Raw genomic sequence first — 131,639 nt, forward strand, 5'->3', positions numbered from 1 at the left:
GATAAACCAAAAGATCAAGTACACACAATACATGAATCTAGATCAAATGAGCAAAAACACCCATGCAAGAGGAATGACCAAATGAAGAAGGATAAGATAGAACTCATCCACAGTCGAACTTTATTTGGGTAGAACCACACCTCATTATATTGCTTTGAAGATTACTTCACAAGCCACCGAGGATGAAGCAGTAGACATAACCCAGGAAGATGATGAGCACATAGCTTTTAACAATCAACTTCCACGACCGGATGTAAAGAGCCAAATCCGTCCAAGATAATCACATCTGAGATCCCTTGCGTAGAGGCAACAAGATACAAAGATTAAACCATAATCATACCGTTTCAAGCGAGATCAAGGACATGCAACCTTCAATCCATGGTAGAGCCTCTACAATAAGTGAAACATGAAAAGCACAGCCAGATCGGGAAGACGGGAAAACAACGAGAGGATCTAACGGATCCTTGAAACGCAGAAGTCGAAACAAGGCCAAAAGACCATCTGAAGAAACCCGAAGAGAAGAGGAAACGTCGGAACAGAAGAACAACAGCATGATATAAGCACGCCACCGACTGATCCATCACCGACATACCTCGAACCTCAAAAGAATCTGGAATCCAAGATCTAGATCCAACTATTGGAGACTTAAAACTTAAGAAAACATGCAAGCAAAGAGAATGGAAGAAAAGACCGGACCGACGGTGGCTGAGGAAGCCCACACCGTCGGCCGGTAACACGCAAACAGATCGGAAAAAGAGAAAGCTTAGAGAGAAGGGAGAGCAAATGACTTTTTTAGAGAGAGGAGTGCTTTTAAGTTTATATTACATAATAAAATGTATTTATGTTATGATGAATTTTTTTGCATATATAAAGGATTTTTAACATTTATTATTAAATATTTTTTTGCATATGTAAAATTATTATGCCCACGGAGAAAAAACACCTTAGTAAAAAATAAACTCTTTAAGCTCTTTTTACAGTGTAGTAGTCGTAGATACGAACCACCACCACTCGACATCGGAACCATTCGCCGGAGAACTTCCATGGCGCAACTCATACGTCCGATAAGGCAATTGTCGCCGCAGTGTCATCACCGTCTTCGTAATCTCCGCCACTTGTTCTCCAAGAAGCTGCCGCTAAACCCACCTTCTTCTACCCCCACTCTCCTTCTCCTCTCCCCTTCTTTCTCCACCGCAAGATCCCCACCTCGTCGGCGACTTCGCCGTCCACCAGAAGCTCTCTCTCCTCCAACCCTCATTGCTGAAGAAGATGGCGGTAGCGATGAGTCAGAGTCCGAGTCCTCGAGGAGCAGGAACCAGCGGAAGCGTGACGCTCGCCGCGCCGTACGGTGGGGTATGGAGCTCGCTTCCTTCTCGAGTGATCAGATTAAGAGGGTTATGAGGTAATCAATCAATCATCTCCTATAAAAATCTCAACTTTATTGAAAATGAATTGACTTTACATCTGGTAGAGCGGCGTCGCTTGGTGAGGAGGTTTACGATGCGTTGATGCTTGCCAAGGTAAATCAAGATGCGTGCTTTAAGGTAGATGATCGTGTTATGGGACTAATGCACGCAAGGTGTTTGTTGTTATGTCGCAGAGACTAGGCGCGGATGTTAGAGAAGGAAAGCGAAGACATTTTAACTATATCGGTGAGAGAGAGAGAGAAAGTTACATTATTTACTCTATAGCGTTCACTAAGATTTTAACTGATGTTGGTGTTTGTTTCTTAGGGAAGTTGTTGCGTGAAGTTGAACCTGATTTGATGGACACTCTGATTAATGCCACTAATCAGGGTGATCTCACAAGGATCCAGGCGCTGATTGCTTCAGCAAAGGATGGCGCAGATGACGCTGGAGTCGGCGATTTTATTGATACAGAAACAGAGTCAGAAGATGAAGGAGAGGTAAGTATCAACTTCAGTTTTTAAAGGTAGTTACAATAAGTGAATGGAGACATGATGATGATATAGCAAAGGGTAGAATATTTTGGTAGTCCATTGCAGAATATAGCGGTTAAGAGTAGCTTCCATTAAAGAAGAGGATGGTATATTAGTATCATTTGTCTAAATGGATGAAGAGAACTGTCTACATAGAAACGTTCTCAGTAGTTTTGCTCTCCAAACTCATATAATTTTTAAGATGATGTTTTTCAGAGCTCAGAAGAATATGTGGCTATAGCTGCGAGATGGTTTGATGGCCTTATCAGTCAAAATGTGGAGCTCACAAAAGAAGTTTATTCTCTTCAGAGTGTTGATTTCGATCGACAGGTTAGTCAAAATATGAGTTCAATAAAAAAGTTGATGTGTATGACTTGTTTACTAAAGTGTATAGTTCCTTAAACGTATCATATATGCTTTCTGTCGTTGATAGGAATTGCGTAAACTTGTTCGGAAAGTACAGTTGGTTCATGAGCAGATGAAAGAGGTAAACCCGGAGAAGCAGAAAGAAGTCGATGCTGCATTGGTGACGGCTGAGAAGTCTCTGAATCGATTTCTTCATTCCATGGCGAAACAAATGCAGAGTGAGGAGAGCAGTCTGTACTTATGATTTAAAAGAATATATATTTGTTGATTCTCAACAATATAATACCATTAAACCGAACTCAAACCGAGTTACCAAAATTTTGGTTCTGTTTTCTAAATCCGGTTAAACTGCCAAGGCTTACTTTAGCTTATCAGTTATCATGATCTTCTTTTCTCCTTTTTGTACTTTTTTTTCTTCTTTCTACAGCACACGTTTTTGCGTTTCTTGTCATCTATCCATCAATGTTATCCTAATAGGACACATCATTTGTCATCAAAACCAAAATTAAGATAATACTATAATCCTTTATTATCAGATATGTTCTTCCACTAAGTTTTATAAATCAGTTGTGACGACATTTATCAACATATTGCAACTACTTGCCAACTGAAATTTTGCCATACTGCGACAACCAACTCTAGACATAACAACAGTGGTAAAATGACATTATACATGGTCATCAACAATGTGGTTAAGTATTCATTAATTTGCACAATCATGAAACATATAAATGTAATAACAGGATGCAGAATTACATCCAGAACCGGAAATGATGAAAAACAAATATCAAAATCTCCGAAAAAGAAGAAAAATACAACTGAAAATGAGTAAATACTGAGAAGATATATGAATTTTTGAGGAGCCAGAAGTGAAAACATCAGATAACCAAGTAGATAATGGTGACGGTGAGCTTTCTGCCAATCCACCGCCCTCTCTCCACCCATTAGCTGCAGACTTTTGGCTGTATACACATTCCAAACTTATTAGAGTATAATAACTATTTGAATATAAATAACTAATATAAGCATACGCGTTCGGTAATGGTAGGCCTGTTGTATGTTCTAATAACCTTTTTCATTTTCCTTTCTTTGATGGAATGACTATTATATACTCCTTTATTACGTGTAAAAAAAAAAGAAAGAATCAACTTCTTTTTCATAAATGGCTCAAGCCAATCACATTACTCTGCTAGCTAAGCTCGTCGTGTGCATGATAAAGCAAGTAGACAAAAAAATAATAACAATAAAGAAGTTAAACCTACCTAGGCAAGGAAGGGCAAAGAGTGATGGTATAATCAGCAGAAGTGCATGTGAACGTACTCGTAGCGTCGTCAAACGCGTAGCTATACGATCTAGGACAAGCTGACTTGAATATCTCCGAGTACATGGACGGTTTACACTCTGTAGGTGAAGCGTACGCGCCACTACAACAATACTCCGGACTACCAAACGCCTCGCACGCGCTTTTGCATGCTGACCCGGATCCGAACCGGAGCTCCGCTGGACATCTTTGGTTTAGATCCGCTACGCATCCTGTGGTTAAGCAGTTACCTTCTGTTCCTCCGCTTGCTTCAACTACCATGGGGACGTTGTATCCGTCCACGAGGCTCACGTCGTAGAAGTCTTGTTTCCGGGTCGGGTCTTCTGGACCTGACCCTATTGTGAACTCGGCTAGTGTAGCCGGTGGTTTGGCTCCTGAGCCGTTGCATTCGACTTGGTTAGAGCCGCAGTCGCCGGTTAAGCAGGTGAATTGACCGGTTTGAGAGTCGAAGTTGCAGCCGGTTCTTGCCCAAAACCGACCCGACCAGCTAGCTGGAGCTTGGAAGGAACGTGAGCCACCAGAAGCAAGTTCGAAACCGGTGGTTCCTAAGCCGCTGCTTCCGGAGTTGGCTAAAATTCCCGGCCAGACAGTGAAGCTGCATCGGTTTACTATAGTGACTGTAGCACCGTTACTTCCTACGCAAGTCAAAATGTATATGAGAAGATATGAATATGAAATGAATATTGCGAATCTTGATACAGAATCATATAAATATTACCGTAGAAGAAGAGGAAGCTAAAAATGTAGATGAAACAGAATGAGACAGGAGAATGAAGAAGTGTTATGATCATCACTGTTTTTATTTTTGTTTCCTTCTTTTGAAAAGAAAAGTATTTTCGGTGGAGAAGTCAAGTTTGGAATATTGGAGATAACAAAACTAAAGAGGAAGAGAAAAAACTTATGAGATAAGAGTTTAAAGGGAGCATTTTGGGTGACATCAACACCTCTATATATACCTTCTCTCAAGGGTCAAGATCCATGTGATCTCACAAATAAAAAAGTATGACCAAATTGCTTTATGTTTAAAGTGATGCCAGGGATAACAATACGTTGAAAAGATATTTTATCACGAATTGATTAAAGTCTTTTTCCTTGCAAATAAAATCTCTACTTTTACAGAATATATATGTTTTAATTTACAAAGACCATAGCTTTTCAAAACTTAGTTTTGTAGAATACAAGTAAAAATACTCAAGTAGATATGCATTATAGGTGTCTAACACTACAGAAAGCTACAAGGATAACTTCGGACAGATAGATTGACCAACCAAAAGTTTCGTGTCTGAACCGTCGCGGGTTCACATTGTTGTTTAATTTAATCAAGGAACAGTGATATGATAGATGCACTCATTTAGCATGATCTAGAATCAAAGTTGTGCTGCTATTACATAATCCATCAAAAACCACATAGTAAAAACTAATCTTGGAAAGAAATACGAGTAAAACACGATGTTCTGTTTTTAACTAAGAGAGTAGAGAAAACACATAGAAGAAAAACATCAGAAGTGAAATCTATAGTTCGTCCTTGGTTGGTGTCTCTTCCTCAACAGGTTCGGCTTCAATGTTTAGACCACCAGGCAAGTCATCTGATTTTGTCTCAGTGGCTTCCTCACTGGTCTCTGTTTCCTCTGTCTCTACTTCCTCTTCGGCTACTGCATCAGGGCTAATCTTCAGGCTGCTCTTGACAGAGTTGTAAATACGGCCTGCAAAGTCTTTTGGGTCGTTGAGTATGAATCCACTCTCGATCAAAGCCGTCTGGTACATGAGCTGTGCTGTTTCTTTCACACTCTCATCCTGCAAGACTTTTGAGTGTCAGGAAGGTAAACAAAAAACAAAGAACTGATGGATCTTATGTTTTTTACCTCTGGGTCGCTAGCAACTCTTTCCTTGAGTTCTTTGATGATCGGGTGTCGTGGGTTGATCTCAAGGACTCTCTTTCCGCGCATGTAAGCTTGCTTGTTTGCATCGGAGAGAGTTTGGGACTGCATGATCCTCTCCATGTTTGCACTCCATCCAAACTTAGATGTTACAACTACACAGGGAGTGTCAGCCAAACGGTTACTGATTTTGACGTCGTCCACGTTCTCACTAGCGAGACTCTCTTTCCACCACTTGGTTAACTCCTTGAATGCTTCTTTTAGCTCCTTCACTTTCGAGTCTTTCCCAACCTTCAGTCCTTCTTTTGACACATTCTGGAACTTCTTGTCCTCGTAATCCATCAGGTATTGCATCAAGTACTCATCAACGGGGTCTGTGAAGAAGATAACCTGCGAACACAAGTATTGGATTGTGAGATGCGAGTTGGCAATGGATTAAAGAAGAATTATCAGTGTTCGATGCAAACCTCATAGCCCTTTTTGATTAGCCTCTCGAGGAATGGAGATTTCTCCAGTTGCTCCTTGCTGCTTCCAGTAATGTAAAATACGTCCTTTTGCCCCTTCTTCATTCTCTTGATGTACTGATCCAGTGAAGTCAGTTTTCCATCGGACTTAGTTCTGTAATGAGAAATTTTAAATCTTTAGCCAACTGGTGCTATTAAGCTAACAGATGTATATAAGAAGATTAATGAAAGCACATACGTCTCAAAACGAAGAAGTTTGGCCAGGCGGTTCCTGTTAGAAGCATCCTCAATGATGCCAAGTTTAATCGATTTACCAAACTCGTTCCAGAATTTGGTGTATTGACCCTTCTTCTCGTCATTCTCACCAGACTTCTCCACATCTGTGAGCCAAAAAAGAACAAATTCCAGTAAGATATAAGTACCATGGTGGAGAATAAACCTGGAACACGATAAGTGGTCTGATACCAAGAAGCTTGTTATATGGAATACCTTTTTTGTCATCGTCATGGACCTCATCAGGGTCTTCTTCAGCAAGCTTGCGGATCATATCAAGAGCCTTTCGGATGAGCTTCTTCTTAATTGTCTTTAAGCTGCTGTGTTGTTGAAGCATTTCTCGTGATACATTTAGAGGCAATGTGTCAGAGTCAACAAGACCCTGCAGAAGCAACTCACATTAGCGATTCAGCTCTTGAATTTGTATTGAAAGTAAAAACTTGGTTTGTCTTCCAGTTACTTACCTTCAAGAAACTCAAATATTTAGGCAGAAGCTCATCAAATTCATCCGAGATGAAGACCCTCCTGACGTAGAGCTTCAAGTTCGCCTTGTTGGTGTTGTAGTAGCTCTCGTACTGATCATGGGCAGCTTTCGGAGGAACATACAACACAGCCTTGAATTCAACATCACCTTCCGCATTAAAGTGACTCCAAGCCATTGGCTTCTCGTCAGAGAAATCCTGTACAACAACTGGGGTCAGAGAAATCCAAATGTGTAACATATATTATTTGTTCACGCATTGATTTTCACCTTTGCAAGAGAATGGTAGAATTTAGTGTACTCTTCCTCTGTCACCTCCTTGGGACTTCTCAGCCATATAGCCTTCACATCATTCAGAAGCTCCCATTCATAAACTGTTTCTTTCACCTTCTTGGTTTTCTGCTTCTTCTCACTGTCTTCCTCCTCAGCATCTTCCTCCTTCTCTTCCTCGGTAGAGGTGGTTTCTGAAGCGAAAGTACCATTAATAAAACTCACGTCCGTCTGACTCGTAAGAACATATACACGCTAAAGCAGAAAATTATTATTGCCATGTCTCAAAATAACTCACCAGTTTCCTCTTCAGCTGACTCGTCTTCCTCAGCTGGGACCTCAGTTTCAACCTCTTTGCTAGCCCAGAGGTTGATAGGGAAGTTAATGAATTCAGAATATCTCTTCACCAAATCCTGCAGTAGACAATAAAGAGATATAATCAGTTCACGGTATTTACAATTCTGTTGACCCTGGGTATTCTGGTTTTTTGCTTTGTGTAACTTTTCGTTCGTATCACTCTTTAAGAAACGAAAGAAAAATTTACATCTTTATGAAAATGGTACTCACCTTAAGTTTACTCTCCTCAAGGTACTCGCCAGCTTCATCTCTAAGATGTAGTCTAATCTCAGTTCCACGTCCAAGAGGCTCATTCCATGTATCCTCGGAAACAGCAAATTTACCATCAGCCTTTGATTCCCATACATGTCTGAAAATGGAAAAGAAGTTATCAGAAAACTTTCCAAGTGAGTTCACATTCATACAAGTATATCTCCAAACAAAACACTCTCCGCAATCAACTTACTGGATGTCATCGTTGTGCTTGCTAATGACTTCAATGTAGTCAGCAACAAGATAGGCAGAGTAGAATCCAACTCCAAACTGTCCAATAAGGTTAAGATCCCCACTTGATTGCATTTTCTCAACAAAAGCTGTGAAAGACAAGATCTTTAATACATAGGAACTCTCTCATATCCAGACTATTAAACTACAACACCACATAAGCAAACGCACCTGACGTTCCAGATTTTGCAATGGTACCAAGGTTCTTGATCAAATCCTCCTTAGTCATTCCAATACCACGGTCCCGGATAGAAAGAATCTTCTTAGCTTTATCTAACTTAATCTGCACATCATCATCAAAAAAACTTCAGATCTCTCAAGCTCAATGTACAAATCACACACCATCTACCAAAAGATGTAGGAGCTAACCTGGATCTCAAGCTTAGCAGTGTCACCTTCACCCAAAACATCTTTATCAGTGAGTGCAAGGAACCTTATCTTATCCAAAGCCTGCAAAAAAATTACAAACATTAGCTCCCCTCTTCAACAAGCAACAAGCAATGATAATAAACACTTAGGCTTACATCAGAAGCATTAGAGATCAACTCTCTAAGGAAAATATCCTTGTTGCTGTATAGAGAGTTGATGATAATATCCATCAGCCTAGAGACCTCAGCTTGGAACTCAAACTTCTCCGCGTTACTGCGAAGTGACTTCTTCGAGATCGACTCAGACTCTCTGCCAACAAACGAAATCAGCCGAGATTTACGCGATTCAATCGAAAGCTGTAGCGTGGTGAGAGACTAACCTATGAACGACATCTGAATCCGTTGATAAACCGCCGTGACCGCCGAGTTTCTCCTCCACCTTGGGTGGATCTGAAACCTCGTCGGAGCTATCTTCCGCATTCGCGTGAAGCTTTCTTCCTGTGATACACATACACCGTTGTTAGCGTATAGATCGAAAGCGAAGAGTTACGTAATCGAAATCAAAGTGTTGGATTGGATCGATACCTTGATCTGGGAGAAGGAAGAGGAGGGAGAATAGGAACAAGACGGACACGAGCGTCCTCGTCCTCATTGTTGAGATCGTATAGCTTTTTCGATATCTCTCGAGACTCAGTCGATAGCTTTGTTTGAGGTTTATTCACTCACTCACTGGAGATGATTCTAGCTCGGAAGGAGAAGAGATCCGTAAAATAGGAGATCGATTCTGTGTCATTGCGTACACTACGGTTCATGAGCTACGTCTTGATTTGTTGACGTGGCAGATCGAACGGCTCAGGGTTGCTGAGGAGTCCACGTGGGGGTTTTGTATTGGAGGAAGGTTTTGAACTTGACGTGGATCGACGTGGGTGTCGGGTTGTAGCGTGGATCACTCGATGGACGACTTGAATAATATAAGTCGACGGTGATACCGTGGACGTCCTTGTTGGACAATCGGACGGCTAATTTTACTCGAATTACACGTGGCGAGGAATTATTGGATGTTAGCATTTTTATTGACGTCAGACTTCCAAAGCTAGAAGTTGATTTTCTAGATGATTCTTCTACTTCACTCACGGTTATTATGTTTGGCTGCTTGGATATCACTGTTTTGATCAGTGACATTACGAGTGCGTGAAAAGCAAGAAGACATGAACTTGTTCTATACGATAGCTCAAACTATGTTTCTAGGAACCACCATTCCTTTTGTCTGAGTCTTGTATGAAACAGCTATTCATTTTGTTCTATAAACAGTTATTCAGAAATGAGAGAATAATAAACACAAAAGGTAAGGAAGACAATGGCAACACTTTCTTGATTTTAAAAACACCTAGATTTTTATTTTATGGAGAAAACCCACCAAGGTTAAAAAGAATATACCAATGTTTGAACTAATCCTCATGTATGTTATGAAATGAAACCTGACAAAGAGAGTTCAGCGACACAAATTATAGGTTACCCCAGTCCTCTCGTACTAGGGTTGGCTCCTCGCAGTTCAGCCCTCACCACCTTTGCCATCCTTTGATCAATCAACCAATCCGTCCACCTATTGAAGAACCCAGTCTCCACTATATGTGAATCACTCATCTCCATGGAGGAGGGAATTCCCAACGTGTCTCCAGCTCCATTCGATTTCCACCAATGCTAATAGATGAACTCAATGAAGGCTGCTATACATTCGCTCCTGAATTCTCTCCCATAGCTCCGCTTTGTTCCGGTGGAACTTCTTTTTAGAAACTGTCGTTATATTCATTTTACCAAAAAAAAAAAAAAAAAAAACTGTCGTTATATTCCCATTTTTCCAAAGTTGTTGCTTGGAGAGGTACAAAACCAAATGGAAAAAGGTACAAACCAATTGTGACGAGCAAGTATATGTGTGTTGGAATCTTTGTGAATTTTTTTTTGGATTTAACTACTGATATTTAATGTGGTTCACCAATTTGGCTACATTCATGAGTATAGAGAGATTTTATTACTGGAAATGATATTTTTGAGCTTACAGAATGTAATTTTAAAGTTACTTTGAATACAAGATATATATAATAGCATTTCGCATAAAAGAAAAATCCTAAACTATATAGATTCATGGCACTAAACCCATGATCAGATGTAACATCTATAATAACTTGATATAATGTTTTTATTGCAACCGAATCAATATAATGTACGTGATGCAGCATCCATCACCTAGATACAACAACCTAGATACAACATCAAGATTCAAGGCACATCAACAACAACTCCTATCAGATAGGAGGTGAATATGATAATTTTTGTCTTGGTTATAAAACTCAGGTAGAATGAGAGTAAATTTATGAATGTTACATCCAATAACGTACAGTTTGGTTCTTAATCAGGCTATAAAATTTAGCAAGCAGGAGAAAAAACCATCAAAATGAATTATTCAAGGAAGAGGACTATAAGGCTCTTAGCATCAGCAAAGGTAATTTCGAGAATGGTAATTCGTGTCAGTTGCTTAGATTAATGGTTTAAAGGAGATGATGGAGATTTGTGTATTTGCAATCATGTTTTCCTACTCATAGTTGTGTCATGTGAGCGGATTATAATTTTATTTCAATTTTTCTTTCTTTTGTTTTTGAGAAAGGGCTTTTCAAATTTTCTTTATGGTTCATACTTGGCAATTAGTGAAGATATATATGTTTATAAAGTTAATCGCTCTATAGAGCAAAAAACATAACACGACATGTAATCTAGTAGTTTGTCACAATGTTGTTAATGTGTCATTATCTGAATTCAACCTGGATAATGCATTTATGATTAAAAAAACAAATAAAGCAATACGAAGATTTCAATGGGACTACAAAACTGTATGTGGCCTTCCGACTATGTTCTCATCTCAAAGAAAGAACAATGTTCTAAAATGGTTTAAATCTATAGCCTTCTTTCTATTGCAAACATAGTTGATTTTTCTTCAAAGTAAATGTAGTGAAAGATTAAAAACACATGATGATTACAAACTTTGCTTGGGATCATGAGACAAAATGTGGCTAGTAAAAGCAACAACGTTCAACACTTAAGAACTAATCTCTTAGCCTTGCGTATCACCCTCCTGCAAATCGGACACACCTTGTTTTCTTCCGACATAATCTTCTCAGCACAGCCGCGACAAGTGGCAGAGTGACCGCACGGTACAAAGAAACAGTTTCTCCGTTCCTCGAAACATATGACACACAATGTCGAGTAGTCCACATCATCCGCCGAGCTGAACGACGCCCTTTCCAGATCACCTTTCCCCGTTACTTCCGACGTCTCGTTGACCAACGGAGTCCAACCGGTGACTTCTTCTCCTGCCACCACTGGTAACGTCTCCATGTCATCTTCCATGTCACAATCGCTCAGGAATTTCAGTATCAAAAAAATAAGGAACATTATAGTCCCTAAGAACACAATTACAATAAGAAAAAGCAAGTTAGCTTTACATTAGCATACGTTATATAACTATAATGGATTAATTGTACCCAAAAATGTAATGTAAACCACCAATCTAGCAGTGATGGATAGCTCCATGTACCATCCAGCGAACTCATCCTGCGAAATACCGGAGAACATATATCTTGAGAACGTTGTACCGAACATCTTCAAGATATAAAATAAAATGATTCAATGATGATAGAATGATTTGTTCTATACGAAGTTATATTGGATCTCTTCTTGCTTGTTTGAGAGCATTAAACTAGTGGATTGTTGATTAATTCCAAACATTGTTGTGATATTGACAGAATTTATATAAGATTTTGTCAAAAGGACTCATCGTGCAATCCATATTTATTAATTTGATCAGAAAAAGAGGCAGAATGCAGGTTGCTGACACACACACACACACACACACACACAAAAAGAAGGTCATTTCCATAACTCTGATTTAATACACATTTTCTAAGATCATATTCACTCCGTTTACTCCTAAGCAAATGATTATTTTTGTCTTGAAATATCTAATGCTAAGTCTCTGTAGCCACTGACACACTGGTATATTATGTGGCACACTCAATCAAAGGTCATTTAGATGACGTTCACTCTTTTTAAAAACATAAATGGAAAGTACCTAAGTGCTTGAAAGGAAGGACCAGTGTGGTGACTGGTGAGGGTAAGAAGAAAATACTTAAATGTGTGTGTTTATTTCATTTTTGTGTTTGCCGGTTATAATACAAAATCCGGAACTGTTCTCCAAAACATTAGTCATATGGCTCGTTATAATAGGTAAGGGGCAACTTGTTGAATGTGACAACACTTATGACTTATCTGTTGTGACTGGGAATAATAAAAAAAAGGTGTCCATCTATATTTATCTACTAACTGCGCATTCTTCTTTGAGAATTTTTCAAATAATGTTGCGTTTAAGAACTTCAACTAAAAACATGAATTTTGATACTCTGGAAATATGCATGAATATTTTGATTATGGCATGCATGCAGGCAGTGGCGAAAGGCAGGTGGAGTATGCATGTGGCACTGCCTACTATCATCTTTATTTTACTTGTAAGTGACTAATCTAAATTTTATTTAAATACTTTAAAACAAAAAAATAGTTATAATATATGCCTCACTAAATAAGCTTTTGTACTCGCCTCTACACACTTGGTTTTGAAGACTCGGCATGGAGCTGGAGTTACCAATGGAATGGTGAAGTAACCTACTGAGTACTAGCTGTTATGTAAACCATGTTTGATCCTCTTTTGAACACGTGTGCACTGTGGCTTTGTGTTCATCGTTGTATCTTGGGCCTAAATATTTGGGCTGTCTACTTCTTCTTATAACGTATTTGGGTTTTCGTTCATGATGACAAACAGAACCCGATGAAGACAAAAACAGCTGTGAGGGTAAACTCGTCACTTCGAATAAAAAACCAGTCGAACAATATTCATTGTATTCTTTTTTTTCTTCTTGTCGTCTTCGATAATACTCCAACGAGAAGGCCCCTCCAGAGCTCATAACCCAATCTCCCATCTCCCTCGATTCAATACTTATCTCTCCTCTCAATCAAAAACTTGATCTACATAATCGATTCCACATGAAACGCAGTGCTTCAAACTCAGTTACAAACGGTGACGCGAGTAACAAGAAGATGAAAAAGACCACAGAGGAAGATTCAGAAATCGGATTCGCCAACTTAGACGAGAATCTACTCTACGAGGTGTTGAAGCACGTGGACGCGAGGACCTTAGCAACGTCTTCTTGCGTGAGCAAGATCTGGCACAGGACTGCACAAGACGAGCGTCTGTGGGAGCTGATCTGCACGCGTCACTGGGCCAACATCGGCTGCAGCCAACACCAGCTCAGATTCGTCGTCTTGGCGCTTGGCGGCTTCAAGCAACTCCACTCGCTCTACCTGTGGCCTCTCTCGAGTCCGAATCAACATGGTAGATTGGGTAAAGACGAGCTGAAACTCTCCCTTTCTCTCCTCTCGATTCGGTACTACGAGAAGATGAATTTCACTAAGAGACTCCCCTGAGTCCAAATGATTTTACTTCAGATCTATTTTTTCCAGCATCGTTCTTAGTTTTATTTTATTGTTTTGCGAGATGTTTGTAATTTGTAATATCTGCTTTGTACTTGTTTAAGCTCGTTCTCATATGTTTGATATTATTAAAATCTGGCAAAATCCATGTAAGCCAGACTGTCTGAAACAGCTAGTTCTGTAATAATAGAGGCTGGTGAGAATATTTAAGTCAAATCATATTTGAAGTTTTTGTACTTAATCAGATCCAAATTGAAGGAAATATTCTTCTTATGATTCGATTCCCCTTCTCTATTATTGTAGAACTGATATAAAAGGTTTTTCATGGTTCCATATGAAATTAGAAACAAAGTCCAGTGAAATTACGTGGCTTACCAAGAAACAGCAGAAAAATGGAAAGTTTTATAATAAGTGTTGTTTAAATTTTTACACACATATAAGAAGAAATTATTAATTTTTATTAATCTTATTTGATTTTGTTAATTAATCAACTGAAAATGTAAAACTTAAAAAAAATAATTTAAAAGCATATTTGAAAATGTAAAAACTATTAATAATAAAACAAAAGTTTAAAGATTAAAACGATCACAGAAAATCTGAAAATTAAAAACAAATTCACAAAGTTTTGTTCATTGTTTTATATGAAAAATAGAAACAAAGTAACAAACTGTAGAGTAATTGTGTGGCTTACCAAGAAACAACAAAAATGGTGTAATTAATTGTGTAAAATAATTTTATGTTTTTGTAAGATTTATATAATAAGATAGTATGAGATATTTTTTAATTACAAAATGACAAGAAAATGCTGAAAGACAACCTCACACGGTTCTCATTCTGTATCTAAAGTTACTTAACCGCAAGTCTAGAACATCTCCCATAGCTTGTCTTTTGTTTCTCGTGTCACACCGATTTGATCGAGAAAAATGAGTTGGTGGTGGGCTGGCGCCATCGGAGCTGCCAAGGTAACTTCAACCTCGTATGATCTTCGTCTTCTTCATAATCACTGATCTAATAGTATCTTCTTCCGCTCTCCTCTCGCAGAAGAAGTTCGACGACGATGAGCCAACACAAACCTACGAGAGCGTCGCACTCATCATCGGCGTCACCGGAATCGTCGGAAACAGCCTCGCCGAGATCCTCCCCCTCTCCGACACCCCCGGCGGCCCGTGGAAAGTCTACGGCGTCGCTCGCCGTCCTCGCCCCTCCTGGAACGCAGATCACCCCATCGACTACATCCAGTGCGACGTCTCCGACCCCGATGACGTCAGATCCAAGCTATCCCCCTTAACCGACGTTACGCACGTCTTCTACGTCACGTGGACCAACCGCTCCACCGAGCGGGAGAACTGCGAGGCCAACGGAACCATGCTCCGCAACGTCCTCCGCGCGGTTGTCCCCCACGCGCCGAATCTAAGGCACGTTTGTCTCCAGACGGGGACCAAGCACTACATCGGTCCCTTCAAGGACCTCGAGACGACTAAGTATCATGATCCTCCGTTTACTGAGGATATGCCGAGGTTGGGAGTCGAGAATTTTTACTACGCTCTTGAGGATGTTCTGTTCGAAGAGATCAAGAAGAAGGAGAGCGTGACTTGGTCTGTGCATAGACCGAACACCATCTTCGGTTTCTCTCCGTACAGTTTGATGAACATTGTGGGGACTTTATGTGTGTACGCAGCGATATGCAAGCACGAAGGGTCTAAGCTGATCTTCCCGGGGAGCAAGAAGGCGTGGGAAGGTTTCAGTACGGCTTCGGATGCGGACTTGATCGCTGAGCAGCAGATTTGGGCTGCGGTTGATCCGTACGCGAAGAACGAGGCGTTTAACTGTAATAATGATGATGTTTTCAAGTGGAAGCATCTGTGGAAGGTTCTTGCGGAGCAGTTTGGGATCGAGGAGTATGGGTTTGAGGAAGGGAGGAATGTTGGTGGGTTGGTGGAGATGATGAAAGGGAAAGAGAGTGTGTGGGAGGAGATGGTGAAGGAGAATGGGTTGGCGGAGAAGAAGCTTGATGAAGTTGGTGTGTGGTGGTTTGTTGATGTGATACTTGGTGTGGAAGGGATGATTGATAGTATGAACAAGAGTAAAGAGCATGGTTTCCTTGGTTTCAGGAACTCTAACAACTCTTTTATCTCGTGGATTGATAAGTACAAGGCTTTCAAGATCGTGCCTTGATCCATACATGAATGTTTCTCTCGTTTTCTTCTTCGTTTTATGTTCTTTGTTGTCTTCAAAAAGAATAAAATAAAATGCGGATTTACCGTTGTTTAAGTACTCCATCTCTAGTCTTGTAAGTCCCTTTTGAAATTCTACTGTTTTCGGATAGTTTTTTTGGCATATGTCATTACTAGTTGTTACTAGATTCTTTGTCTTGGAAGTAGAGTGTATTGGTCGCTATGGTTCCGCAAGTGGTGTCTCTTGGACCCGCTATAGTATTGGTTGTTGACTGTTTCCAAACGCTCATAACAAGGTAAGCTGGTTAAAGAGAGTACACAGAGCTGGCTTTGATCTCAAAGCTCTCCTCTTTGCAAATTGAAAGTAAGAATACTTGCTTGTTTATTGTTTAGCTGCAATCAGCTTTAGCGTTTTAGCTTGCTGATACGTGAGAATCAACCCAAAGACAAACTACTAGGAAGGTATAAGTTCCCTTGCTTGATTGATGTCTTAGTTTTATCTACACACCATAAATCAACCAATCCACACACACACACACACATAGATATTTAATTTGTTTTTGTTTGCTGAAAGTAACTCCTTCAAACCATTGGGTGAGGATTAGGAATTATGTAGAACAACACTATACAACCAAATGGTCTATTTACTGCATTTATGATATTATCTTTTGAGAAACATACTTTTAATGCAAAAGAATAGATTTGCCTTTATTTTCCCAAAGGATTCTTTGTTCAATCAAGCCTTTCCTGCTTAAACACTGGATTCATCTTCCCCTGAAACGTGTATTTCTAATGAGAGTTAGATTTGAAGTTAGCAAAAGGAATATAAAACTAGGAAAGATACAAGAAATCATTTACTCTCAGGGAATTATTTATTAGTCTTTACCATTTTTGCTGGTTGCAACACCAATTGTGTCTAAAGTGGTCGGATCTTCTAATGATCCAGAGTTAGGTGGTAAGTCAACAGAGGTTTCTGTTTCTGGCATCTTCCCTACCTATAGAGAGAGAAGAAAGATAAATAAGTCGAAAAAATTCTAACAACTTAAAAGCCATTAAAGACCAGGAATGTAACAACTCACAGTATTCACCAAATCAGGAATCTCCTTTGAAACAAGTGCAAGATATTGCTCCATTGCCTCTTCTTGACTCATGTTTCCAAGTCTTTGCCAGGCATTCCTAGCACAAGGTAAGCACTGTGTGTCACTCTCACATAGCAGTTGTTGAACATGCTATAAAAGTAACTAAGTTACATACATTGCTGATTCTGTCCTAACTAGATGATCAGGTATCTTTTTTTTTTTTTTTTTTTGTAACAAGATGATCAGGTATCTATTAAAGCTTTGTACCTCCTAGTTTTTAGTGTATTGAATACCCTCCCACATCAGTAATAGGACATATAAAAATCAACAATATGGAAATATATTCCTAACCATTTCCAGTCTTAACACTCAGAACATTCTGCCTCTAAGACATTCACATGGAGTAGAGAGATGGAAAGCTATAAGTTGCAGTATGGTACCATTTAGCACGAGCAGAGAGCATGACGGCCATAGGCTGTGCCTCTCGGCATGACCCTTCCGTGGCGATCTTGTGAAGGCCGTACAGCTCCATCTTAGCCTCAGCACCAATATCTTCACCTTTCCCTGATTCCTCCAGAAGATTTGAAGCAGCTGCAAAGGCTATCTCAAGCTCACTCCTCTCAATCCCCTCCCAATCATCATCAAGATCTTCTTCTTCAATACTCAACTCCACTTGCTCTTCAATACTCAACTCCATCTTATCCTCACTCTTCTCCACACTGTTACTTTCTTCAACCCTAACCTTCTCAGACTCCGTAACTACGACTTCTCTTTTTACGTTTTCTACACAATCACTTCTTCCTTCTGTTCCCTCCTCTTGTCCTCGATTCATAATCTCCTCTGTAATAACGTTTTCCGGCGATATAGAAGCAGTGGACTCAGCTTCCGCCGTACTAACAACCAACTCTTCACGTTCATAACCTGTTTCTTCTTCTCCACGAACTATCATCTCCTTGGCTACCACATTCCCCGGCGAGACAGCGGCCAAGAACTCATTAGCTTCCGTAGTTGGAACCACCAACTCAACGTCTCTAGCAGCTTCCTCAACTTCATCAACAACACGATCAGCTCCACTTCCAAACCGATCCACGTGTTCGACATTCTCATCAACAACAGCTCGGAGTTTCCTCTCGCTCTGGACCACCGGAGCATCCACTTTCAAACCAAAACAAAGCTCCTCCACCGTAGCAAAACCATCACCGACACCGATCTCAGTTTCCCTCGCCTGATCGGAACTACCATCGTTTACTCCTGCCATAGAAACAGATACGATCTTGGCGACAAGGAAAGAAAACAGAAGCGCAACAACCGCCGTGAGAAGCAACTCTAGTAAAAACTCCATGATGATGATGGATCACGCAAAGACGGAACAGGAGAAAGAGAAAAAAGCAGAGAGATACTTAGGGATCTATGAAGGAAGTAAAATCAAGGAACTTCAAATATTTTTTTAGAAGTAAAAAAAAGGGAAAAGGGAAAGAAAGAAGAGAGGAAGAAAGTATATTCGTGGAGAGTCTTCGGCTTTATGCGACATAGCGGGTCCGACAATAACAGGACTTCTCCTCAACACCTAACCGCTTTTAATGCTGACTTGGCTCTTACGGTTTACGCTTATCCCCTTCACCCACCTGGCTCCTTCTCCGCCGCGCCGTTTTTTCTTAACACTTAATGGGCCAACATAAGCCCATTACGCACCACAGCCCAAATAAAACCATCGTTTTTGTTTTGTTCTTGTCCTTTTTCTGAGGGGGAATTTATTACTCATTTTCACCATCAACATTTGTGAAAATCGTTTTATTTTATTTTATACGAATAGTATATTTTACTATTTTAATTTGTATCGAATATCTAGATATTTCGAATAATTTTTTAGAATATATGTTTATTTTTGAGCTCCACTGGTTCCAATTCCATTATAAAAATCATTGACGTTGAGATTGTCAAATACTTGACAAAGTGACGACACGTGTCTCCCTATTATTGGCAATATATTTGACTGATGCACTATCTCAAAGAGAGAGATAAAGCGCATTAGAGTTTTGAGTTGACTCGCCCCTTTCATTTCTTTTTATCGGTGCTCATCATTATTATCATCTTCTTTAAACAACTCCAACGAGGGAAGAATAATAATACAGTGAAACCGTGTATTTATTAGTTTTGACTTTTTTTAAAAGGATTACAGTGGTGTGTTTGTTGTGAGATATGGCGGTGGAACTCATGAGGAACAGCTACGGTGGCGTTAGAGTCAAAGGAGAAGACGACGGCGGCTTTTCTGCAAATATGGAAGACACCGCCCTGAGAGAAGCTGCGTCTGCTGGGATTCACGGCGTTAAGGAGTTTCTTAAACTAATTAATCAAAAAAGTCAACCGACAGAAGAGATAACGGCGGTGACTGACGTCGCCGTTAACAGTTTCAAGAAGGTGATATCACTTCTCGGTAGATCTAGAACCGGACACGCTAGATTCAGACGAGCACCGGTTACGACAAAAACCAAAGAAGGAGGAGATTGGAAGACGGAGGAGAAGCCAGCAACAAGCGCCGTCGTGTTAAACAGACAGAAAACGGAGCAGAACGGTGGATCTGCGTTTAGAGTTTATTGTCCGACACCAATCCATCGACGTCCTCCTTTATCACACAACAACAGTCTGATAACAAAGAACGGTTCGTCTTCTTCGGCTAACAACGGAAGACCACAAGAGCCATCAACGATAAACTTCGCGCCGTCACCACCTGTCTCCGCGGCGAACTCGTTCATGTCTTCTCATAGATGTGACACCGAGAGTAACCAGATGTCTTCAGGATTCGAGTTCACTAACCCATCATCCCAAATCTCGGGTTCGATTGGTAAGCCTCCTTTATCATCAGTTTCGTTGAAGAGAAGGTGTGACTCATCTCCCTCAAGTCGTTGCCATTGTACCAAGAAAAGGTTTGATCCCACACACTAATAATCATTATTATTAGATCTAAATCTTCGTTATTTAAAAATTAATTATTGTAATAAAAAAAATAAACAGGAAATCTAGAGTGAAGAGAGTGATTAGGGTTCCTGCCGTAAGCAGCAAGATGGCTGATATACCATCTGACGAATATTCATGGAGAAAATATGGTCAAAAACCAATCAAAGGCTCTCCTCATCCTCGGTTAGTCTTAATTAGTTTTATTTCAGGTTTATGAATCCTTAAATCACACAAAAACACATACGTCACTATAAACATCTAATTAATTAGATTAGAAAATAATGCAACTTGTGTATATTGTCAAATATTTTTTTCTATATTGGTTGTACCAAACGTGTCGTCTAGTAGTAGTGGCTTTCGCACTCTTTTTGACTTGTTTATTTATCTACAAAGTTTTAAAATACACGAGACCGAGTTGAGTCAGCTCGTGTTGTTGTGATTCTCAAACTTAACTCGATCTTGTGACTCGGTGTCACAGGGGATATTACAAATGCAGCAGTGTAAGAGGTTGTCCGGCGCGTAAGCACGTGGAGCGTGCACTCGACGATGCGATGATGCTTATCGTGACTTACGAAGGAGACCACAACCATGCTTTGGTGCTCGAGACGCATCATGACAAAACTCTTTAACTTTGGTCGTTGCGGCCGTGGAATCTTAGCCGTTCGATCTGAGTTGGAAGTGACCCTACTCTTGTTTCTGTCCGAAATCCAGATTAGTCAACGACAGAGTGGGCCTTAGTCTGCACTTTTTTATATATATATTTAATTTTTTTTACAAAAGCTTTTGCTTTATTTTGCTTTAATTGGAGAGAATAGGGGGCAATCGTTGTGGATCTTGACTCTTGATGCAAGTTGAACCATGTGAAAGTCCTTTTCCTTTTGTTTATTTATTCTAAAGATAATAGCACTATATATTAGGTTAGTTTAGATTGAGTTGACTAATTTGTTTGAGGAACTTGGAAGGTCAATAGCACTATTTATCACCATGTTTGAATTTACATCAACTAATTAATGAACGTTACCAGAATTTATAACCGTTGTTGACTTGACAGAACAAAAATATGAATGAGGTTGTTGACTTTATTATCACCACATGTTCTAATGCAGTGCCAAACAGATCGACACAATCCTGTGATGAGAGCTCTAAAGTTAGCATAACCAAACGATATAAGTGCAAATGTTACAACAAATAGTTAAGGGATAGCGTAGGGAATGATGTAGCAGATCTTATTGGACTTAGACATAAATAGCAACTTAAGGGTTGTCACATTCCATAACTTCATTGATTTGGACATTAAAAGACTCAGGAATGGTAGGTACTATCTCCATCCTGCGAGCCTCGCTCGTGGATTCACCTTTGCTCCTTGTATCTGACAACCATACTTTCAGTGTGGAGTGTACTAAATCGTCGAATATCCCTTTCTTGAACTTGCTACCCATCTTTTAGAATTAGAAAACAAAAACAAGTGATTCAAAACTTTGTTTAGTTGTGTAGTGTATATTAGCTAGGCTTGTTGTGGTTATATACTTACTTGTGTAACGAGAGCATAAAGTGGCAATGTGCTGTAACTGCAAAGCACTTGGACTAACACTCTGTTTGGACAAAAGAGTTCATCAGATCAAATGATAGTTTATTTAGACTTGCAAGTGTGCATCTTGTTATTACCCCATGACAAGCCGTGGAATAAGGAAGCCTAGTTTCTCCATGATACACGAATGTATTCCATATGTGAACTGATGATACGATGGAGAAATCATCTATTAGCATTGTGATTGTTCAAACAAAACTCTTAGAAAAGGAAGAAAAATGAAAGTACCAAAATCCAGAAGAAGAAAGCGATCTCAAATGAATTCTGAAAGAGAATGAAGTGGACGAGTTGGAGAACAATCTCTGGCCTATGGAACCAAAAGAGTTCATCAGAAGGTGTGATTACTGCTTGTTCCCCACGGTTTCTCTTCTCACAAACATCCACAGCTAAGCTACTTATTATATTCTCCAGTTTCGCACCCACCATTAGTAACAACTACATTTAGATAAACACATTGAAGTATAGCATTCCAAGAATTCAAAAATATGATTAGATCATTAACTAAATGAACTTACTATTAAAGGCAAGAAAGACAACCAGAAGTAAGTATTCCATCCTCCTACATTCAGCAGAAGAAAGACGACAACAAAGAGCCAGAGATACCAGCTTTATATTTATACCATCACATCATACAAAAATGGTGTTAGACAAAAAAACTTATGAAGCCATTGGTGTGTGTAATCTAAAAGAGCTAAATACCTTATGGTCACAACTTTCTTGAAATCCATCTCCACTGTTCTTAGCATGTACTTGTGAAAATTAAATGATGGGTTTGTGGGGCAATGGGTCTGGAAAAATGAAGGAATAATACATATTGTTATTGTTACATAAAAGACTGGAAATAACATGTTGGAAAAAAGAGAGTGAAGTAAGACCATGATGAACCCATGTCGCAGAGCTATATATTCTGATTTGGTGACAGAACCATAAAACTGCTTGCAAAATGATCTCTGCACCACATTGGATGATCTCATCAGATATCAAATAAGATCTAGACAAACTTGTTTGATGTGTAATACGTTTGTTTTGGTATTAGTATCCAAGACTCACCAGCCAGCTGATGACAACAGATCTTCTCCAGAATCCTCCAGCATGCATCTTGAAGAACTCGTGATTTGCGTTAAATAACTCGTGAAGTGCATGAGCATGAGCATGATGAGCATGAGCATGACCAGGCTTTGATGCATCTGAAACATGTTTTTTTCTTAATATTTAGATGGTGTTTAAGACGCAAAAAAATCAACAAAATACCAATGTCGAATCTCACCTTTTTGAGAAGGAATCTTCTTGAAATTATCCTCCCAACGCTTCCATTGTTGTATCTACATGTAATTTCAAATCATATGAGCAAAACAAGAGAAAGCTTTTGAATAGAAAGTTCTAATGTTGTTCAGTTACTTGCGAAAAACGCTAACAAAAGCAAGTTACATTACCCTAGCTCCTCCAAGAACCATCGTTGAAGCACAGAAGATGACGTGAACAACCGCTAGCACGAATATAAAGATATGGAGATGATGTAACGCTTCAACGGATATTAAAGGAACCTTCCCCTGCAAAACCATGTTGATGAAAAAAAGCAAGATACTAATAATAGAAAAGCATCCAGAGTGAGATAGGAGTTTCAAGGGAAATATTACCTTGTTAGTACAATGGTCTGGACTTGCTCCTGTTGAAAGCAAATGTCGTGTATTGAAGACAAGCGAATGAGATGTTTCAGGAGCATGATGCTCCTCCTCTAATGGCTTCTTACAAGGGAACATGTTGCTAACAAGAGCTGGTGGGACACATATATGCCTGATTGCTGTCTGAGATACCGTTAACATTAGCGAGATGAATCCCAAAAGCATCAGTTCTGTTTCAGGAAACACAATTTTGGTCATGTTCAGGTGTAAACCAATCAACAGATTCATGTTCCAAAATTGAAAAGAAGAAGAAACCTTCTTTAAGTTTCTGCAAGGCCTCAAACAAGGCATCTTGTTTTTTACGCTTCAGATACTGGAACAGAGACAATGGTAGAGTTATTACAAGAAGAGACCTTAGACTTACAGATATAGACAGTGATGTATATACGTACCTTTCCAAGATGATGAAGACCACGTTCAGCGAGCAGGGACAAGAGAACGATGATGAAACAGATAAACGCTACGACCCATGTGGGTGTATATTCAAGTGAATTCTCCTCTTCTGCCATTTTCTGCACCTCGAGATGGAGACAACTCTTGTTTATTTATTATATAAAGCAGAGAATAAGAGACGGAAGTAGTAGAGGGTAAGGAATAGAGAGAAAAGATCAATGTGTAGGTTACCTTGTATAGTAAAAAGCATAAAAAACCTTTCTTCTGTCTCACGCCACTACTTAAACAAATAAACAAAGAATATATCAAGACTTGTTATCACTTGAAACTATTTTATTCACTTAGGGAAACAATAGATGACTTATTACACTCAATAATTTTCAGTTTTTTAAGTGTTTTTTTTCTCTCTAAGGTGTCCATGGTGCTGGAGGAGGTGGTGTGGCTGGTGTTAAAGGAGGTACCGCAGAGAATATAGTGTTTTTGTCAATAGATTCTAACGTCTCTTCTCCTGATAAAGCCACCAGAGCTGCGACCAGACCGGCATTACCGGCTAGAGTTGGTTCTGTGTAGTTGTAGTTTGAGCGAAGGTCATGGAACCCATCATGCTTTTCAGGTCCAGCAACCATTGCTCCTACAATGATGTTTGGATTATCTCTTTTGGTGTCTCTCCATTTCCATCCACCTTTGCAGCTTTCTTTCTTTACGCTTTTCGGTATTGAAGCTCCTTTGTGATGTACATGTCTCGGGTAACGCTGTCCAAAATCCACAACATAACTCATATTCTGAGGGTTCTTACCAAGTATGTAATCAATCTGCCAAAGGACACAAAAGTTTTTAATCAGAAATTAAGTATTCTTTGTTTTGCTTCATTTATGGATTTAGAGGATGCATATATACCTGAGATCTGGCAAAGTCTCGTAGGACTTTAGTAGAATAGAAGTCAGGACCACAATACCATCCAGGAGTATCAGCAGCATCTAGATAATCACTGTAAAGCGCCGCCAAGAAAGCTGCGTTTGCAGCATATTGAAGAGGCTGTGGTTCTCCATGGTTCAGCTGGATTAAACCTCCTGCATAGATAATAGCTAGGTTATATAACTTTAACATTTCCAAAAACAGAACATGTCCACACACAAAAATAAAACAACTAAACTCACCCTTGGTTCTGTAGAATCTTGTGAAATAGGGTAAGTAAGAGCACATAACTACTCCTGTTTGATTGTGAAAGGTGCTCAAGATGTCTTCATATGGATATCCAGGGCTCATAAACAGCCTCAATCGCGTCAACAACAACTAAAAAGCACATATCAAGTGGTTAAAGAGTCAGCCAAAATAGCATTTGTTACCAAAGAACGTCTAATATTTAAGTCCAGTCCAAGTCCATTTAGTATGAGTTATTTTTGTGAGCAACCGATCCAAGAACAAATCCGTGAAGGTTCATGTTCAAAACGGACAATATCATACTAAGCTAGGGGTTGGGTTGGCTCTAGTAGATTGAGGGCACCCGGTCCGTCATTAACTACAATTTTTTCCAAAAAGAGAACTAACCTGAGCTCCGGGAAGCTTGTTATCCCAGCTAGATACTCCATAGTCAGGGCTATTCCAGAAAGCACCAGCTTTCCTAGCCATATCATGACTGGTAACATGATCAAGATATGTTACATTTCCAGTAGCGTAATACAACCAAGCTCCACCCCATAAGAGTTCATCCCAAAACAGGCTTGACTTGTAGAATTCACGAGACTGATTTTTACTGTTCTTATCTTTAACAAAGTCTGCATACTTATAAAGCGTCTTAGCTCCATGAACAAGCTTTTGAGAATAGACCCTGTTGTCTTTGAAAACAATGGACGCAGAAGCCAAAGCAGCAGCCATCTCTGCACCAAGATGAGAGCAGGAATCATAACACGGAGTTACAATCCTTTCGGTATCAATGTCCTCAGGACGCATCCAGCAGTAATGGTCATCATGTCCGGATCCTACCTGTTCCACCATCACGTCGATTGTATCAGCACTACTGTTGAAAGTCTTGAGAAAATAGTCAGCTCCCCATTTAATGAGTTCTTTGACATGGTCTAGCTCCCCTGCAGCTTTGTATTTTGCACTGTATTCAATCACACTCCAGCTCAACATGGTCATAGCGTAAGACATTGGGAAGTTGAACTTGGTTGCATCTCCAGCATCATAGTAGCCTCCAACCAAATCTTTGTGGAATCCTCCTGTTTGGTCTTTCCCGTCTTGCAAACATGAATCTCCCCTCCATGTCACGTTATTGTGCTCTGGTAGTTTCCCAGCTACAAGCAAACATCACAACATAAGAGGCCCATAAAATGTTCAAATTTTTTACATAGTCATACTCATAGGCCCCTAAATTTGTAATATATATATATATTGAAACTCTTACTAAAACAGTTTCCAAAATCTAAGGGACCGGTCCTGATAAGACATTAGATTAAGACATGACAAAACAGAACTGAATGTATAGATCAACTGTTTGTACTTTTGTTTTCTTGAGCTTACATTTCTGAGCGTTGAAGAACATGAGAGCTTTACGGAGAGCGACAGTGTAGTTGTCAGGTTTAGGTTCCCTCTGTTTGTGGTGCGGCGCGTGCCTTACGATCATGGTTATGGAGCCAGCGAGAAAGGAGGTTACAAGAACGGTTCCGAGAGTCCAAAGAAAGATCTTGCGGCTGACTAGTATACAACCGAGATCAACGTACTTCTTTGTCTTCGGCTGTGGTGGTTCGAGTAGCCAGCTCCGCCGCGTCGCGTCGAGTGGAGGAGGAAGAGTGGCACGGTCGAGTTCTTGCATCTTTCGGCTGCGATCGTCGTCTGTGATGGACTCAGCTGCATTGATCTCTAGAGAACCAGTCAATGGGTGTCGTCCGTACATGTTGATGATGGGTCCCACTCTGATAAGATCTGAGGAAGTCTCTTTGTCTTTTTGTTTTCAAAGTAGAGAAGACGAAGTTGTTTGATGAGTGTGTGATGTGGAAAGTGAAAGTGAAGAAGCTTTAAAGACTTTGAGTTTAATTAAATACTAGATTCTGAAAGGACGGGTATATATTTTGTTTTATATTTTTTTTTAGAAATTTTATTTTTATATTTGTGTTTTAATCATATTTGTGTTTTTTTGTAATTATAGTGTAAAATATTTTTCTTAAATGATTAGAAAGAGATTTTAATCAATATTATTAAATTAGTTGGACTAAACATATATCAATAGATCATGTTATTGTTTTAAAAGAATAAATTTATAATTTAATCTATTCTATTAAAACATGAACATGACCTATTGATAGAGGGTAGTCCAACTATTTTAATACAATTATAAAAATTTATTATTAATAATATAAGAGAAATATTATAAGAAAAAAACACAAATATGATCTAAAACACAAATAAAAAAATGAAATTCTAAAAAATACAAAACAAAAAATATACTCGTCTTTTTAAAGGCGGTTCAGAATCTAGTATAATTATAAAACCCTAAATATAAAAATTAAAATTTTCAGAAAATTTTAAACAAAAGATATACTCGTCATTTGAAAGGACGGATCATAATCTAGTTAGATGATAAATAACAATATGGTTACTATTAATATAGGAGTTACAATGATATAAATACATGCACAAATCAAATAAACCTCATGATCATAACAACTTCTATTTTAATAGTATAGATATGTATATTAATTTCGACCCATGATAATATTAAAAATCTATTTAGACCCATTACAACCTATTAAATTGTTTAAAAAAAAATTAATTTTTAAAAGATATATGAAGATATTTTTTCTAACGATTCCAGCAATAGCAAATAAAGCTTTAGTTTATTGTAATTTTGAGATTTATTCGTTAATTATGTAATTTCTTTGGTTCATTTTTTTGTTGTGCTTACTCCAAATGAATAATTCGAAGATAATATTCCTTTTTTGATATAGTATAAAACATATACGTTACCTATGAAACTTATAATATAAAAGGATTGCTAAAAGAAACAGTAAAAGGAAGTAAGTGAGAAAACATGGGTCCCACCCATATCATATGTTTCCTATGAAAATAAAGGAAGTTACGAAGTTACACGGTTAAACAATATTCGTCGTTCAAAAAAAACGGCTAAACAATATTCCAGATATAATTATATTATAGATACAATTATATTTTTAGTTGGACATAACTTTTATCAATGAGTCACACTGCTGTTTTAATAGAATAGATTCAGCCACGTGTCATTCATCGGTTCTGTGTCGGAATGTTTTATAAGATGATGATGTAATAGGAAGATGTAAACAAACACATGTAACATGTCAAAGTTATTGAATTATTGTCGTAAATATATAGGTTTATTAATGGCGGCTAAAACAAGGGAAGAAACAACGAAATACATTTGAGCTTAGCTCGATAACACAACCGAATATTCCCACTGATGATCTTTTGGCTGGAGCTGCTTCTACGATGATGGGAACACCAACACTTGGATTCGGGACCATGTACTGCTGATAAGACTGATTGATGCGAAGATCAGACACTTGAGACAAGGGTTTTATCTCGACGATGGCTTCTTCTTGTTTCTGAGGCAACGGAGTACTCCAAGGAGATGCTGATGATGTCTCTGGAGCATAAAGACGCTGAGTTTCATCGAACCAAAACGAGAGAGGAGGTGCTGTTGGCTCAAGAAGAGGAGCTGACACTGCGGAGGAGGAGTACTCACAATAGCATTGGTGTGGCTGAGAGGATGAGGAAGCTTGCTTGTGTTTCTTCTTCTTTCTTGACCAGAACTTGAGCTTCTTCACTGCTTTCATAACCTTCATTGGGTGGATTTTGCTTTAGGCTTAAGGAAATGGTACACTGCTGCCTTTTTGTATCAAAAGGTGACTATTTTGTAACCGTTGCAACAAAAAAAGTCAAAAGGAGCTATAATCAATCTTCTTTAGCTTTTTGAGATTTTTTTCAGTCTTTGTGACCGTTTTATTATCACCATCTAGCAGAGGCCCCACACACCTACCAGTACCACTAATGATAACGACATTCTTTATCTAAATGCAAGTCATGTCGATACGTTCATCTTTGCCCATCACTACCAAAGATACCTCTAAATTAAAGTAAAACTGTCGGTGAAGCTCTTAAAACACATGATTATATGACTTTAACATCAAACGAAATACCAGAAGCAGAAGATTTACGCATCCTATGGACGGATAAAGACATTATGACCAGACTGAAAACATGGTCTTCTTGCAATAACTTCAAACTGTATGTTTAGTCATTGATGATTATCTAATTATCTTAAACACATGAGAGAGTCGTGTAGGAGATGGATTACATCCCTCTACAAGGCCCATCACATAACAGGCCCTAGCCCGACAAGGTCGATCAAGCTTAGTCGGCTTAGCGGCTAGAGACGTCAGCTCGACCTCAGAGTACTTTAAGCCGGTCAGCTAAGCCGATCAGCTATACTCGGCTTGGATGAAACAGTACTAAGGCCCACATACTCGGCCTTTGGGCGACAAGGCCCAAAGGATAGGCGCGATTAGGGCACCACGCAGAAGGGCACTATAAGAGAGAAGGAGGAGGCAACGAAAAAGGGGACTTTTGGAGAAATCACATACTAAGCGGCTAGATTTAGGGTTTCCTAATCATCTCTTTGATCTTGTCGTTTAAACCTCTGATCTTGTCTCCTTACCTTCGATCAGTCTTGTAACCCACTGTGTTGATTCTAATAAAAACGTCTTTAGTCATCCCATTTTCTAAGTTATCATTCTAATCGACTGAATCCTGTACAAACAATTGGCGCCCACCGTGGGGCTGACTAAAGCAACGTTCTAGATCTACATGGCTCAAGACGACGCCACCTTCGGCGCCCCAGGCGAGGAACCGACGCCTACGCCTGCGGCCGCGCCGCCCATCACCTCAGAATTCATGAGCTCCGTCATGGCTCGACTCGCCCGCCAAGACGAAGTCCAAAAGACAACCAACGACCAACTCGCTGCGTTGGTCGCGGCGCTCACAGCCCCTGAGGGACAAACTAGCCGTCCCCAGCTGACACGCCGCCGCCTCTTCAACACAAATCCTACGGCAGCCGGAGTCGACCATATCTCTGACGACTCGGAGCCTAACGAAGCCTTTCTCGCAGACGCTCCCCCAGCAGGCTCAGATCTCACGACAATACGCGAGCTCGCCGAGCTCAAACTCAGCCTTCAACAAATGGGAGAGAAGATCCACCATGTAACCAGCGCAGCTCCGCAAATAGAGAGCGTACTCGCCGCAACCTCGCGCACTCCTTTTACTCGCGCGCTAACTAGCGTCCAACTCGGAAAGATAGAAAAGCTGCGCCTACCTGAGTACAAGCCCGGCGGAGACCCGGTAGAACATATGACCGCTTTTAACATCGCGATGGCGCGAGCTCGTCTCCCCGACGACGAAAGGGACGCAGGTTACTGCCAGCTGTTCGTCGAGACTCTTCACGAGCAAGCCCTGACTTGGTTCTCCCAGTTGGAGGAGAACTCAATCGGATGTTTCCGCGACCTATCAGCAGCTTTTCTCAAGACATACATCATGTTCACAAAGCGCAGCGCCACCGCGTCCAGCCTATGGAACCTCAATCAGAAAAAGGATCAGAGCTTGCGCGACTACATGGAGAAATTCAAAGCCGTAGTGTCAAAGATTGAGATCCCAGACGGAATCGCTATCGATGCATTGCGCAACACCTTGTGGGTCCACTCCAAGTTCCGAGAAGACCTGTACCAGAATCCAACCAAGTCGCTCCAAGACGCTATCGCACGCTCCGATAACTTCATCCGAATGGAGGAGGACACCAACGCAATCCTCAGCAAGATGAGCGCACCCAAGGCTCCAGCGGCTAAGAACGCAAATGCGCGACAAGAACCGCGCCAGCACGCTCCAAACGACAAAAACGGTCCCAAGGATGGTTACATGTATGTCGTGAACGAGAATAACACACCAATCTCCACTCTCGTAGTTCGCGGGGAGGGGTGGAACAAGTGGGTAAGAGAACTCGAGTCATCCGACCAAAAAGTCGATTCTGTTTGCACCACCCAACCCGCAGCTGGAGTCGGATCAGCAGCAGGACCTTCCCGGACCGTCGACCTCACCAAGCATTGCAAGTATCACGACGTCAAAGGACACGATACCTCAGAATGCAAATCTCTCTACGCGCATTACCTCTCGTCCCTTGCAAGCGGCGAGTTTAAGTTTGAGCCATTGAAAGCCAAACCAAAGAACGGTAAGAGCTGGAGCAAGAACAAAGAACGAAGGTCCCAGCGCAAAGCCACTGGCAGAGGTCGACAAAACGACGCTCCGCAACGAGACGACGAGGAAGAAACCCCAAGGGATAACGGCGGGGGAGACTCCTCAGCCGACGAAGAGCATCCGGCTAATCGCAGACGCATTGAGGTTATACTCTCTCAGCAATCCTTGTCGTCCGACGAAGATAATGACGATTCGCCTGTACCCGGAGACCTGAGAGACAGCCTTAAACGGCGGCTCGCACCGGAAAATGGAAGCGATACCACATGCAGAGATCTCCGGACGATGCTAGATGCACGAAAGTCTCGGCGCATCTCGACAAGCGTTGGCAACAACAACGAAGGGCCAGTCGGCGACCTCCGAGACAAACTCAATGCCGGAGTAAGCGATCTCCGCGTGAAGCTTAACAAGTCAAAATCAACAGACTTACGACGACAGTTGGAACGAGCTAACGGTCAACCTCAACTTCCACCTCCTGATACCAGCGTACCAAAAGACCTCCGCGCCTTACTGAACTCCAAGCGAGTCAAAACGGGACAGTCTTTAAACGTCATCATGGGGGGTTCCCCTAGCGGCGACTCAGTCCGTTCCGTGAAAGACTATCGTCGACAAGTCACGACGTCCCAGAAGTGGCCGAGTAAACCGTCGAGTCATCCTCCAATAACCTTCTCATCAGATGACGCTGAAGGTGTTCACGCGCCCCATAATGATCCCCTCCTCGTCGTCCTCGGAATTGGAGAGTATGATGTCACCAAGATCCTTGTTGACACCGGGAGTTCCGTTGACCTCATCTTCCGAGGAACTCTGCAGAAGATGGGAGTCGACCTCGACGACATAAAAGCGTCCTCCAGAACGCTAACAGGATTCAACGGGTCATCCGAAACCATCTTGGGAACGATCCGTCTCCCGGTGCGCGCATGCGGCGTTACTCGAACGGTCAAATTCGCCGTCGTTAGCACGAAAGCTCCGTATCACGCTATACTCGGTACTCCTTGGTTACACTCGATGCAGGCTGTCCCCTCCACCTACCATCAGTGCGTCAAGTTTCCCGGAGTGGACGGGAAGATAAAAACATTGCGTGGGGACCAAAAGGCCGCTAGGGATCTCCTAGTCGCCACGGTCAAACTCCAACGAGCGTCGCTACCCGTGAACTCAGTGTCCCCTCCAACCCCAAAAGTCTACTCCCAGGAAAACGAGGTTCTCGAGTTACCTGTTGATGATGCCGACCAGAGTCGCACCGTGAGAGTTGGCGCATACCTCTCTGATGAAATGCAGCAGTCAGTCCTGGATTTCCTCAGACAGAACGTATCCACATTCGCTTGGTCTATGGCAGACATGAAAGGCATTGACCCGACTATAACGACGCACGAGCTAAATGTCGACCCAACTTTCAAACCTATCCGACAGAAGAGACGTAAGCTCGGCCCCGATAGGTCGAAGGCCGTGAACGAGGAAGTCGACAGGCTACTCGGTGCAGTTTCGATTGCCGAGGTTCGCTACCCCGAATGGTTGGCAAACCCAGTAGTCGTCAAAAAGAAAAACGGCAAGTGGCGCGTCTGCGTCGACTTCACCGACCTGAATAAAGCCTGCCCAAAGGATAGCTACCCTCTTCCCAACATCGACCGCTTAGTCGAGTCTACAGCTGGAAACGAGATGCTAACCTTCATGGACGCCTTCTCCGGTTACAACCAAATAATGATGCACCCGGATGACCGCGAGAAGATGGCCTTCATCACAGATAGGGGAACCTATTGCTACAAGGTCATGCCATTCGGCCTGAAGAACGCCGGAGCAACCTACCAAAGGCTTGTGAACAAAATGTTCGCAGATAAGCTGGGTACCACCATGGAAGTGTACATAGACGACATGCTGGTTAAGTCGCTCCATGCCACCGATCACCTCCGCCATCTACAAGAATGCTTCGAAACTCTCAACAAGTACGGCATGAAGCTAAACCCAGCAAAGTGCACGTTCGGGGTCTCTTCTGGCGAGTTCCTTGGGTACATTGTCACACAGCGAGGAATCGAGGCGAACCCAAAGCAAATATCCGCGGTTCTAAACCTCCCGAGTCCGAAGAACAGCAGAGAAGTGCAGCGGCTCACGGGCAGGATAGCCGCTCTAAATCGATTCATCTCCAGATCCACCGACAAGTGCCTGCCATTCTACGATCTCCTGCGAGGAAACAAAAAGTTCATTTGGGATGAGAAGTGCGAGGAAGCGTTCACTCAACTCAAACAGTACCTGACCACGCCCCCAGTACTCGCTAAGCCAGACGTCGGTGATGTTCTATCTCTCTATGTCGCAGTATCACAGGCTGCAGTCAGCAGCGTTCTGATAAAAGAAGACCGCGGCGAGCAAAAGCCCATCTTCTACACGAGCCGACGCATGACAGCACCAGAAACGCGTTACCCAACGCTAGAAAAGATGGCTTTAGCAGTCGTTGAAGCAGCGCGAAAACTACGACCGTATTTCCAGTCGCACTCTGTGGAAGTACTGACTGATCAGCCTCTCCGAACGATACTCCAGAACACTAACAGATCCGGCAGACTCACAAAGTGGGCCATCGAACTCGGCGAGCTCGATATCATCTACAAGAACCGCACGGCAGCGAAATCCCAGGTTCTGGCCGACTTCTTGGTCGAACTGGCCCCGGAATTAGAGCAGGATCTCACACTCCCAAACTCAAACTGGACACTGCACGTCGACGGATCGTCGACCAACAAGGGGGCAGGCGCCGGTGTCCAATTGCAGTCCCCGACCGGTGAGCTAATCAGACAATCTTTCAGCTTTGGCTTCCCCGCGTCAAACAACGAGGCAGAATATGAATCTCTGATCGCAGGACTCCGCTTAGCAAAAGCCGTCAAAGCTAAACGACTAAGCGCTTATTGCGACTCCCAGTTAGTCGCCAGTCAGTTCAGTGGCGACTACGACGCCCGCAACGATCGAATGGACGCCTATCTCAAAATAGTGCAAAGCCTGGCAGCAGAGTTCGAATTCTTCGAACTCATCAAAGTTCCGAGAGGCGAGAACGTCTGCGCCGATGCCCTCGCCGCCCTTGGCAGCAAGCTTCGTGATCAAGTGAAAAGAACCATCCCGATACATCGTATCGAGAAACCGAGCATCGACGTCCTAATCGATCAAACCCTCATCGCCCAAGTCGTTGAACCCGCCACTCCAGACGACGATGGGTTTGGCCCTGACTGGAGAACTGAATTCATCGACTACCTCTCGAAAGGGGAACTCCCAGCAGAAAAATGGGCAGCTCGCCGGCTAAAAACCCGCAGCGCTCATTACGTTGTTCTCGACAATGAACTGCACAGATGGACTGCGAGTAAGGTGCTCTTAAAATGCATCCATGGCGACGAGACAGCAAGGGTTATGGCGGAAACGCATGAAGGCGCCGGTGGAAATCATTCAGGCGGACGCGCGTTAGCAATAAAAGTAAGGAGCTTAGGCTTCTTCTGGCCAACAATGAACGCGGATTGCGAGTCTTATGCGAGAAGCTGTGACAAGTGCCAACGGCACGCACCCAGCATCCATTGTCCAACCGAACTGTTGCGAACAACCACTGCTCCCTACCCGTTCATGCGATGGGCAATGGACATCATAGGACCACTCCCCTGTTCCCGCCAAAGACGCTTCATCCTCGTCCTCACCGACTACTTCACCAAATGGATCGAAGCTGAAGCATACGCTCAAGTCACAGACAAAGAAGTCCGCGGCTTCGTCTGGAAAAACATTATTTGCCGCCACGGACTGCCCTACGAGATCGTCACCGACAACGGGTCACAGTTCATGTCAGGCAACTTTAAGGAATTCTGTAGCAAGTGGAACATTCGGCTAAGCCCGTCCACTCCACGTTACCCGCAAGGTAATGGCCAAGCCGAATCCTCCAACAAACTCATCATCGACGGCATTAAAAAGCGTCTAGACCTCAAAAAAGGTCACTGGGCTGACGAACTCGACGGAGTCCTATGGAGCCATCGCACGACTCCACGAGGATCGACTAAATCGACACCCTTCTCTCTCGCTTACGGTGTTGAAGCCATGGCTCCTGCAGAAGTTAACGTTTCAAGCCTCAGACGTTCCAAAATGCCTCAATACGTCGAGCTAAACAAGGAGATGCTACTCGACGCCCTCGATGAGATAGAAGAACGGAGAGATCAAGCCCTACTGCGCATCCAGAATTACCAACATCAGATTGAGAGCTACTATAACAAAAAGGTCCGGGCCCGACCTTTAGAACTCGGTGATCTCGTCATGCGCAAAGTGTTTGAAAACACTAAAGAGCTTAACGCCGGTAAACTCGGCGCCAGGTGGGAAGGACCTTACAAAATCATCAAAGTTGTTAAACCTGGCGTATACCGGCTCCAAACCTCGCGCGGAGAAGAAGTCCCGCGATCATGGAACTCAATGCATCTACGACGTTTCTACTCGTAGAAGTATTTACGCCTAAAAAAAAAAAAAAAAAAAACCGAGTAGATGCACCCCCGTGGTCACTTCTACTCGACCGAGTAAATGCGCCCCTCACGGCCACTTTTACTCGGGAGAAAAACGAACTACGGATGGCTTGATCCTCAACCGAGGTACGTAGGCAGCCTTAACAGGTCCAGCTGTAACAAAAAAAACAGAGTAGATGCACCCCCGTAGTCACTTCTACTCGACCGAGTAAATGCACCACTCACAGTCACTTTTACTCGGGAAAAACGAACTACGAATGGCTTGATCCTCAACCGAGGTACGTAGGCAGCCTTAACAGGTCCAGCTGTAACAAAAACAAAGTCAAAACCTTACCTAGGTCTCAATTGAATAAACAATGACTTTCACATCGTGGTTCCCGTGCCTCCAGCAGAGGATACGCGGACACTCACACTCCTTTGCTCGCAGCTATGTCCTGATCAGACACTTGGCTCCAGGACCTTAACAGTCACGATTCACCTATGCCTAAGCATTGAACCGACTAAACAGAGTGAATCTTTGCCTTTTCTCGACTAAAATGTAACGGCCTAGCTACCCGATTGCTTAATTGTCACTGAGGAAACGGACAGAAGGACCTTTCACTCTTATACTCAATTCTTTGTTATCGACTTTTGGACAACTCCAAAACGAAACATGATGACAGCCGAGTAAAACCAATTACCGGTTCATCACTTGTCTATTTGCAAAAATTAAGAATATGAAAATCTGATGTTTCAAAACACAACAGATAAGTAAAATCGCTTAAGGGTTGCAAATACTGACAAGAAACACAAAGTAGAAAGAGTTTTAAAGTACAACAACAAGGTCTATCAAGACCACCGATGAAAACATCCTAAATATAGCATACAACAAGATCAGACGACGACGTCTTGGTCATCCCTACTCGGGTCAAGCGCTTCGATCGTTTCTTCTTCAACGACTTGATCGCCAAGGCCTTCAACCTGAGCAGAAGGGTCTGGAACTGGCAGGTTCGGGACCATCTCTTCAACAAGCGCCGGCGATGACCCGTTCTCCTCCACGCCCACTCCGTCCTCTTCCCGCTCCTCAGATGAAGAAACCAAGACCGGATCTTCAGCGGCTACATCCCCCGTATCCGTTTGAATCGCTTCCCCGGTCTCCTCGGGATCGCTCCCGTCGGGACGCTCTTCGATGGTAGTTCCTTCGGGAACGACGATACGCTCCGACAAAGCAGAAGTAATGTCTACCATCGGCTCATCGACTGGATCTTCAGTCGCCTCGCGGGAAGTGATCAACTGGGAGGCTGATTCGTGGCCAATCAGACCAACATTTGATCCATACGGGTCGAGTACCCCCATGAGCTCTTCATTCACAAATCGAGAAGGGAGGCTGAGAGGAGAGAGAGCATAATCATCCTCAGAGAACGGCTCGAGGTAAAGATTGGCGACTTCAGCCTCATACATCTTCTCCTGCTCCGAGAAGATGTTGATCATACTCGGCGGAATCGCGATCCCGCTATCTTTAATCATCTCAAGGCATTTTTTGGTTCCTGAAGCCTGCCCATATAAGTTCTTGGCCTTCTCTCGCGCGATAAGGCGATCCAGATAGCCCTTCATCTTACCGATACAGCGAGTAGACTTGTCCGCCATAGCCGTTTGGACCTTGATCCTCTCGCGGGTAACCTCCTGAACCCTGGAATCCCTCAGGCGTTGCCTCTCTTTGACCAGCGTTCCGACGACAGCGTCCCTCTCTCCCTCGAGCTCAGCCTTCTCCTTCTCAAGGGAAGCGACCAATCACTCTAAGCGAGTTTTCTCGCGGAGAGCGTCCTTCTTCGCAAGACGGTCAGACTTCAGCTTGTCTTCCAGCTCCTCGAACTTAACTCGGAGGACCTCTTTCTCTTTGGCCGCTTTGTCGCTGGCCTTTTTGTTCTCGGCGCGTAACCTCTCGATCACGCCCAATCTGGTCCGTGCGAGTTTATCCGAGGCGCCCAGCTGGACCATCGTCTGCTTCAAGGTGCTGTCGTACTTCTCCACGAGATAGTTCATGCTCCCGTCACTCTGCGTGAAGCAAAAGAGACTTAGAAAAATTTTTAAAGAAAGAGAAAGGGAAACAAGGGGAAAACAAGTTTACCCGTCTGCCCGCCATAGCCGCGTCAATGTACTCCTTTTTGAAGTATAAGTCGTCGACCGGCGGCAACTCTTTGGTCCCGCCACGAATCTGACGAGTCAGTTCAGCACACGGAAGTGGATTCAGAACCAACGGAGTCGCCTCATCGTAAAGGAATTCTACGTGATCCGGGAAGTGAACTCCTCCTCCCGCCTTCCGCGGAAGCGAACCTCCGCTTCCCGCACCAGTCTCCCTCGCAGAAGACGAAGGGGCTCCCTTACTCGACGGAGATTCATCCCGTGAGCCATCTCCGACTTCGGTAGCTGGTTCCCCACTTCTAGAAGGAATCTCGGGAGCAGAAGTCCCATCGCCTTCCGCTGACTTCTTCTTCAGTTTCTTCTTGGGACGCTCCTCAGGCGATCCCCGAGTAGAATCGGCCGGATCGTTTCTTTCCGCACCATCATTCCCTGCGGCAGTTGGAGTCTCCATAGCCCCAACAGAAGTCTCTTCACGAGACCTTTTCTTGCTCTCCTTTTTCTTCTTCTTCTTAGCCGCGATTTCAGAGACATCGGCAGAAGGTTGTGCCTCTTCCAAAGGGACACTCCTGTTCTTGGCCTTGGCCCTATTGGTCTTCCTCTTTGGGGAACTCTGAGCTGGCGGCTCAGGGTTCACATCTCCATCTGTGGAAACAGGCCTGACTTCTGAGGCACCGGCAGAAGACGATTTCGTCGAGAGCATTTGAAGCTTCCCTTTCAACAGGGCACTTAAGTCGGGAACTCCCTCCATCTTTCTAGCTTGGTTAAGGAGTTTTTGTTGCTTCCGAGTAAATAGGGAGAGACGTGATTTGCGGGGACCGAGTACACAAGGAAGTCTCGATTCCCAATCAACTATATAAGAAAGAGAAATCAGACACGGAGACTATAAAAAAGGTTCAAGAGCATCTCTCTAGGGTAAACGGCAACTTTACCTCTGGCGATCCTAGCTTGTTGCCGACGTATCCACTCCCGACTAAGATCCGGCCACCTGAGATGACTATGCGTCGCGATCAGTTGAGCAGTTTCGAAGAATTTCTCTGGATAGGCAATTGTATTGGGATGACGAACTGCAAAAGAAAAAGGGAACATCAGAACCATCGACCAGAATACGAGTAAACAGACAAATTTCTACCAAGTTGCTGATTCCATAAAACGCGATAATCGTCCCCCGGCGGCTCCTCGAAGGCATGCTCGTCGGACTTAATGAAGAAGTAAGCGCGTTGCCAATCCTGCGTCTTGTTGGGATGACCAGTCAAAACGTTGTAACTCGCTCTCATCTTTACCGAGAAGATCCCGTTAGGCTCCGCCTTCGTGAAAGTCAGCTCCTCAAACACCCTCACGCTCATCGAAACATCCATCTCCGCTGCCATAACCATCAACATGACGGCTATGCGCAGCGACCCGTTCAGCAGCTGAGAAATGGCAATATCCCGACGAAATGCGTAAGACGTGATCAGTCTGGGGATTGGGAACCAGAGCTTCGTCTGATCCTTGAAGTAAGATTCATACACGCACTGGTAACCAACCGGTGGCGACCACGGCCGCTGATCGGTTGACGGAATGAGGAAGGTGACTCCAGCGCCACCACTCTCTCTTAGCAATCTCTTCACGGTCTCGTTGGAAGAACAGGAACTGAAAACGTTCCCCCACGATTGAACTCGCGGGTCGCGTAACGCTTCGGGAGGCAGCGAAGGTAGTTCTTCGAAAATCCCACCAGGGTGATATATCACAGGACGACAGTCTACTTCGTAGAACGGAACACTTCTCGGAGCAGGGAGACGGCCTGACTGGTCGATACGACCCCTCCGACGAGCCCGTCTCCTAGGTCTTACGACAAGGCTAGGCGCTTCAGAACCACTCGCCTCTCTATCCTCGTCCTCAACGTTTTCTTCGATTTCTTCGCGAAACTGTCTATGGGCATCAGCGACCAGAAGGCGCTGGGAAAGGCTCATGTTCTCCGTATCCCGCAGAGCATCACGATGGATTATGTCGAAATCCTCCAACGGACCCCCGTCCGCATCCCTAGCCGGGCTTGGCGAAGTAGCTATATCTTTCCCTTTTTCCTCGCGCGATAGCCGATTCCCTGAAGCCATATCTCTTCTACTCGGGGGGACGACTAAACCAGCTAGATCGCTAGCAAAAAACCCTATGCTACGGAAGGCTTATCTAGAGAGAGAAAATAAAAGTAGAGAGAAGGGAGAGAAAGTGGAATACCTGAGCTTGCAGAGAAGAATGACGAAAGCAAAGGAGAGGCGCCTATTTATAGCAAAAACGAGGCGCATCCTTCGAAGCGTCATCATTAGGTCTACAAAGGCCTAAATGGGCTTCAAAGGCCGCCTAAATGCCCAAAAACCTACTCGCGACGGTTCGGTTTCTCGCCAAAACCGGTTTTCAATCAAGAAACCGGACCGAAATTAATCTCCGGTTCTAGCCCGAACCAATTCGACAGAGTTAACCATCCAAAGACCGCCTGGACTCCTAATCCGAGAAGTTTACCTCCCGAGTAAAACACAACGCATCGTGAGAAGACGTAACGCGGAGCGACTAGACGCGGCACGCGACTAAAACCATACACCAGTAAAACGACCTGTCGTCGGCATTAGGCCCTGTTATATGAGCGAACCTGACCCACAAATTCACTGAGACCGACAAGCCGCTCACAAGTGAACTGGGGGGGGGACTTATTGTAGGAGATGGATTACATCCCTCTACAAGGCCCATCACATAACAGGCCCTAGCCCGACAAGGTCGATCAAGCTTAGTCGGCTTAGCGGCTAGAGACGTCAGCTCGACCTCAGAGTACTTTAAGCCGGTCAGCTAAGCCGATCAGCTATACTCGGCTTGGATGAAACAGTACTAAGGCCCACATACTCGGCCTTTGGGCGACAAGGCCCAAAGGATAGGCGCGATTAGGGCACCACGCAGAAGGGCACTATAAGAGAGAAGGAGGAGGCAACGAAAAAGGGGACTTTTGGAGAAATCACATACTAAGCGGCTAGATTTAGGGTTTCCTAATCATCTCTTTGATCTTGTCGTTTAAACCTCTGATCTTGTCTCCTTACCTTCGATCAGTCTTGTAACCCACTGTGTTGATTCTAATAAAAACGTCTTTAGTCATCCCATTTTCTAAGTTATCATTCTAATCGACTGAATCCTGTACAAACAAGTCGCAGATGCGATATTGTCAGTCAACAACACAAGATTGCTTCAGAGTGCGTTTAGAAAAGAAGAACAAGGAAGTTGTATCCATGGGAAGAGAAGAAAAGGGACCAAAGCCAAAGCCTTACCCTTTACGGAACATATTCCCGAACTCGTCATTTGATTTTGGCGTCTCATCTGCTGCGATGGATTTGGGTGTCGTGAAGTTTAACATTTCGTGTACAATAACATGTCGTGAAGTTTAACATTTCATCTTACCAAGTAACATCTTTCTGTTCTTTGCTATAGCTGCTGCAAGGTGCTCTTCATCCACAAAGTCAACATATGCTAGTCCCTGCGAGACACAAGGGCATGAAGCATATTAATATGTTGGTATGATTCGCCAGAACAGAAACTAGCAATGTTGGTATGATTCACTAAAACAGAAACTATTGCGTCTTGTCTCCGGGGTTCGGTAGACATGGATTCTATAATGGGGTCTCAATTTGCCGGGTTATTTGAGTTGCATGTTGTTCGTTGCCCCAACTCTGCGAAGCTAATAAACAGTTGCCTCTGCCGTCAGCTTCTTACCGATAGCAAGTACGAGCTTTGTTTCACTTTGCGACTTATCCTCTTTGCTTCTCACTGGATGAGTTTCAACAAATAACTGGGTTGAACTGCGGAGCATTCGATGCTGCCGATTCTGAAGCAGAGGATGATCTAGGTTCAACTATGTGGCACGCGCTTTTTCTAATCATGCAACTCATCTGTCAATCAAATAAATTATATAAATGATGGAATGAGAATGTGTTGCAACATGTCTAGGCTAATATTATAATTACACTATGGAGGAGCAAGTTGTATTAATGAAGAAAGAAGGTTATACAAAAAAAAAACGGTTATTATCTTAACGCATATAAATAGTGTAAATATACATATTTTTGTGAAAAATGTAATGTAAGTACTATTTATTATGATTGCATAAGAATAAGATAGTTTTCAAAAGTATAAACTATTTAGGCCTATTTAACAGAAAGAAAGAAAGAAAAAAAAACTATTTATTGAGTATGATTGAATAGTTAGAAATTTTAAAAATAAAAGCATATAAAATACAATAGGTTAAAAAAAACATATAGGCAAAAATATTAAAAGGAATCATATTTTAATATTTAAGAAACATAATATGTTAAAACTGATAGCAATTAAACATAATACTCGAAATAAAATTCTAAGAAGGTTAAAAGTGAGTCCGACCGAACCTAGTTACAAAATCTATTTAAAATAGATGTGTCAGAGGTGTTAAAAAGTTAAGTTCTAGCATCAATACGAGTCGAATTAAGGGTTTCGTCGGGAGCGCCTCCAATGATGAAACGCAAGGAACATGAGAAGGGCAGCTTGGAGGCGATCCCTCTGAAGAAGAAGATGGTGACCCATCACCAAAAACAAGTATTTTGCGACGAGTCAAAGGACAATGGCGTTGGAAGCGGCGACAAGAGCCCAGGTAAGAAGCTAAAGGTCCTCCTCCCTTACGATATGGAGGTGGAGACACTGAGTAGATTGCCTGGAAAGTCGCTTTTGAAGTTCTCTATGCGTGTCCAAGAATTGGTATTCCCTTATCCGAAGCCAAAGATTCGTCGCTTCTTACTACGCTGCCAAGCCATCCCGTTTTGTAGCCGCTTTCACCAACAGTGTATTTGGTAAACCCGAGCGTCTCTTCATCATGTCGGGAGAGGAGGAGGAGGGAACTTCTTCTTTGGTTGCCAATCTAGACATGACAATACCCTCAGTGACCTTGCCTCACGGCAGCGCCAAGTTTTCTTCCGTCCATGGCTTTCTCGCTTGTTTTGACTTGTCAAAGTTCATTATATGTAACCCTAGCACGGGGCAAGTCATTACCTTTCACTGCAAGGCAACGGGCACATCCTTGGGATACGATCCTGTAGATGATCAATTCAAAGCATTGACCCAGGTGACATCTATCTATGCTCATAACCCTAGTTCCATGGTGCACGAGGTTATAACACTTGGACGAGGAGGAGTAGTATCTCGTACCCAAGTTACCTCCCCGCCTCATCACCCTCTAACTATGGGACGATGCATCAATGGTTTCATTTATTATGCTGCTTGGGCTCCAATTTTTGGAGCAACTCCTGTGTTTGTGTGTTTTGATGTTATACATGAGAGGATACTAAGTTTTATCACAACGCCTAAGGATGTCATGCTTCGGGGGGCTTTTACCCTATTGATAGAATACAAAGGGAAGCTAGCTGTCGTTGTACCAGACTGTTCTAAATTTGGTCTTTCTTTCAACCGTTTTTATCTTTGGATACTGGAGGATGCGACGAAACATGAGTGGTCCAAACAAACATTTGAGCTTCCCTTGTCTCTTCCCTTCTCTCCTGCGGCGGGTGAGCGTTTGATTTCCCAAGGAACCAACAAGGCTGGTGACATCGTTTTCTCCCCAACAACTCTGCCAGGCCGTGCCCAGCCCTTCTATGTTTTCTACTTCAACCCAGACACGAAAAACATTAGAAGAGTCAGGGTCCACGGAGTCGCTGATACTGAAGAGTTCTGGAGCCGTTATGGACTCACTGGCATTTGTCGCGCCTCTTTCTCACCCCAACACGCTGATAGTATTGCTTCTTTATAAAGCCAACTTGAAGCCAAGTGCATTGTTTTGGCTTTGTGTGCATTGAAAGATCTTACCTCCTTATGTTACAGTCCAAGATACATTTACTCTTGTGTAGGCTTGTGTGCTTTGAAGGTGATGATGATAATAAAACAATTTATGTTAAACGAAGACCAGATGGCACAGATTATTATTATTATTACTAGGGATTAACCCGGGCTACGCCCGGGATTTTTATTTTTTTCTAATTTAAGTTGTTAAATTATTTATATTTAGGTTATGATATATATTTATATAAATGTTAAGATGCATGCCATAATTAAAATTTATTTTTAAATTTTAACACGTTAAATTAACATATTTTTTACTATTTAAATATTTTTTTGTAATTTTGCTGGCTATCTAGTTATCATATTTAGCAAAACTATATGTTGAGTGTTGGAATAAATGTTTTAGATATAACTGCAGAGTATTTTCGGATCGACCACATGCCCAACAATCGATCGATCCGTAAAAAGATGGTCGATCTCCTTGGCCAGGTAAGTACAATTTTAGCAAAAATATCTTTGATTTTCAAATATTAAGTATATAACTATTCTTTTAAATATTGTTTTTTTGAATTGTATTTTTTGATTAAATTATTGTATTATAATGTTTATGTAAATATTTTTTGTGATGTTTGAATTTGTGTTGTTCGTATACTTAACCTAGATGATATTGATGTTTAACAATATATTGTTTTCTGGAAATAGAAAATAATGATATAACAAAACGTATCTAATACTTGTTAAATGATAGTATAATGTAAATTACATCCATTATTTGAAAATAACTATTTGTTGTTTTTATTTTTTTTTCTAAATCAGAAATTATTTTTATTTAAAAAAATTATTCATATATAATATAATAGTTTAAGTTTGGAAGATTAATCTATATATATAAATTATGTATATTTAAAAAATAATAATTTAAGATATTATATATTGAGTAACTGAATAAAAGCTGAATTTTTTATCTTGAAAATCAAATATTTATATTTTTGTCTTCATGTTATACTCACCAATCCATCATTGATATTTATAACTTATTATGTTTTTTAAAAAAACTTATTTTTAAGTAATAAACGAATTTAATAAATTAAATTCAGCACCTATAATGTTTTGTAAACTATATTTGAAAACTCTCTAAAATTATATTTTAAGCATAATATTACTATTATTTAATTTAAGTTATTTTAAGCATAATATATGCTAAACTAACTTAAACTATATTTACAATAGGACCATCCTAAACCGGTTAATAAACCAAAAACAATACTAAACCAACATGAACCAATACCTGATTCGGCGAGGATGGAAGTGTTTCGGGATAAACGCTTAAATGGTTATTAATTGCAATGGCTTGATCATGAAAGAGTTTGTATGAATATTAACAATAAAATCATGGATTAGATTAATTTAAATTTGTAAGAATACTTTTGAGTCTATGAAAAGCAATTCAATTCCATGAATAAGTTTGGATTTTGGAAGTTACGGGTTTCCCAACAATGAATCTACCTAACAAAAAGTTCGTTGTTATAAAAAAATCTCCTTCAAGGTCGTTAAAGGTTTTTGGGACGGCAAGAGTTGATGGTGGAACCATTGTTTTGCTCGAGTGCTTTGAAGTTTTCTTTGATAGTGTGAGGTTGATGTTGATGGAATAATGAGTTTTATAGGGACTTTCTTGATGTAAAACTATACATTTTTTTGTTTAATGTGGTATTTCCATTTTTATATAATTTACTACAATTTTAAGATAGATGTACATTTTAAGATAGATGTTTAAATTTTAATGTACTTTTTCTATTTTTTAAAATGTTTATTTCCATTTCTTATATTTTTTTATTTACGTAATATCTATATTTTATATTTTAAAATAGATATTTAAATCTTAATGTACTTTTCCATTTTTTTAAATTGTGTATTTACTTATATTATATATTTTACATTTTAAGATGGATGTTTAATGCTTAATAACTGTAGCATAATATTATCTCTAGTTAAAACAAAGAAAAACTTTACTTCTAATTTTATTTTTTATTTTTTCCCCTTTCATATCTTTTATTTTCCCTCTCTTCTTTACTCCAATTTATATCATTTAGAATTGTTGTCTTAAGTTAAGTTGACTTTATGTGATAGTAGAATCACATTTTTTTTTACTTTCTCCACCTCCTAACCTGTTACACATTCATAGTATACGGTCATTCCTCATTAATATAAGGATGAATAGTTATTGATCAAGTGATGAGACCTCATCGTCATCTTCTTCTTCTTCTTTGGAAGAATCGATGGAACTTTGCAGCTGTCATAGTTGGATTCAATGGAAGGTTGTGTGTCGATGGGAGAGTTCAATATGTAGCAGCCGCATAAGATTATAACTCTATATGTAAACTAATCTCATCTGATACCATTAAAATATATATATATATATATATCATGATGGCTGATGCAAGAAAAATATTCATATAGCTATACAATGAAGAAAGAAAAAAACTTTTTTTTGGTCTAAAAAAGAACTGTAATAATCTTAGTTAAAACTATGCTTTGTGGAGTGGCTGCACAAGAATAACCTTTCCTGAATCTATCTTTTTTCAGACTCTTCATATCAATTTCTACTGCAAACATTGCAGAAACGGGTCTGTGATCTGAAAACCGTGACTCTCCTGGAGTATAAGAAAGTTATACTCCTTCTCCTCTCCATAGAATCAGATCACACCTGAAAATATTCCAAATTAAAAAAAAATAGAGATTTCTAAGAATCCAAACACACCACGAAATGTGTTTCTAGAGTTTACGATAGTACCAAGCATGAGTACATAGTTGTTTTCTTTTCTTAAGACTTTGTGGCTTCTCCGGCATAAGCAGAGAAGACTCTTCATGGCCCTCTTTTCATGTCGAGCTGAAGTTATCACAGATCACAAACGTTGGTTAACTGCAAAAACCAAAATTTGAAGATTTGAGTTTTTAAGATCATTCATACTACAAAACCTGGTCTTTCTCAAGAAGTGTGTCACAAATCATTGTCTTCTAGAAGTGAGAAGAACAGTGATTTTTGAAGAAGTGAGAAGAACACTTACGGCCCTGCAAAGTGAGACATAACCCATTCCATATTTGTGGCAATTATCAGGATCTCTAAGTAGACCAGACCTCATTTGTCTTTACAGAAAAAACTAAACTAAAGTTGAGTGGTATATTAGATTTATTAACAAAAAGAGTGTTTTAAGTAATAACCAACGTTGTTCAAATATTTGTGAGCACCATGACCAAGAAGATTGACTCCATCAAGAGTGATATAAAATCCAACTGTCGTTATCAGTAGAATATCCATCACTGGTTTTGATGAAGTTATGAACAGATGCAAAAGCTTCATCATCTCTACTTGCAATTTTTTCCCTAAAGCGAATACCTACGAACATAACATATACACATGATCTCAGTTGTTGCGTATGCATTTAAGCAGAATAAACAATGAAATAGTAGAGCTGCGAGAAAACAGAGCTTGAACATACTCTATACCTGAAAATTACGTAAATCTTATTCTCAATAAAACAATGTATTGAACCTAATCCTTAATCAACCTGAAGATCTAACAAAGTGAAAATGCTATAATTAGAATGGTCAAACTATAATTAGAGTGGTCAAAGGAAGGAAAAAAAAATTGACGTTTTTCTGCTGCAGAAAGTAGACCATCACACCTTAAACCGTACCAGAAGCTTCAAATTTATTACACATTTCAAAATCCATACCTTACGAAGCTGATATGAACACCAAAACTTTGATTAACAGCGATAAAATCAAATCATTCAAAAAATAATAGAAGAAGAATATGTACCTTCGGGACTAAACTCAACATCGTCACAGCGCTCAAGCCCTTGGCGAATCTAACCACCCTCATGGCAATCTCAACTCCAGTTTCATCGTCATCAGCTGTTGCGCTTGTTTGGAGATTTGAGGAAGGAAAGAAGATCAGTATATAAAGAAGGAGGAAAACAGAGAGATGAAACGAAATCATTAAGAAGGTATTGATTGATTGAAACGAAAGTATTGATTGTGTAGAAGTGGCTCAATTACTATTCAGTTTCTTTGCTCTTCAACTGGAGAAGACGAAGTGGTAGAGGCGTAGAGAATCGTCATCCTTCGACAGGTTTATTTTGTGATTTGGGTCTCATTGAGCAGATTAAAAATTCGATGTAGCCCATACGCAAAACTTATAGGATGAAGCCCACACTGTGAGGCTTGTCTGATGTGGCAAAATAGAAGTTTTTTATTGGTCGATTTAATTAAACGACGTGGACAGCTTCTCCACTCACCTTATTCTTCTTTTAGTATTGTGTTGATTTTATGAGTAGAATATTATGGGTAGACTAGTATTATGATCCCACTATGCAGGAGTTATATTCATGAAATGTTATACAAATTATCTTAAAACATACTAGATTTTGATCCGCGTGACCGTGCAAATGTATTTTTTCAAAAATATGTTTTTATTTGTTTTCATGTCAATAATACTAGGGGTGGACAAAATACCAAATTTGAAGAACCGATCCCGATCCAAAAAATAGTAATAAACCCAAACTAAAATTGATTAAATATCTCAATTATTCAAAATTTTAGTTTTTGGAGAACCGAAACCAAATCCTAAGTATTTCAAATATCCGAATGTATCCGAAAAAGATTTATATATACTTACATATTAAGTATTTTTTTAGATTTACGCATTTTATGGACGGATAAAGACATGATGGCCGGACTGAAAACATGGTAATCTTGCAATAACTTCAAATTGTATATTTAGTTATTGAAAATTATCTAATTATCTTAACACAAACGAGAGCTTCAGATGCGACATTGTCAGTCTACAACATAAGATTGGTTCAGAGAGTGTGTTAAGAAAAGAAGAACAAGAAAGTTGTATCCAGGGGAAGAGAAGAGAAGGGACCAAAGCCCAAAGCCTTACTTTTTAAGGAACATATTCCTGAACTCGTCATTTGATTTTGGCGTCTCATCTACTGCGATGGGTTTGGGTGTCGTGAAGCCGAGTGCTTTAACAGTTCGTGGGATGGCGAACGTGTTCTTACCCCTCACCTCCACTTCATTTCCTCGCTTTTCACCCTCTGTTTCGCCATCAAGAGATGCTTTCGCCTTGTCAGAAACCTGGGATGTGTCCTTTGAATTCCCCGAACCTTCTGTGGAAGCAAATCATACCAAGGTTAATATTATTTTGCACCAGAAGTAGCTACGTAATTAATAAACTAGAAAGACAGAGATTCTCACCATTTCCACGCCGAGTGAAATCTTTTTTACCCTTCTTTGGATTTGACCGTGCTATACTGATCTTCTTACCAAGTAACATCTTTCTGTTCTTTGCTATAGCTGCTGCAAGGTGCTCATCATCCACAAAGTCAACGTATGCCAGTCCCTGAGAGATACAAGAGCATCAAGCAATCCACAATATTGGCATGCTTCACTAAAACAAATAGTCGTTGGCAGTATGCATTTAATTGCTATCTATGGTGAACAGTTCCCAGCAACAACCGCGATGGAAAGATCTAGTTGCTTATTATCTATTACAAACAGGATTTCATCTAAAGCATGACCACGCGGAGATTTTCAGATTCATTAACAGTAACAGTAAATAATGACATCACATATTATGAAGGTGTGTTCGACAGACATACCCTTGGTTTTCCAGTGCCTTTGTCATGGAGAATGCGAATGGAAGCAACACCACCAACATCGCTAAAGAACTTGCGTATATCTTCCTCTTGCGCCTGCCAAAAACAGCATAACCTGTATCAGAATGTCCCACATTTTTCTTCCAATAGGTCTACTTCGTAAATTTAACATGAAGCTCATATATACTTACCTTAGGACTGAGATTTGAAAGAAAAGCTGTACACTCGTCTGTAAAGATTTTCGGCTTCACTGGTTTAGCGCCTTCTGACTCTTCTCTCTTTGAATCAGCTGCTTTTTCAGTCTCTGACTTACTTATTTTGTTTGGTACAGTTGCAGTCTTACCTTCTGCTTCCTCGTCATTCATCTTTTGACCTTTACTCTTTTGCCGCTTAGCAGAAGACTCTTCTTCTACATTCGGTCCAGCTTTTCTCTTTTCACGTGTACTCTTTTGTGGGTTATGCTCTTTTACGCCGGCTGACGGTTTGACAGGTGCAGACTCTTGTTGTAGCCTTATCAGTTGTAGCTCTTCCAAGCGGGGTGTTACCTAAGGAACCAAAAACCAGCAAATCATATAATTTACAGCTTTTACAATTCGTCAACGTGTCCTTTTAGCACGAATGCATTGCTTTTTAAATAAGAACTTCAGAGTCTAAATTTCGGAAGCCAAGAGTAACCCAGTAAACATGAATCTAATACTAATTTAACAGATTAAGTTTGGCGTATTTATCACATCACGGTTAGCATAAAATCCAAAACCAGTTTAAATCTATCAATATTCACCATTATCTAGAAATGTCGAAAGATAGTAAACAATAATACCTTTTGTACTGCATGGTCAAAATCTTCCAAAGCTCCATGCTCCCTTTCAAAGCGCAACCATCCATGGCATATATCCTGGAAGATTGTCCTTCTTAGGAAATGATATAGGCGTATAGAAATTCGACATGGATACTTAGCATACGGTGCATTCATATTTCCAGTTGCCACCTTTACAGATGGTTTCTCTAATCTATATCAATAATAGACTGCAATTTTAGGGGCATGTGAAGCCAAAGAATGTGTTGTTAGAGCTAAATATCCCTACTTCGATAACAAAGCAAAAGTAAGAGTAACACATAAAACAAGAGGGAATAGAGTGCATACTTCTGAGCCAGTCCCATCAAATTTTCTTGTATAGCACCTCCGGTAAATAGATCTTGCTTCCTTTACATGCCCCAAACGTACTTCCATATCGATATATGCATGCCAGGCTGCTAGCATCCCACCACTGGAGAGAAGGAAGTAACATAAATTATAATGGACCAGTTTACCTTATTCTGACAAGTGACAAATGCTGTAATCTACCTGGATTATTTGAAGAATAAAACTATAATAAATCAAATATAAGGGATATAGCTTGCAAAACCTCTTTTTCAGAAAGCTGTCCCAAACACCTCTTGCTCCAGCTAGATCTTTTCCAATATTCAGTTCCAAGTTAGCCCAGTAAGCATGTAAACGCACCAAACTGTCTGTATTTTGCATCTGAGGCGTTAGATAATCAGATGCTTGCTGACAGGAAAGAAACATTAAGTTAGTTCAAGTGATGCAGAAGAGGTCCAAATCACGAGAAAAGCTAAATGCAAAACCACTTTTACAAAAAAAAAACCTAGATAGCATTTCAAATAGAAAGATGCAACTAACTAAAAGAACTGCTAACATAGAAAGATCTTGAAAGATGGGAACAGGAATTTGAGGATATTATTGATGGTAAAAGCAGCATACAAACCTGAAAAGTTTCTCTTATTAGAGAATAATCCAAAGTCTCCACCATCGAAGTTGAAATCATTCTCCTTCTCAGACCATCTACTCGAGTGAGGTATAATTCCAGGTACTGATGAGGAACATCTCATAAGAATTACATTGGATAGAGTGAATGGATACATGCAAGAAAATAGATAAGAAAATCATGGAAGCAAAAGCTGTACCTCCTCAAAAGAGGAAAATGTGCACTGCAATGACTTCTCAAAGACCTGTATGAAACAATTTGAATGGTAGAATATTTCTCAGCATAACTTTCTGAAAATCTCATAGCACAACAAATGAGATATGGTAAGAAGACGATAACAGGGATAAATCAATGTTGGGGCGAGTATCCTTTCCTTTCAATATATTTATTTTGGTTTTTAATTTAAACAACAGAGACTTACATCATAAATATCTTTTTCAGATGCAGAACCACGCTCTAAAGCAAGCAAATAACGAGTCCAAAGATCTCCAGTCCAAGGGCAACTTCTAGTCGCCCTAGAATAAGCATGCGTTATAGCTTTTCCAACCTGCGCAGGAAGTTCATAGTACAAATAAAGCAGAAAATGTTAGAGAAAACAAGATAAGACTGACAAAAAAATCCCACAAAGAAGCTACAACAAGAGATGAAAAACCTTCAAAGTTTTATCAAGATAGCTGGTGTAGTCTATCCACAAGTCACTTGAAACCGGGAATTCAGCCACAGCACGTTCATATATAGCTTGAACTCGGGTAGGATCTCCAGACGTCTGCTCAAACTTAATGTAACTCTACAAAAAAACAGTCATCAGGTTTCCAAATAGACAAGTCTCTAGATTCAGATCCGTCACGCAATATGATTACAGATGGTAGGCATATTACAATTCAACTTCAACACAGCATACAGACAAATATCAACTAAGCCATACGCACCATGAAATGCTGAAACTTTTCCGTGTCGGATAAATCTTTCTTGGATATGTTCTCTTCAAGATGGGCACGTTCACTATACATCTGTAGTGCCTCCTTGTTTGCAACAGCAACCTGGGGAGAAACCTTACTCAAATCATCAGATCCAATATCAAGGTCAGTGCCCTGTTCCAACTCCCAAGCCTTATATGTAGTAAGCGTGGAGCTCAAATCTTTCAGCGGAACAGACAGGTGACGGTGAAATATGCTCCGAATCCTTTGTATCTGTTTATTCCTTTCCTGCAAAATAAAACGAGTTCTTACTAAATCCAAAGAACTATAACCAAATGAAAATTTTGTTCTCCCGCTTCTTTACTCAGTGAATCTTCCTAAGACACAAACCTCGCTAACATGCTGCTAGAATGCAGTGAATAAAACGTAAATAACAAAATCAAGAAAATAAATCCCACCTCAAGGTCAGCCTTGTCAATAGTGTCTAAGATGCCTTGCTCAAACTCTCTATATCCTTCCCATATTCTATTGCCTTCAGTAACATGGAATCCCGCAGCCGGAATAGCACGTTCAAAAAGATTCCTCATCTTTGAGACTCCATCAGGTGTATACCCATGTACGGATGGATCAAACTCACGCAAGAAGTTCAGGTAGTCACACCAAAGAGATACAGACTGCATACAAGAACAAATATTAGCTTATTAATATAATAAAAGCCTCAAAGGTATACAATTCTTCCCACAAGTACTCACGAGTCACTACTTTACAATCAACAGAAGAAGAAAATGGTATACAATTCTTCGAGATGTTGTTTCCAGTAGAGAAGAGAACAGACCTGATAATCAGAAAGTCCCCGTTCGTAAAGCTTCACAATTTCAGGCACATTATCACTGCAGAAGGAACCGTAAACAAAGAATGATTAAAGCAGAGCAAGTGAAGCCTATGATGAAAATGGAAGCACGAGCAATAGATCATATTAAGAGACAAAGAACAGCAGATACTATCTTACCTAGACGCTAAAGACGCCTCATCCCGTGCCCACTCAAGCCACAAAGAAGGACTCAACGGAAACATAGCACTCATAGCTTCTCTTGCTTCTCTTAGCTTCTCAAGGTTCGCTGTTTTCCTCAGAAGCGTTATATACTGGCAACAAAAAAAAGTTTGAAAACCTGTGAGAACCCATCCATCTCCAACGAGAACGCACAACTCAAAAGGCTCTCTCAAGCACATAAGCAATAGCACAATTGTTCAAGTGTTATAGCAAAAGGGAAGAAGGTGAAGGGAGTGATTATTACTTGGACATAAGCATCGTAGTTGTAAGGATTGGCGGAGAGCTCCGACTCGAGGGCTTCAATCTGGTGATTCGACTCGGCCTCGTCCTCTGAATCGGAATCGGACTCGCCGGAATCATCCGACGAGGGTGTGATGGTTTGGGCAGGGGTAGGGTTTACGGTTGAAGCGTCTTCCATCTTCTGATCGCTGCTAACGAGTAGCTCAGTGTCATCCATCTTTAGGTTTTAGGGTTTATTTTGCTCTCTCAGTTACAACAGTGGCTGACGAACTCCTCCGTCGTCGTCGAGGCTGAAGCAACTAAATCAATTTAAAAGCTAGCTGAACCGGTTTAATGAAGTCTCTCACTAAACCAGTTGGTCAACTTTGACCTCAAATTGATATTTTAGAGCCCTTTATAGGCCCAGAAAGAAATTAAGCCTTGTTCATGAAATTTTCTTGGTTTATGTTGGTTTAGAGTAGACCAAATTGGAATTCAATTCTCGGAAGTCGGTTCCATCGGTTTCGACGGGTCAGCTTTGTTGACTTTCTAAACCTGTATACTAATCACTCGATTATACTTTGGTGATATGGGCTAGTGAAAATTAACAAGTGCTCCTAGACCAACTCGGTTTATCACCAACCAAACCGGTTCTTTCCAATTTCTCAAATTAGTTCAAAAAGTCAATGGGACCAAGTGTATGCTCTTTTCAATCTGAACATAATCAACGCAAATCAATATTATTAATTCAGGATCATTCCTATCTTTTACCCCTACCCATACCTGGAATATTACTTTTTATGCCACTGGACCTTCCTTTTTTAAAAAAACCAACTTTTACATAATTGTATCGTATTATACAATTCAAATATATCACACAGTTACGTGATGTCCGTTTAAAAAACAGTTTTTTTCTTCTAATTGCCTTTTTCAGTTTTATAAAAAGAACGTGGTTAGTTTCTTACCCACTATATTTCCACGATTTTCTACTACCAAATAAGCAGAAATAACAAAAAAAGCTGTTTTTCCTTGCATTGTGAAATTGCTCAAGTTCATAAAATTAAAAAAAAATTAAAAAATGTGAAATTTGTCAAGTTCTTTACGTCAATCTTTTTTAATAAAATATAATTAAAAAATGTGAAATTGCTCAAGTTCTTTACGTCACCATATGATTCAGTGAATTTTCCACATCATTATACAAAAATATTATAACCCAGATTATAAATACAAACACTACAATTTCCTAAATAATAATTAAATAAAAAACCCCATGATTTCTGAAAAGATAGAACATAAATACTTTTCTGAGTATTTTATTTCTTTAATCACGTAACATCACCACTACTATATTTCCGGAAAAATTCCACACCTTCCATCTTTACAGAAACTGCACTTATAAATATTGCAGTCTACGCATAACTCCACCACACCTTTAATCTTTACAGAAACTGCACTGCAATTATGGAACTCAGCTTTGTCAATCAAGTTCGTCCGTACAGAACTTCCTGGCGTCTACAAGTTAAGGTCCTTCATACTTGGAAGCAGTTCACACCTCTTTCAGGAGAAACCTTGGAAATCGTTTTCTCTGATGCATATGTACGTCTCTAAACTTTCTTATGATTCTTTCTGTTATTTTGTTCTCACTATTCGTAACTACATCTAAATGGCAAACACCTTTCTAAATCATGTTCTCTTATTTATTGTTGCGGAAACAAATGATTCCTAAATACATCTATATTTTAAATTTTTATCTAATCCGTTTATTCTTATTATATTGAAGGGTAACAAGATTCATGCATCATGTAAGAAGACATACTTTGATCGTTTGGAGAAAAAAGTACCTGTTGGTGCTTGGAGAAACATTGACAATTTCTTGGTGACTAATAATGGCGGTAGTTACAAGACTACAAATCACCAATACAAGATTGTCTTCATTCCCACCACTGACATCACTCCTTCAACACTGCAAGAGGAAAAAATGTTCCTTAGTTTGGTTGACTTTGAAAGCATTCAAAGTGGAAAACTTGATACAACCAACTTAATTGGTTAGTTTAATACATTCATACAAATTTTTACTTCTATATTTTTCTAAAGTGTTTTACGAATCTTACATATGATGTGTACAATATCAGATGTTATTGGACAAGTGTTTGAGTTGGGAGATCTGGAAACTGTGCAGTGTCACGGTAAAGAAAAAAAGAAAATCGAGTTCAGCTTGAGAGACATCAGGTAATATATTAATTTATGTATTTCTTATATCATATATTTTTTTTAATTATATTGACAATGGCTTTAGTTATACACACGTTTCAATATATGTTTTCAACAGTGATCAAAAGATACCTTGCTGCCTTTGGGGAAAGTTTTCTGAAGCAATACACAGTTTCAGCCAACAATCTGAAGAAGAAATTGTTGTATGCCTAATACGTTTTGCTAAAATCGGGACCTATCGAAGTAATCTCATATCATTTTCTTTTTATATAAAATAATACAGTGTTTATTATTTTTCTTGAATAAGAGCGTTACTGATTTTTTATTACTATTGATAATATGCAGACCAGGTTCAGATATCCAATGCGTTTGATGCATCTCAGGTCGTTTTCAACCCACCAATAAAGGAGACAGATGAGTTTATGAAAAGGTTTTGATAACAGATTAATAAATTAGATAAAGCTCAAGGAATATTATGACAAATCTATGTTAATTTATGTTTTTACAGGGTTGAACCGTCCAATGCTTTGACAACATTTCAATCTGAAAAAGACAAAATTGAGAGGGAATTAAGACGTGATAAGTGGTTGCTTTTTCCTCAGAAAGACATTGCAGAGCTTCTTGCATCATCTCAGGTTATATTTATCGATTCAATATATGTTATAGCAGTGATTTATTTGTCAAACACTAATTTCTATATATTATAAATGTAGATTGGGCAATGCAGAATCATTAGCACAATCTATGCAATTGATAAGGATTGGGGATGGTACTTTTTCGGATGCAATGCTTGCCTGGGAAAAAAGGTTCTTCCGTTTTCAACTTCAGTGAAAACAGTCAACGGAAAAGAGACTAAATCTCATGTTTGGTGGTGTGAAGGTTGCAACCATAAAGTTACAGATGTCTCCCCAAAGTAAGTTTACTTTACAAAACACAGTTTATGAATAGTCAAAAAGTTTGCATACGTAATTTGATTATGTTTATTATATTATGTAGGTTCAAGATTCATGTGAAGGTTAAGGATGGTACTGGAAAAGCTACCCTCATGTTATTGGACTGGACTGCACAAGGAATTGTGCCTGAGACTGCTCTCAACCTTCTCGATGGTTCATTTGATGAGGTATACTCTATTTCATAAACTATTAATTATAACTACATTTATTTTACAGATGCAAGTAATTTATTATGTAACTCTACATTCATTATACAGCTAGAAGATATTGATTCATTTCCTGAAGCTATTACTTCTTTGGTTGGTAAAACTTTCATGTTTGGAGTTTTCATTGAGAAAGACAATCATACAAGCAAAAGTGGGAGTTTTAAGGTTGGTAAAGTATGGAGTGAACTAAGTATGCTATTGACTGCTGGTGTCACAGAATCGGGTACTCCATCTGAAACTGAAACTACAAATTATAGTGGTGAACAGGTATCTTTTGTCTTATTCATATATAAAATTTTAATTTTAATTTAAGGACCGCAACTATTAGATAACTGAGTTTATATTGTAGGGTTCATTTCTACTGATGGGAAGTGAAGTCAACGAGGACTCTGTAACAACGCCATCATCTAAACGCAATGAAATTGCCATAACCAACGACCCAACTGAACTCACTTCGTCATCAAAGAAACATTGCACCAGAGTGTTTGTGAAAAAAGAAAAAGGTCTCAAGCAGCAGTCAAACTCGAACAAAAGTGGCTAAGGAAGTGTGGAATTGTGCTTTGTGTTTGTCGTTTTCTGTTTTTATGTTTTGAACTTTTTATGTTTTCATTGTGATTTATGTTTGTCGTTTTCTGTTTCCAGTAAGTTTGTTGTTTTCTGTTTCCAGTAAGTTTGTTCTTTGCAAGTGTTTGGTTTTATTTGAACTTTGATTAGCAATGCAGTGTTATTTACGTCTTTTTATGTTTGCTTAAAAACTCTAAAAATATTGTAAGACTAAAGTCTAAACTAACGTTTATAGTTAAACCTTAATAACATAATAATAAAAAACTAATCAGGACTGAGTTTGCGATAATATATAGATGTAAAGAAATAGGGAATTTAAAAAATTAATTTAACAATACAAAAATAATAATAATAATAAATTAATAATAAAAACAATTTAACCCCAATATATATAATTTCCAATAATATATTACAAGTTTTGTATAGTTCTAATTGATTCCATTTCAATTATGGGCGGTGTATTATTAGAACATAAATATACAAGTTTAGTTATTTTTATATTTATGAGATTGATTCAAATAAAAAATATGAAAATTAATCAAACATAAGTGGATAAATATTGTATCTATCTTTTCAAATTAATACAAATATGTCGACTTATATGATACACATCGTAAGCAAGTTAATTTAAACGCAAGGTATTTTAAATTTATTTTCTGAAAGCTAACCCACGTTCATATAAAGCAACCCTAACACTCTTTACATAATAACGATGGTTATTTGAGATTTCAATGAAAACTAACTTCTCCGGTAGCAGTAACCAAAACCAAACATGAAGAACAAAGAATCTGATACACGGAAGAGGAAACCAAATCATCAACCTATAACTCCAACGCCATCAGATTCTCAATCGTCTGATGGGACAAAGTCCGATATTGGAAATCGTTCAGTGTTGAAAGATGTTTCAAATTTAACTCCGACATTATCACTATCAAGGAGTAGTCAGCGTTTTACTCATCCATCAAATGTCTTAAGTTCAAGAAATCAAAACTATGGTGATTTTTCTTAACCCATTACAGTTTTATGTGTTACTGTTTGTCTGGTTTGTAGTCAGTGACTAATCAATTTAAGTTCATTTGATGGATTCTATTTTGTTGTGTTTACACTTACAGACAAAGCTAAAGGAAAGCAGCCTCAGTGTTCTAAGAGATTTAGAGGTAATGGTAAGCTGGGTCAATTTTTTTTAAAAAAATTTAACTTAAATAACCATTTGGTTTAGTTATGACAACTGATATTGTTATTTTCTTTAATCGTTTTGATGAGGAGGTGATTATAACAACAAGTCTGCTCAGTTCTCGAACATCATTTCAAGAAGGAGTTCATGTCTCAAAATTCAACCTACTAATCTATTACCAGCCTTCTCCAAGGCAGACATTGCGAAGCAGCAAAATTCAAACGTGTGGACAACAAGTCAACATAACAACACAGAGGATGAACATGGTATGCATTGTCACAGTTTTTTCAAACAAACATATGAACCATATACATGATACAGTTTTTTATTAATATACAGAGGAGGGTGACGATTATAGTGATCAGAGTTATGATGTTAGTAGTGAAGATAGTGATTCGTATGAAGTAGCTACTGGTAACACTGAAAACAATACTGGAAGAAGTTCTGTACCAGATGAACAAAGGTCTAGGATTTTGACTATGGCTGAAGTATTTAAAACCATGTTCAAAGATATTGTTTCTCCGGTGAATGAATCCAAATCAACGTTCAACCAAGGTGAATCTTCATCTACATTACCATCAGAATCAAAATCAAATACTACAGGTAATAATAATTTTTTACGTTTTTGTATTTCAATATAACCTTTTTAACAAACACTGATTAATTTTAAATTTTTAACAGAGTATTTAGATGAGGGTGATCCTACTTACATTTGTGACTACTGTGGTGCGAAAATGTGGTATGGTGAACGCATTGAAAAGAAAAGGAAGATCAAGAAACCAAAATTTTCTATGTGTTGTGGACTAGGTCAAGTTCAGTTACCATTACTAAAGGAATCACCGGAGGTCTTGAAAAGATTGCTTCATGGAGATGATGATATGAGCAGATATTTTCGGGAAAATATCAGGCAAATTAATATGGTTTTTTCTTTTACATATCTTGGGGGTAAAGTGGATAGATGTGTTCCGCAAGGACGTGGACCAAAAATGTTTCAGCTTCAAGGAGAATACTATCACTTAATGGGTAGTTTAAAGCCACCAGATGGAGAAGAAGCCAAGTTTTCTCAGCTTTACATTGTTGACACTGAAAACGAAATTGAAAACAGAGCCGCCATCATAGGGTACGTTATTAAATAAATAAGCACTGCGAGATAGCCTATGTTTCTATATTATTTGATACTCTAAGAATGTGTACATCGTCATTGTTAACCAGGAAATACAAGAAATCTGCGGATAAGGCTAAAAAAGAGAGTTTGAGAAAACAAGTCATTCAGAAGATAGTTGAGATGCTAAACGAAGTTAATCCATATGTGCATCAATTCCGCTCAGCAAGGGATAGGTTTAATACTAATCCAGAGACTACTTTCCATATGCGGATTGTCAGCAGTCGCGAGAAAGACGGGAGGACATATGATACTCCTACTGCATCTGAGGTGGCTGCATTAATTCCAGGTGATTTCAATTTGGAAATGGATAAAAGAGATATTGTTTTGGAAGAGAAGCGAACAGGATGGCTGAAACGGATAAGTGAAATACATCCTTCCTACCTAGCTCTTCAATATCCTCTTATATTTACATATGGTGAGGATGAGTTCAGACTTGGGATTAAAAAAAGACCTACAGATGCTACAGCAAAACTGAAGAGGAAAAATATTAGTATGAGACAGTGGTATGCATTTCGGATTCAGGAAAGAGATGGGGAAAGTCATACACTTCTGCACTCTAAAAGGCTATTCCAACAGTTTTTGGTTGATGCTTTTACAACTATAGAGTCTAACCGCTTGTGCTATCTGAGGATGAACCAGAAAAGCCTTAGATCAGATAGCTTTGACTCTATTCAGCAGTCTGAAAATGATGGGAAGATAGATATGCATGATCAAGGCAGTCGGTTTTTGTTACCAGCCACATTTGTTGGAGGACCAAGATACATGAAGAATATGTATCTAGATGCAATGGCGATCTGCAAATATTTCGGGTTTCCAGATCTGTTTATAACCTTTACATGCAATCCTAAATGGCCTGAAATCACAAGGTATCTTCAGCCACGCAAACTCAGTCCTGATGACAGACCCGATATTCTCTGCAGGATCTTTAAGTGTAAATTGGATTCGCTTATGTATGATTTAACAGATAAGGAGCTTCTTGGAAAGACAGTGGCATGTGAGTTTTATTACATGGGTGTTTTATTCTGATATAATATGGTATATCAAATAGTAACTAATGTCGTTCTATTTTTCTATTGCAGCAATGTACACTGTTGAATTTCAGAAACGTGGCCTACCACATGCTCATATTCTGATATTCATGCATCCGAAATCAAAATTTCCTACAACAGATGACATTGACAAGATCATCTCCGCAGAAATACCTGATAAGGAAAAAGAACCAGAGTTGTTTGAAGTGGTAAAGGATATGATGATTCATGGTCCTTGTGGGGCAGTTAATATGAAGTCACCATGCATGGAAAATGGGAAATGTTCAAAGCTGTATCCTAAAGATCATGTTGAGAAAACGGTAGTGAATAAAGATGGCTTTCCAGTTTATAGAAGGCGTGAAATGCCTGGTTGCTTTGTAGAGAAAAATGGCTTCAACTGCGATAACAGATATGTTATACCGTATAATAAGGAATTATCCCTTCGTTATCGAGCCCATATAAATGTGGAATGGTGTAATCAGACTGGTTCTATTAAATACTTATTCAAGTATATTAATAAAGGTCAAGATCGTGTCACTGTTACTGTTGAGCCACCAGAAAAAGGACCAGCTAAACAAAAGGTTGGGACTGATGGAACAGTAAAAGTTGAAAAGGAAAATGAGATCAAAAATTTCTTCAACTGCAGGTAAATTTCTATTTGGTCTTTTTCTGCTATTGTTGACTTCTAAATGTCATCAGCTACTGAACTAATTTTGATTCCATAAATTTTCAGATATGTTTCTGCGTGTGAAGGGTCATGGAGGACTTTTAAGTTCCCTATTCACTATCGATCAGTCCCAGTTGAGCGACTGCAGTGGCACTTACCAGGAAAGCAGATTATTATTTTCAAAGACGATGACACTTATGACAAAGTGACCAGTCGCAAGCTTATTGAAAATACTATGTTCACAGCATGGTTTGAATTGTGCAAGGTGAGTGATGTTGCCAGAAAGCTAACGTTTGCAGAAATCCCAACTAAGTTCACGTGGAATAAGAATGAGAGAAAGTTCCACGATAGAAAGAAAGGATTCAGTATTGGTAGGATCAATTATGCCCCAAGGAAAATTGAAGAAGCTTTCTATTTGCGTGTTTTGCTAAACATAGTTAGAGGTCCAACATGTTTTGAGGAGATTCGAACATTCAACAATGTTGTGTATCCTACATATAAGAAGGCGTGCTACGCGAGGCTTACTAGATGACGATCAAGAATATATTGATGATCTTGTGAGGGCGAGTTTCACTGAATCAGCAGGACATATGCGGCATGCTTTTGTTATAATGCTCATGTCTGGTAGTTTGTCAGAGCCAGAAGTTGTTTGGGAGAATACATGGAGTTACTATGTGATGATATAGAGTATAAACGGAGAAAGCTACTAAACAGACCAGGTTTGAACATAACTCTATTTACACTGATAAAACAATATTCTAAAAGGAACGTTATATGTCTAATTTATTTGTTGTTTTACTTCTTTGTAGATCTCTGTTTAAGTGATGATGAAAAAAAACAGTTTGCTCTTCTAGAGATTGAGAAGATTTTAAAGAGCAATGGATTTTCTTTAGATCAATGGGAATATATGCCAAAGCCAGCTCCAGACATTGGTGGGAATGACAATGTGTTGATTTTAGATGAGCTGAGTTATGATAGGGAGAAGATGAAAGCCGAGCATGACAGAGACATTGTCAAACTAACAGAGGAGCAAAGAAAGATCTATGACGAGATTGTTGATGCAGTAGTAAATGAAAAAGGAGGTGTGTTCTTTGTTTATGGATTTGGTGGAACTGGTAAAACCTTCCTCTGGAAATTGTTGTCTGCAGCAATCAGATACAAAGGAGAAATATGTTTGAACACTGCATCAAGTGGGATAGCTTCTCTATTGCTACAAGAAGGAAGGACAGCACATTCTAGGTTTGGAATACCGATAAACCCAGATGAGTTTTCCACTTGCACACTCATTCCAGGTAGTGATCAGGCTAATCTGGTAAAAGCAGCTTCTCTAATCATTTGGGATGAAGCCCCAATGATGAGCAGGCACTGTTTTGAATCTTTGGATAGGAGTATGAAAGACATTTTGGGAAACAAGGACAGGAGACCTTTTGGTGGGAAAGTAGTTGTATTTGGAGGTGATTTTAGACAAGTATTACCTGTCATACATGGTGCTGGAAGAGCAGAAATAGTACTGGATTCTCTTAATTCCTCATATTTATGGAAGCATGTCAAAGTGATGAAACTGACAAAGAATATGAGGCTACTTTCTGAAAACCTGTCTGCTGAAGATGCAAAGGAATTAAAGAAATTCTCAGAGTGGATTTTAGATGTTGGGGATGGAAAGATTGGTGAAGGGAATGATGGAGAAGTAGTAATCAATATTCCAGAAGAGTTTCTTATTACTGATGGAGATGATCCAATAGAATCAATTAGCAGAGCAGTGTATGGTGGTGATGTTTCTTTATAGCAGAATAAAGAGCCAAAGTTTTTTCAAGAGAGAGCAATTTTGTGTCCTACGAATGAGGATGTCAACAAGATTAACCAGCACATGTTGGATAAACTACCAGGTATAGTATTTTCTTGGAGAAATTTTTCGGCTTTTGGAATTGTTTTCTGCAACTGGATTTCATATTGGAGTTTGTAACATGCAGGAGAAGAAAGAATTTACTTAAGCTCTGACTCCATTGATGCTTCTGATCGATTCTCATTTAATGACCAAGCTCTCACTCCCGATTTTTTAAACACCATCAAGGCTTCTGGTCTTCCAAATCATAGCATTCGTTTGAAAGTCGGCTGTCCTGTTATGCTGCTTAGAAACATCGATCATACAAACGGACTGATGAATGGCACTAGACTCCAGATTACAGAGATGGATGATTTAATGGTAAAGGCGAAAGTGATTACAGGAGAAAAGGTGGGAAAAACTGTGGTCATTCCTAGAATTTCTATAACACCATCAGATAAGAAATTGCCTTTCAAGATGAGGAGGAGGCAGCTCCCTATTGCAGTTGCATTTGCTATCACAATTAATAAGAGTCAGGGTCAATCACTATCTCATGTTGGTTTGTATCTTCCAAGAGATGTATTCTCTCATGGACAACTATATGTAGCTGTCTCCAGGTTACATCCAAGAAGGGATTGAAGATTTTAATTGTTGACGAGGAAGGAAAGCCTAAGAGGGAGACAAAGAATGTTGTTTTCAAAGAGATTTTTCAGAATCTCTAATTGTAATTTTTATTTTGCTGTGTGTTTTGACTTCTAGAACTTATTGCTTTTACTTTCAGACTCTGAACTTATTTGGAAACGTTTTTTACTAAATGTCTATATAAGTAATTTAATCTAGCAAGTAACAACACAGCAGAAATACATTAAAGCAAAACACTTATACGTAAGACTCTTGCTAAGGTTTGTCTAAAGGAGTCAAGCAAGAAATAACACAAGTAGACATACATCAGACATTCAACATTTGTATTCCGTTCGTACTACCAATCCTAATTTATGTTCCACAATTCTAAACCTGTTCTTCCTTTTCAAAGTTGTTTAGAGAGACTTACTTGAAATGCCAAAGCTTAAGGTTATTTTGAAAACGGTTTGATTGATTTCCTTTGCTCCATTTGCTCATTCTTCTTTTAGTTTTTTCGTCCTGAAGAAAAAATACAAGAGTTTCATTACATCGAACACTACAGCAGATAATATTTAGTTATTTTATTTACTGTAAAACTACTGTAACATTTACAACTAAGACATAAAATTTAAGAAGCTTAAGGCAATATCACAAAACATCAATACTATTACTAGAAGAGATATGATCACCTTCGTGTTTATAAATGAGAAGAGTCAAGATCACCTTCATGTTTCACCAATCATCATTACTTCCAACTACTGAAACAAAGATGGGACCAAGATTACTCAAAAGCACTTTTCATTTCAACCAAAATATGTATGAAAAGGTTAAGACAAGCCCTTATTCCACCTCATTTAGTTTTTTTATTTCCATAATTTATCCTGATTAAGTAGAAGAACAAAGCTTTAAAAGTTAACTTACAGATCGGAAATGAAGCTTTTCTGATTTAGTTTCAGATGAATCGTCGGTGATGAGACACTAATTGAGTTTCTTTGTCACACAGCTGGACAGAGAATAGCCAATGATGCTTTCTGCCTTTCTCGATTAAGTAGATCGAACTTGGCTCCCTTCAAATATACTTCAGACACATATAATAGCTCTACGATGACCAGCTTCGGTAAGATCGATCATTGGAATAAACGGAGTCCTCTTAAGTCACATCTTCTAACTACTGTAAACAAAGACTTTAATTTACGCAAACTATTAGATTCAGCTCAAAATTAGAGAACATATCCCAGAATCTATACTTTAACAAGAAAACGAAGGATATTACAAGTACCTGAACGGGTTGGAGAAGAATTTTAAAGATCCATGAGTTTGAGACACAATCCTTTTGGTGGTATTAGAGAGAGAGAGAGAAGCAGTGTTCTTTTCAAGCTGGAATCTTTCTAGAATGAAACACGAAAGGTCAAACGAGTATTGTCGGAGAATGATTAAAGTTGGGCCTTGGGCCTGTAATTGAAAAAATCAAAAATCAAATCAAATCAAGTATTTGATTCACTAGAAACTGTAAATATAAGGCCTTATATTGTCGGGATATATGTATTTTGGTTTTTTGTTGACATAAAAAAGTACAATTATAGTTTAAACAATGCTATTACTATTGTATAAACTTTCCAAACACAAATATACAAATCAATTTCCATGTAAAAATATAAACTACAACCTTTTCTGTGACAAAAAAACAATAAAAACTAAATACCCCAAATGTTTTTATTAAAAAATTATATGGACAGATTATTATTAAAAATTAGTTGGTTTTGAAGTTTTCTTTGCTATATCTTTTTTTTTCTGGAGTCTAAATATAAACTAACAATTTCCTAATTTTTCTCATTCAAGTTTTAAGCTACATTAATTTAAATATTTACTTATTTTCTTCATCTCCTATAAATTAATCTACTCTTTTCTCAGTTATTTCTAAAACCACATAATACTCTAACATTGAAGATCTCTTCAATTCATTTGTCTTCAATCATCAATATCTACCAGTATTCAAAGGTCAGATTTTCAAATTGTTAGCGAGAAAGTGAAAAAATTTTCTTCTATTATCTTCCAAGGTGATAGTTCTTCTACCTCCAATCTGAATTAAACTGTTATACATAATAATACAATCCTGTAAAGAATATCAAACATCATCAAGACATTGAAAATAATAAGTCTAACTTATAATGTTATCTTAAATGTGTTTTAAAGCTTTCAATATTATAGACAAAACATTTACTACCTATCTCATGTATATAAATGTTTTTTTAAGACGGTGATATATATATGATATGTGTGTCTATTTTGTAGATAATAGAAAGTTACCCATGTGCACTTTAATCATTATTACATTTTCTAAGTATTAATAATATTGATTTGGATTTCAAAGTTTCTTATGTGTTTTTGTCCATTATAATTTATAACTTTATGTTAATCATATTTGCTATAGATGGAGAGAAAAAAATATGAAAAAGATGACATAGAAGCTACACATGAAGCTGATGATTTAGGTGATGTTTCAACAAAGGCTAATCAAACTTCGCAATATCAAGATTGAATGGAAGTTAATAGTAAGAACAAAGAGAAAACAATGATTAACCATGAAAATAACTCAAACACAAGCGAATTGTTTTATCTGAGTTTTCTTTTAAACAAGAACAAAGTATCAACCAGCTACACAGATTTACGAACTGTTAATGGAGTTTTGTATCCTACCTTTGAAGATGCTTATAATGCTTTTTTTATTTGAACTACAATTTTATCTTTAGAGATTTTTCAATTTCTCAGTTATTTAGCTCCTTATGTAGCTCCTATATTCGATTATATTCATGCTTACGTATTGATAGATTCAAAACTATTTTATAATGTGTATATCTTTTAATTATTAAATTTATTAATTATATTATATATACATGTGTAGATGTATATATCTCACAAATGCACAGTTATGCAATTTGACATATGTAATATAGTTATCAAAAATTATATTAAAGTAACATTTAACACAAATATGATTAAAACAACACAAACATAAAATTAAAATTAAAAATAAAATAAAACAAAAATATACCCGCCCTTGGAAGGGCGGGTCAGAATCTAGTCTTATATATTAAAACAGAAGTCACAACCTTGATTCATGTGTGATTTTTTTAAAAATGGACCTAATGGACCTATTCATAAAAATTCATACTATATTTTAATTCAGACTAATAATAAATATAATTTTTAAAATATTTTAATCATAATATCTTTTGATATCTTTTCATTTTAAATATAAATATACTAGGTGTTTTGCCCGCAATGCGGGCTTAAACATTTTCATAAAATTTTGAAAAGTTCTTTGTACGCTATATTCATTATTAATATAAATCTTCAAATAACTCAATATTATATTTTTAATTATATAATTAAAAAAAATTATTTGATTAATATTTAATTATATAATTAATGTTTTAACTTTTTACTAAAATACTTTTTCAGATAACAATACAATATATATATATATATTATATTTTTAATTATATTTTTAGATTTTGGATAGTTCAATATTCTATTTTTAATTATATAATTAAAAATTTTATTTAATTAATATTTAGTTATATAATTTATGTTTTTAACTTTTTACTTAAAGACTTTTTCGGATAATAATACAATATATACATAAGTTATCTCTTTTTAAATTATATTTTCAGATTTTGTATAATTCTTATTATTCTTAATATTAATCAATTATCTAATCAAAAAATCAATTAAAATTTTGTTTTTATTTTTTTTAATTTATTTATATATTTTATTAATTAACGGTATAAACGATATTAACCATTATAACTTTCAACGTGAGAGCTCCATTACGAAAATTTACATCGCAAATAATAGTATAGATTTATTTTAAAATTCTAACAACTCTGTTTAAAAAAGATTTTTACAAGATCATTTTTGATATTATATTTAAATATTTTTACTAATTTTGAAATTAGTTTAAAATATTATTATACATTAATATATTCAGTTATATAAAATTAAAAATAAAAAAATCTATAATATTTTAGTTATTATATAATCATAATCAATAATATTAAGTTAAAATTATTATATTGAGCTAAATATAATAAAATTGTATTAAATTTATATATTTATATATTTTATTTTCGTAATTATAAAATATTTATGTTCAAAAATAAAATTTAATATGTTGGTAAGATGGGTTAACATTATCAAACTATATAATACATGTATAAAAATTAACATGTATTTTTTTAAAGTTAATAATATAAAATCTTTGTAACTACTTTAATCATAATATATTTTCATTTTAAATATAATATATATTTATATAATATATTTTAAAAATTCTAATAAATCTGTGTAATATTTAAAAAATAACTTAATGTATTTTAAGTTATCGTTTAGAAATGAAAAAAAAAATTATATCCTATTTTATCTACTTTTATAGTCATGATCATCTTAAAATATAATTATTATACTAAAATAAATATGATAAAATTATATCAATTGATAAATTTATAAATTTTATTTTCATAAATATAAACTATTTATTTAAAATATAATATGATAATAGAACGACTTAAAATTAACAAACTATATAATACATGTCTAAAAATTAACATATCTTACACTTTTATATATACAATAATAAATTATCTAAAATGAATAAGCATAAAAATATTGGTAAAAAGAAATCTAATTTTGAAATACGGGTCAGAATTTAGCATAAATTAAATACAAAATATTTTTTAAATATATTTTCTCATGAATATATTAATTTGCTTAATAACTAAATTCAAATACAATAAGATAAATATATAATAAGAAGTGGCAAATACATAAGGTTGCACGGGTTAAACAATTAATTAATTATAACATGTAAATTATAAAATTATTGTATTTGAAATAGTTATATAAATATTTAAGTATATGATTAACATTAAAAATATATACCACTTATGTTTTAAAACAATAATTTATGTATAGAAAAGTGAAAACAAACACCCGTACGGTTGCACGGATCAAAATCTAGTAGAATCATTAAAAACCAAGTGAAACCATAACGTGAGAAATGAATCCAAGACTACTTAGTAAGTTGGTATATACTAAGATTTGAATGAGAGCAATAACAAGAGTTACAAAGGGGTGTTACATGTGGGCTATATGCATGTGATGCCAAACATTTGGCAGACAAGTGCACATGCCCAAGCGTTAAAAACGTTAATTACAATCTCCACCAGCTGTAATATTTTATATTAGGATCTCGACACATTTTTAGATGGCACAACTCATAACTAGAGTCCATCTATTAAATCACAAATCAGGTCAAGAAGAAAAAAGATAGCACACCATGAGTGGCTACTCCAAAATGGATTCAACAGATCAGACACCCAACCCGGTCGATCACCAGACACGGAAACCAGATCCAGAACCTGCTGAGATGAAACCAAGGCTTAGCAGGAACAGGTCGGTGGCTGCATCAGAGCATCCGAATCACTCACCAATGAAACCTGCTGTGTCTATGATGAGAAGATCTTCGTCTGTCAGCTCTGCCACCACGTGGCCTCTTCCTTTCAACGAAGGAGATGATAAAGAGAAGGTCCATGAGAAGAAGAAGAGCAACAACATCAAGAAAAAAGCATTCGTTAAGGCTTGTAAGCGATTCTTTGGGATCTCTTAAAACTCTTTTTGTTTTGTTTTTCCTCTCTAGTCTCTCTATCTACCATATTATATAGATCTGAATGTTATTTTCCATTAAAGTCCTATCGCTTTTTTATGAAACGTTTAATACGAGAACATGTTCCTTATATAACTGTTATCGTCTGCTTTGAATATTCGATCAGTGATTTTGACTTATGTCCCCTTTTTTTTCTTTATGTATCAATGATCTTTCATTGAAATAAACACATTGTTAAGAAACGTAATGAAGATCTTCTTGTATTTATAATTGAATTTGTCCACCAACATATACATATACACAGAGAGATTTAAATTAGGTTCCAGCAGATTGGAAGATTACAAACTAAATGTGTAAATACATTTTTGTATAGACAAATGGTATATTCAAAGATTTGGAATATATTCGTCATACAAAACGACACTGTAAACCCACTGCGTTTCGTAAATGTGAATCCATCGAAACAAAATGAAAATCTGGAAGTTTCAAAGAAAATAAACAAAATGAAAATCTGCCCAAAGATAATATTATAGAAATAATAAGATGAATAAACTGAATATTAAAGATGAATATGACTCTTGACTCCAGAATTGTCCTTTGCTGTAAAACCCGACCAAGAATCGTCGAGTCCAATGCACTTGCACATGGAGAGTTCAGTTTTGTTTTGTTTTTCTAATTTAGAAATAATGAATGTTTTCATCATTTTTCTAATGAAAAAAAGTTTTAGAGCAAAAGTACATTATATAGATAAGAAAAACTTATCAGGAATATCGACGACTTGATTTGCCAAATTTGAAGTCCACATGCTCCAAGACCAATGACATAATGCAAAATCCTTACCACATATGTAGGCATGAGCCTTTCTTTCTTGATATCTGAAACTTTTACTTCAAGTTGTATGTTATTTGATGATCTTTAATTAGTTAGATCTTAAACTTGTTAATTAACGTCTAACAATTTTTTTAAAGGACCTTCCAAAATGTATAACCGCAATTCCCGTCAACCTTTACCACATCGATTTGTAATGATGTCTGAACATGGTTTTCTTATTAACAAGCACCTTTAGATATTGCAACTTTATTCCCTGATGGCAATTCGCGAAGATAATAAAGAAGCAATCTAAAAGGTTCTCTCATAATAACCAAACTCAGTTGAATGTATATAAAATATGTAAGATGCGACTTCACATATCAAATGCAAACCTGAAATCAAGAACCATTCCCACCTACTAATACAGTGAACATAAATGTATACAAATGTTCATTTTCTTCAACGCCGAGTTACATCAACAATTGTGAGTTTGTAACTGTCAGAATAAATAAAAAGGCAATTCAAGTCTCAGACTCACATTGGATATTAGACATAATAAAATCTAATATATATAGCTGGTCGAAATCTGTGAGTAACAACCTAAAAAACAAATCAGTGAGGGCTTAGGTCCAAAATGGACAATATCATACTAAGCGAATGTTTGGCCTTCGGATATCCGGTCTGGTTCTAGTAGAGCATCTGGCCCAGGAGTGCATCTGGTCCATCGCAACAGTAACAACCACCAACTAATCACCATGTAACTGGTCCACGTCGTATAGACAAAAGAAAAATAACTTTTTACTTATCCATTAGATGTGGAGATGATTTTGTGGCTTAAAGTGACGCGTCGCATTTGAGAACATATGATACGAAGAGAAGTGTGTGGGCTCTGTGAAGTGTCTCGATGTTTCTAGGACGAAAACTTGAGAAACTCATAACCATAATACAAACACACACACACACACACACCCACACCCAACGGCCAAGAAAAGCCCATCCACTTTTTCATATGTGCAGCCTCTCTTTCCGGAAACTTCAGCTAGGGGGCCCCGCACTCGTCTTCACCTTCCTCTCTTTATCTTCTTTTATATCTTCTCAATCTTCCTTAGGGTTTATCGTCGAGATTTTCTGACTATTCTCTTGTTTCCTCCGTCTCTGTTATACTCTTACTAAGCTCGAAACATGGCTTCGTCCGCCGCTCAGATTCACGTCCTCTGCGGAATTGGCTTCACCACCTCATCTTCTAAGAGGAATCTCAATAGTAAAAGCAGTTTCATGCCAAGAAGCGCCTTCTTCGGCGCTAGAAACGGTCCTTTCTCCACCTCTACATCCTCCTTCCTGAGAATGAGGAGTAGAAACGGCGGCGCCTCTAGGTACGCGGTAGGTCCGGTGCGTGTGGTCAACGAGAAAGTCGTGGGAATTGATTTGGGAACGACTAACTCCGCCGTAGCCGCGATGGAAGGAGGCAAGCCAACGATCGTGACGAACGCTGAAGGTCAGAGGACGACTCCGTCTGTGGTGGCTTACACTAAGAGCGGTGATCGGCTTGTGGGGCAGATAGCGAAGAGGCAAGCTGTTGTTAACCCGGAGAACACTTTCTTCTCGGTGAAGAGGTTTATAGGTAGGAGGATGAATGAGGTTGCTGAGGAGTCTAAGCAGGTTTCGTATAGAGTTGTTGAGGATGAGAACGGGAACGTTAAGCTTGAGTGTCCCGCCATTGGTAAACAGTTTGCAGCTGAGGAGATTTCAGCTCAGGTATTCGAAGTTTATATTTTTGAGTTCTTATTTTTTTTTTTGTTGTGTGTGGTTATTTTCTGATTGGGTTTATGTGTGTGTTGTAGGTTTTGAGGAAACTTGTTGATGATGCGTCAAGATTCTTGAATGATAAAGTGACTAAGGCTGTTATCACTGTGCCTGCTTACTTTAATGACTCGCAGAGGACGGCTACTAAAGATGCTGGTCGTATTGCTGGGCTTGATGTTCTTCGTATTATTAATGAACCCACTGCTGCTTCTTTGGCTTATGGTTTTGAGAGGAAAAGCAATGAGACAATTCTTGTTTTTGATCTTGGTGGTGGTACCTTTGATGTCTCAGGTAACATTGAACTTTTCCGAAATACGCTCCATATATGTTCTTGAGGAATTTGTTTTTTTTTTTGTCTTATACTGTTTTTGATGTATTAATATGTATCTTGTTATGTTCCTTGGTGTGCAGTGCTTGAGGTTGGTGATGGTGTGTTTGAAGTGCTTTCCACTTCCGGCGACACACATTTGGGAGGAGATGATTTTGATAAGGTTAGTACACCTTAACCGTATAGTCCTTACTCCTTAGACATAGAGTTTTGAGTCTGTTTGCTCTCCCTTCTGTCCTTTTTTTGACAGATTTGTTTTTTTTTTTTCATTGCAGAGAGTTGTCGATTGGCTGGCTTCAAATTTCAAGAAAGATGAAGGCATTGATCTTCTGAAAGACAAGCAAGCACTTCAGAGGTTGACAGAGGCAGCAGAGAAAGCTAAGATTGAGCTCTCCTCTCTGACTCAGACAAACATGAGGTACAGTTTATTCTCTCGCCCAAATGTATGACTAACTTGTTAGTGCTTTCACAGACATGTGGATTCTGATTGATATGGATTCTGTGCCCAGCTTGCCTTTTATCACGGCCACAGCTGATGGACCAAAACACATAGAAACCACCCTCACACGTGCCAAGTTTGAAGAATTGTGTTCAGATTTACTTGACAGGTAATTTTACTTTCAGTTCATATGACATGTCAACAGGCTTCTATGTTCTCATTCTATAGCTTTTGATCAACCATGGAGACCTAAAATTGTTCTCCTTGTCTCTATCTTATATAGGTGTAAGACTCCCGTTGAGAATTCACTGAGAGATGCAAAGCTCAGCTTCAGTGATATTGATGAAGTGATCCTTGTTGGTGGATCCACACGTATTCCTGCTGTTCAGGAAGTTGTGAGGAAATTGACTGGGAAAGAACCTAATGTCACAGTAAATCCTGATGAGGTTGTAGCTCTAGGTGCTGCTGTCCAGGTGTGTTCTCGTGAACTTTTAACTTTCACCCTGTTTTCTGCAATGAGTACTCATTAAGCGTCATCTTTTTCTTGACTCTAGGCTGGTGTTCTTGCTGGAGATGTGAGTGACATAGTGCTTCTTGACGTCACACCACTTTCCATTGGTTTGGAAACCCTTGGAGGAGTCATGACTAAGATTATTCCAAGGAACACTACATTGCCCACTTCTAAATCAGAAGTCTTTTCAACCGCTGCTGATGGTCAAACAAGTGTTGAGATTAATGTGCTGCAGGGCGAGAGAGAGTTTGTTAAGGATAACAAGTCTCTTGGCAGCTTCCGTCTAGATGGTATTCCACCAGCACCACGTGGAGTTCCACAAATCGAAGTCAAATTTGACATTGATGCAAACGGTATCCTCTCCGTCAGTGCTAGTGACAAGGGCACAGGAAAGAAACAAGACATTACCATTACTGGTGCCAGTACATTGCCCAAGGATGAGGTGCGTTCACCTTTTTTTAATACTGAGCTGCTATCTCCATGGTGATTATAGGGTGATGTTTTTACTATTATATATGTTCATAGTAACAAATTGGGTGTGGATAAACGTTACAGGTAGACCAAATGGTCCAGGAGGCAGAAAGGTTTGCAAAGGATGACAAGGAGAAGAGAGACGCAATTGACACAAAGAACCAAGCAGATTCAGTTGTGTACCAGACAGAGAAGCAACTTAAAGAACTCGGAGAGAAGATACCAGGTGAAGTGAAAGGGAAGGTGGAGGCCAAGCTACAAGAGCTTAAAGACAAGATTGCAAGTGGAACGACCCAAGAGATCAAAGATACCATGGCTGCTCTCAACCAAGAAGTAATGCAGATCGGTCAGTCTATGTACAACCAGCCTGGAGCTGGAGCAGGTGCAGGTCCTTCCCCTGGTGGTGAAGATGCTTCATCAGCAGACTCATCAAGTAAAGATGGAGATGATGTGATCGACGCTGACTTCACTGACAGCAAATGAGAAAATCGAATTAGGATGGTTTGAGTTTATATATCCCGTGTAGAAACGCATGATTTTGTTGGTTGGTTGGGTTGAGTTGAGACACGCATGGATTAAGCTGTTCTTGTGGGAAAAAGAAAACGATTATTTGTCGTTAGAAAGCAAATGTGTGAAGCTGTCCAATGAATACTAGTATGCTGCAGTTTTCTCTCTTTCAGATGCTTCAATGGACTTAGAGGTTACACATAACTTAGAGATGCAAATCTTAAGATGTTGCTACTTGCTACCATACCAATCAGTGTAATATACCTTGTTCGACTCGCTTAAGGGGAAATCTCATTAATTAGCCAATGACGGGAAGTTCTCATTGATTAGTTGACGAGGGGAAACGGTTGACAACAGTCTCAATATATAAATTATCCATACCAAAATCTATTTAGTTACAATTGCATTATTTAATGGTTACAAATCTAAAATACATAATAGTAACATGAAGTATAAATATTATAGCCCTATTATATTTAACAAAAAATAACACCCGTGTGTGCGGCAAAACTCTAGTTAATATTAGAAGAAAAATTTCAAAACCACTTATTAAATAGAAAATTACCAAAACTCTTGATGTAATCCTAGCTAGAAGTGGAAGAAGATCACTAGGGTTCCTCTTTTTCGCTGCTCTGGATATTATGAAAACCAAACATATGATTGTGAAGAAACATAAGGAGGTTGGGGTAAAAAAGAAAACGATCTTGGTTGGCCGACTACCTACCCATGCTGGTATAGCAGATATCATTGATTTCTTCAAAGATGTTGGACAAGTTGTTCGTGTTCAACGTATTGTGAAACCCTGGCTGAAGGCGAATACTTGCCTTTGTTAAGTTTGCTTCTTCTAACGAAGCAGAGAAGGCTGTGCAAAAGCTTGAAAATTCGCATATTTTTGGTCAGATTTTTGCATCTTACCGTCCTCCAAGGCCCAAGTATTGCAAAGATCACATAGTTTGGAACAAAGATTACATAAGCAGAGAAGGCTGCGCAAAGTATTGTTGAGAATGTTCTCTTTGTTTCCAATCTCTCTCCTCAGACTAAAATATTTCATATCATCGATTACTTCAGCTATGTTGGAGAAGTTGTTAGTGTTGGACTTATTGTAAATCCCGAGGGCAAACATGTGGGCTATAGCTTTGTTGAGTTTGATTCTGCCGATTCAGCACACAATGCGCTCCAACTTATGAATGGTGAATACTTTCTCGATCACATGGTTTTTCTTCATGTGGCTAAGCTACCTCCATACCGTCTTCTACACCAGTACAACCTTGCAGAGAAGCTCTGTTACGAAGACTATCTTCGACTAGCGATCACAAAAGGAAGGCTTGATAAAACTTCCTATGAAGAAGAAGAATGCCTTGATGGAACTCCAAGTTTTGTGACGTAATAAGACTATCTCTGTCGGCAATCTCCCTTGCCCAACTGTAATACATGATATCATCATCGATTTATACAAAGATGTTGGACAAGTTGTTCATGTTCAGACTTGTTACAGACTGCGAGGGCAAGCAAAATGGCATGGGCTATATTGAGTTTGCTTCTGCTAAAGAAGCAGAGAAGGTGAACCGTAGTGACTTAAATTATTATTATTTTTTTAAAGTATAATTTGAAAGTACCACCATTGTTGATTATGTCTTTTATATTGTAGGCGATGAAAAAGAAGTATTTGCAAGCTCGAGGCATCATCCACAAGTTTCCTCAAATCCTGCGAAGAGGCAAGCTGTGGTTAATCCTGAGAACACTTTCTCCTCGGTGAAGAGGTTTATTGGTAGGACGATGAATGAGGTAGACGAGGAGTCTAAGCAGGTTTCTTATAGAGTTGTTGAGGATGAGACGGGAACGTCAAGCTCGAGTGTCCCGCCATTGGCAAACAATATGCTGCTGAGGAAATCTCAGCTCAGGACCTCAGGTATTAAATTTCAGACTCTTAACTATTGGTTAGTTTGTTTAAAGTGTACTTAGTTGAGTTTTTGATGAGTTTGGTTTCTTGCTTTATGTGTGCTGTAGGTTTTGAGGAAACTTGTGGATGATGCCTCGAGCTTCCTAGACGAAAAAGGGACCAAGGCTGTCATCACTGTGCCTGCTTACTTCAACGACTCCCAGAGGACAGCTACTAAAGATGCTGGTCGCATTGCTGGATTGGAAGTTCTTCGTATTATCAATGAGCCTACTGCTGCTTCATTAGCTTATGGTTTTGAAAGGAAAAGCAACGAAACAATTCTTGTCTTTGATCTTGGTGGTGGTACCTTTGATGTCTCTGGTAACTGTTGCTAAGATTCTCTCTTTATATTTTTTTTTTGGGTTTAACAGCCTCTAGTGATATGTATTTTGGTATGTTTATTACTTTTGCAGTTCTTGAAGTTAGTGAAGGTGTGTTTCAAGTGCTTTCCACTTCTGGTGACACACATTTGGGTGGCGACGACTTTGACAAGGTTTACCTAGATCACACATAAAAGTCTCTAGTCAAAAAGTGATTTGAATCACACATAAGTTATGTTGCAATGCAGAGAGTTGTAGATTGGCTCGCTTCAAACTTCAAGAAAAAGAAGACATTGATCTTTTGAAAGACAAGCAAGCACTTCAGAGGTTAATAGAGGCAGCAGAAAAAGCTAAGATCGAGCTTTCCTCCCTGACTCAAACAAATATTAGGTACAATCAACTTTCTAGCCCAGTCTTTTTTTTCTTCTTAGTAATCTCACAAGCCGTTTTGGATTCTTCTGTGCGCAGCTTGCCATTTATCACGGCCACAGCTGATGGACCTAAACACATAGAAACCACCCTCACACGTGCCAAGTTTGAAGAACTGTGTTCCGATTTACTCAACAGGTAATTTAGTCAAGAGAAATTCCCTAGAATAACCCTAAAAGAAGTTTTGTCATAAATATGAACCTTAAGATCAAAATTATGATCAAAATGACCAAAATATTTTATTAAAGAGATAAATATACACTTATAACGGTTAATTAATTTAGACTTTAGAGTTTAGAGTTAAAATGTGGAGTTTTGGATTTTGAGTTTAGTGTTTATGGTTTAGAGTTAAGAGATGAAGTTTTAGGGATGGATTTCAAATTTAAAAAATAGATAAATATCAAAAATTTCAACCAAAAAAAAGCTATTTTGATTATTTTATTTTGGGACTATTTTTATGATAAAAACTTAAAAAAATCTATTTGATAAAATTGCCCTTTATAAAAAAAATGATAAACCATTCCCAGGAGAGAGAATGTGAAAGCTCTGGTAGCCATGCGTGTGTGGAAATCTGGTGTGATGCGGATTCGAACTCGGGTCTCTTGAGAATCCACAGAACGTCTTGACCACCCGACCACAGAGAATTGCCCTTTAATCAAAGCTCACCTATTATTACATCGCCTTTGATTAATCATGGATGCCTAAAATCCTTATCCTTGTTTCTATCTTATAGGTGTAAGACTCCCGTTGAGAATTCACTGAGGGATGCAGAGCTCAAGTTCAAAGATATTGATGAAGTGATCCTTGTTGGTGGATCCACACGTATTCCTGCTGTTCAAGAGGTCGTCAGGAAGCTGACTGGGAAAGAACCTAACGTCACTGTGAATCCTGATGAAGTTGTGGCTCTAGGTGCTGCAGTCCAGGCTGGTGTTCTGGCTGAGGATGTGAGTAACATTGTCCTTCTTGACGTGACACCGCTTTCGCTTGGTACGAATAGTGTTGGAGATGTTAGGAAACGTTCCAGAGGGTGTACTACTTCCACAAGAAAACTCAGAGGAAGTGAGAGAGCTGAGGTCTTACAGTTGCAGAAAAAGGATGCGACGTTATGTACGGGTTCTGTTATGTCTAAGATCATTCCAAGGAACACTACACGGTCTTTACGACTGTTGGTGATGGACAGACACGTGTTAGATTCCATGTGCTGCAGGGTGAGAGGGAGTTTGCTAGAGATAACAAGTGCCTCGGCAGCTTCCTTCTAGATGGTATTCCACCAGCACCACGTGGAGTTCCAAAAATCGACGTAAAATTTGACATTGATGTAAATGGAATCTTCTCCGCGACTGCTACTGACAGAGCCACCAGTAATAAACAAGAGATTACCATTACTGGTGCCACTACATTGCCCAAGGATGAGGTGCGTCCAGTTGACAAGTCAAACTACATTGCTTAGATTTTACTAACTTGGTTACTTATTTTGGTCATTTTTATGAGATGGTAACTAAATTTCTACCTTAACTTATCGTTGTTGCAATTGATTAATGTGGGAGTGGTGCTATGTCCATGATCTAGTAGCCTTTTGTTAAAAAAACGTTTTTCTTTTTTCTTTTTAGCTAATATTTTGATGTTTATGGTAACAAAAGTTAGGTGTGAATGATTGAACGTGTTACAGGTAGAGAAAATGGTCAAAGAGGCAGAAAGGTTTGCAAAGGATGACAAACAGAAGAGGGAGGCAATTGACACAAAGAACCAGAAAGAGAAGCAACTTGAAATATTTGGAGAGAAGATTCCAGGTGAAATGAAAGAGAAGATAGAGGCTAAGCTACAAGTGTAAGAATATTTTATATTCTTATATGACCTATGTGTATATTGGTTTAATATAAAGTTCAAGTTCGTATTAATGTTTTATATTCTAATATAAAAGACGATACCATGATGGATCGGTTTCGATAAAAGAATTAGAATATGGGTGTATTGATAACCCTCCTTCCTTGCCTTGTTAGTTATAAATGATTCTTCTATAATGGTTATATACAATCATTTATGTATATGTGTTATAGTTGTGCTTGGATGTATATTAATCACATATAAAGTATAGTTTGTACTTGAAAGAGTACAAAATGAAAAGATGTGATAATTAAAAGGCACAATACACACATATATATACTCGCGTGTGGTGGTTATCAAAATGTGTCAAGTGACTTTTCTTATATGAGAGAAGAGTTACAATTGTGTCGCTATAACAGTTACGTAAGAAACGTATAAGCCACCGTAAGGGAACAAAGGGAACAAAACGTGATAAGAAGAGGTTTTAGATTCCTTTGTCCATCAAAGGGAATCATGAAGCATTAAAGGCCAAAGGAAGGAGAAAATCAAATTGTGGATTGATGCAAATACTCAACCAAGGAAAGCATGGATCAAGGTTAAGTGTTTCTCTCTTCTTCTTTTAGAAAACTATTAGGGTTGAATTAAGATAAATCTAGTTTGGTCTTGGGTAGATTTCATAATTGCAATCATAAAAGTTAATCTCACATTTGGTATCAGAGCCATCTTTGATTTAATTAATTCACTCATTAGGCATTTGAAAATGTTAAGAACATTCTCGGTTTAGTTCTCATGTGCTTGTGAACATATACGGGTTCATCCGTTTAAAAGAGTGTTCATGAGATTAGTATAATCCATTGTAATTAAGCGTACGGCACTTAAACGGTATTTATTAAAGTGTGCGTTGATGATCATGCATATGAATATGGCATCGTAACGATACGACACACTCAATCAATCTATGAACGATTGTTTATTATTTTAATTACGGAATCTTACGATGCCATAAAGGGCTTTATATGTCAGCCACTAAATTAAATTGCTGGTTCTGTGGATTCATGAATGTGAATGAATTCAGAATTATAAGTAAAATAATTGATTCAGTTGGTTAAAATCCTGGACATGTTGGCGGTTAATTACTACACGCATGTAAGAAAAGTCAGCAATGAGAAGTTGTGTCATGGAACAAACGTGTGCATGCATGGTTTGAAAAAGAATTTGTCATTCGCATGACAATTTAATAAATGTGCACAAGTATTTTTTTTTTTTTTTGAATTGGCATGACATAAGGAACCGATTGTTGTGTCTTTACGGTTAAAAGCGTTTTGGTATGATGTCCATGAAGTTTAGGACACATATATATTTATAATTTGTTGTATAAAATATTATAAAAAATATATATATATATATATATATATATATTTAGTTAATTGTCTCATATGGTTTGAGACATAAATATGATTAATTTAGGTTAAAATGCTTCCGCTGCATTTTAGTAGTAGGTAATTTTTGTTATGAAATATTAACACAATGAAGAAAATTATGGTATGAAATATTAACATAAATTTAGGATAATTTTACCTATTAATATTTTGATGTTTGTATAGTTTATAACATGTTAGTCACCAAATTGATCATGTTATTTACTTACAAATATTAAAATTAATAGTAGTATAATTGATCATGATATAAGAGACGCTAAATGACATTAAAGTTTTAGTGATCAATTATTTTATTTACTATATTTTTGGAGATCACCCAAAGGTGGATCATTGAATATAGTTAATAATATGAAAAGAACTAGTCATTTTTTTACTATAGTTGGTAGTATATATACCCAAAGGTAATATACCATTGGACTTGAGTTTTAAACGATTAGTTATTAAAGTGTATTTTAGCGTCACTGAAAGTGTTTGTGTTTAAGTATTGCCCAAAGGTTACTTAAATACAAACTTAAAAGTTTATATTAAGTATAGAATCTGAAATAAAGTTTCAAAGCAGTAAGGAGTAAGCATGTATAAAAGCTTGTAGTTTCATCAAATGTGTTTGCATTTGCTAACTCTATCGTTAAGTTCAATGAACTCAATTATGGTGAATGGTCCGAAAAGATCTGGTTTACACTGGGTATAATAGAATGGGAATTCACCATAGTAAATGAAGAGTCCTCAGCCATTACGATAGATATCTCCGAAAGTGAAAAGTCACGTGTGTAAGAAATGAGAGCAATCTAATAGGCTGAGTTTGAACTTTATGAGAATGTTCTCGTTATAGAAAGAGTTAAGTCCTCGATGCCTAAGACAAAAAGGAATCTATAAAGTAGATTTAAGGAGTATTTATAGTCGGATTATGTTGTAAGTCGAATGTAGCTAACTATGAAAATGGTTGACTGGTCCCAACTATTCCGTGATCATGTGACTCACATTTCTAATCTGGCTGTAAAGTTAAAGACCTTGGAAATGGAGGTGCACAAGCAGTTTCTGGTCCAATTCATCATGAGCTCTATACCTCTTGAGATTAGTCAGTTTCTCAGGTGAATTACAACACCAGTAAAGATAATGAAACATTAGAGAAATAAAAGCTATGTTTATTCAAGAGGAGAGTAGATCATGGAAGATGAAAGATCAAGTTGCTAACCTCGTAGGTCTTGGAAGTGCCAGTAGCAGCAAAAGAATCCCAAATAGAAAGAACAAAAAGGAATAACTAGTCTTTCCTAGAAGGACTTAAAAGTCAAATCCGAAATGAAATGAAGTGTTTCTTTTGCAAGAAAATGAGACTTTTCAAGTAGGATTGTCTTAAAAGGAAGACTTGTTTTAATAAGAAAGTAAACATTAAAGTTTTGTTTGCTATGAAAGGAGTCTTATTAAAAATTTCTAGTAATACTTGGTGGTTGAAATTAGAGGCACTAATCATAGCACATATAATGAAAGTTCGGTTTCTTGTGGCATCAAAGACTAGGTCACATTTCCAAAGAAAGAATGAGGTTGGTGAAGAGTGAAATTCCTCCTCAATTGGATTTTAGTGACCTACATGTATGTATAGACTGCATTAAAAGAAAGCAGACTAAACGTACTGTAAAGAAACCAGCCACAAGAAGCACTCAGTTTCTTAGGTTAATACACACCAATATATATGGCCCTTTCGATGCTCCTTCATGAAGCGGTGAAAAAGACCTCATCACCTTTATTGATGATTACTCACAGTATGTATATACTTATCTACTACATGAAAGGTCTAATTTTGTGGATGTCCTAAAGGTGTTCACTGATAAGATGGAAAGGCGGCTAGATAGAAAAGTAAAAGTAGTGAGATCTGATAGAGGAGATGAGCTCTATGGAAAGTTACTTCAAAGTAGAGGCATCTGTGCACAATACAGTATGTCCAATACTCTTTAGCATAATGGTGTAGTAGAGAGGCATAATCGTACTATAATAGAGATGGTTAGAAGCACGTTAAGTAATTTTTCTTTACTTCTTTAGTTGTGGGTATATATATGCATTAAGAACTGCAACGTATGTGCTGAACCAGGTTCCTAGTTAGGAAGTTCCTAAGATCCCTTACGAACTATGAATGGAAAGAAACCTAGTTTGAACCATCTACGTGTATGGGGTTAATCATCAGAAATAAGGCTATATAATCCACATCAAAAGAAACTTGATCCTAGGGCTGTCAATGGATTATTTTTTATTGGCTATCCTAAAAGAATCAAAGGGGTATAAATTTTTATTGGTTTAACCATAGTACGAGAATAGTTGAATCGGGTAATCTTAGGTTCATTGAGAATGGTGAAACTAGTGGGAGTTGTGAACTGCGAAAAGGTGGACATTAATGAAATTCGGGTGAAAAGTTCTTTCACCTGAAGTTGCACCTGAGGTAGTTGTTTCTTCCCAATCGAACAACATGCAGATGCACTGATCTCACTAGCTAAAATATATAGTCAGTGAACTTGTCACAATTCAATTAGAGGATAGTGAACCACAAGTACTTTAAAGCGATCTGAAAGGGAAAGAAGATTTGCCATATCAAATGATTATGTGGTTTCTATAGAAAGTGAATGTGGTTTAAACATTGATGAAGACCCAATCTCATTCAAAAGCCATGGAAAGTGACAATTCTGGAAAAGGTTGGTGCCGCAAAGAGATAAGATCTAAGGGTGTTAGCGAAGTTTGGTACTTAGTAGAGTTTCCTAATGGTTTCAAAACCGTTGATTGTAAATGGGTCTTTAAGACTAAACATAACTCGAAAGGGAATATTGGAAGATATAAGGCTCGCCTTGTTGCTAAAGGTTTCACCTAGAAAAGATGGCATTAACTATAAAGAGATCTTCTCTACAGTTTAAAAGAAGGATTCTCTTAGCATTGTTTTGGCTTAGGTGGCTCATTATGATCTTGAGTTTCACTAGATAGATGTTTGACCGCCTTTCTGAATGTAGAGCTTGAGGAAGTAGTATATATGACCAACATGAAATTTTCATGGCCGCATGAAAATAAAATATGGTGTGTAAGCTGAGAAAGTCAATATATGGACTAAAACAAGCTTTCGACAATGGTATTTGAAGTTTAATGATATCATCACGTCGAATGGTTTTGTAGAGCTCATCGTATATCAATATATCTACATTAAGATCAGTGGGAGCTTATTATTGATGTTAGTCTTATATGTTGATGTAATTATGCTTGCTGAAAATAACAAAGGCATGTTACATGATGTAAAGTAGTATCTCTCTAAGAACTTTGAAATGAAAGATATGGGTGAGACGTCTTATGTGATTGGAATAGAAATCTTTTTGAGATAGATCACAAGGATTGTTGAGTTTGTCTCAGAAAATACATATCAGTAAGATCTTAGAGATATATATAAAATAGAACAATGCTGCGTAGGAATAGCTCCAATTCAGAAGAGAGATAAGTTTTGTAAAATGTAATGTCTTAAAAATGAATTGGAGCGTAAAGAAATAGAAATAATTCCTGATACATTAGTGGTTGGGATTTTGAATATATTGGAAACATAGTCAACTTGATATCAGTTTTGATATTGGAAAGTTGGACCGATAAAGTAATCCCAGAATGAACCACTGGAATGCTGCAAAGAAAGGTTCTCTGGTACTTGCAAGGCACCAACGAGAACATGCTTACATAAAAGAGATCCAATCAATTAAAGGTCATAGGATTTTCAGATTCAAATAAAGCCGGATGCGTTGATGGTAAAAATCAACGTTTAGGTATTGTTTCTATTATTTGTGGGAACAATTTAAAGGAGAGTGGAAAGTAGTCTGTCATTGCTACTTTCACTATTAAGGTTCATTTGTGGTATGCTTTGAAACCACAATTCATGTATGGAGCCTGCAGAAATTTATCTCAGGGCTTTGGATTGTCGACACTAACGCCAAACTGCTGAGAGATTATGGTGATAAATTCGCAGCTGTCTTTTTTTTGAAAGGATGAAAGTATTGGAAGGGTCCTAAGCGCATTAAGTTAGAGTACTTGTCTATTAAAGAAGAAGTTCAGAAACAGAGAGTGTCATTTGAGCACATAAGAAAGGATATAAATATAGCGGATCCGCAAACTAAAGCTTTACCACCCAAGGCGTTCAATGGCCATTAAGAACGTACGGGTATTATAGATAAAGCCTTGCTATTATATTTATGGAATGCTCATTAAGTATTTGACACCTAGGAATTCAATTAAAGTTAAGTTTCTGATTTATTAAATATGTTAGCATTAAAGTACGTGTATACACTTAAGGTTCATAGATAACATATGGAAAAGTTTTTGAGAATAAAGGTTCTTCTCATGTAAGGATAATATAAAAATAGAATTGGTTTGTGATACATGGAAGGGACTATGCCGGTTAAATGGCATACAACCGCCATGATTCGATCAGTTCTAATTTTAGTAAAGACCAGGTGAACTTGATGTAAAATTGCAATTAAAGTTATTGAACTCTTAAGGCAACACAAAGGTCAAGTGGGAGAATGTAAGAATATTTTATATTCTTATATGACTTATGTGTATATTGGTTTAATATAAAGTTCAAGTTCGTATTAATGTTTTATATTCTAATATAAAAGATGATACCATGATGGATCGGTTTCGATAAAAGAATTAGAATATGGGTGTATTGATAACCCTCCTTCCTTGCCTTGTTAGTTATAAATGATTCTTCTATAATGGTTATATACAATCATTTATGTATATGTGTTATAGTTGTGCTTGGATGTATATTAATCACATATAAAGTATAGTTTGTACTTGAAAGAGTACAAAATGAAAAGATGTGATAATTAAAAGGCAAAATACACACACATATATATACTCGCGTGTGGTGGTTATCAAAATGTGACAAGTGACTTTTCTTATATGAGAGAAGAGTTACAATTGTGTCGCTATAACAGTTACGTAAGAAACGTATAAGCCACCGTAAGGGAACAAAACGTGATAAGAAGAGGTTTTAGATTCCTTTGTCCATCAAAGGGAATCATGAAGCATTAAAGGCCAAAGGAAGGAGAAAATCAAATTGTGGATTGATGCAAATACTCAACCAAGGAAAGCATGGATCAAGGTTAAGTGTTTCTCTCTTCTTCTTTTAGAAAACTATTAGGGTTGAATTAAGATAAATCTAGTTTGGTCTTGGGTAGATTTCATAATTGCAATCATAAAAGTTAATCTCACAACAAGAGCTTAAAGACAAGATTGAAAGTGGATCGACCCAAGAAATCAAGGACTCTGTGGCTGCTCTTAACCAAGAAGTGATGCAGATCGGTCTGTTTATGTACAACCAGCCTGGAGCTGGAGCTGGAGCTGCAGGTCCTTCGCCTCCTGGAGGTGAAGGTTCTTCATCAGAAGATTCATCTTCAAGCAAAGGTGGTGATGATGTGATCGATCCCGACTTGACAGACAGCAAATGAGAAAAAGGCACGAGGACGGCTTTGGATTGAATTCGTGCACACCCGAAACACACATGATTTCGTAGGGTTGGTATAATGGGGTTTATTTTGAGCAATGCTTGTGATGATAAATTTATTGTGGGCTTAGAATGAAGCAATGCTATTACAGAGAACATTTTCAACCTATATAATAATAATTTGATGTTGTAGTAACGATGAGTTCCCATCAAGAAGTGTCATATTCTTTTGATTTGGTGTTTTTGGCTGGAGATGTGACATTTGTAGATGTGACACCGCTTTCGCTTCGTGGTGTAACGACTAAGATTGTATTCCAAGGAACAACACTACTCTGCCTACTTTAAAATCAAAAGTCTTTACGACATGTTCTGACGGACAGACATGTATTAGTCACACAATGTGCCCACCAGCACCAATAGGAATTCCAAAAATCGAAGTTACATTTTGGGATTGATGCCAATGGGACTATCTCTGTCAGTGCCGTTGACAAAGGCAAGGGAAATAAACAAAAGATCACAGCTTGGGAGAACTACCTATGTTCAAACGTTTAGAGTTGAAATCAAAGCGCTTCTTCTTTCTACTTTCTAGCCCTGAGGGTTGGTCCATCGGTCTATAATACTATAAATCTGCTCATAGGCGAAAAGACCACCTAATTCTACATAATCCTAGAGTAAAAATCGTCACAATATACATTTATCAGTTCAACCAAGTTTACTTACTACCATGATAGCTACAACAACGACTGCCAAATCATTCTACTATTTCTACCAAATCAAATCACACCTCTGAATATTCAAAAGTTAAAACTAGATGGTTCAAAAAAACTTGGTAATCTAAACAAAATCTTGAGCTATTCGAGAAAATCTTTATCAAAATGTGGTAAGTTTTTATTTCCGTGTTTAAAAATTGTAAACAAACTGATGAAACCTGTTAAGTAGTTTAAGGTTTCCCCACTTCCCAGGTAAAATGATTTCACCTTTGAGCAGATCTCTCTTTGAAATACGAAAAAAGTTTCTAACATGTGAAAACATTTTCATAGTTATGAGTGCTTTTTTACTAAAATTCCTTTAGAACAAAACTAATAACTAAAGTTCCCACTTCCCAGCGAAGCATATAAACAGGCTGTTAAACCAAGATAATAATAAAAAGATGTTTTGTTTGTTTTCAAATAATATGTTTTTAGCTTAAATTTGATAATAAATATATTAATTTGTGATTTACTAACTTAATAAATTTAAGTTAATATAATTAAAATATATATATTTCAATATTTATGAGATAAATAGTACTAGCAACTAAAAAAGAAAAAGAAAAAAAAAAGAGAGAGATCAAAGACCAAACACAATTCTCCATTGACTTTGACTTTTCTTTGCCTTAAAACCAAAACTTTAAACACTTTTGTTTTAATCTGACGTAAAGCTGTTACCTTTGTAATCACATATAGATTTTAACTACACAGACCTAATTAATTTACAGCAGATGGTTTTCTTCATCCTTTCCTCCCCCAAATCTCTCCATCATCCCATGTCCACACCAGCTCTACAAAACCTCTAGGATTCTTCTCAGCTTCGTTTAGATCGTGTTTCCAAGCTCTCTCCGCGATATCCAAGACATATACTTGAGCTTCAACTTCTACTCTTCAAAGTATTCACCTTTACTTTCTTCTTCTTTCAACTTATTGCGCGTCTGTTGAATAATTTTTGGTCTATTCTTTGGGCAATTATTACAATCTCTTTATTTGGTCTGGATTTGACAAAGTCTCTGTTCCGACCATAAATAGAATCTCTATTGTGTCAACATCTCTCAGAAACCAGAAGACCAAAGTGTCTTTTGATTGTTCTTTTTTTTTTGCATCTCTTTGATTCTTATAGCTTAATCCTCTTTCTTCTTTCTTTTTCTTTTTGGGTCTAAAGATGGCACTTCGGCTCCCAGCTTCTAAAGCAGCTGAGTTTGCGATTGGTTCAATCGGCTGCGGCTATGATTTAGCTATTGATGTACGCTTGAAGTATTGTAAAGAATCACGGCTGCTTGACATTCAAGACGGTGACGACACTCGCGAGATTGTTCTACCTGGTGGAATCACTATCCCTAACGTTTCAAAGTCTATCAAATGCGATAAAGGAGAGCGCATGAGGTTTAGTTCTGATGTTCTTTCTTTCCAACAGGTATTAAAAAAAAGTCTCTTACTTTATGTAATAAACCCATCAAAGTTAAAGAGCATACAATTTAATTTTTTTTTTTTCTTGTGGGTTTTTGTAGATGACAGAGCAGTTCAACCAAGAACTGTCTTTGGCTGGTAAAATCCCATCTGGTCACTTCAACGCCATGTTTGAGTTCTCTGGCTGTTGGCAGAAAGATGCTGCCTACACCAAGAACCTTGCTTTCGATGGGATTTTCATCTCTTTTTACTCGATTGCTTTGGATAAATCTCAAATGTTGCTACGTGAGCATGTTAAGCAGGCTGTCCCTTCAACATGGGACCCCGCTGCATTGGCTAGGTGCTGTACCGTTTAATCAGACAGTTAAATTTTTGGAGGGATTGAGTTTTTGTAACTAACGTTTAATCAGATGTTTTTGTTACCAGGTTTATAGATACTTATGGGACGCATATAGTTGTTGGTGTTAAGATGGGAGGGAAAGATGTGATTTATGCGAAACAGCAACACTCGTCGAAACTTCAGCCTGATGATCTCCAGAAAAGGTTGAAAGAAGTGGCTGATAAGAGGTTTATAGAAGCTAGTGGAGTGCAGAACATAGCTTCAGATAGAATACATCCAACTAGTAAGGTCTGTGTAACAGTTCTCATCACCAAAACTTTCTTATTTGACATCTTGAAGAATTACTACTAACAGTTTAGTGTTGCAATCAAAACTTTCGTCCGTCGTTACAGGTGGAAGCAAAGGAGCAGCGCCTGAGATTTGCAGATACCAGTTCGCTGGGATCTTATGCAAATAAAGAGGTGATTTCTATTTGGTACCATAATATTAGTAGACATGTTTTTTTTTGCATGTGAAATTGCTTCTTTGTTTCTCATGAATGACATTGTATTTTTGTAGGACATTGTCTTCATGTGCAAAAGGAGAGGTGGAAACGACAATAGAAATCTAACGCATAACGATTGGCTACAAACAGTTCAGACGGAGCCTGATGCTATCTCCATGTCTTTGATTCCAATAACTTCTTTGCTTAATGGATGTCCAGGAAGTGGTTTCTTGAGCCACGCCATTAATCTCTATTTAAGATGTAAGCCTACACATACATCTTTAATCTTTATCCAACTATGTGATAAGTGAGAACAGTACCACCAGTTTATTAGATAGGTTGATAAGTAGGTGCAGTACACAATAATTCTTGTGTTTATATTGATATGTTGTGGTACTTGTTTTTGTAGATAAGCCACCGATCTCAGAGCTACATCAGTTCTTAGAATTTCAGCTACCGAGGCAGTGGGCTCCAGTGTTTAGTGAACTTCCTCTTGGTCCGCAAAGGAAGCAACAAAGTTGTGCCTCTCTGCAGTTCAGTTTCTTCGGACCTAAGCTATTTGTGAACACCACTCCGGTATGAGTTCCCCTCATCCCTAATCATATACTCCCGAAAGAAAGATTTTCTATATTTTTCACACATTAAAAATACAATAATTGCTTACAGTTCAATTTATTATACACTTTCCAATAATTATCAGTGAATGATATTCAATCAATTCAAATATTCTCAAGTAATGTTTTTTAGAAGTATACAAAAATATTTTGAAAAATATAGAAAATCTATTTTCGTGGAACAAGAATTTTTTTAAAAAAATCTTACTTACAGAGTAAAGAGTATAACAAGACTTTGCAGGTTGTGGATTAATGTGTTTATTATTTATTTGGTTTCAGGTTGATGTCGGGAAGAGACCAGTCACTGGCATGCGACTCTACCTAGAGGGACGAAGAAGCAACCGTTTAGCAATTCACTTACAACACCTCTCCTCTCTCCCCAAAATATTCCAGCTCGAAGACGCTCCAAACACAACTATGCGGCACGATTCTCACGACCGTCGTTACTACGAGAAAGTAAACTGGAAGAACTACTCCCACGTCTGCACATCCCCCGTCGAGTCAGAAGACGACCTCGCGGTGGTAACAGGCGCGCAGTTTCTCGTCGAAAGCCACGGGTTCAAGAACGTGCTCTTCCTTCGCCTTAGTTTCTCCAAAGTCGTGGGAACGATGCTCGCCAAGACCTACGAGTGGGACGAAGCGGTGGGGTTTGCTCCCAAGTCGGGACTCATCTCGACGCTGATAAGCCATCACTTCACCGCGCCGCAGAAGCAACCGCCGCCGCGTCCTGCGGATGTGAATATAAACTCTGCTATCTACCCTGGCGGACCGCCTGTGCCCGTGCAAGCTCCCAAGCTTTTGAGGTTTGTGGATACGAGTGAGATGACGAGAGGGCCGCAGGAGTCGCCAGGGTATTGGGTTGTGTCGGGTGCGAGGTTGTTGGTGGAGAAGGGGAAAATCTCGTTGAAGGTTAAGTATTCCTTGTTGACTGCGATAATGGAAGATGAAGCGATGGAGGAAACATATGAAGGTTGAGTGAGGTGGTTATGGTGGTTATGTGTGTGTGTGTACATTAATCATGTGTAATGTAACCGTTTGTGTGTGTGAGAGAGAAATAGGATTCCATGTCTTGTACATTTCCTGTCTTGAAGAAGCAATGATACACACTCTATAATCTGCGAGCATGGCTAATGATTCTATATTTTGTAATCTTTTTTTATATTGCCATATCGACTGATCCGATCGACTCCTACAAAAATGCACTTAGTGCAATGGAGTGGAATGAATATCATATTTTGCATGATCCAAGTTCGGAATATAAGATATATCAAAGATGGCTAGATCATTGGTTAGAATAGTAGCAACTTTGTTTTCAACATGAATCAAATCCAATGCAGGTGAGTTTACGCCGTGCCCCAATTTTTTTTATCGCTAGAAGCTGTGTCATGGATATAATATATAGTTAACGTCTCATTTGATTCACTCTTAGTCCGTCTCTTGCGCGACTTACCAAAGTAGAAGTCAATACTACTTGTTACAACGTTGTAAAAGTTTGGAGAGACAAGGAGTAGGGGTGTTCAATCCGGATATCGGTTCGGTTTCGGTTCGGTTTTTTTCGGTTTTCGATATTTCGGTTAGTAAAATATAACTACCATTCTAAATCCATATTTACTTCGGTTCGGTTCGGTTTATATACCGTCGGTTTTCGGTTTATTCGGTTTTATACCAAAAAACATAATAATTTTGTTTGAGATCATATTATATGAATTTTAGAGTCATATTGTCAACACAGTCATTTATTAAAAATATATTACATGTTCAAATAAATGAACAAAAAAATAAAAATGCTTCTACCATCAAATAAAATAATCAAATCTATGACTAAAATCAAAACTTGAAATTTTGAAAATAAAAATATGAAACAAAACAGAAACATGAAAGAAAAGTTTTTCCACTCTTTCATATTTAGTGTTCATTAAAGTCATGATTTTTCAATTGAAAATTTTCCATTAATTATTGTCCATCAAATTTATAATCTTCATATTAATTTAGTGAAGACTAAAATAAATCAAAAAGATCAAAAAAGACTTAGAAAATAAGATGTCTGAATTGCGATGTATTGTTATTTAGTTATAGTTCAAGTGTTTTACAAATTAAGGTTTTTTATTACTATAAAATTATGGTAATAGTTATTAACACAAATTTAACTTATGTAACAAATAGATTTTCATGTATTGTTATAAAATAGATACATATTTACATGTTTCTACTTTTAATCGGTTTTGTTCGGTTTATTCGGTTTAATCGGTTATATACCAAACCATATCCAAATCCTACGGTTTTTATAAAATTATATCCATTCGGTTTATATGGTATATACCAAAATCAAACCATATTGTCTATTTCGGTTCGGTTCGGTACGGTTCGGTTTTACCATATTGAACAGCCTTAACAAGGAGAAAGAGTCTCGTAATATAATAATCAACTTTGAAACGCGTTTGACATTTCTAATTACGGTAGGCGGAGAATAAGAACGAGACCAAGCTCTCTCGCCTCTCCTGACTTCTCAACACACCTTGATCACGTCAACAAACCATTTTTCAACACTAATAACCTCACGTTGTCTTAAACTTAGTCTGTATATATTATGCTCATAATCATTCATTAACTCTCCACGCAAACAAGAAAAAACGAAAGAGAAAAAACATGTCATCTTCTTCTTCCCTGACGCAGAGAAACCCAACTATTTCGCAAGAGCCATCAGACTCTCCTCCTCCTCCTCCTCCTCCTCCACAGCTAAGGAGACAACCTTCGATATCTCAACATGCCGTGTCACAGACGCTGACGTCAGTTGCTAACTTAGCCAACCTCCTCCCGACAGGAACGCTACTAGCTTTCCAGTTCCTCATTCCCGTCTTCACATCAAACGGCTCGTGCAAGTACTCCACGCGCGTTTTAACCGCAGTGCTCCTAACCCTCCTCTCCATCTCATGCTTCCTCAGCTCGTTCACGGACAGCGTCAAGGCTGAAGACGGTAACGTGTACTACGGGTTTGCCACTCGTAAAGGTATGTGGGTTTTTGACTACCCTGACCCGTCCGGTTTGGGTTTGCCCGATCTTAGTAAATACCGGATCCGGATCGTCGACTGGATCCACGCAGTTTTGTCTGTGCTTGTGTTTGGTGCGGTGGCTTTGAGGGAGAAGAATGCTGTGAGCTGTTTTTATCCTGCACCGGAGCAAGGAACCAAGAAGGTTTTGGATATTGTTCCGATGGGTGTTGGAGTTATCTGCGGGTTGTTGTTCTTGGTTTTCCCGGCGAGAAGACACGGCATCGGTTATCCGGTCACCGGAAACGGAGGTCGCCGTTAGATTCGTTATATTTTTTAATTTCCAAGTGCGTTTAAACAATTGATTCATATAATTTATGTGCAAAGGTGGTTGGCTTATATTTTTTTTTTTTGTAAATCATTTTGTGTTTGTATCTATCTATCTGTGTTCCTTCTCATCTACTTCCTGTAATTGATTATAAGTTTTATCGTTCGTTGAGTGGAAATTAATAACGCATGCAACGACCTTATAACAAGTCTGACGACGCGATATAAAGAAAAAAAAATACCATTGAATAAGATTATTGACTCATGAAGATACAAACCCATGTTGACTATGTCGCTTAGAAGACCTTAAGAGGTCGATCCTGAGTTTCAGCTCTTCCTCTGCTTCGTGATTTTCTCAACTTAAACAGCCATCACCATGCCTGATGTCCTAAGGACCAGTCAGTTTAGCTGTTTTACTTGAACAATCGTAGCCACTCATTCATTCTACATAACGAGTTCCGGCTACAACTAATCCTATGTGAATATTAGCTGTTTTGTGCATCAACGCTTTGATTGCTTCTCTTAACTCCAGGAACATAGTCTCGTTTCTTTACTCTCCCTGATCTGCTCATAAGATAAAGATACCTATGTCTCATCCCCATCAACGGATGCTTCTGAATCAAGAACTCTTTATGATAACCTTCCCTCAACACAACAGTCTGCGTCCGAATCTTATGCGACATGTAAAAGATACCCGGATGGTGCACCAAAGCCTTCTTCAACCTCGTCCCAAACCCTAAATACTCCCCTAAACAAAGCACATTCTCTGTCTCAGTCTTCTTCGATATCAAAAGGTACAGAAGCTCGTGAAGTACAGCAACCGCCCACTTCTCAGCCTGATCGCTGTACGACCCCAAATGAAACGCGTTTTCATAAGGCGAGATGTAAGGAAGGTCTTGCCATTGGTCAACCCAGTTCTTTATCCTTTTCTCCAACTCGTACCCTTTGGGGAAATTCATCGAATACCTTATGCGCAGCCCCTTTTGCACACGAGACCCGTTGATGATACTTTCTCTTCTCTCCATCTCCGACACGGCGAGGCTCTTCCGCGGCGAGGTAAGCGACAAAGCGAGAGTCTTTCCACCGTTTAACCGATCGTTAACCTCAATTACTTCAAAGTAATCAGGGTAATCGCATATCAACGAAGTAACGTAATCGTGAGGGAGACCTAAATCGAACCTGAAGCGATCGACGACGTAGAGAGGGAGACTCCCAGCTCCCGTGAGCATCAAGAGCTTCGCGAGACGTTGAACGGTGGCGTTACGGTGAGGCGGAGAGAGGTGGATGGTCTCTTCTTCTCTGTGGAGGTCGAGAGCTTGCGGAGTGAGGCGAACATGGAGAGGGAGAGAGCGGGAAGGCTGGAACGTTGCAAAGACGGAAGGGTGTTTCTGGAGAAACGCGGCGGCGGTGACGTGGAGGTTGACGAGAGGTTTGAGGAGCGAGAGGGAAGATAGAGGGAGTGATTTGGAGGGAGATGATACGATTCGGTCTTTTAGGGAGAGGAGTTGTTTGAGGTTTTTCTCTCGTTGGACTGCTTCGTCGAGGTAGGGGTCGCCGACCCATTTGACTCTGGCGTTGATGAAGGTGCGTCTTTGTTGTAGAGATCTTCCTAGCTTGGTGGCTGTAGCTGCCATTACAGGGTCAGTGCAAAGTTCTGTTTTTTTTTCGGGGTAACAGTGCAAAGTTCTGTTATTAAAGTTGTCGCCTTTTGGTTTATATTTACCCTGTAATGTTCAAATCAACTTAAAGACTTTTGTCATTCATGCTTACGTTGTAACACTTTTTTTTTAAATGGTCTAAAATGGTTTAGACTGCAAATTGATTAGCCGAAATAAAAAAATTATGAGTTTCATATCGGTTGAAACTGTTTTAAACTGATTAAAATTAATTCAAATCGATTTAAATTAGTAATCAAATATATCGAATCAAACAATAATGTTAAAGCAAATTTACAAATTTGTTTAATTTCTTATTTTTGCATTTCTAACTTTTGTATTTTATAAAAAAAAATTATAACAATATCTAAATTTCAAATATCTAAAAAATAAATCAATAATTTGATAATGTTAAACCCTTGCCTATACAAAGCTCCTAATTACTGTGTAGGTAATTTTTAACATTTATTTGTCATTCATTGCAAGGGGTAACTGAGAATAAAGGATATTACTTTCAGTGAACAAGAAACTAGGTCTTTGAGGATTATCAAAAGCACAGCCTGGGTGTCACTATAAGGGAAACCGTAAGGTTCATGGAAGTAAGAAGGAATATCTAATCGAAAGGGCTAAAAAAAGAGGGAGTAGAGGAATAAAATATAGCTGTTCCAATGGCAGACATGAGATTGTGATCTTAAGAGAGATGTCCCTATGCTTGAGCGTCTTTAGTGGCCACGACTCATCTTAACTTTTGGCATTGACTTCTTCATCTGTCGTGCACGTTCTTTAGCCTCTTTCTTCCTTAGAGCCTCGGCGCTAAGCTTTGCCTCTGCCTCCTCCAATAGTTTCTTCTTCTCGGCTTTCTTTCTCTGCAATGCCTCTTGCCTCACATTCTCTAGTTCCTTGTATGCTTCCTGAGCCGCCTTTTGCCTTGCACCATCGGTTTTGTTCCGTGCCTGCATACACAAATTTTACTTTTTCAATCATGATGATAAAACTGCAAGTGATAATAAGTTTGCCACTATACCTGGGAGCTGAGCTTGTAGCGCCCAATTAAGTCAATGTAATACGGAATAAGGGCTACCAAGCGAACCATATCATCCATGTGTTTAGCATCAGGTAAGGCGAACTTGAAAAGCAGCATCTTCCTGTGTTTGCCAGGAAGTTGGTCCGAAAAATGCATTGAGATGAAATACTTTCCAAACTTTTCAAACGACTTGTCACCAAAAACCTACAGAACCCAGTTGCATCACCCAAATTTGATTAGTATGTATAACAGATGATTTGAGGAGATACGCAAGCCATACATTAACAAGCAAAGATCAACAATCTAAGTCCACATCAACAGAGGAGAAATTGAAATATATATCCTATATATACAACAAGGAAACGTTAGCCATACAACAGTAATAGACTAACAGCATTGGTCATTCATACTTGCTACACTATGATAAGTGATCAAAGATCCGAGATAAACACAGAAAGAGAGAGGAACATCATATACACTAAAACTACTTCACTCTTATAGCATTCCGAACTCAGGTAACGATCTGCCTTCAACATATCACTATCATCAGGCCTAAATATATCCTAACAAAAGGAACCTAAGGAATTTTGCTGTACATCACAAGTCTAGACCCTGTATCTCTCTATAACTGGACAGAGAGACAAACCCGATTCGATTCACACCAAAAAAAAGTGATGTATGGTTCGCAACTCACAGAAAGTCTCTGTCTTTCTATCAGAAGCACACCACAAAAAGACAGAACCTTAAGTGACAAAGTTACCAATGTGGCAAGAGCAAAGTTCCTATGAATGTTCATGTTCATCATTGTCAACCCTCAAACAATAAGAACACACAAAGAGATTCAGCATTCTAACCTGATCAAGCACAACATCAGTAATCATATCCCCAGCAACCTCCTTAGACTCAGAGATCACAGCCAACTCCTCCGCCACCCACTTCCTCCCACCAGGAGCCGCCACCACCCCTCCAAACCTCTGCAGATCCCTCAGCTCCTTATGCATCATCTTCGCCATCTTCTTCCTCGCCATCGCAAACACAACATGATCCATCGCCTCCTCGTTCATATACACCTCGAAACTAATCTCATCTTTACAAGGCACCACGCAATTATAAAGCCTCGAGATCAAATCATGTCTACTCTTAAGCTCCATCGTCGCCAACAACCCGTGGCAAAACCTCCTCCCGCTCGCGTAGAACTTGAACACGTTCGTGGCCTCTTTAAGCAGCAGGGGAGAGCCCTCCCCTTCGCCGACTCCGAGAAAGCTGAAGTTTTTCTCGAAGATTGTGTCTTTGAGACCGAACTTGGTGGCCCAGGATAACGCGAGGTTCTCGTTCTCGCGTTTGCCGGTGAAGTAGTTGATCAAGTAAGCGATCAAGATCGATACGGAGACGATCTCCACCGTGTAGGAAGATATCTTCTTCTTCGTCGGAGTGGTGTCAAGGTCGGGACTTTCTGAAGCGGGCGATGGATCTGGAGTTAGTTGATCGGGAGGAGATGGGGTGATCGGAGATTCGTTCTCGGGCAAGCCCTCGAACTCGTCTTCGTCCCAGAAATCGAAGGAAGTTGAAGAGGGCTTCTTGGGAGGTGTCTGGGTAGGAGACGGGTCCGATTTGGAATCGGGTTCGGGGGAGGGATCCGGATCCGGGACTGTTGACTGAGACTGGGTTATGAGGGGAGGAGGGAGGGAGTGGTGAAGGTCAGTGGAGTCTTCTGAGAACTCGTCGTCTTCGGCATCGAAGCCTTCGAAGTGAGAAGAAGCGAGGGCGTGGTGGTGGAGGAAGAGGAGAGCGATGAGGGCGATTGAGAGGAAGGAGAGGGGGAGATTCATTTTGGGATCCGTAGAGAAAAAAACTCAACTCCGAGAAAAAATAGGCTAACACTTGTGAAATAGCTGAAAAAAAAAATGAGTTAAGAGTCGTGCTTGCCTGCTTCTTCACTAGATCTTTATTTCTTTCCAGAAAAAAAAATTAAAAGATATATCTAAGAAATTCAGAAAAATGAATATAAAAGTTGAGAAATCTATATCTCAGAAGTGTTGACAAATATTATAAATGTGCAATGATCTCTTACAAAGACTCTTAAAAGATTTAAGATTTTACTTTGATCAGTTTTTGACTCGTAGTAGTACATAAACACTATTCCACAAGTGCAGACTTATAGAATTTTTCAAGTAGCACAGAAGTTGTTGTCCATTCCATAAAGATCAACAGTTCTTGTTTTGTAGGGACACAACACACGAGACCAACTATGGGAAATTGGGCTGTATAAACAAGCATAATACAACACAATAAAGCATAAGCAAGTAACCATACAAAGGTAAACAGGAAATTTAAGGAAATGACAATTTGCAGCCTAAGCAAAAATAAGGTTAGCATGTAAAAATTACTATGCTCTGCCTTATGTTTTAGAACCAGGTTCAAGATAACTCTATCAGATATCATTTGAGTATTTTCCAACACTTTCCATGCATAATCGTTTTAGGTTCTTAGTGTAGAAACTCTAGAAGATAAGAAAATCGTAGTTACTATGCATTTTTGTAACAGCAATTTAAACATAACCAATAAAGGGACTTTGTGTCCGTATGGACAAAATAAGACAATTAACTTCGCGCATTATGTGCAAGATTGTATGCCTTTGTATTCTAATTCCTGGGAACATACTGTAGTACCGAAGCTCTCTTAAAACCTTTGGACTCGTAGTTACTGTACATCATAATTAGTTTTTGTGAATATCTTCTCATGCAAGCGTATATTTACGCTACAAAAATGCTATTTATCTATGAGAGATACAATTATTTCATTCATCTCCCTGCTCTCATCAATCTAGCTTTTTGTAATGTATGTTTCATTTTTTTACAAAAAGAATTTACTTTTAAAGAAATAAAAATTATGATTCGGATAACCAAATCGGTGATGCAGAAAACACCATAATTAAAATTTGACTTCGATCGCCACGTACAAGCATGTTTGTCATAGCATTTTTTTTGTTCTTGGTATATTTTAAATTGTAAAGTTAGTGAATAATGAAATTCCTTCGTATAAAGAGTGAAAACCTGATAGTCTTTACGCGTATACACCATCTTCACCAATTCATATTTAATTTGTGCCTCTGAATTTATCAGCCATAACTTGCAAATTTACATCTTCACAACACTTGTGCTTCTTTCAATTCATATGTGGTTTTCCTTTCTGTTTTAACATTTTCCTCATACTTCAAGAAAAGAAGAATAATTCGTTTGAACTGATTCATAGTTTAAACTATTTTATCCACGATGGTCTATGATACAGGCTATTTTAACCTATTAAAAAGTTGGTCTCACTTTCGATCAAAATTCGTTATCATCTTTGTTCGAATGCAACGTAACGAGAAGCTTTGTTAAAGAAAAAAAAAAAAGCTTTGTAAAAGAGAAACTATTTACGTCGGAGTTATACAGATTCCATTCAAATCATGTGTTAACTGTATACTCTAATTATACTTCTTGGCTATGAGAAAATTAATAGCTTACTATTTTTGATCAAATGAAAAACTACTTAGTGAATAGTGATCTATAATTCTATAGTCATTGTTTCGTTGCCTCTTAAAAAATTTCAAATATTTGCAGCGTTTAAGAGTAGCAAAAATAGTAATAACAATCACAATCAAATGTTATGCAGCGTATATAGCAAAAACACACTAATCATTTTATTAAATGTGAACTTCTTATGCAGCATATGTATAAATCGAATATTAATTACAAACAAAGTTTTCAAACGCGGCTTAGCTGCGGTTGTGTGTGTTCATGTTTTGCAATAGTTTAGGCAGTTGAAAAGGACTAATTGAATGTTCAAAAAAAAAGAAGACGAATTGCATGAGGAATATAATGAAACCACTTTTAATGGCCATGTTTCAAGACTATGGACCCTCTTTTCATTGTTAGATTTGTTTATAACAAAAACAAACTAAATATATTTTGACAATTTCTAGCTTAATTATTGGTATTTTTAAAAACGTGCAGCCGTCTACGTTTATATATATAATATGTAAAGATTACGACTAGTTTATTGACACGAAAGGAAATTCACGAGGAAGAAGAAATATAGTATACTAGTTTGACTTGGATGCTATATATGCCATACAACATGAGCTAGGGGATTTTGGATCTCAAAAACCTACAACCAATCAAATGGCTTCTCTGGACCACATTCTCTGTCTTCTTTCTCTTCTCTTCATCTCTTCCTTGCACGTTTTGCCTGCTTCAGCCACACCACACAAACTAAAAAACGCCATTACCATCCGAGAAGTCAACCGCAGAGGACCTTATATCGGTCTCGTGACGGTCTTTGAGACGGAAGAAAATGCTTTCCTGGGAAGTGTAGACTTCAGACCCGATCCTGCTCATCCGTTCTTGGATCTCTCTGGTATATATATGTGTGCTTAGCTTAATAACTGCCACTTCTTGAATATATATCTTTTCACGTTTTATATGGTGATCGAGTCTTTTGTTACCAGTCAATGGAAGCAAGTCACTTTGAGATATGTGTAAAATGTAAATATGTTTTCTGATTTTGTGAGAAAAATGAAATGATTGCAGGAAGACGTTTTAGGATAGGGAAGATTCATGGAAAGAAGGTTGTTTATGTCAGATGTGGGATAGGAATGGTGAGTAACCACCAACTATAGTCAATAGTTACAATTTTAAAAAGGTTCTTTCGTTGTTTTTTTTTTTTTTTCCCAAATTGATGTTTTTTTTTATTGAATAAAACCGGCCCAAGGCCCAAATACAAGAACAAAAGGCAAGAAGCCCAAAGCAAACGGGCTACAAATGTCAACACTTAATAAAGGCCTGCGGCCCACACCAGTCAGACCCGAACGACGCCGGCCGGAGAAGCGCATCAAGGAAGCAGGTTGCAGAGACACGTGGAAGCATCTAAACCCTCGGAACGACACGCGTCGCAACCCGCCTCGACCTGATCTTCTCCGCCTCGAAACGCCTCCAGGGCCACCTCACCACACCTTGGTTACGCCGGATCTCGAAAACCCGCAACACACAGCCTTCATCTCCGATGATCCCCCAGCGAAAGCTTAATCGGACATACCGCGCTTTCCTCAGGACCACCACCTCTTCTCTCGAAAGTAAATCACGACCTCACTAACCTCTCTTGTCGGCGATGAACCACGGAGAGGTTTATCTTCTTCAAAGAACTCAACCGATGTGTCTCCTTTCTCCCCGAGCCGACAAGAACAAAAAACAAACCAACCTTTCACCTCTAAACACCCAATGTTCCTACGGGTTCCAAGCCGGCAACGTAGAGCTACAGTAGCCTCCACCCTCCGGAAACTATACGGCGACGGCAGAGCTATGCAAGCCTCCCCTTCCCGGAAAACTGAACCGGCGGCGACGGAGCAAAGAAAGTCTCCACCTCCCGGAGAAAACTGAGGACGATGGAGCTATGAGAGTCTCCTCCTCCCGGAATCGCACCTTGATCTTAAAAACGAGCCGTCTCTCCACCGCAGAAACTCCTTCCCACCGTCGCGTCTTAACTCCAAAACAGACAAACCGCCATGCACCATGGATTAGGTCGCAGCCAGAGCTCAGACAAGGCGAGGGTAGAAGGGATACGAAGGAGAGATACCAGAAATGCTATAAAACCTGACGGACTCTGGGTCCGGCGACGGCACGCGCGCGCACGCGCCGGCCGTACGCCGGGACCAACTAGATCTGCTTTCTCTCTCTTGCTTTCTCTCTCTTGCTTTCTCTCTCTTTCTCTCTCTCAATGTTCTTTCGTTGTTTTTTTTTTCTTACATTTTTTGCCAACTGTTATTTTCTGACTAAATAGGCTGGCTAATATTTTCTGTCTCTATAACAGAAAATATTATAGTTATTTAACTACTCCAATAATTATTTTTGACAAAAGATAGTTTTTAATAAACAGTTGTCAATATAGGTACAACTAATAAATATTAAATTTTATCAATGATCATATATTAAAAAGGGTAGGATATCATGGAATATCACATATTGGATCCAGATTTATAAAAACATGTGTGGCTTTATTAAAATGTCTGAAAAATAACAATTAGTATAATATTGTTAAAAAGTAGAATATATAAAAAATCACAAAATATAAGGAACTGTTTTTTATTAAAAAATTTAAAAATCAAATATTTGCTTCACACCGATCCGAAAAATTTAATATCCGGATATTTACAAATTTGGAGCTGATTTTGGATCAAGTCTTATATTCTGGATACTAATTGTACCCCTAATATTTAGTAATATATTCATAGTGGCATATTAGTCTATTTAATTTATTTATAGTTCATGTGAATGATTAAATCTGACACTTTTATGAAACACATATAGTTTATGTTATTAAGAAAAAAATGTGCAGGTAAACGCAGCAGCAGCAACACAACAATTGATAGATGTGTTCAATATGAAAGGGATTGTGCATTTTGGGATTGCTGGAAATACAAACAACTCAATGTCCATAGGAGACGTGAGCATTCCTAAGCAAATCACCAATGCTGGCATGTGGGATTGGCTGGTAAATACATAGTAGTTTGATATTTGATGACATATAATTAATTGCTTCTCTTCATATGTATTAACTTTTAACTCATGATTTGGTTGAGTAAAACAGAATCCAGACAAAGCAGAGGGAAGTGAGTATGCAGCATACTTAGATTTTGGGAAGTATACTGTTCCACAAGGGGATGGCAGCGACAGTATGTTAGGGAGTATTGGATACAGTTACGAGGAACTATATTCAGTCAGTATTGGTCACAAAAATTCACCTAAGAAAGTATTTTGGATCAATACAACTCAAGAGTGGCTTCAACTTGCAGCTGGTCTAGAGGTTGTTAAAAATGATATATTGATTAAGGCAAAAGAATGGTTCCAGTATTTAACCTAGGTTGTTATTTATTATTTGGATATGGATGCAGAAGATGGAGCTGTTGCAATGTGTGAATGCAACTTTGTGTCTTCCAGAGAAACCAAAACTGGTTGTTGGATTAAAAGCAGCCACTGCTAATACATTTGTGGATAATGCAGCCTACAGAGACTTCTTATATGATACTTTTGGTGTTTCCTCCTCAGACATGGAGAGTTCTGCAGTGGCTATGGTAATTTATTCACATACACACACTTTTGAATCATTCATTTTTAACTAATAGTTTCTCATGTTGTTTTTTGTTTCTGTTTTGATTTTATTTTTAACTAGACGTGCGTGTCAAATGGTTATCCCGTGATTGTAATAAGGGGATTGTCTGATTTAGCTGGAGCACAGACAGGAGATAATGCTGTCCGGAAGTTTGGATCTTTGGCGGCCACTAACACTGCTAGAGCTGTTCTAGAGTTCATCAAGAAGCTGCCACCAAACTACAACCTTAATTCCTACGCGTAGCCCTATTTATCAAAATGAGTGATTTAATCTGTAATTCTATCAAATAAGTGTTCACTATTCAGCTTTTCTTAAGTCAAAAACAATTAATCTCAGCGTTGCAAAAACATTTTTATTTATTAAAGAGTGTCACTATTGGTACATGTCTCTAAGTTAATATCAACCAACTGATCACCTTCTAGAGGGTCAGATCTGATGCCTCAATCTTGATAACAATTATAACATGTGATTGCAAACTACAGGGACTGGGGGTGATACACACTTACGTCAGCGTTGAGGCCATACCATCAACATTAGGAAATTTTCAACTAGAGTAGTCCTTCACAATATATATTTATATATATGTATTTCAAAACCTTGAAAAATTCATGAAATAGATATAAATATAATTTTTGTTCACAGTAAAATATTCAGTTTGATAAATCGTTAAAAAAGCTAAGAAAAAAATTGTGTTGTATATAACATAAAAGAACCAAATTGTTATGATCAAATATAAAAATACGAATATATATCAGTTAATAAAGTATATAATTATATAATACATTTATATATTGAAGTATGGGCGTTAATGTGAAAAAAAAACACAAAACTATGTAAATAAATGTTTTGTTTATAAAATTTAATATATATTTCTAGATCCAAAGTTTTCACTATATGGATATGAAAAATTCATGAGGGGATTTTAAATCCAATCTTCGATTCCGGAGAACAATTTGACCATTAATATCAAACAACTTTTTTTGACCAATAACATTTAGCAACTTATTCATGCTATATATGCTTCGTACACATGAGCCAGGCTTTTAATATGGATAACAAAGCCACCAATCAAATGGCGACACTGGACCACATTCTTCGTCCTCTTCCTCTGCTCTTCATCATCTTCGTCATCTCATCCTTACACGTTTTGCCTGCGTCAGCCACATCTTCAGACAAACTAAAAACCGCCACTACCATCCGTAAAGTAAACCGCAAAGGACCTTACGTAGGTCTCGTGACGGTCATTGAGACAGAAGAAGATGCTTTCTTGGCCAGTGTCGAATTCAGACCCGATCCTAATCACCCGTTCATTGATCTCTCTGGTATCTACTTAGCTTAATATTTTCCACTTGAACTGGTTTCTTTTTCAGGCTTTATGTGGTTGACAGATTCTTTTGTTTCGGGTCAATGGAAGCAAGTCCCTTTGAGATGAAAATGTGAATAAGTTTTTGACTGTGTGACACAAATGAAATGATTGCAGGTAGACGTTTTCGGATAGGAAAGATTCATGGAAAGAAGGTTATGTATGTCAGATGTGGGAGAGGAATGGTGAGTCACTATTAGTCTAGTACAGTAAAAAAGAGTTTCTTTTGTTACTGAACTTGTCTTTCTTAAAAGAGGAAGCCTTTGATTGTTACTACTTTCAGAAAGTTTTTGGCTTTCGATTTAAATTTTTTGGATTTTAATAATCTTAAAATAAAAATAATTCCAGACAGAAGGTGGAATTGGAATGTATGACCATTAAAAATAAACAAGAAAAATGTCCTATGATAGCATTTTTTTTAGTTTTTATCTCAAAAATAATCCGCAATAAAGAAGATAACCAAAATAAATTTTATTAAAAAGAAAAAAAAAATACATTTTTATCCTAGGGTTAACTAATCTAGATTTAGAGTTTATAGTTAAGGAGTGGAGTTTTAGGGATAAGATTTCAAATTTTTAAAAATAAAGAATAAATATTAAAATTTTAAAATAAAAAAGGTACTATTTTGGTCACTCTTTTTTTAGGGTTATTTTTGTTAAATTTTTTTGAAAAAATGTTATTTGAGAGACCATCTAACATATATGGTTAATATTGGTGTTCAAAAAATATATAGGTTTGATATTTACGGCTAGAGATATATAATACATTTTTTGCCAAAAAAAAACTATACTTATTTCATCATTTTTTTTCTCTTGCTTTTAGCCATGTGATAGTTAACAGAAAGTTTTGAGTGATTGGTACGTTTACGAGATGTGACCTGATAAGCAATATTATAAAATTTCATCTAGTTTTCGGTTCAATCTAGCACCACCAAACTGATCAATTTTGGCATTTAATATTTATGTAACTTTTCAATTGTATCAGCGATTTATATTAAATTATACTCTTTGTGTTTCACAAATATATATTTTTTATGTTTTCACACATATTAAAAAATTAAATCACTAAAATAAATGTATCATTTTCTGTAATTTTTAATTTTTAATAATTTTTAATCAATAATAATTCAATAAAATCAATTAATTTTCTTGAAGAACCCATCATTTTCATAAAAGATATATATATATATATATATATTTGTCATCTCATAAAAAATAATATAAAAAATCTATTTTTGTGAACAAATTTTTTTAAAAACATCTGCCTTAACGAAATGGAGAGAGTATTAAATTTTACCGAACGAACCCAAACGGAAGGACCTAAAATCCGAAGAACAGACTAGCCAATACAAAATCTAACACATACCATTTTTATTTTTTGACATAGATATTATAAGTTATAAGAAAAATCTGCAGGTGAACGCCGCAGCAGCAACGCAACAAATGATAGACGTGTTCGATGTGAAAGGGATTGTGCATTTTGGGATTGCAGGAAATATAAACAACTCAATGTCCATAGGAGACGTTAGCATTCCTAATCAAATCACCAATGCTGGCTTGTGGGATTGGCTGGTATATAAAAATAAACTAGTTTTATATTGATATAAAATCAATAGCTTCTTCTTCACATATATTATTGTATAATGGTTGCGTTCGAGTGAAACAGAATCCAGACAAAGCAGAAGGAAGTGACAATGAAGCGTACTTAGATATTGGGAACTATAATGTTCCACAAAGTGATGGCAACAACAATATGTTAGGGAGTCTTAGATACGGTCACGAGCAACTGTATTCAGTCAATGGTCACATCAGTTCACCTCAGAACGTGTTTTGGATCAATACAACTCAAGAGTGGCTTCATCTTGCAGCTGATCTAGAGGTTTGTTTAAGAATGATATATTGATTAGAAAACAAGAACGGTTCCAGTGTTAATTTCAGTTCCTTCTTGATTATGGTTGCAGAAGATGGAGCTGTTGCAGTGTGTGAATGCAAGTTTGTGTCTTCCAGAGAAACCAAAACTTGTTGTCGGACTAAAGGCAGCAACTGCTAATATATTTGTGGATAATGCGGTTTACAGAGACTTCTTATACGATACTTTTGAGGTTTCCTCCTCAGACATGGAGAGTTCTGCAGTGGCTATGGTAGTGTAATATATTCAGCGTTTATAGATTTACTGTTTGAATCATTCATTTTGAAGTAATAGTTTCTCATTTTGTTTGTTTTCTGCTTTGAAATTTATCAGACGTGCGTGTCGAATGGGTATCCAGTAATTGTGATAAGGGGGTTATCAGATTTAGCTGGAGCACAAACAGGAACCAATGCTATTCGAAAGTTTGGATCTTTGGCTGCCGCTAACACTGCAAGAGCTGTTCTAGAGTTCATCAAGAAGCTACCGTCAAACTACAACGTTAACTCCTAAGTGTAGCCATTTTATCATAATCAGTGATTTAATAATCTGTAATTCTCTTATATCAAATATAAGTATTCACTGTTGTTTAAGGTGAGTTTGGTCTCGGGTGAAGTAAACAATACTAGAAATGGGTCGAACAGAGGCGTTTATTAGATTTCGACATGATGTTACAAAGGTGGAGAAAGTAAAAGCAAGCCGGAGCTCGTGAGAGCTTAAACCGGAAAAGTACAAATAGCAGAGAGATGATTGTACGGATGATAAACCCTAATCTCGCCGCTAAGTTTGTGTAGCTAAGTGTCGATGCCTTTCTCCTTTGCTTTCCTCTCCTTTTATACTCTGTTCGATTACCTTAACCTAATCTCCTTTTACCGATTGGGCCTTGTCGGCCCTTCGGGCCTGACTAGGAGATGCTCGCTCTGAGCCGCTTAGTCGATCGGTCCCGCTCCGTTTGCTCTCCGCTTCGACTAACAGCATTTCCTGGCTAAGCCGATACCTCGAGAATCGGCTTCCGAGCCGAGGCCGACTCGATCTGCTGGATTGGGCCCTTTGTTCGATGGGCTTTGTGGATGGATTAAATCCATCCCCAACAACTGTTCAGCTTCTTCTTACAAAGCAAATACTTATTAATCTCAGCGTTACTAGAATATCACCTTCTAGAGAGGTCAATCCCAAAATCTTGATCAGGTTCAAAGATTAGATAATCTGAATGCGATGCAGACTTAACTCAATCTTGATTCAACAAGTGTGACTAAACGGATGTATATAAACTTACAAGGAAGAGCAAAGTTGTTACAATTAGGTTTTGACATTTCTCTTTGAACAATTCTCATCATCATTATCAGAGCTCCGGTTCTCATCATCATCATCATCGTCATCGGAGGGAGGAGAAGGATCGAGACGCGCAGCGTCTATAGCCCACTGTATCAGCTTCTCAACTTCATCATCTTCTCCTAATTCATCAGCCTCATCTCCCATTTCACCCGGACGAAGAACTGACGGCGGAACAGAGGAGGAAGACGATGAGGAGGAGGGAAGAGTACTCTTCAGAGCGGCGAATCTGAGCATGAGATCGTCCGGCGTTTCTTCAGCATCCTTCGATTTCGTCGGAGAAATCGACCGCCGTTTCTGCTCCGTCGTCTTCTTCTTCTGCTGCTGCTGCGAAGGTTTAGATCTGAGGGCGAGGAATCTAGAGTGAAGACCCGGATCGAGGTAATCAGGTCTGGAGCGTGATGCATGAGAATCGACGGAGAGCTTGAGAATCATCTCGTCTTGAGCCGCTTGGAGCAACTGTTCAACTTCATCGTCTTCATCCTTGCCTCTCCTCATCCTTCTCCTTCCATCAAAATTTGTTTTTTTGGTTTGACTTTATAGGATGCAGAGATTAGGCTTTGGTGTTCGGATACCCGTTTGGGTTCGGATCGGGTTTTTTAGATTCGGTTCTATTTTGTAACACCTCATGTGTCCCATTCTAGTAAATTTACAAGTACAAATCGGATTCGGATATAACACTTTTGTTTCGGATCGGTTCGGATATGTCCGAAGTAACCATATATCATTAAGATTCGGATTACATCGGATCGGTTTGGGTATATCCAAAGTAAAATCTAAAATTTAAAAGTAAAACATAAAAAATATATCATTCTGTGTATATAATGGAATATTTAAGGTGTTTATTTAAATTTTCAATACTTATTATTAGATATCATATCAAAATAAATATGAAATTGAATATTTGAAGTACATATTTATGTTTCAAATATTTATATTATATATTAATTTAGACATTCGGATCAGTTTCTGTGGATATTTTTTCGGGTTTTCGGGTTTTTCGGGTTTTTGGGTTACCCGTTCGGGTTCGGTTAATAACACTTCAGGTTCAGATATGTTTTGTAACACCCTATAAAATTTATTGAGGTATTTTTTACATTTCAGATCAGGTACGGATCAGGTGTTTTGGTTCGGATTCGGTTCGGATTTCGGATTTCGGATTTTATGCCTGGCCTTAATAGAGATTATAATTCCGGTTTAATAATAACCGGTTCGATTTCGTGGACCGACACGGACCTAAGAGCAAGAGCATTAGAGGTTCAAGAGGGAGGTTCACACGTTTTACGAGAAAAAAAAAATATTAAAAAAAGCAAAAGTGATGAACTCACCCCTTCTCACCTCTTCTGCATGATACCCTCTCTCCTAAAGTTCATCACTGTAGCGCGGGCCCCACGACACGTGGCGGCCCGCGATTGGTCAATTTTTTTTTTTTTTTAAAAAAAAAAAAAAAATCAAAATGAAAAAAAGAAAAACTTTAATAATAAAAAATTAAGAAGGTGAACCCCAAAGGAGGGTTCACTGATGCTCATGCTCTAACTTGCGGGGATGTCGTTCCCCACGCGGGTTAGATTCCAAAATTCCGTGTGATGAGATTTAATCTTAACCGTTCGTTAGAAAATTCTGGTGGGAGTATTGTTTTGTAGCCGTCGATTTCAACCAACAATTACCAACTAATCAGGTAAGTGAGCAACCTGATTTTTTTTTTTGCTGAAAGCCCCATCGACATTTTTGGTTCTTTCCATGTGCGTTAAATTAAAAAAAGGATTTGGTATATATTGGTCAAATGTGAACCACGAACGAGAGAGAGACACACACACACAGCTCTATAAAAAGACAGAGAAACCAAACACAACACAAACTGTGATTTAATTATTATTTTTGCGTAAAAGAAATGGGAAGCGAAGGGACGATTGTGAGGAAGCCAAGGTTTCTATGTCTCCATGGGTTCCGCACGAGCGGAGAGATAATGAAGATACAGCTCCACAAGTGGCCTCAATCTGTTCTCGACAGACTCGATCTCGTGTTTCTCGACGCGCCTTTCCCTTGTCAGGGCAAATCTGATGTCGAAGGCATCTTCGATCCTCCTTATTACGAGTGGTTCCAGTTTAACAAGGTCTCTTGTCCTTTATTCACTATGAGTAATTTTACTTTAATTTTTTGGGAAAGGGCTTTTAAGATTCGTGTAATTGAAAGTTGGAAACTAATTTAATTTCAGGAATTCAACGAGTATACGAATTTCGAGAAATGCTTGGAGTATTTAGAGGATCGTATGATCGAGCTTGGTCCCTTCGATGGTCTCATTGGCTTTTCTCAGGTACTCTAATTACAAAATTGCTTCATTTCTCATTTAACAGTTTCTTATATAAGATCTAATAATATATCTCTATGTTAATTTTGCAGGGTGCAATATTGTCTGGAGGATTACCAGGACTGCAAGCTAAGGTACGTCAGTAGTGTTGCTTTTGCGTTGGGAAATCACATTACATTATCTTAGAATTTTTTTTCTGCAGGGAATAGCACTCCAGAAAGTACCAAAGATCAAGTTTATCATCATTATTGGAGGAGCTATGTTCAAATCCACCAAGGTCGCCAAGGATGCGTATTCGTCTACCATGGACATTCCCTCCCTCCACTTTCTAGGTAATTTGATGACCTACTAAATTGTATATCTGGTTTGCAAATTTCAATGTGAAAAATGAGTTTTTTCTTTGCAGGAGAGACTGATTTTTTGAAACCTTACGGAACTGAGCTGATAGATTCCTTCAAGAATCCGGTGGTGGTCCATCATCCCAAGGGCCACACGGTCCCAAGGCTTGATGAGAAGAGCTTGGAGAAAGTTACTGCTTTCATCGACACCTTAAAGCATCTGCTGATGGAGGAAGAAGTCAAGATTGGTGAAGATCTTATAATGTAATGTATAACCAATACTTCTTGTAGACAAAAATAATCGTGAAATGGCTGTAAAATCATATTCTTGATTACACACAAATAATAAAAGTTTCATTCTTTGACTTCCACAAACAACCTCTTCTTCACTGACTCTTCACTCTTTCTTGGTATAAGACAAATCCCAAAACAGAGGGGAGCCAATCAAATCAAATGGTACAAACAATCATACAAACACACATTCTCTTCTAGTTCAGCTGCTGCTTTCTCTAAGCTTGTTGTCTTCATAAAATTGTTACAAACTTTGGAGCATCCTTCCTTGGGCCATCAAGGGACCGATACATGTACAACGTCTCCACATAATCTGCATTGTCGTCTTCGTCATCATCATCATCATCATCATCTGACCCAAACGCCTCCACCACCACACTAGGCAGAGTATGAGCAATGTCCCTGCAGGCTCCCCGGGACAACCTACACGACGACATCCAAACAAACCTCATGTCGTTATACCTATGCATCCCAGAGCGCAGTCCAACATCCCCAAAGGGACTGTCCCTGATCTCAAGCTTCTCTAGTTTAGGACATCCCTCGAGTATATATCTCAGACCCATGTCACTGTCCCCTGCAAAAGCTACAGATAGAGTACGGATCAGTTTTCCATACTCTCCTATAAGGCTAAAGGCTTGGTCCGTTAGTAATCCAGATACTGCAAGCCGGGTTAGCTTCTTGCAGTTTTTGACAATGGCGCCAAATCCATCGTCCATTGGCTTCCCTGTCACGTGGTCAGGCCTATGGCGACCCATTATGCAAAGCCTAAAGACCGTAAGCTGGGGACAGTTCTCAGACATGGCTGTCACAGCTACATTAGTCATCCGCTGGCAGAAGTAGAGAATAGACTCAAGTTTCTTACAACCTTCTGAAATTGCTTGGAGGCCTAATCCCGAGACAGGACCTTCGCTGTCTTCACTAGGATCAAAAGGGAAAATCCTAAGCTCACGAAGCTCCTTGCATGTTTCAGCTAATGCCTGTAGTCCTTCATCGCATATCGAGTCAAGAGCCTGCATTATAAAAGGTTATAAAATACACATGTAACTCAAATACAATGAGCTTACCTACAACACATTTAACAGAAACCAATGCAATTAGGCTGGGGGGTTAGGATAATTCGGTTTTTGGTGAGTTTGGTTCAACATAACTCTTGACGAATTAACCCGAAATAAACTTGGGTTCGGTTTTCGATTAGTTCGGTTTTTGAAAATCCTACTGAAATTTTGATTTCATTTATATTTTGGTTTAATTTTGTTAAAATTTCGGATTAGTTTGGTTAATTTCAGTTAAATTTAGTTAGTTTGGTTATTTCGGTTAAAATATGGTTAGTTCGGTTAGGGGTTTTTGGTATAGTTTGGTTATATATATATTTTTTTGGTTTTTTTGTAAACAAAACCGAAGTAACCAATTGCCGAACCAAACCAAAAATTGAACTTTTTAAAACAAACCTACCGAATCAAACCAAACTAACCAAAAATTTTGGGTCACCAGATTTGGATCGGTTCAAAATCCCAGCCCTAAACGCAGTAGTAATAGATACAAGAAGTTTACATACCCAAAAGACTCTGATATTGTGACAGTTGCGTATGATGGGCTTGAACACATCAGGAGAAATATTAGCATAACTGAAGTTAAGAGAGGTGAGATTAGCACAAACTGGAGATATAGCCGGGAGGTACTCCGCCGTCAACTCCCTGAACCCTGATAGACAAACCAATGATCTACAAGCACGAAATGCAGATGCATAATCCGGTTCTTGTTCACCCTGAGCCCCATCGTGTGTACTACTACTGAATGAGCCCGTTCCAAGACTCGTTAACTGCGGCGCTCGAACCATTAGCGTATGCAGCTCTTCAAGTGAAACAAACCTGTTGGTTCTAAGCTTCCTCAAGCACGGTGACCTCACCACAAGCCCCTCCAAGGCCTTGAAGTTGATAGGGGACTCTACACAGTCGAAAGACAAAGACTCCAGATGAGTTTCACCTTCTGGAAAGCAAGAGATCCAGTCCACCTCGTCGTCGGTCACTTCAGACTCGATCAGATCAAGAACTTTAAGCTGTCTGAAACAAATTAAGTTCATTAAAGATCCAAAACTTTTCAATCTAAACAAGATCTAGAGAGTTTACCTGCACTTGTTAGCAACAACAGCAACACCACTAGTTCCAAACCCTTCACAGCAAAGCAAGACAAGCTCCTTGAACCCAGGGAACGACACAGCGAGAAGCGCTAAGTCATCGTCACTTACAAACATCCGTTTCAAACTAACCTTCTCGAGCCAAGGGTAAGCCTTCGCCGTGGCAGCAACCCAAGGCGCGAACTGAGCTCCCCAGTCAGGAGGCATGAGGTTGAAATCAGCAAACCGGGGCTTCCCTTTGAGGAACAGCGACCTAACGCGCGTGAAGCGGCGAGTGAGGCGCGCGGGAGAGAGGGAGTAGCAGTTGCCGATGAAGACCTCGAATCGGGTCTGAGCTTCGACGTGGTGCCACGATCTGGAGACTAGCGAGACGGCGTTGCGGTCGCGTCTTGTGGTGAGGAACTTGAGCACGTTTTCGAGAACGTTCTCGAGGACGTGGGATGGACACGGCGGCGAAGAAGAAGAGGACTTAGGTGGATCCAGCTTGAGATGTCGCTCAACATCATTGGCCATCTCCGAGAGATCTTCTTCTTCTGCCATTTAAGTAAAATTATCAAAAACAAGAATCTTCCAACTTTTTTCTTTCAAGAAGTATGAGTTTCTTCTTGTCCTGATCCAGAACTCGGATTCAGATAAAGAGCAGACAGGAAGGTAAAAAGAAGCTTTGTCTTGGAGTTTGGTCTCTCTCTTTCTTTCTCCACTTCACCTCCATTATTTGTGAGACTGTTTCTTCTCCATTAAAGAAAAAAGGAAACTTTAATATTTTGTAGCTTACTTTTAGTTTTACCAACCCTATAGTTGATGATATTAGGCTCGACAAGGGTAAATATTTTCTACTTTTAAAGATGCGTCTTTTTTCTAAGACGTGACATGTAATTTGTGTCTGGACATAATTAGAAGAATTTAACTATTTTTTTTGTAGGATTTCATTCACCTAATAACATTATTTACATTTACAGGCTTTTTTTTTCCTTTCTAGGCATGATTGTTAAATGGCTTTTAGCCGAAATAATTAAGAGGTATGATTGCTAATGCTGATGCATTAAATATGGAATTTTCAAGTTTTTTTTTTGTAGAAAGATATTATGAAAGTTGTAAATTTTCATTAGTGGTAATGTTTTTTTTATATAAATCATTAATCTTTTAAAGAAAATAACCAAAATAACGTGATATATCTAATTTATTGTTTGAACCTTTTTTTTAATGCAGGTTATATATTGAGTTGAAGTAGAAACTGCAAACAAAGTTTGTCAAAGGCAACCCATAGAGGTAATGCCTGACATCAGAATTAAAGAACACGGACAGAGAAATAAACGGTAACAGGAATTGAACTACATATCAATAGACCCTAAACCCAACTACTAAAATTCCGAAACAACACTTCTTGACTCCAGGCGGTTGAGAAAGTAAAATATTATTCTCAACTGTGACTGAAAGAGGTGTTATTGCCTGTAAGAAATTTTTTTTTGACCAACAAACACATTCATTAAGAAAAGGAGGGTTGCAGAGACAGTATAGTAAAGGATAAGTTGGTAGAGATAAGATTGTAGTGAAACTTATTAATGATCTTTTGATTTTATGTTCATCGTAAAGTTCATTCAACCTTTGAAATTGTATGAGATCGAGAGTTCAATTCATTCTCGACATAAATCAAAAGAGAAAGACAAAATGATAGAACAAGAAATTTGTATCTAATACTTGAAGACTTGGCAGTGCTTTGATCTAAATAAGCAAATGGTTTTTGACAAAGGTAGTAAGAGTTGAAAAAGGTTCTGGCTTTCTGATTGGGCCTGCTATATGTCATAGTATGGCCCATAATAACAAGAAGCAAAAGAATCCAAGATCAAAGGTAAATTTGGGGGTTTAGTTGTTGATCTCAATTAGATGGGGTTGAAGATATGCTTTTTACATAAGGCCGACTTTCATAAATTTCAAGTACGCTTCTTAAATTTTTCAAAAGGCAGTTGTCTTCTTTAAATTTTTTCAAAAGGCAGTTGTTGAAATATGGAACTTTTCAAATAAGCTTCCAAAACTCCCTTTTTCATAATAGCATTGCTACAAAAATAGGTCCATAAAGGAGGACACATTCGTAAATTTACCACCAAAAAATCAATCATAGAAAACTACAAACAGGTGTAGTAGTAGACTAGTAGTGGTATTAATTATTTCTAAATCTAAAGAGAGTCGTATTTAGTGTGAAAATCTGGTATACAATGTTGACCCCAAAAAAGGATGATGCGATGAGGTAGGAACCAATAAAAAGAAGTAGTCGCCAAACACGTCTCCTCTCTTCTTGGTCAAAAAGTCCTCTCTTTCTGACTTCTCCTCATAGCCGGTGTTGCGGCCGGCGTGGATCACCCACGAAGGCACGCTTCAGCCATTTCAAATAAAAAGGTCTCTCCTTTTTTTTCTCAAAGTAAAAGACATTCCTATTATTGAATTAAAGCTTCTTAATTTATTAATTTCCATGTTTCTCCCTATCTATCTACTCTCTTGTGTATTTGTCGTCGTAATTTAATTCTAAAAAAATTCAAAAGGAATCATCTTTAAACACTACTCTCTCTCTCTCTCTCTCTCTCTCTCTCTCTCTCTCTACTACAACTTGAGAAATGCAGTGAAATTGATTTTGAGGGTTTTGGTAAGCAGAGATGGTGGTGGTAAGAAAAGTAGGAAAGTATGAGTTAGGCAGAACAATCGGGGAAGGCACCTTCGCCAAAGTCAAGTTCGCTCAGAACACTGAGACCGGCGAGAGCGTCGCCATGAAGATCGTCGATCGCAACACCATCCTCAAACGCAAGATGGTTGATCAGGTTCCTCTCTCTCTATCCTCTGTCTGAGATTTGATTATGTCTCTTGAGATTTTTAATTTTCAAAATTTGTAATCATCAGATTAAGAGGGAGATCTCGATCATGAAACTTGTTCGTCATCCTTGTGTTGTTCGTCTCTACGAGGTTAAAGTCTTTTTTCTTTTCCTCTGCTCTGTTACTGTAAAGTTTATATCTTTGTTGATTCTTTGCTGTTTTAGGTTCTAGCGAGCCGTACTAAGATTTACATCATCTTGGAGTATATTACTGGTGGTGAACTGTTTGATAAGATTGTGAGTTATCTCACCTCTCAACTCAAGTCACTTCAGGTGATGACTCTGGAGGAAGACGTTGTTTATCACTTTGTTTTATGTTGCAGGTTCGTAATGGACGTCTTAGTGAAGCTGAAGCTAGGAAGTACTTTCACCAGCTTATTGATGGAGTTGATTACTGTCATAGTAAAGGGGTTTACCACAGAGATCTAAAGGTGGTTTCTTTTTGCTGACTATCAACAATCTTTTCAAACGAAATCTGATTGTGTTGCTGTCAATTGCAGCCGGAGAATCTTCTGCTGGATTCTCAAGGAAATCTCAAGATATCTGATTTTGGACTCAGTGCATTACCAGAACAAGTAATGGGGGTTCCCAGTTTCAGGTTTTTGCTTTCAAGTTGAATTGTTATCAACTAATTATCTTCTCTTTGATATGAAGGGAGTTACCATCCTAAAGACAACGTGTGGAACTCCAAATTACGTTGCTCCTGAGGTAAATTATAATATCGTAATGTTTTGAAACATAGCTATGTTTTTTTTATCTTGTAGCTTACGTGAGCTTCTCTGTTTTGGGTTTAGGTTCTGAGTCATAAGGGTTATAATGGTGCTGTGGCAGATGTATGGTCCTGTGGGGTCATCCTTTATGTTCTTATGGCAGGATATCTTCCCTTTGATGAAATGGATCTCCCTACTCTATACAGTAAGGCATGGGCTCTACTATTGCTGCTCTGCGAATATTAATACTTCCTCTTGTAAAGTGTCTTGTCATGATCGAATTATTTTGTTCACTTCACTGTGTCAAACCTTATCAAGATCTTTCTCTGTAAATCTTACGTGTTGTGTGCTTGTTAGTGACCTCTGTACTATCTTTCTAATAAGGTTTCCTTTTCTTTCCACATTTTGCTTGCAGATCGACAATGCTGACTTCTCTTGCCCATCATATTTTGCCTTGGGAGCAAAGGCCTTGATCCGTAGAATTTTGGATCCAAATCCTGAAACTGTAAGTTTTTGATTCCAGAGCTTCTGTGTGTGTTTTTGAGATGTATTAGATATCTAGATTACTCTACAATAGTTGACCAATGATTTCATTCGTATCTACACTCGAATATACGCTTTCCATCACTATCCTGGATTGTTTGGAAGGTCTATACAATATGGATAACTTTCCAATTCAAAGCCTTGCATCACATAGTTCTCAAGTGAAGTTGTAGCCTTGCTCTCTCTATTATTTGCAGCGAATTACAATTGCTGAAATCAGGAAAGATGAATGGTTCGTAAAGGATTACACTCCTGTACAAGTTATTGATTACGAACATGTAAACCTGGATGATGTATATGCTGCTTTTGATGATCCGGAGGTAGGGTTTTCTCGGCACAGTTCTTTGTCCCCCCCATTTGTTTTGCTGGTTGGCATGTGTATATATAGTAAAGCATGTGTTTTAATGGTCTATGTGACACAATACGTTTTCACTTCAGGAACAAAAAGAAGCACAGGTTGGAACAGGAGACACGGGTCCTCTGACTCTAAATGCATTTGACCTTATTATTCTGTCTCAAGGCCTGAACCTTGCAACTCTTTTTGACCGTGGAAAGGTAACAATTCTGGGCATCATGACCCACTGTGTGCATTACTCTTCCTTGTTCAGTTATTCTTTAGCATTTCACTATGTTATGCAATGATTGCATTAATCTTTGAAGTCTGTCTATTGATAGGACTCCATGAAGCATCAGACAAGGTTCATCTCACACAAGCCAGCAAACGTGGTTCTTTCAAGCATGGAAGTTGTGTCGCAGTCCATGGGCTTCAAGACTCACATTCGCAACTACAAAGTAAGAAAGTAGAGTAAGAGTCTATTAAGCTTCTCATCTGTTGCATTTGCTTCATCAAGCACCTAACTGATGTCAACCTTATTTCACTTTTCAGATGAGAGTAGAAGGACTATCTGCAAATAAGTCGTCTCACTTCTCCGTCATTCTAGAAGTAAACTTCTCTAACACTTTACCTACTCTTACGTCACTCAAAACCAATCCTTGGTTTTTTTTTTTTGAACTTTGGTCTCTGCATGTCTCACTAATCATTTTGAAACCTGAAGGTCTTTAAAGTTGCACCAACATTTCTCATGGTAGACATCCAAAATGCAGCAGGAGATGCAGAAGAATACCTCAAGGTTAGTATCAGAAGAATGAAATCCATTAGGGTCACCTTGAGCTTTGTGTGACTCATTTTCAGAATAGTAAAAAACCAAGTTTGTTTATGCTTTGCAGTTCTACAAGACCTTTTGTGGTAAGCTGGATGACATCATCTGGAAGCCGCCAGATGCATCCGTGAGAAATCGAGTCACCAAGACCAAGAGTAAGAGACGTTGAATCCATGCCTTATGTAAAACAGAGCTCTGTGTGTGTGTGTGTGTGTTTAACTGCTTTAGTCTGAATGAATATGTACAAGCTTGTTGATTTGGGTTTAATTTATAAATACGTATAAAGATTGTGCATTGTTTGACAAAACTTCCGACAGTTTCTCCTGGTTTATGCCTGCTTCTTGGCTCTGCTTCTTATTTACTACAAAACTATGCACACATCTAAGTAGGCAAGTGAAAGCTTATTTACCACTTGTCCAATTACTTTTTTGATGAAAACGTTCAAGAAATCAGCCCAACGGCAAGTTAATGGCAAAATAATAATTTATTAACCTAGCATAGCAGCATTCAGAAGGTCATACTGCTGGTGGAAGTTGCCACATCCACTATTGTGAACTATCACCGTTTTGTGATGAAATATTACTGTGTTTTAGCTAAACTATATACTAGTCATTGTGCACTATATCTTTATCTTTTTTACTCCGGAAAATGTGGCGGATGATACTACTGAAACCGAGAAAGATGTTGCAGTGTCTCTAAGCTGTTTTTCTGTTATAGCAAACTGTTCTTGTGTTATAGTGAAACATTACCGTGTTATAGTGAACTGTTCAATCATGTTATAGTGAAACGAGAGGATATTTCACCTTTTGTTAAACCCTAAATCTCAATCTTTGTCATCTTCAGCAGTACAATACCTCTGTTTTATTACCCTCAATTTACCTCTCTTTTTTTTTTTGCAGAGTAGGTAATGTCATATTGTCTTTTGAGAAAAAAATATATTACCTAAAATTGTTTTTTAATAGGGAAATTGCATCCACTATACACAACAAAAACCAAAATTCATTAACTAACTAAAAACACCCCCTCTCTCCTACTTTCTCTTCCTATCTTTCTCTACTCTCTCTCTAAAAATCTAATTTCCTTTATTTTTTTGGTTATTTAGCAAATAAACCCTTTTTAATATCCCATAAAATTACTATTCTCCTAATTAACTTTTTTTTTTTGTTAGCCTTCAAAACTTCGAATTATTATGGGGTTGGTTTTCCCACTAGCATCCGCAAACGCATCTTTTCTCGTTGATATTGGTTGTCAGTGTTTTACAACAATCACACAAAATGCTATAAATCTCTTTACACCGCTCCAAACTTCTTAAAATCAAAAGTTGGTTCCAACTAGCGTTTACGGTTGCAAAAAGATAATATTTTTCTTATTTTTTGTAAAACATTATGTAAATATAAAAGTAAATAATTATAAATAAAATTTTATAAATACTAATATATATATATATATATATAAATTTTAATACTATGATTTTATAAATATAATTTTTATTTAATTATAGTAATGTAATTTATAAATATAATTTTATATTTATTGTAATAATATGATTTATAAATATATGATTTATGAATATAATTTTTATATTTATTATAAAGTTTTAAAATTATCATTTTTGTAATTAATTTTTCTGTCTATTAAATATTTTTTTATTAATTGATTTTTACATTTATGAGTAAACTAGTTAAAAATTAACCCGTAAACGCAATAAATTTTAGACATTGTATTAATCATATGAAATATTTAATAATGCTTAAAACTGTAACTACTAGATTCTGCGTCCGCAGCAGCTGCTGCGTTTGAAGTTAAACCAGTCGGACCCTCCGACCCTATATGGCCTCTGCATCTACGTTCCGATTCTTCCATAATATTATAGTACCACGACGATGAAATGATAACATATGCACGCAGACCACAATATATCAATGACAAATGAATTCTCAGAGCCTACACACTCGTTTCCCCACATAATTAGGTTCGATGACTACATTAAAAGCCTAACTGCCCCTAAAATTTTAGAGGCTATAAACTATTTAACAAGCTGTTTAATCAAATTTTGTTTAAAAAAATTAGAAACTCTCTTAATCCAACAGCCTGACCAAGAATTTTTTTATGATTTACAAAAAAATGTTTGAGTTCCAAATTCTAAAAAAAATTAATGTTAAAAGTTTACAATACATATTTTTAGTATAGTGTAAGTAAAACCTTTCATGACAGATCTTTAAAAAACAGTTAATGGTGGCGATAAAAACTGTCATATGTAAATCTTCGTAATACATGTAGAATTATAGACTGAAAAAATTACATTTGTTATATTTATTATAATAAAAACAATTTGAAAATTATACTTATGCATATTTATTATTAAAAATTTAGAGGGTATAGAACAATGTTTTGCTTGGTTATTCCTGGAATCAGCTCTTTTCAAAAACTGCTGTTCTCAACTATCAAAGACCAAATAGTATGTAGTTTCTTCTGCAAATCGAGAATCCTTTAAAAACCCACTGTCACGAATCAACCATCCCACATACTTCATAAAAGTCGTTCCCATTTATTGATGTATTGTTCACTTTGGCGTGAATAACGATATTCGTCGACCATGATATAGGATTGAAATTAAAATGCTGTTGCCTATTGGTTTTGACATTTTATTATTCCTTAATGTGAGAATAATATTTTGCATTTATTCACATAGGATTGAATCATTTTATTCGGCAACCCTGATATAAAATTAAAAGTGATTATTGGGTTTGACATTTTGGTATTCCTTTGATGTGAGAATAATTAACTTTAGCAAAATTGTTTTGACATTCGAATCAAATATTTCACTAAATAACTCACCGAGTTTTTGCAGGTACACATCAGATGCCAACCAAAGAAGTGGGAGTACTTTCTATTATTGTTTTGTTGGAAATTTTAAAATCCTTGATATAAATGTTTTTAGATTTGAAGCTATCATTTTATCAACTTCAATTAATTTAGCTTAATGGCCAATCCTCAATATGTTATTCGGCCTAGTACGACTACTTTCGAACTCCCAAGAATGAAAAAGTGGTTTAAAACCACTTTTCTAGAAAACACTGCTACATTCTATAATGGTATTATTGTGTATAAAAGTTTCTTTATATATAAAGATATATATATATATATATATATAAGTTTGGGTAATTGGATCTATTACAAAATAACCTTTCAAGATAGGCATGGACATTTTACCCGGATCCGAAGATCCGACCCGAAACCGACCAAAAAAATCCGGTTCAGGTAGGAATCGACCCGATCAAATTACCCTATCGGATCTTGTTGCAGAGGATCCGCGGATCTTGGACCCGACCCGACCCAAACCCAAAATCCGATGGGTACCCGAATTAATAATGCAAATTAAATAAAACGCATCAAGAAAGAATCGAAGACGGGTTATTTGTCTAGAGAACATGGGGGTCAAACACTAGGAGACAACGAATTGTTGTTGTATCTCGCATAGTTTAGTATATATACACATTTTAATATAATAAAAATACAAATTTTGAATAAATTTTGAATATTTTCGGATATATAAATATTTTCAAAGATTTTTTTTGTATTTTTAGGTCTTTTTAGATCGAACCCGAACCGAACCCGAACCGAATCCGAACCGATAAATTCTAATTACCCGAATGGGTCTAACTACCTAAGACCCGATCCGATCCGGATCCGACCCGATCCGAACCGACCCGAAACCAAAAATTTGAAATTACCCTATCGAGTCCTAAACTCTTAGATCCAAAAAATCAGGACCCGAAAGGACCCGATCCGAACTCGACCCGGGACCCAAATGCCCAAGCCTATTTCAAGAGATTAATATTGACGAGCAATCAATCTTGTGTTTTCTGGATAAGACCTTAAACATGATTTTATATCGTTTGTACACGCAAATGACAATTTAATCTTTCCAATAACCGAATGCAGAACCGATGAATATACGTTTTACTCCAAATTATTCTACTACTAATTTACCACTATCACCAGACTGGTCCCACTTAACTTTATATATTATATCCTGCCAACTAGAATAATACCAACGTATAAACCTAACTCAACGTCTAAGAGAGCCAAGACCATTAAGGTTTTAAGCTTAGCATAAGTTAGCTTTAGCTCGTCTAAAATGTTAAAAGTATCTGATGTAGATTTATTCTTAATTAAAAATGTTACTAGGATAAGACCCGCGCCTTGCGCGGGATTAAGTTATTATTTTTATTATATTTTGGAGAATGAAACAATAGTTTGGCTTCATTTGGATTACGGATGTTCAATCCGGATATTGGGTTGGTTTCGGTTCGGTTCGGTTTTTTCGGTATTTGGTTAGTAAAATATAACTACTATTCTAAATCCATATTTACTTTGACTTTAGTCTTTCACATACTTTTGAAAGATTTCAACTGGACGACTAAATTAATCAGCCAATCTTGTTGCTTTAAATCATTAGTGTTTATATATATATATATATATATATATATATATATATATATATATATATATATATATATATATATATATATATATATATTATTTAGTTTGAATATTTATTAAATAAAAATTCATATGCGTTATATTTTATGATCATTTGTAACTTATTATAACAAAAAAATAATCTATTAAAAACATGTCAAGTGGTCGTCGTCATTACATTTTTTTATAATTTTATGGCAACCTAAATTAAGTGGTCGTGGCTCTTTCAGCTTCACAAATCAAAAGTTGTTTAAGACTTAGGGTTGCGCAAAAAAGACCAGTGGAGTCTCTCACAACTTGTACTGTACAAGTTGGTCCATATAACAACATAAACATATAAGTATACAACCAAGTAGCTAATGCAACTTGATACTTCATGCTTCGTATTATACTATATATATATAAATATTTATACGGTTTTTTCTGTTTTTCTTGACTGGGACGACGAAAAAGTTCGACATTAGTAACAATTTGGAATTAATTTTCATTAACTAGTGCAAGTTACAACACATCTTTCTATGATTCGAACCAAAGTTTCCATATTGCTTTTGCAGATTTAATCAATATACTATTTAAGAAATTATTAAAATTATATATTCCGTCAACTAAACTATATGTGTAGTTCTTTACAATTCATGTGGCAAGTTGCTTCTCGTATGGCCTACTTGTGCCACACTTGGTTTAAAATTGGATTATAAATCCCGCATACACAGTGATCGAAGAAGCCACCCATATAAAAGATTTAGCGCCAATAACTTTGCTATACTTACTTCATTACAAGGAAAATGTAAATACAAAAAGAATATATATAGAAGAAACAAGACCAAAATCAGTAATATGTAATTTTATTAAGAGATCTACTATAAATTTTAAATAAAACAAAATAATTTAGGTTATATATTCGCCATATCTGGATCAACATCTCAAAAGACGAGTAAAAAATACTTAACAAACTTCAAATAACAAAACCTAACAATGAAATATCTATATAATAATATATGATAACACGTATCAGGTTTGACGGATTTGTAGTCATATATATTTCTCAAAGGAAGTGATTACATTGGTTTCTCTACTGAATTGATTCTCCATCCTGTAATTGCATGTATGTTGGATAACACATCCAACTTTAAACGAACATCATGAAAAAAAATTACAAACGACCCTTGCAACAATTGTAGAATAGTTTACTGTAAAATCATAAGACTTACTATAATGGTTCATAAAAGAAAGTCATGTTGCATTTATAAAGGTCTTTGTGGAACGTGTGGATATGAGATCCGGTTAAAAGATTTTACAAGAAGTAGGAACAATCGAGGTCAAAATTTTCGTTGAGATAGCAGGGAACCGGAATGAAAAAGACTATTCTTTGAGATTCATGGAAGTGATGGACCTGCAGGTAATAACGAGCTCGACCAATGGATCGCAACTGGTCTTCTCAGTAATCACCATTTACCACTTTAACGATAGTGGTCTCCGACACCAACGAAAGCGGTTCCCCATATAAAATGTTAGGATAATTAAATAAAAAAATCCAATACTATATCAGATATTAGGTTAAAGTTATAGTGTCTAATTCTATTTATTATGTAAGTATTTTTTAAAATGTCGTCCTAAAGTTAAATCCGTGAAAAATTTACAGAACGGTTAGTATCATATTAAGAGAAGAAATTAAACATCTTGTGACGGACGTGTGATTTTATATAGTAGAACGTTTTGTTAGTAAAAAACATCTAGTCCGTCACAACAAAATGACTAGTTGGTTAGACTCAAAAACTAAACCTCGATGAGTGAACGTGCTCATGAAACAGTCATTACTCAAGTATGGTCGTGAACAATCACATCGACGATAGAATATGTCTGGTTAGAACGGGATGGTTGCGAAGTACGCCATGAACGTCACTCCAAAATGAGCAAACTGGTCGACCGCATTCGTACAGTTAAGAGGTTTGTGTGTTGGCTACTTTCCTCATTCACATGGAATGACCTCTTCTTTTTGTTGCTAAAACACATGGAATGACGTTCCTGAGAAGATAACTCGCTGAAGTGAGATTTCCGATTCAAGTTTTTCGTCCAAGGAAAATCAAGCTACATATATTATAAACTTATGTAATGCAAAACATCATGATATATGCACTCTTAAATTTATATCAAAGTTTCAGATTTATGAAATCATGATTTAAATTTAAAATTCGGCCAAAAGAAAGTATTAATCAATATCTGAACTTTCTAGAATGTATATGTGGTCCAACAAAGAAGACAAACCAGCAAATCTGTATTAGTTAATAGAATACATCAAAATATATAATGGAAAAATAGAATATGGTACACAAGCACACGAGAGAAAAAGAAAGTAAAGAGTAAAAAAATAGGAGGCTGACAGATCCGGAAGGAGCTAGAAAAGAAACGTGAGCCAATTTTGTATTCATTAAAGGAGACAACTAATTAAAGCTTTTAACTGTGTTTTTTTGGGTCTATATGGTCAACTTGGAGCTGGACATGTGTCGATTCCTCTTTTTCTTCTTGCTTCTCGTTTCTTCTTTTTCCTTTTTGTGTTAAGCTTTTTAGGTTCACATTAAAAATTAAAATTCACTGTCAGCTAGTCTTGCCTCCAGTAGGCTTGGCCGACACACACTAACAATTTTCAATATATTTCAGGTTAATTTTCCCAGTTCGGAAGTACATTAGACGTTAGTCGGATGGTAATCCTGGACCTACTAAATTACCGATCGGAGAGTATTCGGGAGTTATGCGGGCTCTAGTAATTTTTTTTAAATATATTTATAATATATTTAGCTAATTTTAAACATGATGACATCCATGTTCGAAACTACGCTAGGCGTGAGTCGGGAGGCCAGTCTGAGCCTAGCGATTTATCAAAAAATCGGAAACTAAACGGGATTAATCGGAGAGTAATTTTTAGACAGTTTTCCTAATATATATCTGATTTGGTATCAATTATACTAATGTCGACGCGGTCCAGTGGTTAGAGACGTTAGAAAATGCCTTCTTGGCCTGGGTTCGAAGCCCATGTCTAATTTTTTCTTATATTTTTTGGATTTAATTCACTAAATAGGTAATTACATGTCTACCCTCATTTCTTTGCTAAATTTTTCTGCAATCCTAGCCGTCATCTATACACTTCAAACGCGAATTTTCATTTTTCTTTTTTTGGCTGATTAAAACTTAAAAATGCAAACAAGTATCGATTCGGGTCAAATTTTCTCAGTTTAGCAACACGTGTTTGTATTTTACGCGCCGATTTCATTGTTTTCACAGTCAAATCGGGAAAAAATCAGTCCACCGCCTAGCCACTCCGATTTGCTCCTCCTCGCCACGGTGAGCACACGCCTAACGCTTACACGGCCGAGATCTCGTCAACTCGGGCGCGTTTTCGAACAATAAATGACATAAGTTATTAGACATAATTATATAATATATATATATAATTTTAAACAGGTTCTTTTTATTCGTCAAACATTTAGATTATGGTGTATTTGGTATTAAAAAAATTCTAAATATAGTATGTATGTGTTTGTTTTGCGTTTGATAGCTAATTATAATTACTAGGTGTTGAGACCCCGTGCAAGCGCGGGGCTGGTTACTTTGGATATCGGTGGGGCGGTATGATTTACGGGATGTTGGTGTTGTTTAAGATTTGTGCAAATAAAGAATAAAATTTATCGGAAGTAAGACAACAAAATTGATCCTAGCTTTTGACGATTAACTCAAGTTAGAGACATCTCCCAAAACGGAAGGAAAATTCAAAAAGTATAATTAAGGTAAAATATAGAGAATGTAAAAAATGTCTAAACATGAAACAGAGAGCGTGGAACAACGGAAAGGAAAAGAGAAGAAGATGAAGAAGCTTACGTCAGATATATAAAATTAAAAAGACAAATATTGTGACAGCGCAACACCAACTTATTTGGGGGTCCATATCAAGTTATCAACTCTGTATATATCTGTTGTTTGAATAAATACTCAAAGTTTCAAACTACTTACATTACAAAATTATTTTATTTTTTCAAACTACACATTGTTTGCTAGTACTTGTTAGGGAGATCAAGGACCGTAGTAGCATATATTAAAACTACACTAATCTTCATTGCTAAGATCACACATTGTCAACATCCTCAACGTTAGGATATTCCAAGTAACACTTTTACTCGTCTTCCTCGTCACGGGTTCCATCTTCATCTTGTAAACTCCAAGTAACCATCTTCCAAAACACATCACTCCACTTCTCTTCCCTCTTCAGGCTTAGCGGTGGTCTGTGACAAAATCCAGCCGTTGGATTGAAATAGAGCTCTTATATTAGCTTTGTGGTTCATAAGAGTTTCAAGAATGGTGAAACTGGAAGCATCGTGGCGAGTGGCTCCCCGTCTAAGGAGATCTGCCCCCTGTGTGAAATAGTTTAACAAAACATAAAGATTAAAATAGTTTAACAAAACATAAACGAAGGTTGACGTTTTTATATTATGAAAAAGTAATTGTGGGTTTAAAATGTTTGAGCTCAAATTATGTTGGGCTCTATGTCTAAAACATGATTTGAACTTAAAAACTGAAAATAAAAAAAATGTTAGGTTATCTTTCTTTCTTTTTTTCTCCGTCGTCGGAACAGCATCACCTGTGGGATCCCTGGCATGATTAGAGCTTAAGTTTGTGAGATTGGGGAGCGATAATAGTGTGATGCGTTATTGAAGAGGAGTTTACTTACATCAGTTAGGCTTCGTCCGCATCATTCCATTGTCGTTGGTCCTCAGGTGCTTCGTCGTCGTCGGAATCTGCAAAAGAAAAGGTTTTAGTTTGTTAAGTAAAATGTCTTTTATTTCTTTTAGATTCGGTTGCTAAAAATATAATTCATTCAGTTTTCCTGTTTTGTTTGGAGATTGCAGGGATGAAACCATAGATCACAGAATCCTGTAAGAAAAATAGAGAAAAATCATTAGTTGTTCATAAAAAAACCCATAGACAAAACCAAAACAAAAAGATGAAGACATGTTTCATATATGAACAAAGAATAAGCAAAGCAGAGTTAAAGTGATAAAAAAATAAGATAGAAACAATCATCACCAGTTCATCAAGGAGGAGAATGGTGATGCTCATAAACTCTCCATTCTTGTTAATGTTCCTGGAATCCTAGAATCAAATGAACCGACCAACAATGGACTGAGTGGACCTTCCAAGACGGAGAGAGTTGAAGGTGGAGTAGGGAACGACGACTAAAGCGGCTGGAGCAGCTGGATAAGTCATTTTCGTGACGGATGTGAGAAAGCAAAGCGATCGGAAAACTGAGAAAGAAAAGTTTGAGACAAGATGGAGCTTTTACCTCGAGGGATTCTATATATATGAGAGCTCTGAAGGCGTTAGAGGAGAAACTAAGCGTTTGGTAGGCGTAAAACGTGCGTAGAGCCTTAAAGATCGACCATAATAGCTGATTGCCGGAAGGGGAATCGCAAGCGACGAAGGAGATGGTGAAGATGGCGGCTTCCCTAATCTTCTTAGCTTTGTCCGTATCACCACTTTGGGCAGATACAAAGCTTAATAAACAGAAGATAAATAAGCCCAAAGCCCACTTTTTGTCGAAGTCCATTCGTTACCCATCAATTAAAAAAAAAGGTGGGATCCACAATGTTATATTAGTTTCTGACCTTTATAATATATATTAGTTTAGACCATCAATGTATAAAGTATCCTTTAGTGCAATGGTATAGTTGTGAGTGCTTATATTTCAATAACCCGGGTTCGAACCACATATTTGATATTTTTTCATACTTTTAAAAAGTGAGACCGACAGACCGCTGACGTGTCGCCTCAGGAGGAGAGAAACTCTTCTATTATATAATAGATTTAGTATTGAATAATTACACAAAATAAGTTAATAATGGGTAAAAAATAATCAACCATGTTTCAACTTTACACAAATGAAAAAAAAACTTAAGCGGTCAATATGAAAATTAGACGGTCCAACGCGAGTCAACGCCTAACTACACCGATTTGGACATATTCGCTGCAGTTAACCTCCGTACAACGCCTAGGCAACTGCGTTTTCGAACATGGTTAGTTTTCTTACTAAACTTTCTCTTTAAATTGATCTAGGGTGTTGGATGTTTATTTGTAAATTTCAATCTTGATTTACTTGTAATTTTAAGTTATGATGGTGATGTAACTTAACAGTTTTTAGGATTTTGTAAAGATCAAAAATTTACTACATGCAAAAACGTTAATAAGTACAAAACTAAAATTATACAGTTTATTGAATAAATTAGCTAAAACAATTATCCAAAATAGCTACGTTAATATATATCAATTTCAGGTTTGATCACATAGTATTTTATGAATGTACATTTTAGTTATTCGATAAAATATTTAATTGTAGTTTCAATTTGAAAAGATAACTAGGAAAATAAATATTTTGTAGTTAGTAAAGGTATTTCCAACTAGTATTCCAAAGGATATCGGAGCCGAGCGTAGCCACTGGTCAAGTCCAAGTGTAAATAACTAGAGCCGAAGAAAATGAGCGATGATTTGTTTATAATATAGATGAAGCCGCACAAGCTACAGCTTTATGCCAGAATTCGAAGCCCTACATGTCTCACTCAATTCAATTATAAAATTGAAATCTGATTAACGCACTAATCTATAATTAAGTTAAAAATTAATCTCATTCTTCCTTGCATTACTTATATAAAACCCTCTCTCGCGTCTCCTTAGTATTCAATCTCCACACTCTCTTCTCTTCGTAGCTCTCTCTCTATCTTTTGCCCTAGCTAACTTGTTTTCTTCTTCTTTTTCTCAATCCGCTTCACATCAATGCATCCTCACGATTCATGGGCTTTTCCGATTAAGTTTTCTCTGGGATCTCGAAGAATTGCCATTTTTTTAAATATGCTAAAGCAGACGAGTCGCTTCGATTACTTTTCATTTGGTTAGTCTGATTCTGTTTATATAGTTTCTTAACTTGCAATTTGTTTTATGAAATGTTTTGTGTTGTTTGTTAGATCTCTCCATATTTATATATTAGTTTGAGAAGTCAGATGTTTGCATGTACAGATTAATGCTCATGGATGAGAGGTTTGTCAACCTTTAATGGATCTGTCTCCCCTTCTCAGGTTTGGTTTCTCATCTCCATTTTATTTGTTAGATGTGTGTTATATAGAATGTCTCAGCCTTGATCGTACTTCTGTTGTGTTTTTTCTTTTGTTACTTCCGTTAAGATGCGTACCGTGTAAAATAAAAAGCACATAATAATGCAAGATCCCTTGTCTTTCTGCAAGTATTGTCTGATTGTCTAATTACTTAGTGTCTATGTTCCTTTCACTAATGAACAGCTTAATAGTGGTTAATTATGCGCATAAAATAAAAGCAAATTATTTTGTCTCTTGACCAGAGAAACTGATCAAAACTTAAATCACAGATATGAAACTGACTATCATGATGTGGTTTTCGATTCATTTTCTCGCATCTTTTTTTTTTGTGTATACCTAAAAAAGAGTTTGAAAGATTCATTAGATTCTCACTTTAAGGTTAAAAAGGTGTCTGTACCTAAATTACATCATATGTACGAAGTACTAACACATAATTTTTTTGTCTTCTTTTTGCAAATTAACATTGCATCACCCACTAGAGAGTTCTGATGTTTTTTTTTTCTGATTGTAATGCTCTTTTTTCTGACTTCATGGCCTGTACTAAGTTGAATTCTCACTATGCCTCTATTTGGAAGCTATTTTCAGAAGTAAAGCTTGATCTTTGTGTTCCTTGTCAATAAACGTTGATTTCTGAATAATATATTTTAGACAACTATATCTATGATAAGTTAATAGTCCAAAGCAATCCAGAAAAGCTCAAGGGTGATAGTTGAAAACACCTTAGGAAACATTCGTGTTCATAAGACTCTAGATGTTCAAAAATAAATTGTTACTTCTTTGAGAAAGCAGTGGCTTGAGTAGAAACTCCATTAAGTTTGTAATTAGGTTGGGTTCTTAGATTTAAAAGGGAAGTGAATGGAGCTTGTTACACTGAAAAGAAACTAAGAATTCTGTTGACTAGAGACGAGCAATTCAATTTTGTGCATAATTCAGGTTTATGTCCACATATCTTTGTAACATGAATTTGAATCTAAAAATTCATCTGCGTTTGTGTATGCAGAGTGGTAAACTGCTGAGTTGAGATACTGATGATGGTTTTACAATGGGGCTGCCGTGGTTAACTAAACCAGAGACTGACAGGTTCGCTCGAGTTCTCTCTCATGTCTAGACCATTTGTGAGAAGGGATTTTCTATTTGCATCATTCACTCCCACCAATCTCTAAGTATGCAATAAGTATTATTCTCACTTAAGAAAAAAGCAATCCTATTATTTGAGATGCTTCTACAGCTTGAAATATGTTGTTTAGTTCTTTATATGGTTACCAAAACGTTAAGAAACCATGTGAACATTCCCCCAAAAATTAAAGGTCTAGCCTGTAGGTCACAGTCATTAGAGCCACTCTCACTTCTCGTTTTTTTTTTTGTCAAACCACTTCTCGTTTAAAATGTGTTACTTCTTCCATCAAAATCTGATCCTTGAGGAGTTAGGTCCATAAGTAAGTACACAGAGTGAACACATAACTTGATAAAATCATTTACACTTTGGACAATTTCCCATGAGATGCCAAACTTTTCAATGGAGTTTGAGTTTTTCAATGATAGCTAAAATTTGTATCTAGCACTACTTATAGCTACACTAGTATACTTGATAATATTTTGAGAGGAGTGGGGGAGATGCTGTGTTATTATTCCCTTCTCATCGATGGTCTAGATGTGTGAGGTGACTCTCATGGAAGTAAAGGGAAATGGTGATTTATAGGAAAGCATCCACCACAATGGTATTATCCTAAAAAGGGTTAGAACATTGTCAGCTTATGGAATAATTGTTTTGTATTGCTAGATTTTGGACCAGTGGTCTGCTAATGTAACACATGTGATACTTTCGAGTATAGTTGTGTGAGCTTTATTTTTCAGGTTGAGTATAACAGCATGCCATTATTAATCAACGATGGATGCAGAAGCAGTTACTAAAGAATCAGAAAACAGAAAAAGTCGAAGTGTTTTAAACGATGAAAGAGCAAAGTGAACGAAAGGTGTACCTTTTTTACTATATTCTCTCTCGTTCATCCATTTCATGCTGCAACCGAAAAGACCAAAGGGAATGAATGGGTGTGTTTTAATTACATGACGTAACGCCAAGTATTTAGAGATTGCTTGTAAATTTATAAGTACTATATACAAATACTCGGTAGATTCTAACTCCCGAATGAAAGACTTTGTATCTATCTTCTTAATGGCACATGAATATAGTTATAGTTTATAAATGGATTTATATAATTAACGTTAAACGAATATTAAGTGATGTGACATTCAGTGGGACCATGGTTCCCACTAACATATCGTACATGAAAAATCATATTCTCGATAGACGTGTACTTTGTGTATACGGATGTAATAAGGCAGGAGAACCCACCAACCCATGAAGTGGAATAATATGTAGATATGCAAGTATTTCCCACAAAAGTAAACTAAAAGAAGTTCGAAGCTTAAAGATACCACTTGTCTAATCTTCAAGAAGAATCAAAACATCTTTTCAAGTTGAAGATAAATCAAAGTTATCCATAATTTGTTTCTCTACAAAAGCCGCGATCTCATATCTCTCACAACACATAAGAGAAAGAGAACGAGAGAAAGTGATGTCGGACCAAAGTTCTGTTCACTTGGATGTCAAAGACAACCATGTAATATCCCTAACCGTCCTTGCATACATAGCTTCATATATTTTGTCAATATGTAAATGAATATTGCTAATGCAGGTGGTTATGAAAAATGGTATAGTCGAAGTGACCATATCAAAACCAGATGGTTTTGTCACTGGAATCTCTTACCATGGTGTCAACAATCTACTAGAAAGTCATAATGAAGACTATGATCGAGGGTATATGTAGAATTGAATTTATGTATTTACATTATTATATGTATCAATCTTATTACCTCTACAATCATATGTATTGTTTTGACCAAACACAGTTACTGGGACCTTGTTTGGAGCGAGTATGGAACGCCTGGAACCACAGGAAACTCCGAGCGGTATGTATGCATCAATCAAAACAAATAGTTCTTGATATAAATTTTTACATGTATTGTCATAAATGTGGTCGAGGCAGGATCAAAGGCACAAGTTTTGAAGTAGTAGTGGAAAA

At 37.8% G+C, this 131,639-nt stretch overlaps 28 protein-coding genes, 1 long non-coding RNA gene and 2 pseudogenes across 32 annotated transcripts in view; 16 read left to right on the plus strand and 15 right to left on the minus strand.

The window, feature by feature from the left end:
* The first annotated feature begins 935 nt into the window (after positions 1–935).
* Positions 936–2,710, plus strand: LOC106441786 (UPF0307 protein Asuc_0809-like). Its single transcript, XM_013883554.3, has 6 exons — positions 936–1,402; positions 1,472–1,520; positions 1,601–1,652; positions 1,734–1,906; positions 2,156–2,269; positions 2,373–2,710. The coding sequence occupies exons 1-6, from the start codon at positions 1,044–1,046 to the stop codon at positions 2,547–2,549; spliced, it is 924 nt and encodes a 307-aa protein (XP_013739008.2). The 5' UTR covers positions 936–1,043; the 3' UTR covers positions 2,550–2,710.
* Positions 2,711–2,979: 269 nt separating this feature from the next.
* LOC106414384 (thaumatin-like protein 1) lies at positions 2,980–4,777 on the minus strand. Its single transcript, XM_013855053.3, has 3 exons — positions 4,345–4,777; positions 3,568–4,261; positions 2,980–3,267 (listed from the first exon to the last, which is right to left on the minus strand). Exons 1-3 carry the CDS (start codon positions 4,415–4,417, stop codon positions 3,093–3,095), a joined length of 942 nt encoding a protein of 313 aa, XP_013710507.2. The 5' UTR covers positions 4,418–4,777; the 3' UTR covers positions 2,980–3,092.
* Positions 4,778–4,961: 184 nt separating this feature from the next.
* LOC106441796 (endoplasmin homolog) lies at positions 4,962–9,027 on the minus strand. Its single transcript, XM_013883562.3, has 15 exons — positions 8,785–9,027; positions 8,580–8,697; positions 8,356–8,509; positions 8,201–8,281; positions 8,003–8,114; positions 7,794–7,920; positions 7,559–7,697; positions 7,290–7,404; positions 6,992–7,185; positions 6,705–6,920; positions 6,457–6,622; positions 6,206–6,347; positions 5,971–6,121; positions 5,489–5,893; positions 4,962–5,420 (listed from the first exon to the last, which is right to left on the minus strand). Exons 1-15 carry the CDS (start codon positions 8,849–8,851, stop codon positions 5,139–5,141), a joined length of 2,469 nt encoding a protein of 822 aa, XP_013739016.1. The 5' UTR covers positions 8,852–9,027; the 3' UTR covers positions 4,962–5,138.
* A 1,543-nt stretch (positions 9,028–10,570) lies between these two features.
* On the minus strand, positions 10,571–12,902 carry LOC106374780 (E3 ubiquitin-protein ligase APD1-like). Its single transcript, XM_048741525.1, has one exon. The coding sequence runs from the start codon at positions 11,644–11,646 to the stop codon at positions 11,284–11,286; it is 363 nt and encodes a 120-aa protein (XP_048597482.1). The 5' UTR covers positions 11,647–12,902; the 3' UTR covers positions 10,571–11,283.
* Positions 12,903–13,123: 221 nt separating this feature from the next.
* On the plus strand, positions 13,124–13,970 carry LOC106441806 (F-box protein GID2). Its single transcript, XM_013883571.3, has one exon. The coding sequence runs from the start codon at positions 13,288–13,290 to the stop codon at positions 13,726–13,728; it is 441 nt and encodes a 146-aa protein (XP_013739025.1). The 5' UTR covers positions 13,124–13,287; the 3' UTR covers positions 13,729–13,970.
* A 540-nt stretch (positions 13,971–14,510) lies between these two features.
* On the plus strand, positions 14,511–16,059 carry LOC106415732 (3-oxo-Delta(4,5)-steroid 5-beta-reductase-like). The gene is made up of 2 exons (XM_022716488.2): positions 14,511–14,696; positions 14,776–16,059. Exons 1-2 carry the CDS (start codon positions 14,658–14,660, stop codon positions 15,907–15,909), a joined length of 1,173 nt encoding a protein of 390 aa, XP_022572209.2. The 5' UTR covers positions 14,511–14,657; the 3' UTR covers positions 15,910–16,059.
* Positions 16,060–16,363: 304 nt separating this feature from the next.
* Positions 16,364–18,522, minus strand: LOC106415733 (acyl-CoA-binding domain-containing protein 3). Of its 2 annotated transcripts, none has more exons than XM_013856498.3 (4): positions 17,428–18,522; positions 16,988–17,084; positions 16,795–16,903; positions 16,364–16,682 (listed from the first exon to the last, which is right to left on the minus strand). In XM_013856498.3, exons 1-4 carry the CDS (start codon positions 18,327–18,329, stop codon positions 16,660–16,662), a joined length of 1,131 nt encoding a protein of 376 aa, XP_013711952.2. In that variant the 5' UTR covers positions 18,330–18,522; the 3' UTR covers positions 16,364–16,659. The 2 variants fall into 2 exon arrangements, with proteins under 2 accessions (XP_013711952.2, XP_013711951.2); XM_013856497.3 differs by having other exon boundaries at positions 16,364–16,697.
* Positions 18,523–18,915: 393 nt separating this feature from the next.
* On the plus strand, positions 18,916–20,851 carry LOC106415964 (probable WRKY transcription factor 7). The gene is made up of 3 exons (XM_048741516.1): positions 18,916–19,911; positions 20,000–20,125; positions 20,421–20,851. The coding sequence occupies exons 1-3, from the start codon at positions 19,187–19,189 to the stop codon at positions 20,569–20,571; spliced, it is 1,002 nt and encodes a 333-aa protein (XP_048597473.1). The 5' UTR covers positions 18,916–19,186; the 3' UTR covers positions 20,572–20,851.
* Positions 20,852–21,073: 222 nt separating this feature from the next.
* Positions 21,074–23,969, minus strand: LOC111214153 (MLO-like protein 13). Its single transcript, XM_048741501.1, has 14 exons — positions 23,837–23,969; positions 23,605–23,724; positions 23,468–23,525; positions 23,168–23,382; positions 22,964–23,080; positions 22,798–22,852; positions 22,581–22,717; positions 22,406–22,480; positions 22,230–22,318; positions 22,046–22,136; positions 21,759–21,965; positions 21,608–21,675; positions 21,474–21,534; positions 21,074–21,381 (listed from the first exon to the last, which is right to left on the minus strand). Exons 2-14 carry the CDS (start codon positions 23,719–23,721, stop codon positions 21,196–21,198), a joined length of 1,476 nt encoding a protein of 491 aa, XP_048597458.1. The 5' UTR covers positions 23,722–23,724; positions 23,837–23,969; the 3' UTR covers positions 21,074–21,195.
* On the minus strand, positions 23,821–26,613 carry LOC106415963 (endoglucanase 21-like). The gene is made up of 5 exons (XM_048741495.1): positions 26,126–26,613; positions 25,154–25,899; positions 24,763–24,898; positions 24,503–24,675; positions 23,821–24,417 (listed from the first exon to the last, which is right to left on the minus strand). The coding sequence occupies exons 1-5, from the start codon at positions 26,496–26,498 to the stop codon at positions 24,013–24,015; spliced, it is 1,833 nt and encodes a 610-aa protein (XP_048597452.1). The 5' UTR covers positions 26,499–26,613; the 3' UTR covers positions 23,821–24,012.
* A 1,316-nt stretch (positions 26,614–27,929) lies between these two features.
* On the minus strand, positions 27,930–28,544 carry LOC106441869. Its single transcript, XM_013883625.3, has one exon. It carries the CDS (start codon positions 28,417–28,419, stop codon positions 27,955–27,957), a length of 465 nt encoding a protein of 154 aa, XP_013739079.2. The 5' UTR covers positions 28,420–28,544; the 3' UTR covers positions 27,930–27,954.
* An 8,555-nt stretch (positions 28,545–37,099) lies between these two features.
* On the minus strand, positions 37,100–40,100 carry LOC106420640 (meiosis-specific protein ASY2-like). Its single transcript, XM_048735628.1, has 4 exons — positions 38,585–40,100; positions 38,385–38,519; positions 37,442–38,304; positions 37,100–37,368 (listed from the first exon to the last, which is right to left on the minus strand). The coding sequence occupies exons 1-4, from the start codon at positions 39,543–39,545 to the stop codon at positions 37,105–37,107; spliced, it is 2,223 nt and encodes a 740-aa protein (XP_048591585.1). The 5' UTR covers positions 39,546–40,100; the 3' UTR covers positions 37,100–37,104.
* Positions 40,101–41,892: 1,792 nt separating this feature from the next.
* Positions 41,893–43,423, plus strand: LOC106413148 (annotated as a pseudogene).
* Positions 43,424–45,662: 2,239 nt separating this feature from the next.
* LOC111214162 lies at positions 45,663–47,838 on the minus strand. Of its 2 annotated transcripts, XM_048741538.1 has the most exons (5): positions 47,090–47,838; positions 46,953–47,012; positions 46,493–46,663; positions 46,061–46,338; positions 45,663–45,973 (listed from the first exon to the last, which is right to left on the minus strand). In XM_048741538.1, exons 1-4 carry the CDS (start codon positions 47,267–47,269, stop codon positions 46,285–46,287), a joined length of 465 nt encoding a protein of 154 aa, XP_048597495.1. In that variant the 5' UTR covers positions 47,270–47,838; the 3' UTR covers positions 45,663–45,973; positions 46,061–46,284. The 2 variants fall into 2 exon arrangements, 1 of the variants encoding a protein (XP_048597495.1); XR_002663667.2 differs by lacking the exon at positions 47,090–47,838 and having other exon boundaries at positions 46,061–46,156; positions 46,246–46,663; positions 46,774–46,974.
* Positions 47,839–48,030: 192 nt separating this feature from the next.
* On the minus strand, positions 48,031–53,213 carry LOC106415583 (squamous cell carcinoma antigen recognized by T-cells 3). Its single transcript, XM_013856334.3, has 16 exons — positions 52,911–53,213; positions 52,625–52,758; positions 52,451–52,505; positions 52,074–52,289; positions 51,628–51,903; positions 51,351–51,485; positions 51,120–51,245; positions 50,898–50,942; positions 50,699–50,803; positions 50,339–50,481; positions 50,077–50,200; positions 49,753–49,827; positions 49,124–49,477; positions 48,936–49,028; positions 48,532–48,676; positions 48,031–48,443 (listed from the first exon to the last, which is right to left on the minus strand). Exons 1-16 carry the CDS (start codon positions 53,121–53,123, stop codon positions 48,211–48,213), a joined length of 2,472 nt encoding a protein of 823 aa, XP_013711788.1. The 5' UTR covers positions 53,124–53,213; the 3' UTR covers positions 48,031–48,210.
* Positions 53,214–54,683: 1,470 nt separating this feature from the next.
* Positions 54,684–57,172, minus strand: LOC125578546. The gene is made up of 2 exons (XR_007316653.1): positions 54,997–57,172; positions 54,684–54,848 (listed from the first exon to the last, which is right to left on the minus strand). It is a non-coding gene; the product is annotated as an uncharacterized LOC125578546 (long non-coding RNA).
* Positions 57,173–57,183: 11 nt separating this feature from the next.
* LOC106448990 lies at positions 57,184–63,397 on the plus strand (annotated as a pseudogene).
* Positions 63,398–68,502: 5,105 nt separating this feature from the next.
* LOC106374791 lies at positions 68,503–69,140 on the plus strand. Its single transcript, XM_013814741.3, has one exon. The coding sequence runs from the start codon at positions 68,635–68,637 to the stop codon at positions 68,962–68,964; it is 330 nt and encodes a 109-aa protein (XP_013670195.2). The 5' UTR covers positions 68,503–68,634; the 3' UTR covers positions 68,965–69,140.
* A 1,542-nt stretch (positions 69,141–70,682) lies between these two features.
* LOC106415486 (heat shock 70 kDa protein 6, chloroplastic-like) lies at positions 70,683–73,997 on the plus strand. The gene is made up of 8 exons (XM_048741542.1): positions 70,683–71,526; positions 71,613–71,865; positions 71,986–72,065; positions 72,178–72,320; positions 72,412–72,510; positions 72,625–72,814; positions 72,896–73,294; positions 73,408–73,997. Exons 1-8 carry the CDS (start codon positions 70,954–70,956, stop codon positions 73,804–73,806), a joined length of 2,136 nt encoding a protein of 711 aa, XP_048597499.1. The 5' UTR covers positions 70,683–70,953; the 3' UTR covers positions 73,807–73,997.
* A 1,043-nt stretch (positions 73,998–75,040) lies between these two features.
* LOC106359189 (heat shock 70 kDa protein 6, chloroplastic-like) lies at positions 75,041–78,349 on the plus strand. Its single transcript, XM_048735634.1, has 10 exons — positions 75,041–75,213; positions 75,315–75,397; positions 75,479–75,696; positions 75,838–76,090; positions 76,183–76,227; positions 76,338–76,479; positions 76,558–76,656; positions 77,252–77,591; positions 77,726–77,932; positions 78,188–78,349. Exons 1-10 carry the CDS (start codon positions 75,041–75,043, stop codon positions 78,347–78,349), a joined length of 1,722 nt encoding a protein of 573 aa, XP_048591591.1.
* An 8,288-nt stretch (positions 78,350–86,637) lies between these two features.
* Positions 86,638–89,989, plus strand: LOC106441899 (MACPF domain-containing protein At4g24290). Its single transcript, XM_013883651.3, has 8 exons — positions 86,638–86,884; positions 87,154–87,405; positions 87,500–87,738; positions 87,825–88,026; positions 88,131–88,199; positions 88,297–88,483; positions 88,632–88,798; positions 89,116–89,989. Exons 2-8 carry the CDS (start codon positions 87,154–87,156, stop codon positions 89,809–89,811), a joined length of 1,812 nt encoding a protein of 603 aa, XP_013739105.2. The 5' UTR covers positions 86,638–86,884; the 3' UTR covers positions 89,812–89,989.
* Positions 89,990–91,179: 1,190 nt separating this feature from the next.
* LOC106441916 (protein DMP3) lies at positions 91,180–92,281 on the plus strand. Its single transcript, XM_013883667.3, has one exon. It carries the CDS (start codon positions 91,483–91,485, stop codon positions 92,143–92,145), a length of 663 nt encoding a protein of 220 aa, XP_013739121.2. The 5' UTR covers positions 91,180–91,482; the 3' UTR covers positions 92,146–92,281.
* A 94-nt stretch (positions 92,282–92,375) lies between these two features.
* LOC106441909 (protein WHAT'S THIS FACTOR 9, mitochondrial-like) lies at positions 92,376–94,266 on the minus strand. The gene has a single exon (XM_013883661.3). It carries the CDS (start codon positions 93,782–93,784, stop codon positions 92,636–92,638), a length of 1,149 nt encoding a protein of 382 aa, XP_013739115.2. The 5' UTR covers positions 93,785–94,266; the 3' UTR covers positions 92,376–92,635.
* A 32-nt stretch (positions 94,267–94,298) lies between these two features.
* LOC106441927 (uncharacterized protein At5g49945-like) lies at positions 94,299–96,751 on the minus strand. Its single transcript, XM_013883675.3, has 3 exons — positions 95,684–96,751; positions 94,830–95,033; positions 94,299–94,758 (listed from the first exon to the last, which is right to left on the minus strand). The coding sequence occupies exons 1-3, from the start codon at positions 96,656–96,658 to the stop codon at positions 94,528–94,530; spliced, it is 1,410 nt and encodes a 469-aa protein (XP_013739129.2). The 5' UTR covers positions 96,659–96,751; the 3' UTR covers positions 94,299–94,527.
* Positions 96,752–98,843: 2,092 nt separating this feature from the next.
* Positions 98,844–102,358, plus strand: LOC106441936 (bark storage protein A). The gene is made up of 6 exons (XM_013883683.3): positions 98,844–99,227; positions 99,401–99,468; positions 101,202–101,357; positions 101,454–101,669; positions 101,758–101,937; positions 102,036–102,358. Exons 1-6 carry the CDS (start codon positions 98,993–98,995, stop codon positions 102,216–102,218), a joined length of 1,038 nt encoding a protein of 345 aa, XP_013739137.1. The 5' UTR covers positions 98,844–98,992; the 3' UTR covers positions 102,219–102,358.
* Positions 102,359–102,972: 614 nt separating this feature from the next.
* On the plus strand, positions 102,973–105,830 carry LOC106441932 (bark storage protein A). The gene is made up of 6 exons (XM_013883681.3): positions 102,973–103,297; positions 103,456–103,523; positions 104,754–104,909; positions 105,004–105,216; positions 105,299–105,478; positions 105,580–105,830. Exons 1-6 carry the CDS (start codon positions 103,006–103,008, stop codon positions 105,754–105,756), a joined length of 1,086 nt encoding a protein of 361 aa, XP_013739135.2. The 5' UTR covers positions 102,973–103,005; the 3' UTR covers positions 105,757–105,830.
* Positions 105,831–106,423: 593 nt separating this feature from the next.
* Positions 106,424–107,123, minus strand: LOC106441941 (histone-lysine N-methyltransferase SETD1B-like). The gene has a single exon (XM_013883689.3). It carries the CDS (start codon positions 107,071–107,073, stop codon positions 106,543–106,545), a length of 531 nt encoding a protein of 176 aa, XP_013739143.2. The 5' UTR covers positions 107,074–107,123; the 3' UTR covers positions 106,424–106,542.
* A 1,257-nt stretch (positions 107,124–108,380) lies between these two features.
* On the plus strand, positions 108,381–109,586 carry LOC106441959 (esterase CG5412). The gene is made up of 5 exons (XM_013883706.3): positions 108,381–108,688; positions 108,791–108,889; positions 108,976–109,017; positions 109,086–109,215; positions 109,290–109,586. The coding sequence occupies exons 1-5, from the start codon at positions 108,467–108,469 to the stop codon at positions 109,487–109,489; spliced, it is 693 nt and encodes a 230-aa protein (XP_013739160.2). The 5' UTR covers positions 108,381–108,466; the 3' UTR covers positions 109,490–109,586.
* On the minus strand, positions 109,520–112,406 carry LOC106441949 (F-box protein FBX14). The gene is made up of 3 exons (XM_013883698.3): positions 111,639–112,406; positions 111,068–111,572; positions 109,520–110,522 (listed from the first exon to the last, which is right to left on the minus strand). Exons 1-3 carry the CDS (start codon positions 112,184–112,186, stop codon positions 109,746–109,748), a joined length of 1,830 nt encoding a protein of 609 aa, XP_013739152.2. The 5' UTR covers positions 112,187–112,406; the 3' UTR covers positions 109,520–109,745.
* A 1,389-nt stretch (positions 112,407–113,795) lies between these two features.
* Positions 113,796–117,227, plus strand: LOC106441969 (CBL-interacting serine/threonine-protein kinase 8). 2 transcript variants are annotated; one of them, XM_013883721.3, is made up of 15 exons: positions 113,796–114,040; positions 114,293–114,456; positions 114,536–114,598; positions 114,673–114,744; positions 114,831–114,938; positions 115,008–115,082; positions 115,162–115,215; positions 115,302–115,427; positions 115,633–115,722; positions 115,958–116,080; positions 116,199–116,315; positions 116,436–116,552; positions 116,647–116,703; positions 116,816–116,890; positions 116,988–117,227. In XM_013883721.3, exons 2-15 carry the CDS (start codon positions 114,295–114,297, stop codon positions 117,087–117,089), a joined length of 1,341 nt encoding a protein of 446 aa, XP_013739175.1. In that variant the 5' UTR covers positions 113,796–114,040; positions 114,293–114,294; the 3' UTR covers positions 117,090–117,227. The 2 variants fall into 2 exon arrangements, with proteins under 2 accessions (XP_013739175.1, XP_013739169.1); XM_013883715.3 differs by having other exon boundaries at positions 113,988–114,456.
* Positions 117,228–130,989: 13,762 nt separating this feature from the next.
* LOC106441989 (rhamnogalacturonate lyase) overlaps positions 130,990–131,639 on the plus strand; it is a 3,537-nt gene continuing 2,887 nt past the window's right edge. Inside the window, exons 1-4 of the mRNA XM_013883734.3 lie at positions 130,990–131,177; positions 131,253–131,374; positions 131,467–131,526; positions 131,604–131,639. The exon at positions 131,604–131,639 is cut by the window's right edge and continues 84 nt beyond it. Coding sequence (XP_013739188.1) covers positions 131,133–131,177; positions 131,253–131,374; positions 131,467–131,526; positions 131,604–131,639 — 263 coding nt within the window. The 5' untranslated portion in view covers positions 130,990–131,132. The remainder of the gene's footprint in view (positions 131,178–131,252; positions 131,375–131,466; positions 131,527–131,603) is intronic.

This window comes from Brassica napus, chromosome A1, assembly GCF_020379485.1.
Source record: "Brassica napus cultivar Da-Ae chromosome A1, Da-Ae, whole genome shotgun sequence".
In the NCBI taxonomy this organism is placed as follows: Eukaryota; Viridiplantae; Streptophyta; class Magnoliopsida; order Brassicales; family Brassicaceae; genus Brassica; species Brassica napus.

Bases quoted from the DNA above. Each gene is read 5' to 3' on its own strand.
- LOC106441786 (XM_013883554.3), top strand. From the start codon at position 1,044: ATGGCGCAACTCATACGTCCGATAAGGCAATTGTCGCCGCAGTGTCAT. The intron at 1,403-1,471 runs GTAATCAATCAA...TACATCTGGTAG, and splicing joins CAGATTAAGAGGGTTATGAG to AGCGGCGTCGCTTGGTGAGG. The intron at 2,270-2,372 runs GTTAGTCAAAAT...TGTCGTTGATAG, and splicing joins GTGTTGATTTCGATCGACAG to GAATTGCGTAAACTTGTTCG.
- LOC106414384 (XM_013855053.3), bottom strand. From the start codon at position 4,417: ATGATCATAACACTTCTTCATTCTCCTGTCTCATTCTGTTTCATCTAC. The intron at 4,262-4,344 runs GTAATATTTATA...TGACTTGCGTAG, and splicing joins TAGCTTCCTCTTCTTCTACG to GAAGTAACGGTGCTACAGTC. The intron at 3,268-3,567 runs GTAGGTTTAACT...ATGTGTATACAG, and splicing joins CTTTGCCCTTCCTTGCCTAG to CCAAAAGTCTGCAGCTAATG.
- LOC106441796 (XM_013883562.3), bottom strand. From the start codon at position 8,851: ATGAGGACGAGGACGCTCGTGTCCGTCTTGTTCCTATTCTCCCTCCTC. The intron at 7,921-8,002 runs GTGCGTTTGCTT...TGTCTTTCACAG, and splicing joins TGCAAAATCTGGAACGTCAG to CTTTTGTTGAGAAAATGCAA. The intron at 6,122-6,205 runs GTATGTGCTTTC...TTCTCATTACAG, and splicing joins AAACTTCTTCGTTTTGAGAC to AACTAAGTCCGATGGAAAAC.
- LOC106374780 (XM_048741525.1), bottom strand. From the start codon at position 11,646: ATGTTCCTTATTTTTTTGATACTGAAATTCCTGAGCGATTGTGACATG.
- LOC106441806 (XM_013883571.3), top strand. From the start codon at position 13,288: ATGAAACGCAGTGCTTCAAACTCAGTTACAAACGGTGACGCGAGTAAC.
- LOC106415732 (XM_022716488.2), top strand. From the start codon at position 14,658: ATGAGTTGGTGGTGGGCTGGCGCCATCGGAGCTGCCAAG. The intron at 14,697-14,775 runs GTAACTTCAACC...CTCCTCTCGCAG, and splicing joins GCGCCATCGGAGCTGCCAAG to AAGAAGTTCGACGACGATGA.
- LOC106415733 (XM_013856497.3), bottom strand. From the start codon at position 18,329: ATGGAGTTTTTACTAGAGTTGCTTCTCACGGCGGTTGTTGCGCTTCTG. The intron at 17,085-17,427 runs GTACCATACTGC...ACCTTGTGCTAG, and splicing joins CTCTCTGCTCGTGCTAAATG to GAATGCCTGGCAAAGACTTG. The intron at 16,904-16,987 runs GTGAGTTGTTAC...CTCTCTCTATAG, and splicing joins TTCCTGATTTGGTGAATACT to GTAGGGAAGATGCCAGAAAC.
- LOC106415964 (XM_048741516.1), top strand. From the start codon at position 19,187: ATGGCGGTGGAACTCATGAGGAACAGCTACGGTGGCGTTAGAGTCAAA. The intron at 19,912-19,999 runs GTTTGATCCCAC...AAAAATAAACAG, and splicing joins TGCCATTGTACCAAGAAAAG to GAAATCTAGAGTGAAGAGAG. The intron at 20,126-20,420 runs GTTAGTCTTAAT...TCGGTGTCACAG, and splicing joins AAAGGCTCTCCTCATCCTCG to GGGATATTACAAATGCAGCA.
- LOC111214153 (XM_048741501.1), bottom strand. From the start codon at position 23,721: ATGGCAGAAGAGGAGAATTCACTTGAATATACACCCACATGGGTCGTA. The intron at 22,853-22,963 runs GTAATGTAACTT...AATTACATGTAG, and splicing joins TGGTTCTTGGAGGAGCTAGG to ATACAACAATGGAAGCGTTG. The intron at 21,535-21,607 runs GTAATAACAAGA...TTGTCCAAACAG, and splicing joins ATTCCACGGCTTGTCATGGG to AGTGTTAGTCCAAGTGCTTT.
- LOC106415963 (XM_048741495.1), bottom strand. From the start codon at position 26,498: ATGTACGGACGACACCCATTGACTGGTTCTCTAGAGATCAATGCAGCT. The intron at 24,899-25,153 runs GTTAGTTCTCTT...TGTGCTTTTTAG, and splicing joins ACAAGCTTCCCGGAGCTCAG to TTGTTGTTGACGCGATTGAG. The intron at 24,676-24,762 runs GTGAGTTTAGTT...TTATCTATGCAG, and splicing joins AAGATTCTACAGAACCAAGG to GAGGTTTAATCCAGCTGAAC.
- LOC106441869 (XM_013883625.3), bottom strand. From the start codon at position 28,419: ATGAAGGTTATGAAAGCAGTGAAGAAGCTCAAGTTCTGGTCAAGAAAG.
- LOC106420640 (XM_048735628.1), bottom strand. From the start codon at position 39,545: ATGGCTTCAGGGAATCGGCTATCGCGCGAGGAAAAAGGGAAAGATATA. The intron at 38,305-38,384 runs GTAAAGTTGCCG...TTTCTTATATAG, and splicing joins ACAAGCTAGGATCGCCAGAG to TTGATTGGGAATCGAGACTT. The intron at 37,369-37,441 runs GTAAACTTGTTT...TGCTTCACGCAG, and splicing joins CGGCTATGGCGGGCAGACGG to AGTGACGGGAGCATGAACTA.
- LOC111214162 (XM_048741538.1), bottom strand. From the start codon at position 47,269: ATGATTTCGTTTCATCTCTCTGTTTTCCTCCTTCTTTATATACTGATC. The intron at 47,013-47,089 runs GTACATATTCTT...TGTTCATATCAG, and splicing joins TGTTGAGTTTAGTCCCGAAG to CTTCGTAAGGTATGGATTTT. The intron at 46,339-46,492 runs GTTGGTTATTAC...CTCACTTTGCAG, and splicing joins CTCACAAATATTTGAACAAC to GGCCGTAAGTGTTCTTCTCA.
- LOC106415583 (XM_013856334.3), bottom strand. From the start codon at position 53,123: ATGGATGACACTGAGCTACTCGTTAGCAGCGATCAGAAGATGGAAGAC. The intron at 51,246-51,350 runs GTTTTTCATCTC...CTTCCTGCGCAG, and splicing joins ATCTTGATAAAACTTTGAAG to GTTGGAAAAGCTATAACGCA. The intron at 50,943-51,119 runs GTAAGTCTCTGT...TGTTTCATACAG, and splicing joins CTGAAAAAGATATTTATGAT to GTCTTTGAGAAGTCATTGCA.
- LOC106374791 (XM_013814741.3), top strand. From the start codon at position 68,635: ATGAGTGGCTACTCCAAAATGGATTCAACAGATCAGACACCCAACCCG.
- LOC106415486 (XM_048741542.1), top strand. From the start codon at position 70,954: ATGGCTTCGTCCGCCGCTCAGATTCACGTCCTCTGCGGAATTGGCTTC. The intron at 71,866-71,985 runs GTAACATTGAAC...CTTGGTGTGCAG, and splicing joins TGGTACCTTTGATGTCTCAG to TGCTTGAGGTTGGTGATGGT. The intron at 72,321-72,411 runs GTACAGTTTATT...TTCTGTGCCCAG, and splicing joins CTGACTCAGACAAACATGAG to CTTGCCTTTTATCACGGCCA.
- LOC106359189 (XM_048735634.1), top strand. From the start codon at position 75,041: ATGGTTTTTCTTCATGTGGCTAAGCTACCTCCATACCGTCTTCTACAC. The intron at 75,398-75,478 runs GTAGTGACTTAA...TTTATATTGTAG, and splicing joins AGAAGCAGAGAAGGTGAACC to GCGATGAAAAAGAAGTATTT. The intron at 77,592-77,725 runs GTCTTACAGTTG...CATGTGCTGCAG, and splicing joins GAGGAAGTGAGAGAGCTGAG to GGTGAGAGGGAGTTTGCTAG.
- LOC106441899 (XM_013883651.3), top strand. From the start codon at position 87,154: ATGGCACTTCGGCTCCCAGCTTCTAAAGCAGCTGAGTTTGCGATTGGT. The intron at 87,739-87,824 runs GTGCTGTACCGT...TTTTGTTACCAG, and splicing joins GACCCCGCTGCATTGGCTAG to GTTTATAGATACTTATGGGA. The intron at 88,200-88,296 runs GTGATTTCTATT...GTATTTTTGTAG, and splicing joins GATCTTATGCAAATAAAGAG to GACATTGTCTTCATGTGCAA.
- LOC106441916 (XM_013883667.3), top strand. From the start codon at position 91,483: ATGTCATCTTCTTCTTCCCTGACGCAGAGAAACCCAACTATTTCGCAA.
- LOC106441909 (XM_013883661.3), bottom strand. From the start codon at position 93,784: ATGGCAGCTACAGCCACCAAGCTAGGAAGATCTCTACAACAAAGACGC.
- LOC106441927 (XM_013883675.3), bottom strand. From the start codon at position 96,658: ATGAATCTCCCCCTCTCCTTCCTCTCAATCGCCCTCATCGCTCTCCTC. The intron at 95,034-95,683 runs GTTAGAATGCTG...TGGGTTCTGTAG, and splicing joins CTGATGTTGTGCTTGATCAG to GTTTTTGGTGACAAGTCGTT. The intron at 94,759-94,829 runs GTATAGTGGCAA...TTGTGTATGCAG, and splicing joins GCTACAAGCTCAGCTCCCAG to GCACGGAACAAAACCGATGG.
- LOC106441936 (XM_013883683.3), top strand. From the start codon at position 98,993: ATGGCTTCTCTGGACCACATTCTCTGTCTTCTTTCTCTTCTCTTCATC. The intron at 99,228-99,400 runs GTATATATATGT...AAATGATTGCAG, and splicing joins TCCGTTCTTGGATCTCTCTG to GAAGACGTTTTAGGATAGGG. The intron at 101,670-101,757 runs GTTGTTAAAAAT...ATATGGATGCAG, and splicing joins AACTTGCAGCTGGTCTAGAG to AAGATGGAGCTGTTGCAATG.
- LOC106441932 (XM_013883681.3), top strand. From the start codon at position 103,006: ATGAGCCAGGCTTTTAATATGGATAACAAAGCCACCAATCAAATGGCG. The intron at 103,524-104,753 runs GTGAGTCACTAT...AAAAATCTGCAG, and splicing joins TCAGATGTGGGAGAGGAATG to GTGAACGCCGCAGCAGCAAC. The intron at 105,479-105,579 runs GTAGTGTAATAT...GAAATTTATCAG, and splicing joins AGAGTTCTGCAGTGGCTATG to ACGTGCGTGTCGAATGGGTA.
- LOC106441941 (XM_013883689.3), bottom strand. From the start codon at position 107,073: ATGAGGAGAGGCAAGGATGAAGACGATGAAGTTGAACAGTTGCTCCAA.
- LOC106441959 (XM_013883706.3), top strand. From the start codon at position 108,467: ATGGGAAGCGAAGGGACGATTGTGAGGAAGCCAAGGTTTCTATGTCTC. The intron at 109,018-109,085 runs GTACGTCAGTAG...TTTTTTCTGCAG, and splicing joins TACCAGGACTGCAAGCTAAG to GGAATAGCACTCCAGAAAGT. The intron at 109,216-109,289 runs GTAATTTGATGA...TTTTCTTTGCAG, and splicing joins TCCCTCCCTCCACTTTCTAG to GAGAGACTGATTTTTTGAAA.
- LOC106441949 (XM_013883698.3), bottom strand. From the start codon at position 112,186: ATGGCAGAAGAAGAAGATCTCTCGGAGATGGCCAATGATGTTGAGCGA. The intron at 111,573-111,638 runs GTAAACTCTCTA...AATTTGTTTCAG, and splicing joins GTTGTTGCTAACAAGTGCAG to ACAGCTTAAAGTTCTTGATC. The intron at 110,523-111,067 runs GTATGTAAACTT...TTTATAATGCAG, and splicing joins ACAATATCAGAGTCTTTTGG to GCTCTTGACTCGATATGCGA.
- LOC106441969 (XM_013883721.3), top strand. From the start codon at position 114,295: ATGGTGGTGGTAAGAAAAGTAGGAAAGTATGAGTTAGGCAGAACAATC. The intron at 115,723-115,957 runs GTAAGTTTTTGA...TATTATTTGCAG, and splicing joins TGGATCCAAATCCTGAAACT to CGAATTACAATTGCTGAAAT. The intron at 116,316-116,435 runs GTAACAATTCTG...GTCTATTGATAG, and splicing joins CTCTTTTTGACCGTGGAAAG to GACTCCATGAAGCATCAGAC.